Genomic DNA, 128,461 nt, shown 5'->3' on the forward strand with positions numbered 1-128,461 from the left:
GACCCTGCTTAGCATCCAAGTTCTGTTGACTAACAGATGGCCAAAAACTTGGCAGTCAAAGCAATGCCAAACTGCATTAATTCCACAATGTAGAGGCACCCGTAGCTATTCGTCAACAAGGACTTGAATGCTAAGCAGGGTCGGCCTTGGTTGGCCCTTGGATGGGCATTTTGGGGATATCTGCAAAAGACTTATTTGCATGCTAAAACTCAACAAATCTACTTATTTTGTTGAGCCTTTCAGCCAGTTGTATCTGGACACAAAAATTCAAATTATGGGCTCGTTCATGTCATTAATTTTTTGCAAGCCAGCATTCGGAAAATGCCGTCGGCCGGCATTTTTGGACGGATTAGGTGTTTAGAAACTATAGAGCCCAAGGGGAGATTCCTTCTCAAATTGTTTGCCAAACATTCAGAAGCAAGAAGGCAGTCATGGCAGTATCAGCACGTTCTGATTCTTAAATACTGGAAGGGGTCCCTAAAGGACATCTAGTCTGACCCCTTTCCTGAAATGATTGGGATATTTGGGCCTTCTTTTCCCACCGACTGAAATGTGGCACCTGGTTTCCTAAACAGCTAGAAAAAAAAAACACATTGTGAGATTAGAAAGTTTACCTGTTTGGGAAGCCGCAGGTAAGAACAAAGTTTGCAACCCACACCTGTTTGCTCTCCTCCTGTCCTTTCATCTCTAAGCTGCCAAACGCTTGGCGGCCTGTAATTACTTCACCCAGAATTGCAATATGCATATCTACATATATGCATTGCATGAGGTAGGGATAAAAATCACAGTCATGATGCCAGAGAAGCAAATGTAAAGTATCGTTTTGGTTTGATGTGATTAGATTCGAAATAATTGTATGGTTTTGAAAGGCGGTGAGTCGCTTTGGGTCTCGACGCAGGAGGAAAAGTAGGATAACAATGATGATAACAACAACAAAAACAAAATAATAATGATTGGGTTGTTGTGAGTTTTCTGGGCTATATGGCCATGTTCCAGAAGCATTCTCTCCTGATGTTTCACCTGCATCTATGGCAGGCATCCTCAAAGATTGTGAGATTGTGAAAACCTCACAACCTCTGAGGATGCCTGCCATAGATGCAGGCAAAATGTCAGGAGAGAATGCTTCTGGAACATGGCCATACAGGCCAGAAAACTCACAACAACCCCGTGATTCTGGTCATGAAAGCCTTTGCCAATACAATAATAATGACGGTGTTGAAGGCTTTCATGTCCTGAATCACTGGATTGGTGTGAGTTTTCTGGGCTGTATGGCCATGTTCCAGAAGCATTCTCTCCTGACGTTTCGCCCATATCTATGGCAGGCACCCTCAGAGGTTGTGAGGTCTGTTGGAAACTAAGCAAGTGTGAAATATTGCCCAGGGTGGGAGAAAGAACTCTTGTCTGTTGGAGGCAAGGCTGAATACTGCAATTGGCCAGCTTGATTAGCACTGAATAGCCTTGCAGCTGGGAAAAGTGGAAGGCAAAAGGAAGAGGGGCCGACCAAGGGCAAGATGGATGGATGGCATCCTTGAAGTGACTGGACTGACCTTGAAGGAGCTGGGGGTGGTGACGGCCGACAGGGAGCTCTGGCGTGGGCTGGTCCATGAGGTCACGAAGAGTCGGAGACGACTGAACGAATGAACAACAAGCCTTGCAGCTTCAAAGCCTGGCTGTATCCTGCCTGGAGGCATCCTTCATTGGGAGGTGATTAGCTGGCCTTGATTCTTTCTTCTCTGGAATTCCCCTGTTGTTGTTTTTTAGTGTTATTCTTTATTTGCTGTCCTAATTTTTGAAGTTTTTTAAAATACTTGTAGCCAGATTATGTTCATTTTCATGGTTTCCTCCTTACTATGGAATAGTCCACCTGCTTGTGGATTTCAATGACGTCTCTGTGTAGTCTGACATGGTAGTTGCTAGTGTGGTCCAGCATTTCTGTGTTCTCAAATAATATATTGTGTTGAGGCAGGAAGCAGCCAGGCTTTGAAGCTGCAAGGCCATTCGATGCTAATCAAGCTGACCAATTGCAACATTCACACTTGCCTCCAACAGGCAAGAGTTCTTTCTCCCACCCTGGACATTATTCCACAGATATATAAACCTCACTTGCCTAGTTTCCAAAAGATCTCACAACCTCTGAGGGTGTGGGTGAAATGTCAGGAGAGAATGCTTCTGGAACATGGCCATATAGCCTGGAAAACTCACAGCAACCCATGCGAGCCATGTTTATAGATCTGAAAGGATGTGACGTTGAGGAAAGAGACAAGCTTGTTTTCTTCTGCTCTGGACAGTAGGACACATGGATTCAAATGGGAGGCAATAATAATAATAATAATAATAATAATAATAATAATAATAATAATAATAATAGCAGCAGGGAAATAATAATAATAGGGAAATAATAATAATCATAACAATAATAATCATCATCTAATAATGATAATAATAATAATCACACTGGGTGCAGTGCCTAAAGACCTTGGCCTGCACTTAAAAACAATCAGCGCTGACAAAATTACCATCTGCGAGCTGCAAAAGGCCACCTTACTTGGATCTGTACGCATTACTTGCTGATACATCACACAGTCCTAGACACTTGGGAAGTGTCTGATGTGTGATCCAATACAACAACAACAACAACAACAACATAATAATAATAATTGTAACCTAGACCAACCATCCAATCCATCTTTGAAGTTGTTGTTTGGCAAGGACTTTTGCCTTTTCTACCAATGAGTGCCAAACTACAACTCCCAGGATCCCATAGAATTGAGCCATGGCAGTTCAAGTGGCATCAAACTGCATTAATTCTATAGTTTAGATGCAACCATTATGTAATGCATAATATTAGATATCCCTTGCTCGTTGGAGATGGGTTGTTTTTCTGTGCCGAAGGAGGCTGTCTCCGGAGACCTTTGTCCTTCGATGCATTCTGCTGTCACTTTATGGTTCTAAATTATGCGTTGAGCTCATCCCAAGGCTTGTTTTGCTTCCAAGGTTCAAGGACGGGAAGCTTGGAATAGGATTAAAAGCTTCTCTGGGTTTAAACCAGAAAGGGATGCATTCGTTTTGCTTCCAGTTTCAGTGGGGCGTGAAATCCATTCCTGGTTTTTGATCTCTATGTTGCTAAAGAGTTTCAGCACCACGGACAGTGTATTCCAGACCTCCCAAACTTTGCTCCTCCCAGGGCTTTGGCCTTCAAGTCCCAGCAGTCCCATCAAAACAACCAAGAATTCTGGGAGCTGTAGTCCCAAACATCTGGAGGATCAAAAAGTTTGAGAACCACCAAACTAGCCAAAACCTGGAGTGGATTCAGTGGACCACTGACACAGATCATAGAATCATAGAATCAAAGAGTTGGAAGAGACCTCATGGGCCATCCAGTCCAACCCCCTGCCAAGAAGCAGGAATGTTGCATTCAAATCACCCCTGACAGATGGCCATGCAGCCTCTGTTTAAAAACTTCCAAAGAAGGAGCCTCCACCACACTCCGGGGCAGAGAGTTCCACTGCTGAACGGCTCTCACAGTCAGGAAGTTCTTCCTCATGTTCAGATCTGCCATCTACTGTGGGTGTGTAGTTTTATATAGTCTTTAGCCTTCTTTTCACTAAACTATAACTCCCATGATCCCATAAGTATTGAGCCATGGCAGTTCAGTGGGTAGTAAACTGCATTTAATTCTGCAGTGCGGATGCATTTGTGGCCATCTTCAACTGATCAAGATCCACCTGCCATGTTGAATTTTGCAGCGGAAACCCTGCAATTGATGCTTGCTTTGGTTCAGAATATTATTATTATTATTATTATTATTATTATTATTAGGTTCTTGTAGGTTTTTTCGGGCTATAGGGCCATGTTCTAGAGGCATTTAGAACATGCCTCTAGAACATGGCCCTATAGCCCGAAAAAACCTACAAGAACCTAGTGATTCCAGCCATGAAAGCCTTCGACAATACATCATTATTATTATTGACACAACAGCATAGTATGTCACAGCAAACAAGATCTATATGCTGGATTTCGTATCACAAAATCACAAGTCGAACACTTCCCAAGCGTCTAGGACTGTGTGATATATTTTTGATGCGTATTATTATTATTATTATTATTATTATTATTATTATTGTATCTCATGTCACCAGTTGAAACCCAAACGGTCACCAGTTGAAACCCAAAGTCCATCTCTTTTTGGATATTGGCATCCGGAGGTAGACTTCCTCTGGATCAGGAGGCTCCACAAATCCCTGTTGACTCATGCTAGCAATCGCTCCTGCATCCGGCAAAGGCCCAAATGAATACCTGGGTTGCATTGCAAGATGCTGACGGTGCGATTGTCCCACATGCGTTCCTTGTAATGACCGTACCGACATGTACGCTCTCATCCACCCCCAGAGTCCTCTTTGCTCATTGGCCATCGGACTATGCAACTTTTCCAGCCTCTGCTTCGTTATCAGAAGCAGGACATTGGCTGGATGGCCATCTGTCAGGGGTGATTTGAATGCAATATTCCTGCTTCTTGGCAGGGGGTTGGACTGGATGGCCCATGAGGTCTCTTCCAACTCTTTGATTCTATGATTCTATGATTTGGAGTTTAACTACTCCTGGATGAGGAGGCTCCATTCTTAACTATGACTTATGTGTTGGACTACAACTCCCAGGCTCTGGTAGCAGGCTTTTAGGAGTTGTAGTCCAGCCCTTCTGTATGGCAAGCTGTGGAAATCTGGAAGGTATAAAACCAAATATGAATTTTGTATCTTGATAAAGAGATTAAAATGGAATAATAATAATAATAATAGTGTCAAAAGAGAGTGCACCATGACATTAAGCTGACTAATCAGTGCAATGTCTTTGGCAAGACTCCTGGAACAGGAAACTAGTCTATACGTGCATCTACACCAAACATGGGCATACTTGGGCCCTCCAGGTGTTTTGGACTTCAACTCCCATAATTCCTAACAGCCTCAGGCCCTTTCCTTTTCCCACTTTTCCAAAAAGCAAGATTTTCTTTTGGAATTTTGTAAAAAAGTGGGGGTTTCTTTCAGATTTTTTTTGCAAAACTTGGGGTTTTGTTTTGGAATTTTTGCAAATGCCCTTTCCTTCTTGCCCTCAGCCTCTTAAGCAGAAAAAAGGGAAAGGAAGGTGACTGAGGCTGTCGGGAATTGTGGGAACTGAAGTCCAAAACACCTGGAAGGCCCAAGTTTGCCCATGCCTGATCTGCTCTGTGGAATGAATGCAGTTTCTCCCCACTTGAACTGCAATGGTTCAATACTATGGAGTCTGGGAGTTGTACTTTCCCCAGATCTGCAAGTCGCTTCAGATGTGAGAGAATTGGCCATCTGCATGGACGTTGCTCAGGGGGACGCCCAGATGTTTTACCATCCTGTGGGAGGCTTCTCTCATGTCCCCACATGAGAAGCTAGAGCTGACAGACGGGAGCTCACCCCGCTCCCATGATCTGTGCCACTGACCTTTCAGTCAGCAGTTTAGCCAGCACCGGGGCACCCTTATTTTTTAATAATGTCATTGTTGAATTTTAATTTTTGTGTGTTTCTGGGTTTCGGGTTATATCCCGTGTGGGCTTTAAGAGAGATAAAGTGGTATAGAAATAATAATTATGACAATAATAACAATAATAATATTCTATAAATGGTCGGATGAACCTTGTGACCTTGCCCCTTGAACCCTGGCATTGTCGGACTGGGCACTGAAGGTCAAAGAGGAGGAACTGGAACAGGCCAAAAAGAATTATTGGTAATATAGTATAATTATATAATATTATATTATTATATATTATATTATTATATTTATTTAAATACCGTATATTTAATTTTACTATATATAAATTATATATTATGTTACTGTATATTAGCACTGAGCTGCTGAACTTGCTGGCCGAAAGGTCGCAGGTTCGAATCCGGGGAGCGGCATGAACTCCCGCTGTTAGCCCCAGCTTCTGCCAACCTAGCAGTTTGAAAACATGCAAATGTGAGTAGATCAATAGGTATCGCTCTGGCGGGAAGTTAACAGCGCTACATGAAGTCATGCTGGCCACATGACCTTGGAGGCGTCTATGGATCTGCCGCGGAGGCCCTTTTTTCGGTGCCACCACCGTCTCAAGCACGGTTGGTGGAGACGAGAGAGTGGGCCTTCTCCGTGGTGGCCCCCCAGCTTTGGAATACCCTCTCTAGAGAGATTTGGTTAGCTCCCACTCTTCAAGCCTTTCGGGCTAGTTTAAAAACATGGTTCTTCAGACACGCTTTTGACAGTGGCTCAGTGGGTTAAAGCACTGAGCTGCTGAACTTGCTGATCGAAAGGTTACAGGTTCGAATCGAGGGAGCGGAATGAGCTCCCGCTGTTAGCCCCAGCTTCTGCCAACCTAGCAGTTTGAAAACATGCAAATGTGAGTAGATCAATAGGTACTGCTCTGGTAGGAAGGTAACAGCGCTACATGAAGTCATGCTGGCCACATGACCTTGGAGGCGTCTATGGACAGTGCTGGCTCTTTGGCTTAGAAATGGAGATGAGCACCAACCCCCATCTGTTGGCTCACTAAGTATCTCCCGGATTCTTTTCCTTTGTTGCTCTTCATCATAGTCTTGCTCGCAAGTAGTTTTCCTGCCTCTCCTAATACAACTAGTATTACTATCTATCTATTACTAGTTACTATCACTGCCAGCAGTTACTAGTTACTATCACTGCCAGCAGACTCTATCACAACACTTAATGTCAAGGGGAAACCTTTACCTACTGTATATTAATTATATTAATTATTATTATAATATAACAAAATAGCATATACGTAGCATTGAAAAATAATATAATATAAAACACACACACACAAACATATATAGAATAATATAATAATAATAATAATAATAATAATAATAATATATTTAAGCCATTGAAAAATATTATAGTAAAATAATAAATAATCAAACTCCCATGATTCCATAGCCTTGGGCATTGCAGTTCAAGTGGGATCAAACTGCATTCATTCTGCTGTGTAGATGCACCTATAGACTCCATGAGTTTGATGCCTTTAAAAGAAATTGCACCGACTAGCCAGCCTAATCTCATGCACCACTCTCTTTTGACATTATTATTATTAGTTTGAATCCAGACCGAAACCAAAGGAGCAAAAGTTGGAACCAAAGTGTATTTTGGAGCAGAAAGGTGTGGGCCCCTCTCCTCCTTGCCTCAATTATCTTTTATGGTGTGACACCATCCAAGTTGCGGCCCAAGCTGTTCTTCTGGATGGAAATGGTTGTTTACGATTTATATTGGGGAGATATATATATATGTGTGTGTGTGTGTGTGTGTGTGTGTGTGTGTGACAGCCCTTGATCATGTTTGGTCTTGCAACAGCCTGAGAAGTAGGTCACCTTTCCACCCATTTTACAGATGGGAAACTGAGATCTTGCAAGGAGTTGCCTCAGGTCAAAGGAACAAGGCTGACGCTCTCCCAGTGGAGCGAACCGTGGAGTCAAAGAAACTGCCATTTCCATCTTCTTTCTGCTTAGGTATTATGTACCTTTGTCAAACTACAGCTCCCAGGCTATGCTTTCCCATGCTGTCATGGAGCATTCACATTTGGGTAGCTCCTGCTAGGATCACGATACCCATGGATGATGCTGGATGGGGGATTCTCGGAGCTGTGATCCGAAAACGACCCCATGTTTAATTGTGTGTATGTGTTTTTCCCACAATAGCTAAGTCAATGTTATTTATATCCAACATTTCCCTCTTAAACCAGACTCAAAAGTGAATAGTACTACAACTCCCATTACCCATGTTGGCGGGGGATTCTGTGGACTGTCAAGCTGCATTAACCTTACACCCAATTGATGGTTTGCTGAGTCAAGGCCCCAAAACGAATCCCCAAATACGGGACAAACACACACCCCTCTCACCTAAAAATCCCTTTCGGTGACGGAAAGGCAATATCTGCTCCCAGGTTGGGGTATTGGCTATCAACCAAGAGGCAGTGAGCTCATCCCAGAAGAGACCAGGCTTGCCCCATGCGTCATGTTCCCAAAACATCAAGGTGTGTGGGGAAAACCCCTCCAATACACCCACAAATATGTTAGGACCTTTCTTCAGGAGGAAGTTGAATGGGTGCTGGAGAGACAACATCTGCTCCAAAGGTTATTGTGGGGTTTTCAGGCTGTATGGCCATGTTTCAGTAGCATTCTCTCCTGATGTTTCACCTGCATCTTTGGCAAGCATCGTACAGGTGAAAAATCAGGAAAGAATGCTACTGGAACATGGCCATATGGCCCAAAAAACTCACAACAACCCAGTGATTCTGGCCATGAAAGACTTTGACAACACATCTACTCCTAAGTTGGGATATTGGCCGTAAACTGAAAGGACGAAAGTTCATCTGTGCGTCATGTTCCCAAAAGGCATAAGTCAAACCCCAAAACAATGCCACTGCCCATTGAGCAAGCCAAATGGGGGATTCTTGGAGTTGTGATCCAAAAAGGAAACCTTTCCCATGTTCGATGGGGGAGGTTCCCACATATTAGGAGGGATGATGGTGATGTCCTGCTCTTCTCTCTTAAGCCAGACTCAAAGCTCAGCATTCCTTTATTGGCTGGGCAGGATTCTGGCGACTGTAGTCCAACACTATTCCGAAACCAACTTGGGGAATTTGCAGTAGTGCTACAGTGTAGACCAAGGGGGTCCCCAAACTTCGCTGGACTGTAATTTGAAAAGTTCACGAATCTTCTGCACACGGCACAGATCATCTTATTTGTAGTGCAAAGAAAACACGAAAGAATGATACACAATATTTAGAGTTGGGAATAACTTGAACCAACATAAACTTACCAATGTTTCAATGGGAAGTTTGAGAATGATTTTGGCTGGGGAGAGAGTCAAGTTAATGAGGATTGTTGTTGTTGTGGGCCTTCAAGTTTTCAGACCCAGGGCAACCCTAAGTCTAATGTTTATGCATAAAGGCTGGGTCAAGGATCTTGGAAGGCCGCATCAGGCCTGCAAGCCTTAGCATGGAACCCCTACAGTGTGTAGAATAATAGAATAATAGTGTATGAGACACTGCATGGGCCATCTAGTCCAGGCAGGGGCAAATTTTGGCCCTCCAGGTGTTTTGGACTTTAACTCTCACAATTCCTAACAGCCTCAGGCCCCTTCCTTTCCCCCCTCAGCTAAACCCTAAGCCAAAAATTCCAAAAGAAAACCCCACATTTTGCAAAAATGCCAAAGGAAAATCCCAGTTTTTGCCAAATTCCAAAACAAACCCCCACTTTTTGCAAAAACTGCAAAACAAACCCCCGCTTTTTGCAAAATTCCAATAGAAAACCCTACTTTTTGTAAAAATCCAAAACAAAACCCCACTTTTTACAAAAAATTCAAAAGAAAACCCCACATTCTGCAGAATTCCAAAACAAAACACATTTTGCAAAAATTCCAAAAGAAAACCCTACTTTTTGTAAAATTCCAAAACAAAACACCACATTTTGCAAAATTCCAAAAGAAAACTTCACATCTTGCAAAAATTCCAAACAAAACCCCGCTTTTTGCAAAAATTCAAAAGAAAACCCCACATTCTGCAGAATTCCAAAAACAAAATCTCACTTTTTGCTAAATTCCAAAATAAAACACTACATTTTGCAAAAATTCCAACAGAAAACCCCACATTTTGCAAAATTCAAAAATAAAACTTCACATTTTGCAAAATTCCAAAACAAAACCCCACATTTTGGAGAAAGGGGGGAAAAGGAAAGGGCCTGAGGCTGTTAGGAATTGTGGGAGTTGGAAGTCCAAAGCACCTGGAGGGAGGGCCCAAATTGGCCCATGCCTGATCTAGTCTAACTCATTTCTGCCAGGCAGGAAAAGCACAATTAAGGCACCCCCGACAGATGGCCATCCATCCTCTGTTGAAAAGCCTCCAAGGAAGGAGCTTCTGCAACAGTTTGTAGTCAGTGGTTCCCAACCTTTGGGTCTCCAGGTGTTTGGACTTCAGCTCCCACACTTCCTAACAGCTGGTATTTCTGGGTGTTGAAGTCCAAAACACACAGGGCCCAAAGGTTGGGAACTACTGCTGTAGATGCACCCAAAGTGTGGGTTGCTATGGCATAAGACGAATCCCCCAAATGTGGAGAGGTCCCATCTCTCACCTTCTGGGCTTGAGCGATCATCTTTCGGACCACCTCCTTGATGTGAGGCTGGCAGTCAATGGGGGGCTGCATGTAGACGGTGGCCCTGGTCACCCCTCGGTAAGCGATGGTCTCCGGCCAGCCCAGGTCCAGCTGCGGGATGGACCGGTCCGACTTCTCCGGCCAATACTCCAAAGAGTGCTCTGGTCCCGCATCTCCATTCAGGTCCGAGCGTTCCTCTCCGTGCCGTACGTGCTCCGACCCGGGGTCATAGGTCTCCAAGTTGTCCAGGATCTTCTTGAGTTCCAGCTCGGAGAGGAAATCCCGGATGTTCTCTTTCTTGAGAACCTCGTAGAAGGCCTCCGGTCCTTTGGAAACCAGAGCTTCCAGGGCCAAGCGTTGCTCTTCGCTGTAGAAGAACTCCGGCTTGGATTCGGAGGACCTCCAATTGACGTGGCTGTCGTCCAGACACTGGACCTGGGAGTAAGCCATGCTTGATTTCTTTAACTTACAAAATAAAACCACAATAAATAGAAAGGAGAAATAATTTAGCGTATCCCTGAGTCGGATGAGTAGCAGCTAATAAGGTTTCTAACCGAGGCCCTTAACAACCCCTTGTAAACACTTTCCCCTTTGGGTCCAATCCTTGCAAATATGTGTATTATACTATATATTAAGAATTATTTAAATGTTACAGCCGTTTTCTCGGTTTGTTCATCATCTCAATGCACTAAAAAGCAGGTTTTGTGCCGGGTTACTTTTCGCCCAGGAAGAACAATGTGAAAAAATGTGGCGCAAAATCCCAATATTCTCGTGCCAACTTTCTGATAGTTCACGGCCTCCTTTCCCATGGGAAAATGAGCAAAAATAACATGTCAGGAGCTTCCAGCATTGCGGAAATGGGAGCAGGACAGAACGGAGAGAGCTTTGCTCGTCTTTATCTGTCAAAATCCAAAGTTTCTGGAGATTCTGGAGTCGATTCCTTCCTCAATTCCGGCTGGTGTTTCTGATTTCCGACTCCAACTCTTGCCTTCCCTTGCTTTCCTGTTGTTGTTTTTCCCAGTCTCTCTCTTGGATTCCTTTGGAGGACTGTTGGCCGGTTCTCTGCCAGGAATGAAATCCACAGGAGTGTCAGGGAAGAAAGGAGTGAGAAAAAGAAAGAGAGGAAAGAGTGGCTGGCTCCTCCCTGCCCTACCTGCCGTCACATGCTGTTGGCAAGCCCTTGCCTCGGCTTGCCCCGGTTAACTCCTTCGCACCCATGCCTTCTTTCCGAAGATAAAGGGCAGGAAACTGACTCATCCCTGGGCCTGGAGGAGGCTCACATCATCGGCCGGGGCGGGAGACGTAGTGCGTCCAGCTGGGATGGAGGCCTGCCAGGTGGAACACATACCCTTTGTGTTTGCACATTACCTGTTGGCTGCCTTCGAACCTTATCTCCGAGGATTTCGCCTTTCAAACTTGTGTTTGCTTTCTGGAAGATAGGCCTTTTATGGCCCTTGGGTGTTAAGTCCCTTTGGGGCCAAAAGGGCATTTAAATAATGTGGTTTATTACCGCTTTAAATGTCACGGCTCAATGGTATGGAATCCTGGGAGCTGTAGTTTTCTAAGGCCAATGCTGTGGGAATCCTGGAAGGTGTAGTTTTCTAAGGCTAGTGCTGTGGGAATGCTGGAAGCTGTAGTTTTCAGGGCCAATGCTGTGGGAATCCTGGAAAGTGTAGTTTTCCAAGGCCAGTGCTGTGGGAATCTTGGAAGCTGTAGTTTTCCAGGGCCAATACTGTGGGAATCCTGGAAGCTGTAGTTTTCTGGAGCCAATGCTGTGGGAATCCTGGAAGCTGTAGTTTTCCAAGGCCAATGCTCTGGGAATCCTGGAAGCTGTAGTTTTCCAGTGCCAATGCTGTGGGAATCCTGGAAGCTGTAGTTTTCTGGAGGCAATGCTGTGGGAATCCTGGAAGCTGTAGTTTTCCAGGACCAATGCTGTGGAATCCTGAGAGGTGTAGTTTCCAAAGGCCAATGCTGTGGAATCTTGGGAGGTGTAGTTTTCCAGGGCCAATGCTGTGGAATCCTGAGTGGTGTAGTTTCCAAAGGCCAATGTTGTGGAATATTGGAAGGTGTAGTTTCCCAGGGCCAATGCTGCAAGAATCCTGGAAGGCATAGTTTTCCAAGGCCAGTGCTGTGGAATCTTGAGAGGTATAGTTTTCCAAGGCCAGTACTGTGGGAATCCTGGAATCTCTAGTTTTCCAAGACGAATGCTGAGGGAATCCTGGGAGCTCTAGTTTTTTCAAGGTTTTCAGCCTTCTCTGTCCAAGACAGCTGGGGCCTCCTCACCAACTACAATTCCCAGGATTCCATAGCATGGACCAATGGCAGGTAAAGAGGGGGGCCAAACTGGATTAAGTCTCCAGTGTAGATACAGTCAGGTCTGTAGGTGTGTTGTGCTGCTGGGAGACAATGTCGATTTTCAACTTTCTCCTTCCCTTGTGTTGCTTTTCAGATGACGTTGGCTGTGTCGACCCCATTGAATGCACCCGGATCTGTGGGGCTGAAGTGGGGTGCTCCAACATTGCTTACCCCAAACTTGTGATGGAACTGATGCCAAGCGGTAAGACCTTCCAGGCATGGATCTGGCCTCATCTTCAACCCAGTTTACCAGTTTTGTCTCTCCTCCTCCTGCTCCTCCTCCTCCTCTTTGTCTTCTTCTTCCACCTCCTCCTCTCCTTTCTTTTCCTCCTCTTTATCCTCCCCTCCTTCCTTCCCCATCCTCTACATCCCATTCTTCCTCCTCGTCTTCTTCCTGCTTCAACTTATTTTCCTCTTTTCTACCTCTGTTACTTTATCACTTCTTCCTTCTCTTCTCTTTCCCCCCTCCTTCACCTTTCTTTCTTTGTCTTCCTCCTCCTTTTGTTCTTCTTTCTCTTCCTCTTCCTCCTCCTCTTCTTCCTCTTCCTTCTCCCCTTCTTCATCACTTCCTTCATCACATTGTTCTCCTCCTCCTCCTCTTCCTATTCTTCATTTCTTTTCCCCTCCTCCCTCTTCCTCCTTTTCTTTTTCCTTCGTCGTCTTCTTCTCCATCCCATTCTTCCTCACCTCTTCCTCCTCTCCTCCTCCTCCTCCTCTTCTTCTTCCTTCATCTTCTTCTCATTTTTCTATTTCCACTTCTTCATCAACTCCTCCTTCTCTTTTTTTCCCCTCCTTCACTATCTTCTTCTTCCTCTCCTCCTCCCCTCCTTCCTTCCTTCCTTCCTTCCTTCCTTCCTTCCTTCCTTCCTCCCTCCCTTCCTTCCCTTTGTCTCCTTTTATTCTCCAACCAGATACCCATCCCATCAGTACACCACTGAATGCCAACTCCCAGTGGACGAGGGGATTCTGGGTGTTGCAGTGTCCTCCAAAAGGAAGCTTCCTTAGGCTGAGAAGAAACATCTCCCTCTGGCTTTGACCGAGGCCAGCCCTGTGTTGTTGTCCTCTGAAAGGCCAATGAGTGCCTCATTGGTGGATGATGGTGGTCTTTGCCCCTCCAGGCCTGCGAGGCTTGATGATTGCGGTCATGATGGCCGCCCTGATGTCCTCGCTGACTTCCGTCTTCAACAGCAGCAGTGCCCTTTTCACCATGGACATCTGGAGGAAGGTGCGCCAGGGGGCCACCGAGAAGGAGCTCCTGGCAGTCGGAAGGTACGGCGGGCCCTCAAGGACCACTGGGCTTCTCCCTAGGAATCCCTAGTTTAGGGGTCCTCAAAGCTCTTCAGCAGAGAGCCAGTTCAGGGTTTCTCAGACTTGTTGTTGTTGTTGTTGTTGTTGTTGTTGTTGTTGTTGTTGTTGTGTGCCTTCAAATTATTTCAGACTCAGGATGGCCCCTGAGTCTGAAGGCAATCCTCTCAAAGAGTTTTCTTGTCAAGATTGATTCAAAGGAGTCTTGCTTTTGTCTTCCTCTGAGGCTGAGAGAGTGTGGCTTGTCTAAAGTCACCACTAGGTTAAGAGCCACAATCCGAGGTTCACACCACCATGCCACACTTTATGAATTCTTTCCCTCTCTGTTTCCTACCTACCTTCCTTTCTCCCTTCCCTCCTTCTCTTTCTATTTCCTACTTATCTTTCTTTTTCCGTCCCTCCTTCCCTCTCTTTTTCTTACCTACCCTTTTTCTACCTTTCTTCTCTTCTTTCTTTCTTTCTCTTTCTCTCTCTCTCTTCTCTTCCTCCTCTCTCTGTTTCCTTCCTTCCTTTCTTTCTCCTCTTCCTTCCCTCTCTGTTTTCTTCCTTCCTTCCTTTATTTCTTTCTCACTTCTTTTTCTTCCCTCTCTTCTTTCTTTCTTTCTTTCTTTCTCCTCTTCCCTCTTTTTTCCTACCTACCTACCTACCTACCTACCTGTCTTCTCTTCCTTCTCTCACTTTTTCTTTCTTTCTTTCCTTCCTTCCTTCCTTCTCTTCTTACCTGCCATTCTCTCCCCCTTTCTTCTCTTCCTTCCCTCTCTGTTCCCTACCTCCCTTTCTTTCTCTTCTTCCTTCGCTCTCTCTTTCCTACCTACCTTCCTTTCTTCTCTTCCTTACCTCCCTTTTTCTTACCTACCTTACTTTCTCCCTTTCTTCTCTTCCCCTTCTCTCTTTTTACTACCTATCTTTCTTTCTCCCTTTCTTCTCTTCCTTCCCTCTCTATTTTCTACCTACCTTTCTTTCTCTCTTTCTTCTCTCCCTTCTCTCTCTGTTTCCTTCCTACCTTTCTTTCTTCCTTTTCTCCTTCCCTCTCGTTTCCTTGCCTCCTTTTCTTTCATTCTTTCTCTCCCCTCCCTATTTTGGTGGGAAATGGAGAGAGGAAAGGAAGGGAAAGGAAAGGAAAGGAGAGTTAAAGAGCAAGAAGAGGATGGCAGAGAAGAAGAGAAGAAAGAGAGAAAGAAAGAAAGAGAGAGGCAAGGAAGAGAAGGAAGGAAGGAAGGAAGGAAGGAAAAAGAGAGAGAAGAAGAGAAAGAAAGGGAGGTAGGGAACAGAGAGGGAAGGAAGAGAAGAGCAGGGTGCACATGGTGGTGGCATAAACAGCGAGTCTAAAGTTTAGGACGTGGGCCGGGGAAGTGACTTTGGTGGGCTGGATTTGGCCCGCGGGCCATAGTTTGAAGGCCCCTGCTCTTGGTCCTTTGGTGCAATTCTGTAATCAACTTCCAGCAGTTATCACCATCAACATCACCATGTTATTCCTTCCCCACCTCTCCTTATTACAACGCTCGAGGCGAGTTACAACATAGCTCAAGAGACGTAATCATTATATAAAATACACACATTAAAGGTTTCTACGAAATGCATATATTAAAACACGCAGAACAAAGATTAGAATATAGTGAGTATAAAATTAATTACCAAAACTGGCTGCGTAGGCCTTCTGGAAGAGATGGGTCATCAGAAGTTGTCTTTGAGTCCTCCAGTGCATTCTGGGCTCAACTGGTGTCAGGTGGAATTGGTGATAAAGGGGGTAAGAAATGGGGGGTGGTCTAGATGGCCTCAGAGGGTCCCATTTTCCTGCTCCGGAGTAAGTGAAACCCCAAACATACTTTTTGGCCATTGTTTTGTGTTTGAGTCCTCCAGTGCATTCTGGGCTCAACTGGGGTCAGATGGAATTGGTGATAAAGGGGGTAAGAAATGGGGGGTGGTCTAGGTGGCCTCAGAGGGTCCCATTTTCCTGCTCCGGAGTAAGTGAAACCCCGAACATAAACAATACCTTTTGCCCATTGTGTTTTTGGCATCTCTTTCTCCACCGTGGCCTCAGTCTCACCGTCTGAGAAATGGGTTGAGTCCCATTTTTGGAAGAGACAGAGCGGTAACCTAATTGGCAGGCTGAAGCATTAATTATTCGAGTCGCCTGACGGGCGGGGGCTATTTCTTGATTTGGCTTCACTTCATCTCTTCGCTGCCTTTGGAACCCCAGGCGCCACAATAAAACCAACTACAAAGAGAAGGAAAACATTAATGACGAGCATTGCCAAACAAGAGTTAGAGAGCAGGGCTGTTGTTTCGAATTCCTTCAGGCAGCGGCATGCAAGGAGCATCTACATGGTGGAATGAATCCAGTTTAACACCGCTTTAACTGCCCTGGCTCTAGGCTACAGAGTCCTCAGAGTTGGCGTTTGCTTTAGAGGCCCCTCTTAAAAGGTACAATGCTATGTTATCATATAAGTTGCAGTTTTACAAGGGCCTTCTCTGCCAAAGGGTGCAAAGGACCTTATAAAACTGTAACTCCCAGGATTGAACCCTTAAAGTGGGACCAAACTGCAGTAAATCTTGCCAATCGAAAGGTTGACAGTTCGAAGCCTGGGTTGGGGTGAGCTTAACCGCCCTGGCTCAAGACTATGGAGTCTTTAAAGCCTCCACGTTAGAGGCTCAATGCTATGTCATCCTGGAAGTTGCAGTTTTACAAGGGCCTTCTCTGCCAAAGTGTGCAAATCCCATGTAAAACTGCAACTCCCAGGGTAACATAGCATTGAGACCTTAAAGTGGGGCCAAACTGCATTAATTTTGCAGTGCAGATGCAAGGCCAGGCTTTAGCACAGCAGGTTAACCGCCAGCTGCAGTAAATCTTGCCAATCGAAAGGTTGGCAGTTCAAAACCTGGGTCGGGGTGAGCTTAACTGCCCTGGCTCAAGGCTATGAAGTCCTGGGAGTTCGCATTTGCTTTAAAGGCTCAATGCTATGTTATCCTGGGAGTTGCAGTTTTACAAGGGCCTTCTCTGCCAAAGAGTCCAAAGGTCCTTGTAAAACTGCAACTCCCAGGATAGCATAGCATTGAGCCCTTAAAGTGGGGTCAAACTGCATTAGTTTTGCAGTGTAGATGCAGGGCCGGGCTTTAGCACAGCAGGTTATCCGCCAGCTGCAGTAAATCTTGCCAATCGAAAGGTTGACAGTTCGAAGCCTGGGCGGGGTGAGCTTAACTGCCCTGGCTCAAGACTATGGAGTCTTTAAAGCCTCCACGTTAGAGGCTCGATGCTATTTTATCCTAGAAGTTGCAGTTTTACAAGGGTCTTCTCTGCCAAAGAGTCCAAAGGTCCTTGTAAAACTGCAGCTCCCAGGATAGCATAGCATTGAGCCCTTAAAGTGGGCCCAAACTGTATTAGTTCAACAGTGTATATGCAGGGCCGGGCTTTAGAACAGTAGGTTATCCGCCAGCTGCAGTAAACCTTGCCAATCGAAAGGTTGACAATTCGAAGCCCAGGTCGTGGTGAGCTTAACTGCCCTGGCTCAAGACTATGGAGTCTTTAAAGCCCCCATGTTAGAGGCTCGATGCTATGTTATCGTAGAAGTTGCAGTTTTACAAGGGCCTTCTCTGCCAAAGGGTGCAAAGGCCCTTATAAAACTGTAACTCCCAGGATAGTATAGCATTGAGCCCTTAAATGTGGGGCCAAACTGCATTAGTTTTGCAGTATAGATGCAAGGCCGGGCTTTAGCACAGCAGGTTAACCGCCAACTACAGTAAATCTTGCCAATCAAAAGGTTGACAGTTTGAAGCCCGGGTTGAGGTGAGCTCCTAGCCTGTAACTCAGTTTCTGCCTACCTAGCAGTTCAGAAGCAAAATGCGAGTAGATAAATAGGTACTGCTTTAAGACGGGGAGGTATTTAAGGCATCCATAAAGAAGTGTCAGAAAAATGCCAGCAATTTGATGAAGGAGGATGTTTACAAACAAAGCTCTTTGGAAGGGAAGGTGGAGCAACAGCACCCCCTGTGGCTGGAACTGAGCACAGCCTCCAAGATGCCAAAGATGGGAAAGCCTATACCTCTACCTATATATACTTCTACCTATATATACCTCTACCTCTGCCTATATATTCCTCTATCTATATAGACAGACAACAAGACAGTTGTCTGTCTTGTCGGTGTATAACGGCATTCAATGTTTGCCGTCTATATGTTCTGTGATCCACCCTGAGTCCCCTCGGGGTGCGAAGGGCGGAATGTAAATATTGTAAATAAATAAATAACATAGATGCAACCACAGATTCTACCATATATAATATGTGGAAGGAAGGCATAGCAAAACACAAACCTGTATAAATACAATTGCAAAAGAAATTGTCACAATAAAATGTGAAAAAACAAACAACCACGAACCCACAACAACATGTAGAAAAGCAAATGGGCCAATGCAAAAATATTCCAAATATACAAAGCTACAAAACAGCTTTGAGTCAATATAACTTGGGCATCCCTTTGTTTTAACATAGTTGAAATGCCTTTTTGTTCCGTATGAATGTGCCCAATGGTGGTTCTTCTGTTTTCATCATTGTATGTGGAAGGATGATAAAAACATAAAATCATCCGGGCGTTCCCTGGGCAACGTCCTTGCAGACGGCCAATTCTCTCACATCAGAAGTGACTTGCAGTTTCTCAAGTCGCTCCTGACACGACCAAAAATTAAAATTGTATGTGGAAATCAGTTTTCATATTGATATTTTGCTGGCTTTTAAAATGGTTTTTAGGGTTGTGAGCTCCTTTGGGTCTCTAAAGGTAAACATTCCCCCTGACATTAAGTCTAGTTGTGTCTGACTCTGGGTGGTGGTGCTCATCTCCATTCCTAAGCCAAAGAGCCAGTGTTGTCCATAGACGCCTCCAAGGTCATGTAGCCAGCATGATTGCATGGAGTGCCGTTACCTTCCTGAGCAATACCTATTGATCTACTCACATTTGCATGTTTGTGAACTGCTAGGTTGGCAGAACAGCAAGAGCTAACCCCACTCCCCGGATTCGAACTAATGATCTTTCGGTTAGCAAGTTCAGCAATTCAGCGGTTTAACCCGCTGGACTACCAGGGGCTCCCTTTGGGTCTCTACCAAGAGAGGAAAAGAGTCCAAATAAATAATAATAATAATAATAATAATAATAATAATAATAATAATTGGTCTTTACCAAAAGACAAAAGCAGAATCCACATTTATTATTATTATTATTATTATTATTTACATTTCAGTCTTCTTGAAGTCTTGCTCAAGACTTGCAGGGTCCAACTCTTGCAGGATCCAAATCATCATCACCTCACTACCTCTGAGGATGCTTGCCATAGATGCAGGCGAAACGTCAGGAGAGAATGCCTCTAGATCATGGCCATACAGCCCGAAAAAACCTACAACAACCCATCATCACCATCATCATCAACACTAACAACAACAACAACAACAACAACAACAAGAACAACAACAAGAACAATTAAATAAATGTTAAACCCCTTCGGCTCTTGATCAAGAGAGGAAAGCAGGGCCAAAATAAATTAATATAATATAATATATTATACTGGGTTGCTGTGAGTTTTCTGGGCTGTCTGGCCATGTTCCAGAAGCATTCTCTCCTGACATTTTGCCAAGATCTATGGCAGGCATCCTCACATGTTGTGAGGTCTGTTGGAAACTAGGCAAGTGGGGTTTATATATCTGTGGAATGATGTCCAGAGTGTGAGAAAGAACTTTTGTCAGTTTGAGGAAAGTGTCAATGTTGCCATTGGCCGGCTTGATTAGCACTGAATGCTATTCAGGCATTACATTATAATATTAACAACAACAACAACAACAACAACAACAACAATGTAATCTTCTAACCTTTTGATGCTGATTGATTGCTGAGTCCTATTTTTGCAAACTTTTGTATGGTGTGAACTTTCTGCGGGGGAAATCCCAAAGAGGATGGAGACGTCACCCAGCCATTGCGCAACCCAAGAAGCCGTGTCTGGAGGTGTTTTTCCTCTGCCTTTTTTCCCCTTTCCTAATCTTCCTGAGTACTTTTTATTGCTATTATTATTATCATTATCATTAGTATCTCCCTTCGGGTGGGTGGTGGTGATGCCCAGAGATTACCTTCCTGGGGAGGAACAAGCCCACCTAACATAACACCCCAAAATCCAATTCAGACGTCACCAAGAAGATGGGTATCTCCATATAAGAATAATGTGATGATGATTATTATGTCTGGTTTTGCCTGTTTCACCTGATGTGATCGAATCACAGCTGCAGTTTTGGCACAATATTGGTGACGCAAGACTGGGGTTTTGCTGGAGACCGAGGGGAACATGACACATGGGGAAAGACCTAGGAAGTCGATAATGAGTGATTCACTATCGGAGATTCGCTGCAGACAGGCGTGGAGAATGGGTTTCGGGCAAGGGATCGGTTGTGGGCACAAGGCAATGTTGGCATGGATTCTTATGGCTTTTGGCATTGTTGCTGTGTTATATAATGATAATATCTTAAGCGTTCTAAGGCCTGTTGAAAGAAACAAGTTTTTAGTTCCTTTCTAAAGTGCTGTAGTGTGGGGCTTGCCTACGTTCCTTGGGGAGGGCATTCCAGAGCAGGGGGGCCACCACCGAGAAGGCCCTCTCCTTCGTCCCTAACAACCGCACTTGGTACATTCCCTATAGCTAGCCCCAGTTAGTAACTGGCTGCCTCTTTTTGTACCAATTACAGTTTCCGAGCCATCTTCAAAGGCAGCCCCACATAGAGTGAATTACAGTAGTCCATTTTGGATGTAACTAAGGTGTGGGCCACCTTGGCCAAGTCAGGCTTTTTGAGGCACGGTTGCAGCTGGTGCACAAGTTTTCACTGTGTGAAGGCCCTCCTAGCCACTGCCTGAGCTTCAGGCATCAGCGCTGAATCCAGAAGGACCCCCAAACTATGGATATGTGTCCTCAAGGGGAGTGTAACTTCATTGAGCACAGGTTGCCACCCTATACTCCGATTGGCCCCGTGAAAGACTGTCTTGTCAGGATTAAGCCTCAACTTGTTAGCCCTCATCCAGTCCATCACATCTGTCAGACATTGGTCCAGGATCTGGGGAGCTTCCTTGGAATTAGGTGGGAAAGACTAGTAGAGTTGTGTGTCATCTGCATAGAGATGGCACCCAACTCCAAAACTCTGGATGACCTCACCCAGCGGTTTCATATAGATGTTGAAAAACATGGGGGAAAGAATGTAGCTTTGCGGGACCTCAAAGGCCAATGGCCATGGGTCCAAACGTGTGCCCCATTATTACCATCTGGGAACAATCCTCCAGGAAGGAGCAGAGCCACTGTAAAGACCCATTCCAGAGAGATGACCTAGAGGGATACCATGATCAATGGTATCAAAAGCCGCTGAGATGTCCAAGAGAACCAGCAGGGATACATGCCCCCTGTTTAGTTCTCTGGGGGGGGGGGGGGGTCATCCACCAAGGCAACCAAAGCTGTCTCCATTCCATGACCAGGCCTAAAACCAGATTGCAAGGAGTCAAGATAATTGGCTTCATCCAAGAGTCCCTGGAGCTGAAAAGCTACCACTTGCTCCAGAACCTTGCCCAAAAAAGGGAGATTAGAAATGGGCCTGTAGAGTCAAGAGACCACTTCTTTAAGACTGGTCTAACAATAGCTTTTTAAAAGCTTGATAGCATATATTCCTGCTCCAACAATCCCCATATACCACTGTTTCGCTTTGGGTTTTGGTCAAACCTCTAAGGATCTATCAAAGTTGTTGAACCTTGGATAGATCTTCAAAGTCTGTCTGGATTTTAGTTGAAACTTTGAAGGAGAAAGGACAGATCTTCAGAGATGAGTATCAATCCTGAAGATGTCCTCTCTGGATTTTAGTTGGTGGAGCAAAGGCTAGATTTGCTTTGGGTTTTGGTACAAACTTCTAAAGATCTTTCAAAGTGGTTGAACCTTGGATAGATCTTCAAAGTTGGGGATGTCTCCCTGGATTTTAGTTGGAACTTTGAAGGAGAAAGGACAGATCTTCAGAGATGATTATCAATCTTGGAGATGTCCTCTCTGGATTTTAGTTGGTTGGGTAAAAGCAAGATTTGCTTTGGGTTTTGGTCTGAACTTCCATAGATTCATAAACAGGTCTGAACTCAGTTCAGTTTCTTGGATAAATCTTCAAAAATAGGCATCGGCTTTGGATTGGTCCGTTCTGGATTTTAGTTTGCTTTGGGTTTGGGTCCAAACTTCCAAGGATCTATCAAGGCTGCTGGACTTGATTCAGTTTTTTGGGGTAGATCTTCAAAGGTGAGCATCAACTTTAGAGACATTCACTCTGGATTTTAGTCAGGACTTTGAAGAAGGTAGATAGACCTTCAGAATTGTTTATTGATCTTGGAGGTGTCTGATCTGCATTTTAATCAAAACTTAAAATGAATTAGGATAGATCTTCAAGATTGCTTATTGACCTTGGAGATGTCCGCCTTGGATTTGAGAGCTTTGAAGGAGCTAGGACAGATCTTCAAAGTTGGGTATCAATCTTGAGATGTCTGCTTTGGGTTTTAGTTGAAACTTCGAAGGTGTTAGGAGATATCTTCAAAATTGTTTATTGCCTGCCTTGGATTTTAGTCAGGAGATGCCAAGGGCTCTTGAACCCACTCCAAGGGTCCTCCTTGGACCTCCCTTGCCTTCTCTTGGGTCCAATCTGCTGAAAGGCCCTATTTTTGCTTCTGTTCACCTTTCTGTGACTCCAGTTTGGTGAGAAATACCTTTAGCCGACCAGACCTTTGTTTTGAAACAGCGCTCATACTCAGACAGGGATGTGCTGAGGGTTTATCTCCCCTTTTTGTGTGATTCCTGACTCATGCCTTGTGCCCTGACTATGCCCTGTGTCCAATGCCGTCCCCAGACATTGTGCTGCCTGAGGCCAGGGTGAGAGGGTTCAGAGGTTGCTTCCAAGTCCCTCCTTCCTGCATTTGGAAGTTCCAGTAATGTTAACGTTGGATCTCATTGCACTTGGGTTTCTCAAAATCTTTTGGGTTAAACTCTGGGACTTTACAGTTCAGACTACAACCCAGAATGGATTCCCTATACTCAAAAGCAATAGCAAAGGATAATTGAGCAAGATCCTATATATGCCCAAGAGACATTGGCGATGACCAATTGTGCATCCCATGGAGGACACAGTACCTTTAAAGTTCAGACTACAACCCACAACAGATTCCCTATACTCAAAAGTAAATAGCTAAATATACTTGAGCAAGAGCCTATATATGTCCAAGATATGCTAAAGATGCCCATATGTGCATCCAATGGAGGACAAAGTAGATTTAAAGTTCGGACTACCACCCAGAACGGATTCCTTACTCTCAAAAGTAAATACCAACGTATACTTGAGCAAGATCCTATATATACCCAAGATATGCTGAAGACTCTCTGTTACCAGTACGTGTCCCATGGAGGACATGGTAGCTTTAATGTTCGGACTACAACCCGGAACAGATTCCCTATACTCAAAAGCAATAGCAAAGGATACTTTTGAGTGAAATCCTACATATGCCAAGATATGCTGAAGATGCCAAGTTATGTGTCCCATGGAGCTTTAATGTTTGGACTAAAACCAGGAACGGATTCCCTATACTCGAAAGTAAATAGCAAAGTATACTTGAACGAGAGCCTATATATGTCCAAGATATGCTAGAGATGCCCAGATGTGCATCCATTGGAGGACAAAGTAGATATAAAGTTTGGACTACAACCTGGAATGGATCCTCTATACCCAAAAAGCAATTGCAAAGCATTGTTGAGAGAGATCCGATATTTGCCCAAGATATGCTGGAGATGCCCAGTTATGTGTCCCATGGAGAATATGGTAGCTGTAATGTTCAGACTACAACCCAGAACGGATTCCCTATACTCAAAAGTAAATACCAACGTATACTTTAGCTAGATTTTATATTTGTTCAAGATATGCTGAGGATGCCCAGTTATGTGTCCCATGGACAAAGTGGTTCTAAGGTTCGGACTACAACCCGGAACGGATTCTCTATAAAGCATACTTTTGAGTGAGATCCTATATATGCCCAAGATATGCTGAAGATGCCCAGTTATGTGTCCCATGAAGGACAAAGTAATTTTAAGGTTCGGACTACAACCCGGAACGGACTCCCTATACCCAAATGCAATAGTAAAGCATACCTGCCTCCCTATATGCCTTTCCAGTCTCTGGGCTTGGCATCCCCGGGAGATCCTATCGATTCCATAAAAGCCCGATGCGATCTACCTGGGTGTCATTTCGGGTGCTGAGTGATCCCCGCCCTCTTTAATGAGTTTGGCGTCTTAATTGATTCATCATCCCACATGACCTGGAATCGCGTCCAATGCAATCGGAGTTGAGTGGCATTGCAAAAACATTCCTGAGTGTTATCTCGAACTCTTTGCTGCAGACATCTGCCTGGTTGGTGCAGTCTAACCAAGTGGCCAAAACCATAAATACTCTTGAGTTTTATTATTTATCCTCATTAGAGTCCTCATTAGAGGTTTCCTCACTTGACATAAAACAGACTACATGGGATTTTCCTTAGTATTAGGATTTTAACTTCACCATAGAACAAAATTGATTTCCTAAGTCTTCATTGCTGATGCCAGGATTGAAATCTATCTTTCTATCTAGTTTATATTGGAGTGATTAACAAATAAAAGGAAGTTCAACAGGGACAAATGCAAATGCACTTAGGCAGAAAAAATGAAAGGCAAAGAGACAGAATGGGGGACGATGCCTGGCTCGATAGCAGTATGTGTGGAAAAGGTTTTGGAGTCTTCATGGACAACAAGCTAAACATGAGCCAACGTGATGTGGCGGCAAAAAAAAAGCCAATGGGATTTTGGCCTGCATCAATAGGAGTCTAGTGCCTAGATCCAGGGACGTCATGCTCCCCATGCTCTATTCTGCCTTGGTCAGACCACACCTGGAATCACACTGTATCCAATTCTGGGCACCACAATTGGAGGGAGATGTTGACTCTAAGCTGGAATGTGTCCAGAGGAGGGTGACTCAAATAATCAAGGGTCTGGAGAACAAGCCCTATGAGGAGCGGCTGAAAGAGCTGGGCATGTTTAGCCTGCAGAAGAGAAGGCGGAGAGAAGGCATTATGAGGGTCATGGATCAAGATGTGAGGGGACGTCATAGGGAGGAGGGGGCAAGCTTGTTTTCTGCTGCCCTGGAGACTCAGACACAATGGAACAGTGACTTCAAACTAAAAGAAAGAAGATTCCGCCTGAACATTAGGAAGAACTTCCTGACTGTGAGAGCTGTTCAGCAGTGGAACTCTCTGCCCATAGTGAGGTGTAGGCTCCTTCTTTGTAGGCTTTTAAACAGAGGCTGGATGGCCATCTGTTGGGGGTGCTTTGAATGTGATTTTCCTGCTTCTTGGCAGAAGGGGATTGGACTGAATGGCCCACCAGATCTCTTCCAACTCTAGGATTCTATGATTCTATCTGTCTAATTTGTATTAGAACAAATAACAAATAGAACTTAAACCTATACATGTATCATCTATCTATCTTAGTATATATTCAAGTGATTAACAAATAGAAATTGGACCAATATATCTATCTATTGTCTATTTAATTTATATTAAAACTATTAGTAAATATAACTTAAATATATATATATGTATTATATTTTTATTTTTTATTTTTTTACTGTATTTGTATACTGCCTTTCTCAGCCCATCGGTGACTCAACATTTATCTATATTATCTATCAAATTCATATTAGCGTGATTAACAAATAGAGCATAAAACCATATTGCCTATCCAATTTATATTAGAGCACTGAACAAATAGAATTTTAACCTATGTATGTATGTATCAATCAATCAATTAATCATCTATCGATCATCGATCGATCATTAACCTATGAAGATGGTGAGATTGAGAGAAGGGTGTCTCCAGAGGACCTTAAGGCTGAGGGTCTGGAGAACAAGCCCTATGAGGAGTGGCTTAAAGAGCTGGGCATGTTTAGCCTGCAGAAGAGAAGGCTAAGGGGAAACATGATAGCCACGTATTAATACGTGATAGGAAGTCATACGGAGGTGGGAGCAAGCTTGTTTTCTGCTGCCCTGGAGACTAGGATGCGGAGCAATGGCTTCAAACTACAAGAAAGGAACATTAGGAAGAACTTCCTGACTGTGATAGCCGTTCAGCAGTGGAACTCTCTGCCCCGGAGTGTGGTGGAGGCTCCTTATTTGGAAGCTTTAAAACAGAGGCTGGTTGGCCATCTGTTGGGGGTGCTTTGAATGCAATATTCCTGCTTCTTGGCAGAATGGGGTTGGACTGGATGGCCCATGAGGTCTTGTCCAACTTTAGGATTCTATGATTCTATGACTTCTAGATTGCCAGATGGCTTAGATCTGGGGTCATATAGGATTTTATGGATTCAGAAGAGGGCATTAGTGCAAGGAGGAGAGATTGTTCACGGCAGTGTATCTGTCTTTCTAGGATCGTGACGGTTGTGCTGGTGGTGGTCAGTGTGGTCTGGATCCCGATCCTGCAGAGCTCCAGCAGCGGCCAGCTCTACATCTACATCCAGTCGGTCACCAGCTACCTCTCTCCGCCTGTCACCGCCGTCTTCCTGCTGGCTGTGTTTTGGAAGAGAGCCAACGAGACGGTAAAGCCTGGAAACTAGTGTTGTCCCTTGCAGGAACTAAAACTCCCAGGAACATCTAACCATCTATCATATTGTAGCCTCTCTCTCTCTCTCTCTTTATTGTTGTTGTTATAATTATTATGCTTACGTTTATTTATATCCTGCTTATTCTTTCCACATCCTGTCTGTCTGCCTAGTCTACCTATCTAGTATCCATCCATCCATCTGCCTGCCTGCCTATCTATCTAGCCTACATAATTAGTATCTATATTTATGTATCATCTATCTCTATCTATCTATCTATCTATCTATCTATCTATCATCAATCAATCTATCTATCTATCTATCTATCTATCTATCTATCTATCTATCTATCTATGTTATCTTTATCAATATATGTATCATCTATCCATCTATGTAATATGTCTATTTATTGATCAATTATCTATCTGTCATCTTTATCAATATGTGTATCATCTATCCATCTATCTATCTATCTATCTATCTATCTATCTATCTATCTTGTCTATTTATGTATCAATTATCTGTCTATCTATCACCTAGGTAGCCAGCTAGTTTTCATCTATTTATGTAGTATCTCTATCTATCAATGTATCATCTTTCTCATCTACTATTGCTGTCAAGGTATTATCTATCTATCTATCTATCTATCTATCTATCTATCTATGTATCTTCAATTATCTATCTATCTATCAATCTATCTATCTCCTAGATAGCCAGCAAGTTCCCTTCTATCTATGTAGTATTTCTCTCAATGTATAATTTCTCTCTCTCTCTCTATCTACTACTGTTGTCAAGGTGTTATCTATCTAATCTATCTATCTATCTCTCTGTTTATCTCTCTATCTTTACTATGTATCACCTATACCTATCTAAAGGGCCACCTGCTGGCACAGTGGGTTAAACCGCTGAGCTGCAGAACTTGCAGCTCAGTTTGTGAGTCGAATTTGGGAAGCTGGGTGAGCTCCTGCTGTTAGCTCCAACTCCTTCTCCTGCTGTTAGCCCCAGCTTCTGCCAACCTGCCAAGAAGTTCAAAAACATGCGGGAAGGTAATGGCGCTCCATGCAGTCATGCTGGCCACATGACTTGGAGGTGTCTGCGGACAACACTGGCTCTTCGGCTTAGAAATGGAGATGAGCACCAACCCCCAGATTTGGACTTGACTAGACTTAATGTCAAGGGGAAACCTTTACCTTAATGATATAAATTATTGTTGTTGTTGTTATTATTATTATTATTATTATTATTATTATTATATTTTTATGAATGGAACAAAACTATCAAAACTATTGGAAAGCAAAGGTGCAACTCTCTGAGCCACAGATGGGGATGACTTTGGGGTATTCTGGATTTCAGAATAAGGCATTTCCCCAAGCCATTGTTTTTGTTGTTGCTGTTGTTGTTGTTGTCGTTAGCACAATATTTTGAAGAATTTTGTGCACACTGAACCATTGGGAAGCAAAAGCATCACTGTCTCGGCCACCCATTATTTCGGATTTCAGGACAAGGCATACAGGAAACTGCATTATTATTATTATTATTATTAGTAGTAGTAGTAGTAGTAGTAGTATAATTGTGTACGTACAGAACCATTGGAAAGGAAAAGCATCACTGTCTCAGCCATCCATTATTTCGGATTTCAGGATGAGGCATATAGGAAGCTGCACTATTGTTGTTGTTGTTATTATTATTAATGGTAGTACTAGTAGCAATATAATTTTGTGCACATGGAACCATTAGGAAGCAAAAGCATCACTGTCTCAGCCACCTTTTTATGACTATCTGATTTATATTAAGGCACTTTACAAACAAAACTCAAATGTTCCATGAATAATTTGGTTGTTGCTACTCTTGAGATGAAAAATAACATTTCACCTTCATTCAGCTAAAACACCTAGCTTTATTGATTGAGCCATGCCATGTGTGTGGCACCCTAATAATATGTCCCTTCTTTTGGGCTCCATCTGGGTTTCCAGGGTGCCTTTTGGGGCCTGATGTTGGGATTGGCCCTGGGCCTGATCCGCATGGCGCTGGAGTTTGCCCATCCAACCCCTGGCTGCGGCGTCCTGGACACTCGCCCGTCCATCGTGAAGGACATCCACTACCTCCACTTTGCCTTCTTCCTCTGCCTGCTGACCGCGGCCATCGTTGTGGGCATCAGCTGGTGGACTACATCTCCCAGTGAATCCCAGGTAAACCTTATATCACCATTAACGGACAACCCAATAATTAGTTGCCTGGAGTAACTAGCATTAATTCCCCAACTCACCATTTTCTTTACTACCAGGAGTGGGTGTTTTGTAAAGCCAATGGCCCTTGACCACTCAAGGCCAAACCATACTTTGAATTGCAACATGGGTTTAGGATACAAAGGATGTAGCTACAAGCATGGGCAAAGTTTGACCCTTCAGGTGTTTTGGACTCCAACTCCCACCATTCCTAATAGCCTCAGGCCCCTTCCTTTTCCCCCTCAGCCGCTTATGCGGCTGAGGGGGAAAAGGAAGGGGCCTGAGGCTGTTAGGAATGGTGGGAGTTGGAGTCCAAAACACCCGAAGGGACCAAGTTTGCCCACGCACGAGCTACACTGTTAGAACGAATGCAGCTAGACACCACTTTGGTATGAACCCATGTCATGCAATCTGTCATTTTGCAAAGACTTCTCTGCCAAAGAGTGCCGGTGCTTCGTCAAACTACAACTCCCAGGGTTGCAAAGCATTGAACCGTAACAGTTAAAGTGAGCATTCCTTCTGCAGCGCAGTTATTAATCCTTTAGGGAAGCACCGCCTCGGCTTTTCCGTCAAGAGCTTTGCCATTCTGTCATCGAAATGATGTATGGCATGTTTCCTAACAAGTAATTACAAGTAAATGCTACTCAACCCAAGGCTTTTATTTTGGTCTTTTCCTTTTACATGTACAATGCAAGATAAAGGACGTGACTTGGTGGACCCTGAAGCACCCAGACCCACCTTCTCTCGCCGACCCGTCCAAATCGCTGCCTGAGAACGGCTTCTGCGGATCGGAGAAAAACGGTACAGAATTGAAAAGAAAACAGCTTTGGTGAAGTAATCAAAATATTGTTCAAGGCTATGGAGTCCTGGGAGTTGGAGTTTCACGAGGACTCAATACTGCTCTGCTAAAGAGTGGTAAACTATAACTCCCATGGGTTGCTGTGAATTTTCCGGAATGTATGGCCATGTTCCAGAAGCATTCTCTCCTGATGTTTCACCCACATCTATGGCAGGCATCCTCAGAGGTTGTGAGGTCTGTTGGAAACTAGGAAAATTAGGTTTATATATCTGTGGAATAATGTCCAAGGTGGGAGAAAGAACTCTAGTCTGCTTCAGGCATGTGTGAATGTTGCAATTAGCCACCTTGATTAGCATTTAATGGCCTTGCAGCTTCAATGTCTGGGAGAAAGAACTCTTGTCTAGGTTCTTGTGGGTTTTTTCGGGCTATATGGCCATGTTCTAGAGGCATTTCTCCTGACGTTTCGCCTGCATCTATGACAAGCATCCTCAGAGGTAGTGAGGCTTGTTGGAAATAGGAAAATGGGTTTATATATCTGTGGAATGGCTGGGGTGGGGCAAAGAGCTCTTCTCTGCTGGAGCTAGGTGTGAATGTATTGTCGAAGGCTTTCATGGCTGGAATCACTAGGTTCTTGTAGGTTTTTTCGGGCTATAGGGCCATGTTCTAGAGGCATTTCTCCTGACGTTTCGCCTGCATCTATGGCAAGCATCCTCAGAGGTAGTGAGGTCTGTTGGAAATAGGAAAATGGGTTTATATATCTGTGGAATGACTGGGGTGGGGCAAAGAGCTGTGAATGTTTCAACTGACCACCTTCATTAGCATTTGAAGGCCTGTCTGAGCCTGGGAAAATCTTTTGTTGAGAGGTGTTAAGATGTGCCTGGTTGTTTCCTCTCTGCTGTTTTCTGGTTGTTTCCTCTCTGCTGTTTTCTGGTTGTTTCCTCTCTGCAGAGAGGAAACAACCAGGCACATCTTAACACCTCTCAACAAAAGATTTTCCCAGGCTCAGCCAGGCCTTCAAATGCTAATGAAGGTGGTCAGTTGAAACATTCACATCTAGCTCCAGCAGAGAAGAGCTCTTTGCCCCACCCCAGCCATTCCACAGATATGTAAACCCATTGTTCTAATTCCAACAGACCTCACTACCTCTGAGGATGCTTGCCATAGGTGCAGGCGAGACGTCAGGAGAAATGCCTCTAGAACATGGCCCTATAGCCCGAAAAAACCCACAAGAACCTAGTGATTCCAGCCATGAAAGCCTTCAACAATACATTGAACTCTTGTCTGCTTGAGGCAAGTTGGCCACTGTAATTAGCATTTAATGACTTTGCAGCTTCAAAGCCTGGCTGGTTGCTGCCTAGGGCAATCCTTTGTTGGGAGCTGGCCCTGATAGTCTCCCATTTTTGACATTCCACATATATATAAACCCCACTTGCCTAGTTCCCAACAGACCTCACAACCTCTGAGGATGCCTGCCATAGATGTGGGTGAAACGTCAGGAGAGAATGCTTCTAGAACATGGCCATACAGCTTGGGAAACTCACAGCAACCCAATGATTCTGGCGATTAAAGCCTTCAACGATACATATAACTCCCATGATTCCATTGCAGGAGGCATGGCACTTAAAGGGGTGCCAAACCGCATTAATTCCACAGTGTAGATGTAACTATTGTAAGAATTGAAAAAGCATATAGATGAAGAGGGAAGGAAAGAATAATATAATGCAAAGCTGTATGATACAGTGGCAAAACAAATGGTAAAAACAAACAAAATCACAACAACGTATTGCAAAACAAATGGAGCAAGGCATGTAATCTAAATATACAAAGCTACAATATAGCTTCACGTAAACATAGCTTGGACATATCTTATCCCAAGCATGGGCAAACTTTGGCCGTCCAGGTGTTTTGGACTTCAACTCCCACAATTCCTAACAGCCGGTAGGCTGTTAGGAATTGTGGGAGTTGAATTCCAAAACACCTTGAAGGCCAAAGTTTGTCCCTGCCTGCCTTATCTGGAAATCCAATAAGAGTGCTTTGCAATGTACATTTGTGCACAAAATGACTCAAAATAGTATATACAATGACTTTCAGACTACGTATCTAATCTATGAAGCTGATTTCATGTTCAGGCATGTGTCCAATCTCCATGATGTTTCAGTATGTTCCAAAATCTGACATCCAAAACAAGTATTTCCATGTGTAATGCGTTGTCGGAGGCTTTCATGACCAGAATCACTGACTTGCTGTGAGTTTTCCAGACTGTCTGGCAAGGGTAAGAAGCATTCTCTCCTGACATTTCGCCCACACCTATGGCAGGCATCCTCAGAGGTTGTGAGGTCTGTTGGAACCTCAACAAGTGGGGTTTATATATATGTGGAATAATGTGGGAGAAAGGACTCTTGTCTGCTTGAGGCAAGTGTCAATGTTGCAGACAAGAGTTCTTTGAGGCAAGTATAACTGTTGCAATTTTTTAAATATTTTAAACTATTACATTTGGCCGGGCCATAGGTTTTTAAATGCTTGTGTGTTACTGTTTATTTTTTGTTTATGTGATTTATATTAATTGTATTGTATTGATTTTTTGATTATTGCTTTTGTTTATTGATGTACTGTGAGCTTGGCCTCATTGTAAGCCGCACCGAGTCCCTTGGGGAGATGGTAGCGGGGTATAAAGTATTATTATTATTATTATTATTATTATTATTATTATTGCAATTGGCCACCTTGATTAGCATTGAATGGCCTTGCAGCTTCAAAGCCTGGCTGCTTCCTGCTTGGGGGAATCCTTTGTTGGGAGGTGTTGCCTGGCCCTGATTGTCTCCCGTCCTGAACATTCCACAGATATTGTTTATGTGATTTATATTAATTGTATTGTATTGATTTTTTTGGTGATTGCTTTTGTTTATTGATGTACTGTGAGCTTGGCCTCATTGTAAGCCGCACCGAGTCCCTTGGGGAGATTGTAGCGGGGTATAAAGTTTTATTATTATTATTATTATTATTATTATTATTATTGCAACTGGCCACCTTGATTAGCATTTAATGGCCTTGCAGCTTCAAAGCCTGGCTGCTTCCTGCTTGGGGGAATCCTTTGTTGGGAGGTGTTGCCTGGCCCTGATTGTCTCCCGTCCTGAACATTCCACAGATATTGTTTATGTGATTTATATTAATTGTATTGTATTGATTTTTTTGGTGATTGCTTTTGTTTATTGATGTACTGTGAGCTTGGCCTCATTGTAAGCCGCACCGAGTCCCTTGGGGAGATTGTAGCAGGGTATAAAGTTTTATTATTATTATTAGTAGTAGTAGTAGTAGTAGTAGTAGTATTGCAATTGCCCACCTTGATTAGCATTTAATGGCCTTGCAGCTTCAAAGCCGGGCTGCTTCCTGCTTGGGGGAATCCTTTGTTAGGAGGTGTTACCTGGCCCTGATTGTCTCCCATCCTGAACATTCCACAGATATTGTTTATGTGATTTATATTAATTGTATTGTATTGATTTTTAGGTTATTGCTTTTGTTTATTGATGTACTGTGAGCTTGGCCTCATGTAAGCCGTACCGAGTCCCTTGGGGAGATGGTAGCGGGATATAAAGGTTTTATTATTATTATTATTATTATTATTATTATTATTATTGCAATTGGCCACCTTGATTAGCATTTAATGGCCTTGCAGCTTCAAAGCCTGGCTGGTTGCTGCCTAGGGGAATCCTTTGTTGGGAGGTGTTACCTGATTGTCTCCCATTCTGGACATTCCACAGATATATAAACCCCATTTTCCTAGTTTCCAACAGACTTCACAACCTCTGAGGATGCCTGCCATAGATGTGGGTGAAACGTCAGGAGAGAATGCTTCTGGGACATGTACAGACAGGCTGGAAAACTCACAGCAACCCAGTGATTCTGGCCATGTTTATAAACTGAATTTATCTCAAAAGGATTTGCTGACCAAGGGATAATGGGACTATTATATAGGAAATCTTCCTTCTTTTTCTTTTTTCTTTAACAGATCCTCCCAAAAAACAACTTTGCAATGTTTTCGTGAAAACGGAAAGCGCCCCAGTGTCTAGATCCGTCTTCTGGTCTCGGTTCTGCAACGTAAATGCAATAATCCTCATTTCCATCAATGTTTTTTTCTACGCCTATTTTGCTTAAGGGATATCCTGTATCCAAAAAAGCAAAAACTCCCTTTTAAATGCAAGGACGTATGAATACAGAACTCCATGATACCCTATGAGACTTCCATGACATTAAGGCTAATTGGTGCAATTTCTTTGAGAAGACATCAGGCTTGTGGAACAGGACAGAAGTTGGTGGGAGCATCTACGCTAACATCACTTGCCTAGTCTCTAACAGACCTCACAACCTCTGAGGATGCCTGCCATAGATGTGGGTGAAACGTCAGGAGAGAATGCTACTGGAAAACTCACCGCAACCCAGTGATTCCGGCCATGAAAGCCTTCGACAACACATCAAATTAATAGAGTTTGACACCACATTATCTGCCGTAGCTCAATGCAATGGAATCTTTGGAGTTGTAGTTTTATAAGCCCTGCCGAAGAGTATCAAACTACAACTCCCAGGAATCTACAGTACTGAGCCATGGCTGTTCAAGTGGCATCAAACTGAATTAATCCTACAGTGCCAATGCTTTGCAAACCATTCTGGTTTCCAAAAAGTCCGGCAAAGGTCAAAGAGGCAATTGCTGGAGCTTCCGTCCAGGAGTAGATGTTTACATTGGCCTTCTTGCAATGACCTGAGATAAAGAACCTGACATTTGGAGGAAAAACAAGACGCTTGAGCAACAGTAAAAAAAAAAACCTCCCAAAACCCAATATTATTCAGCAAGAGAAAAAAATGCAGAGTCTAGTCTCTGTTTGGCAAGGATTGTCCAGATTACTTCTCTGCCATCCAACTATTTTGGCTGCTTTTGAAACGTCCTGGTTTCTCTCCCCTCCTTCTACTCCTTCATCCTCAGCTTCCTTCCATTGCTGCAAAGTGGAGTGGATTTTTGTCCTTCCTAGTCAGCTCCAGCAAAAGCAAACTGCTGAAGCCTCTGCTAGAATGCATCCACACTGTCAAATTAGTGCAGTTTGACACCACTTTGGTTACCATACCTCAATGCTATGGAATCCCAGATGGTCCAGTTTCTCTGCCAAGGCGTTATGGTTCCTCACTAAACTGCTGCTTCCAGGATTCTGTTGCACAGAGCTATGGCAAAGAAGGCTCAAGACCTTGTAAAACTACAACTATCATATTTGTATGGCATTCAGATATTGCAAAGAAAGCTCAAAATCTTGCAAAACTATAACTTCCAGCATTGCACAGCTTTCTGCCATGGAAAAGAAGGCTCAAGACATTGTAAAAGTACAACTATCATGTTTGCATGGCATTCAGATATGACAAAGAAAGCTCAAAATCTTGCAAAACTATAACTTCCAGCCTTGCACAGCTTTCTGCCATGGCAAAGAAGGTTCAAGATCTTGCAAAATTACAACTCCCAGGATTTCATCACATTAAGCCATGGCAGAGAAAACTCAAGACCTTGCAAACTACTACTCCAGCATTGAGCCATGGCAGAGAAGGCTCATGACCTTGCAAAACTAAAACTCCCAGGATTGCATCACATTAAGCCATGGCAGAGAAGGCTCAACATCTTGCAAAACTAACATTCCTAGAATCGCATGGCATTGAGCCATGGCAGAATACGCTCAAGATCTTGTTAAACTACAACTCCCAGGATTCCATCACATTAAGCCATGACAGAGAAGGCTCAAGATCTTGCAAAACTACAACTCTTAGGATTCCACCATATTAAGCCATGGCAGAGAAAGCTCAAGACCTTGCAAAACTACAACTCCCAGCATTGCACGGCATAAAGCCATGGCAAATAAGGTTCAAGAACTTGCAAAACTACTACTCCCAGGATTGAGCCATGGCAGAGAAGGCTCAAGACCTTGCAAAACTACAACTACCAGGATTGTATGGCATTCAGACATGGCAAAAGAAGTTCAATATCTTGTAAAACTACTACTCCCAGGATTTCATGGCTCTGAGCCATGGCAAAGAAGGCTCAAGATCTTGCAAAACTACAACTCCCAAGATTCCATCACATTAAGCCATGGCAGAGAACGCTCAAGACCTTGCCAAATGACTATTCCCAGGAATGCATGGCATTGAGCCATGCCAGTTCAACTAAAGTCTGGACAATCTTTGGCAGGGAAGGGTCAAGACATTGCAGAACTACAACTCCTATTCATTTGACAGTGTAGATGCTCTCTAGCCAAGGGTTGGAAATGATTGATTTAGAAGCACTCATAGTTTTGCATCTTGCGGTCATGAGTCCAAAGAGCTTGAAAACCAAAGTTTGGTATGAAAAACATTTTCCCACGGATGTCCATCTTTTTCTGGAAGGAGATCCAAGAAGGAGAGCCATTGAGGTCGACCAAAGAAGTTCTGGAGATGTTTCGGACAGCTGAACAAACCAGCCTCCCAATTGGTTTTTGGTCAAAAGTAGATCACAGGCGCAAGGGGAAGACATAGTTCCGGGGCAAGAGGCCTGTTTTGACCCCGATCTTCCCTTTCCACCAATTGGGGTCAGAAGCATCCAGGATCTCAAGAACGTCTCCTCTGCGGAAACTCAGCTGGGAAGGGTTTTCGGCCAAGAAATTGAACTGGGCTTGGACGAACTTTGCCTTCTTGGGCTGCGGAAGGAAGAAGAGAAGAGAGACACTGAGTAAGAGGAAATGTAGTTCAACTCAGAATCAATATTAGAGAGTATCTTACTTTCCCTGCCATGGCTCAGTTCTATAGACTCCTGGGAGTTGTAGTTTGGATTCAATAGCACTGGGCCATGGCCGTTCACGTAGTGCCAAACTAGAATCATAGAGGTGGAAGAGACCTCGTGGGCCATCCAGTCCAACCCCATTCTGCCAAGAAGCAGAACAATTGTGTTCAAAGCATTCCCAACAGATGGCCATAGAAGGAACCTCCACCACACTACAGGGCAGAGAGTTCCACTGCTGAACAGCTCTCACAGTCAGAAAGTTCTTCCTAATGTTCATGTGGAATCTCCTTTCTTGTAGTTTGAAGCCATTGCTCCGCGTCCTAGTTTCCAAGGAAGCAGAAAACAGGTTCGCTCCCTCCTCCCTATGACTTCTTCTCACATATTTATACATGGCTATCATGCCATAGAATCATAGAATCATATAGTTGGAAGCTTTTAAACAGAGGCTGGATGGCCATCTGTCAGGGGTGATTTGAATGCAATATTCCTGCTTCTTGGTAGGGGGTTGGACTGGATGGCCCATGAGGTCTCTTTCAACTTTATGATTCTATGATTCTAAGAGACCTCATGGGCCATCAAGTCCAATACCCCGCCAAGAAGCAAGAAATTTTCATTCAAAGCACCCCCAACAGATGGCCATTCGTCCTTGTTTAAAAACCTCCAAAAAAGGAGTTTCCACCACACTATGGGGCAGAGAGTTCCATTGTTGAACAGCTCTCACAGTCAGGAAGTTCTTCCTGATGTTCAGATGGAATCTCTTTTCTTGTAGTTTGAAGCCATTGTTCCGTGTCTTAGTCTCTGTTTTAAAGCCTCCAAAGAAGCAGCCTCCACCTCACTCCGGGGCAGAGAGTTCCACTGCTGAACAGCTCTGACAGTCTTCACTCAGTCTTCTCTTCTGCAGGCTAAACATGCCCAGCTAGTTAAGCTGCTCCTCATAGGGCTTGTTCTCCAGATTCTTGATCATTTTAGTCGTTCTCCTCTGGATACATTCCAGCTTGTCAACATCTCCCTTCAATTGTGGTGCCCAGAATTACAGAATCATAAAGCTGGAAGAGACCACATGGGCTATCCTGTCGAACCCCCTGCCAAGAAGCAGGAAAATCACATTCAAAGCACCGCCGACAGATGGCCATCCAGCCTCTGTTTAAAAGCCTCCAAAGAAGGAGCCTCTACCACACTCTGGGGCAGAGAGTTCCACTGCTGAACAGCTCTCACAATCAGGAAGTTCTTCCTGATGTCCAGGTGGAATCCCCTCTCTTGTAGTTTGAAGTCATTGTTTCGCGTCCTAGTCTCCAGGGAAGCAGAAAACAAGCTTGCTCCCTCCTCCCTGTGACTTCCTCTCACATATTTATACAATATACATGGCTATCATGTCTCCTCTCAGCCTTCTGTTCTTCAGGCTAAACATGCCCAGATCTTTAAGCTGCTCCTCATAGGGCTTGTTTTCCAGACCTTTGATCATTTGAGTCGCCCTCCTCGGGACACATTACAGCTTGTCAACATCTCCCTTCAATTGTGGTGCCCAGAAGAAATGGACCCTTTGAGAATAGGATTGCTTTTTGTCTTTGTTCCATCCCACCCCCACCCCAAACTGGGTTTTGGTTTCATTCGAGCACTCTTAGCCTTCTCTTCTTCAGGCTAAACATGTCCAGCTCTTTAAGCCGCTCCTCATAGGACTTGTTCTCCAGACTTTTGATTTAGTTGCCCTCCTCTGGACACATTCCAATTTCTCAATATCTCTCTTCAATTGTGGTGCCCAGAATTGGACACAATATTCCAGGTGTGGTCTAACCAAGGCAGAATAGAGCATGGGGAGCATGACTTCCCTAGATTTAGACACTAAGCTCCTATTGATGGAGGCCAAAATCCCATTGGCTTTTTTTGCTGCTGCATCACATTGTTGGCTCATGTTTAACTTGTTGTCCATGAGGACTCCAAGATCTTTTTCATTCATACTGCTCTCGAGCCAGGCGTCTGCAATGGAGAGGGGCACCTGACCTCTTGCATTTCACCGTGGTCTCGGAGGAAGACCTCTCGCTTCTTGCCGATACTGTGGCTCCGGTAGAAATCCACCAGTTCATTGATGGAGTTGAACTTCTCGTCCCAGAGGTGGTACTTCCCTCTCTTCTCCCGGAGGACCTTGAAGTGGAGGACTTCATCGCTGCAGCTGGAAGGAAAGGAAGCGGAGCAAAGTTGGAAAAGTCATTGTTGCTCTCCAAAGGTGCATCCACACTGTCAAATGGATGCAATTGGTCATGAGTTGAACTGCTATGGGAGTTGTAGTTTGAGACCTCTGTGATATTAGGCAGGCTAATCTGTGTGCTTTCTTTGGAAAGGCATCAGACTTGGAGCAGGAGAGCAGTCAGTAGGTGCATTTACACCAGGCATGGGCAAACTTGGGCCCTCCAGGTGTTTTGGACTCCAACTCCCACAATTCCTAACAGCCTACTGTTAGGAATTGTGGGAGTTGGAGTCCAAAACACCTGGAGGGCCCAAGTTTGCCCATGCCTGATTTACACTACTGAATGAGTGCCATTTGGTATTTCTTGAGCTGCCATGCTTCAGTGCTATGGAATCACGGCAATTTTGCAAGGTCTTGAGACTCCTCTACCAAAAGAATGCTGATGCCTCGCCAAACTACAAATCCCAGGATTCTATTGCATTGGGCCATGGTGGTTAAAGTGGGGTGAACCTCAAAGATCGAACCTCTACACTTTCAAAGGAATGCAGCTTGACACCACAGATATGAAATCCTGGAAGTTGTAGTTTTACAAGGTCTTGAGGGTTCTGTGGTGCCTTACCAAACTACAACTTCCAGGATTTCCAGGATATTGAATCTTGGAAGTTGTAGTTTTCCACGATCTTAAGCCTTCTCTGGTGCCTTGCCAAAATGCAATTCCCAGTATCCCCAGGATATGGAATCCTGCAAGTTGTAGTTTTTCAAAGTCTTGAGGCTTCTGTGGTATCTTGCCAAACTACAACTTCCAGGATTCCCAGGATACAACTTCCTAGTTTTCCACGATCTTGAGCCTTCTCTGGTGCCTTGCCAAAATGCAATTCCCAGTATCCCCAAGATATGGAATCCTGGAAGTTGCAGTTTTCCTAATACTTGAGCCTTCTCTGGTGTCTTGCGAAACTACAACTCCCAGGATCTCCAGGATATGGAATCCTGCAAGTTGTAGTTTCGCAAGGTCTTGAGCCTTCTCTGGTGCCTTACCAAGCAACAACACCCAAGATTCCCAGGATACGGAATCCTGGAAGTTGTAGTTTTCCAAGGTCTTCAGCCTTCTCCAGTGCCTTGCCAAACTACAACTCCCAGGATTCCATAACATGGAGCCATGATATTTCCCTTAGTGTAGCCAAGAATAACATCTGCCAAGGTTTCGAAAAGAGATGTTTGGAAACATCCTTTAAAGTTCGTACTAAAACCCGGAGCGGATCAGTTGCCCTGCTGATGTGGAAGCCATTCTCTTCCACACCCAAATTTAAGATAAACTCTTAAAAAATAATTGCAGACGTAGCAGTCTTGCCTGTCCCATCCCGGAGGCATGGGATGGTGTTTGGTGGCCAGCCAAATATGACCGTAATGTTCACATTAAAATGTAATTTGCCTCCTTTGCCCTCGTTTGCCATCAGATGTCAGCTGAAGCAGGTCGTTTACAAGGCTGGCAGGAAAATGGTACTTTTTGAAATGGAGATTGACTTCTCGGCTTCAAGCGGTGACTTGAAAACAGGTCAGATGACGCAAGGAACATTTTCTTAATGATCCCAGTATGGTTCAAGAGCCAGAATACACATCCAGTATTTACCAAGAAATATATCTGAACAGCAGCAGAGAAAACAGTGGGAAGGCAGCCAGGGAATGTCCAGAAAAGTTAAATAGGGAACTTTCAATCACATCTGTTATTTTAATTTGCTGCTGCATTTGTTGACCGCCGTTCTCAGCCCTAGGGCGACTGTAAGTCAGTTATCTTCAGCTTAGAATGATCCTATGAATGCAGATATATAGGGCATACATAAAATTAAGCAGGCTAATCTTTGAAGTTTCTTTAGGAAATCATCAGAATTGAGTTCTCTAGCGCTGCATCTACTTCAGGTATAAGTAAACACAGGCCAGGTGGCTGGATGTGACCGCTTCGGCTCTTTTCTCAGGCTCTCCTCTCTCACCATCCTATACTTCCTTCCTTCTCTCATTCCTTCCTCCTTCCCTCCCTCTTTCTCTTTTCCTTCCACCCTTCCATCCTTCCTTTATTCCCCCTCTCCCTCTTTCTCCTTCCTTCCTTCTTTGTTTCCTTTATCCTTCCTTCCTTTTTGTCTTTCCTTTCCTCTTTCCTTCTTCTCCCCTGTCTTTCCCCCTTCCTTCCTTTCTTTCGTCCCTCCCTCCTTCCCTCACACCTTCCTTACTTCCCCTTTGTCTTTTCCTCCCTCTTTCTTTCTTCCCTCTCTCCCTCTTTTCCCTTCCATCTTCCCTTCCACCCTTTCATCCTTCCATCCTTCCCTTTTTCCTTCTTCCTGCTCTCCCTCTTTTTTCCTTCGTTCCTTCCTTCCCTCCCTCTATCCTTCCCTCATTCCTTCCCTCTTGTCTTTCGCTCTTTTTCCTTCCATCTTTCCCTTCCACCCTTTCATCTTTCCATCCTTCTCTCTTTCCTTCCTTCTTCCCTCCCTTTTTCTCTTTCACTTCTACTCTTTCGTCCTTCACTTCTTCCCTCTCTCTCTCTTTCTTTTATCCTTCCCTTCCTTCCTTCCTTCCTTCCTTCCTTCCTTCCTTCCTTTTGTCTTTCCTTCCTTCTTTCCTTCTTCCTGTTCTCCCTCTTTTTTCCTTCCTTCCTTCCTTCCTTCCTTCCTTCCTCCCTTCCTCCCTCCCTCCCTCCCTCCCTCCCCTCCCTCTCTCCCTCCCTCCCTCATCCCTTTTGTCTTTCCCTCCCTCTTTCCTTCTTCTCTCTCTCCCTCTTTTTCCTTCCATCTTTCCCTTCCATCCTTTTATCCTTCCATCCTTCTCTCTTTCCTTCCTCCCCCCCTTTCTCTTTCACTTCCACCCTTTCGTCCTTCGTTTCTTCCCTCTCTCCCTCTTTCTCCTTCCTTCCTTCTTTGTTTCCTTTATCCTTCCTTTCTTTCCTTTTCTTCCTCCCTCCCTTTCCTTTTGTCTTTCCTTCCTTCTTCTCTTCTTCCCTCTCTCCCTCTTTTTCCCTTCCTTCCCTCCCTTTTGTCTTTCCTTCCTTCCCTCTTTCCTCCCTCCTTCTGTCTCTCCCTCTTTCTTCTTCCATCCTTCTCTTTCTCCCTTCCTTCCTTCCTTTTCTTCCTTTTTGTCTTTCCTTCCTTCCCTCTTTCCTCCCTCCCTCCTTCCCTCCCTCTTTCCCCTTCCATCCTTCCCTTCCTCCCTTCCTCTTTTCTTCCTTCGCTTTTTCCTTCCTCTTTCACTTCCTTCCTTCAATCCATCCCTCCCTTCCACCCTTCCACCCTTCCTTCCTTCCTTCCTTCCTTCCTTCCTTCCTTCTCTCCTTCCTTTCCTTTTGTCTTTCCTTCCTTCTTTCCTTCTTCCTGCTCTCCCTCTTTTTTCCTTCCTTCCTTCCTTCCTTCCTTCCTTTCCTCCCTCATTCCTTCCCTTTTGTCTTTCCCTCCCTCTTTCCTTCTTCTCTCTCTCCCTCTTTTTCCTTCCATCTTTCACTTCCACCTTTCATCCTTCGTTTCTTCCCTCTCTCCCTCTTTCTTCTTCCTTCCTTCTTTGTTTCCTTTATCCTTTCTTTCCTTTTCTTCCTCCCTTTCCTTTTGTCTTTCCTTCCTTCTTCCCTCTCTCCCTCTTTTTCCCTTCCTTCCCTCCCTTTTGTCTTTCCTTCCTTCCCTCTTTCCTCCCTCCTTTTGTCTCTCCCTCTTTCTTCTTCCATCCTTCTTTCTCCCTTCCTTCCTTCCTTCCTTTTCTTCCTTTTTGTCTTTCCTTCCCTCTTTCCTCCCTCCTTCCCTCTCTCCCTCTTTCCCCTTCCATCCTTCCCTTCCTCCCTTCCTCTTTTCTTCCTTCGCTTTTTCCTTCCTCTTTCACTTCCTTCCTTCAATCCATCCCTCCCTTCCACCCATCCTTCCTTCCTTCCTTCCTTCTCTCCCTCTTTCTCCTTCCATCCTTCCTTTCCTCCCTTTCATCATTCCTTCCTCCCTCCCTTCCTTCCTCCTTTGTTCCTTCCATCATCGGGCAGCTACTCCTCCTAGCAGGGAGTGCTACCATGCCCATCCTTGATCTGCACTATACAAGTAATATGGTTTGATATCACTTTAGTTGCCTGACTCCATGCAATGGGAGTTCTACATGGTTTTTACCCTTTTCTGCCAAAGAGGGCTGATACCTCACCAAATAACAACACCTAAGACTCCATAGCATTGAGCTTCGGCAGTTCAAGTGGGGTCAAACTGCATTAACTCTACAGTGTAGATGCATGCTCCAAGGAAATAAAATATTTGCTGGTGCAGGCAGATCCCATGGATGCTCTCAGCTTTCTGCCCCGGGGCAAAAAATGACGTCCTATGATCTGTAGCTTGTAAAAAAATATATATGTCCCAATGTAACAGATTTATGAACTGCCTTGTTTACAAGATGAATGACGCCTGGTTTTTTAAATACCCCTTTCCCACTTGGAGTTTGGAGCCGGATGGGAGGAGAACGGCAATGAGGTAAAGGAAAGTATCCGGCCAAAATGTATGCCGATGACTTGTGGCATAAATTGTACCCATGTTTCAAGAAAGCCAGGGTTGCGTCCGCACTGCAGAATGAACACAGATCAACACTACTCGAACTGCCACAACGCAATGCTACAGAATCAGGATAATTGTAGTTTCCAAATGTAGATGCACCCATGGTTGCTTGGCCAATAACACTTGCAGAAATTCCCTTTTGTATACAACCATTAAAGGCATAGGAGCCCTACCCAGGTTTAAATTTGGCAACCTTAACTCTTTTGCATCTGATTACTTTTATTGCCTGCTGAAACCCACTTATATCAGGGAGATCTGGTGGCTCACCAAACTATAAATCCCAGGATCCCATAGCATTGAGCCATGCCACGACACTGTTGAATTAATACAGTTTATTACTACTTTAATTGCTCAAAGCTAGGAGTCATAGTTTGCACTTTTGGGCACAGAATGCTATGGACCAGGCACGAGCAAATTTTGGCCATCCAGGTGTTTTGGACTTCAACTCCCACAATTCCTAACAGCCTCAGACCTCTTCCTTTTCCCCCTCAGTCTAACCCTAACCCAAAAAGTCCAAAACAAAACCCTGCATTTTCAAAAAATCCAAAACAAAACCCCACGTTTTGCAGAAATTCCAAAAAGAATCCCTCGCTTTTTACAAAATTCCAAAAGAAAACCTTGCATTTGCAAAAATTTGAAAACTAAACCCCACATTTTGCAAAAATTCCAAAACAAAACCCCATGTTTTGCAAAAATTTCAAAAGAAACTCTCACTTTTTACAAAATTCCAAAAGAACAACCTGCATTTGCAAAAATTTCAAAATTAATCCCGACATTTTGCAAAAATTCCAAAACTAAACCCCACGTTTGGCAAAATGTCCAAAAGAAATCCTCACTTTTTACAAAATTCAAAAAAAAGCCCACATTTGCAAAAATTCCAAAACTAAACCCCACGTTTTGCAAACATTCCAAAATAAAACCCCACGTTTTGGAAAAATTCCAAAAGAAACCCTCACTTTTTACAAAATTCCAAAAGAAAACCTTGGATTTGCAAAAAATTGAAAACTAAACCCCACATTTTGCAAACATTCCAAAATAAAACCCCACTTTTTGGAAAAATTCCAAAACAAAATCCCACATTTTGCAAAATTCCTAAAGAAAACCTCACTTTTTGGAAAAGCGGGAAAAGGAAAGGGGCTGAGGCTGATAGGAATTGTGGGAGTTGAAGTCCAAAACACCTGGAGGGCCAAAGTTTGCCCATGCCTGGTGTTGATGCACCCATGAACTGCTCTCCTGTTCCACAAGCCTGATATCTTCCCAAAGAAATTGCACCAATGAGCCTGCTTAGTTTCATGGAGGTCTCATAGGGGATAATGGCTCAACGCTATGGAGTCCTTGGATGTGAACCTTTTACAGAGTCTATAGCAGGCATGGCAAACCTCAGCCCTGTGGGTGTTTTGGACTCCAACTCCCACAATTAGGCCCTTTCCTTTTCCCTTTCCTTTTCTGCTTAAGCGGCTGAGTGGGGAAAAGGAAGGAGCCTGAGGCTGTTAGGAATTGTGGGAGTTGAAGTCCAAATCACCTGAAGGTCTGAAGTTTGCCCATGCCTGACATGTTGTTGAAGGCTTTCCTGGATGGAATCACTGGGTTGCTGTGAATTTTCCAGGCTGTATGGCCATTTTCCAGAAGCATTTTCTCCTGACGTTTCACCCACATCTATGGCAGGCATCCTCAGAGGTCGTGAGGTCTGTTGGAAACTAGGGAGGTGGGGTTTATATATCTGTGGGATGTCCAGGGTGGAAGAAAGAACTCTTGTCTGTTTGAGGCAATAAATTTTGCAATTGGCCACCTTGATTAGCATTGAATGGCCTTGCAGCTCAAAGCCTGGCTGCTTCCTGCTTGGGGGAATTCTTTGTTGGGACGTGTTAGCTGGCCCTGACTATTTCCTGTCTGGAATTCCCCTGGGTAGTATTGTGAGTTTACTTGGGTGTGTGGCCATGTTCCAGAAGCATTCCCTCCTGACGTTTCACCCACATCTCTGGCAGGCATCCTCAGGGAGGTCTGTTGGAAACTAAGCAAGTGAGGTTTATATATCTATGGATTCATAGAATCATAAAATCATAGAGTTGGAAGAGACCTCATGAGCCATCCAGTCCAACCCCTTGTCAAGAAGCAGGATTGTCCTTTTGCCTAACCGAATGGGAGAGAAGCAAATGGCTGGCGCTCTTTTTCAGCTCTGAAACTATTTTGAGAGTTTGCATTTTCAGGGCTTGGCACGGAATCGGGATGAGCACACAGCCTCGCAGCTTGGGGTCTGCCCTTTGAAATTGGTTGTCCTTGGGAGGTGTAGCGTGCCAGGCAGTTGGCATGGGTGTTGCCACCTTCTTTGGGGAGATGGGTTCCAACTTGAATCTGGATTTGGCCCATCCCTCCCTTCCTCTGGGGCATCATTTTTGGCAAATGAGTGCCATTTTGGGGAGCACGTGAAAGGGGTATTCGTCAATGCCAGGGCTGTGGAGATGCTATTAAAGTTGGATGTTGGATGAGCCTCAGGGTGTGACTTGAGGTGCATCTACACCAGGTATGGGCAAACCCCGGCCCGGGGGCTAGATGTGGCCCCTTAGGCTCTTTTTTCAGGCTCTCCTTTCTTTCACCATCTTACCCTTCCTTCCTTCTCTCCTTCATTCTCCTTCCCTCCCTCTTTCTCCTTCCCTTCCTCCTTCCTTCCTTCCTTCCTTCCTTCCCTCCCTTCCTCCCTTCTTTTTTCCTTACCTCCCTTTTTCTCCCCGCCTCCATTCTCTTCCACCCTTTCATCCTTCGTTCTCTCTTTCCTTCCTCCTTCCCTCCCTCTTTCACCTTCCATTCTTCTCTTTCACCCTTTCGTCCTTCCTTCCCTCTTCCCTCCCTTTCTCCCTCTTTCTCCTTCCTTCCCTTTTGTCTTTCATTCCTTCCCTTTTTCCTTTATCCTCCCCTTCCTTCCTTCCTTCCTTCCTTCCTTCCTTCCTTCCTTCCTTCCTTCCTTCCTTCTCATCCACCCTTTCATCTTTCCTTCCTTCACTTTTGTCCTTCCTTCCTTCCTTCCTTCCTTCCTTCCTTCCTTCCTTCCTTCTCACCCACCCTTTCATCTTTCCTTCCTCCCCTTTTGTCTTTCCTTCCTTCTCTTTTTCCTTTATCTTCCCCTTCCTTCCTTCCTTCCTTCCTTCCTTCCTTCCTTCCTTCCTTCCTTCCTTCTCATCCACCCTTTCATCTTTCCTTCCTTCCCTTTTGTCTTTCCTTCTCTCTTTTCTTCCTCCTTCCCTACTTCTTTCTCCTTCCATCCTTCCCTTCCTCCTTTTAGTTGTTACTTCTTTCTCTTTTTTCTCTCCTTCCTTCCCTCCCTCTCTTTCTTTCATCCATCCAACCATCCGTCCATCCAACCAACCATCCTTCCCTTCCACCCTTTTGGCCTTCCCTTCCTCTCTCCTTTTTGTCTTTGCCTCCTTCTCCCTTTCCTTCCTCATTCCCTCCCTCTTTCTCCCTCCATCCTTCCCTTTCACCCTTTCGTCCTTCCTTCCCTCTTCCTTCCCTCTCTCCCTCTTTCTCCTTCCTTTCTTCCCTTTTGTCTTTCCTTCCTTCCCTCTTTCCTTTATGCTTCCTTTCCTTCCATCCTTCCCTTCAACCCTTTCATCTTCTCTTACCTTTTTTTTCTTTCCTTCTCTCTTTTCTTCCTCCTTCCCTCCCTTCCCTCTGTCTTTGTCCTTATTTATTTATTTATTTATTTTGTCCTTCCTTCCTCCCTCCCCTTCGTCCTTCCTTCTTTCTTTCCTTCCTCCTTTCACTGGGCAGCCAGTCCTCCTAGCAGAGAGTACTAGCATACGGCCCCCAAATTAGAAAGTTTGCCCATGCCTGATCTACATTGTCAAAGTAATGCAGTTTAATACCAATGGCTCAGTGCTATGGAAACCCGGAGTTTTAATTGTACATACAACATCTTGGGCCTTCTCTGCCAAAACTGCTGTGCCTCACCAAAACTACAATTCCCAAGTTTGCATAGCATTGAGCTGTGGCCATGAAAGTGACGTCAAGCTGCATTAATTCAACAGTGCAGATGCACCCTAATGGCATAGTTACTGCAAATATTCTAACTATATCATTTTCTCAGTTCTTGTGTGTTTTTTCGGGCTATATGGCCATGTTCTAGAGGCATTTCTCCTGACGTTTCGCCTGCATCTATGGCAAGCATCCTCAGAGGTGAGGTCATTTTCCATTCACTTTGTCAAATGGGAGGCACCTGCCCTCTTGTGTCCATAAGAACACCTACAGCTAATAGGACAAGCTGAACATCCCTTACCTGGAATTGCAAAATTTTCAATCGTCCACTTGGCTGGGTGAGACAGTGATGCCTTTGCTTTTCGACGTACTCGGACATTGCACAAAATCGTTACGAACAAATGGTTGGAAATTACGTTCAGGCTAATTTCGCATTAAGACTTGGGCCCCACTTCCAAGATACCCTGTTTCCCCGAAAATAAGACATCCCCTGAAAATAAGACCCGATAGAGCAGTGTTTCTCAACCTTCCTAATGCCGCATCCCCTTAAAATACAGTTTCTCATGTTGTGGTGACTCCCAACCATAAAACAATATTGGTTGCTACTTCATAACTGTAATTTTGCTACTGTTATGAATCATAATGTAAATATCTGATATGCAGGATGTATTTTCATTCACTGGACCAAATTTGGCACAAATACCTGATATGCCCATATTTTAATACTGGTGTTGTGGGAATGTGGGGGAGGGGTGTGATTTTGTCATTTGGGAGTTGTAGTTTCTGGGATTTACAGTTAACCTACAATCAAAGAGCATTCTGAACTCCACCAACAATGGAACTGAACCAAACTTGGCACACAGAACTGCCATGACCAACAGAAAGTACTGGAAGGGTTTGGTAGGCATTGACCTTGAGTTTTGGAGTGATAGTTCACCTACATCCAGAGAGCACTGTGGACTCAAACAATGATAGATCTCGACCAAACTTGGACATGGATACTCAATATTCCCACTGGTGGAGTTTGGAGGGAAATAGACCTTGACATTTGGGAGTTGTAGTTGCTGGGATTTACAGTTCACCTGCAATCAAAGAGCATTCTGAACTCCACCAACGATGGAACTGAACCAAACTTGGCACACAGAACTGCCATGACCAATGGAAAATACTGGAACAGTTTGATGGACATTGACCTTGAGTTTTGGAGCTGTAGTTCACCTATATTCAGAGAGCACTGTGCACCCAAACAATGATAGATCTGGACGAAACTTGGACATGGATACTCAGTATGTCGACATGAACACTGGTGGGGTTTGTGGGAAATAGACTTGACATTTGGAAGTTGTGGTTGCTGGGATTTACAGTTCACCTACAATCAAAGAGCATTCTGAACCCCATCAATGATAGAATTGGGCCAAACTTCCCACACAGAACCCCCAAGACCAACAAAAAATACTGTGTTTTCTGATGGTCTTTGGCGACCCCTCTGACACTCCTCCGCGACCCCCTCAGGGGTCCTGACCCCCAGGTTGAGAGACTCTGTAAAACACAGAGGTTTTGCTGAATTACTAAATATAAGGCCTCTCCCAAAAGTAAGACCTAGCTCTTCCTGGTGACTGGAAGCTGCAGTACCATCCCTGCTGTACATGTGGTCCTGGAACTGCTGTGGGAGATGGTTACGGTCTCCAGACAGTGTGTTGTACATGGAAATAATGGTAGTAACAAGAAATACTTGATAGGATTCAAAGTTTGTCCTTCCTTCCCTCTTTCCTTCCCTTCCTTCCTTCCATCCTTCCCTGGATTGTGATGACAACTACTGTACGGTATATAATAAATGTTCATTTTTTTGTTCAACAATAAATGAAAATTCTTTGTGGAAAAATAAGACATACCCTGAAAGTAAGACCTAGTGCATCTTTGGGATCAAAAATTAATATAAGACACTGTCTTATTTTCGGGGAAATGGTATCTTATAGATTTCTTTTGTGTCAGGAATGACTTGAGAAACTGCAAGTCGCTTCTGGTGTGAGAGAATTGGCCATCTGCAAATATGTTGCCCAGAGGACGCCCAGATGTTTTGATATTTTACCATCCTTGTGGGAGGCTTCTCTTATGTCCCCGCATGGGGAGCTGGTGCTGACAGAAGGAGCTCATCCACGCTCTTCCCTGATTCTAACCTCCAACCTGTTGGTCTTCAGTTCTGCCGGCACAAGGGTTTAACCCACTGCATCACTGGCAGCTCCATATCTCATAGATGGAAATACAGCTATCCCAAAATCCAAAACATTTAATGTAGTTTGACCCACTTTCACAGCTGTGGCTCAAGGCTTATGGGATCCTTGCACTCTTTGACAGAGAAGGCAGAAGGTCTTGTCAAACTACAACTCTCAAGACTTGTAGTTTCACACTGCCTATCCCTTCTGACCGTAAACAACTTACTTTCTCCTATTCGGTGAAACCTACGACAAACCGGACTTACTTTACGCTGATGGAGAAGTCTCCGGGGCTGCTCTCACTCTCTCGAATGAGAAAGGCTCCCCGAAACTGGCGTTTGAGGAGCGCTTTTTCGGCCCCTTGCCGCGAAATCTTGCCGGAGTACCACCTGCGTGAGAGAAAGCCATAAAGTGATATCAATAATTCCATAGCAATGCCAAAGGGATGACAAAGTTGCCAACCTTTTGGGCAGTGATTTTCAACCTTTCTAATGTCGCAACCCCTTAATACAGTTTCTCATGTTGTGATGACCCCCCAAAATTACATTATTTTTGTTGCTACTTCACAACTGTAATTTAGCTACTGTTATGAATCATAATATAAATATCTGATATGCAAGATTCACTGGACCAAATTTGGCACAAATACCCGATACACCCACATTTGAATACTGGTAGGGTTGTGCTGGGGATTGATTTTGTCATTTGGGAGTTGTAGTTGCTGGGATTTATACCTGCAGTCAAAGAGCATTCTGAACTCCACCAATGATGGAATTGAACAAAACTTGGCACACAGAACTCCTATGACCAACAGAAAATACTGGAAGGGTTTGGAAGGTATTGACCTTGCGTTTTGGAGTTGTAGTTCACCTACATCCAGAGAGCTCCGTGGACCCAAACAATGATGGATCTGGAGCAAAAATGGAACAAATAATGTGCCCAAATGTGAACACTGGGAGAGTTTGGGTAAAATAGACCTTGACATTTGGGAGTTGTTGCTGGGATTTGTAGTTCACCTACAGTCAAATAGTATTCTGAACTCTACCAATGATGGAATTGAACAAAACGTGACACACAGAACTCTCATGACCAACAGAAAATACTGGAAGGGTTTGGAAGGTATTGACCTTGAGTTTTGGAGTTGTAGTTCACCTACATCCAGAGATCACTGTGGACTCAAACAATGATAGATCTGGACCAAACTTGGCACAGATACCCAATATGCCCAAATGTGAACACTGGTGGAGTTTGGGAAAAATAGACCTTGACATTTGGGAGTTGTAGTTGCTGGGATTTATAGTTCACCAACAATCAAAGAGCATTCTGAACCCCACCAAACTTCCGACACAGAACCGTTGTGACCAACAGAAAATACTGTGCTTAATGATGGTCTTTGGTGACCCCTCTGACCCCCCCCCCCGCAACCCCCCAGATGGGTCCCAACCCCTTGGTTGAGAAATGCTGCTTTAGGGGCATCAGTGGCAATACACTCTACTACTCACGGATGAGGCCGCATTTTGATGTAATTTTTGGGGACGAATCCTTCGACGCCAAAGAGCTCAGCTTTGTACCAGTTGAGGTCATCTTCCATGTTCAGGATCTGTTGGGAGGGCCACCCCACAAAAAAGAAAAAAAAAGAAGTGCATTAAGGGCCTTATAGGGGTGCAGTTCTTTAGTGAGAGCAAAACCACAATGTGAGAATGGCCGGTATTTTCCATCAGGCAGGTTTTCACTTCTAATCTTTCCCCACTCAGCGTGAGAAACTGCACTTTGGGTTGTGAAACAAAAAGAGGATCTGAGCTATGTCTCTCGGGACTTGATGGAACCAAACAACTCACAGGTGTAAGTGGGTGGCAGCAGGGAGTAAAAGTAACCAGATGCAAAAAAGGGAGAGAAAAGTATCAGAATGAGAGTTGCCAACTTTAAACTTGCATAGGGCTCCTGTGCCTTTAATAGATAGATAAGAAGCAAGTTTTGCTTCTCATCCATTGAGGGGTGCATCTACACAAGGCATGGGCAAACTTTGGCCTTCCAGGTGTTTTGGACTTCCACAATTCCTATCAGCTGGTCCCTTTGTCCCTACAGCAGACATAAGCAAATTTTAACTTGGGGCTCGGATGCTTGCACTCCCTTCTAGGAGGACTGGCTGCCCTGTGATGGAAGGATGGAAGGAGGAAGGAAGGAAAGAGAAGGAAGGACGAAAGGGAGAAAGGGAAGGATGGAAGGCGGAAGCAGGAGTGAAGAAAGGAGGAAGGAAAAGGGGAAAGAAAGACAAAAGAGAAGGAAGGAAGGAAGGAAGGAAGGAAGGGAGGGAGGAAGGGAGGGAAGGAGGAAGGAAGGAAGGGATGAAGAGAAGGATCGATGGATGGAAGGAAGGAAGAAATAAAAAGGAAGGAGGAAGGAAAGAGGGAAGGAAGGATGAAAGGGAGAAAGCGGGAGTGAGGGAAGGGGGAAGGAAAGAGGGAAGGAAGGAAAGACAAAAGGGGAGTAAGGATGAAATAGGGCAAGGGAAGGAGAAAGGAAAAAGAGAAGGAAGGAAGGGATTAAGAGAAGGATGGATGGATGGATGGATGGAAAGAAGCAAGCAAGGAAGGAAAGGATGGAAGGTGAAAGCGGGAGGGAGGGAAAGAGGGAGGAAAGAGGGAAGGCAGGAAAGACAAAAGAGAAGGAAGGATGAAAGAGTGGAAGGGAAGGGAAGGACGGGAAGGGAAGAAGGAAGGAAAAAGAGAAGGAAGGATGGAAGTAAGGAAGGAAGGGAAGAAGGAAGGAAAAAGAAGGAAGGACAAAAGGGAATAAGAGAAGGATGGATGGATGGATGGAAGGAAAAAGAAAGAAAGGAAGGAAGGAAGGAAATAAGGAAAGACAAAAGGGAAGGAAGGAAGGAGAAAGAGGGAGGAAAAAGGCAAGGAAGGATGGAAAGGAGGAAGGGAAGAGAGAAGGAAGGATGAAAGGGTGGAAAGGAATGGAGGGAGGAAAGACAAACGGGAAGGAAGGAAGGAAGGAAGGAAGGAAGGAAGGAAGGAAGGAAGGAGAGAGAGGAAAGGAAGGGGGGAGGGAGGGAGTGAGAAAGAAGGAGGCAAGGAAGGAAGGGAGCGAGGGAAGGAAAGAGGAAGAAAGGAAGGACAAAAGGGCAGAAGGGAAGGAGAAAGAAGGAGGGAAGGAAAGAGACTAGGAAGGATAGGATGGTGAGAGAGAGGGGGGCCTGAGAAAAGAGCCCCAAGGGGCCGCATCCAGCTTCTGGGCCTGAGTTTGCCCCTACTTGCCCTGCAGACTTCTCTCCTGCTCAATGGGTCTGATGTCTTCCCAAAAAAATTGCACCGATTAGCTAGCCTAATCTCATGCAAGTCTCATAGGAGCGAAAGGAGACTTGCATTCATAGGGTCCCCATGTTTTGTCACACTGCAACTCCTATGGAAGGACTTGAGCATGCACTGCTAAAGAATTATGGAGCCTCCCCAAACTGCACATCCTACAATTTCATAGCATTGAGTCATGGTGGTTGGAGTGGTGCCAAACTGCATCAATTCAACTGCGTAAACAAATGGGTTCACCTAGAAAGCCATTCAAAAATATGCCACGTGTTCCTCCCAACGCCTTATTTGCCTGAGCCATATAATGGGCACACATCTTCCTCGTTTACCTTGAGCGTGTCTCCTTTCTTGAAGGCCAGTTCATCCTTCTCTTCTGCCTGGAAGTTGTAGAGCGCAATGGCTTCCATCCTAAGGTCCAACTGAGACCTGGAAAGACATGCAGCTTTCCTCTACGTCGTTGTTGAGCCTCGCTGGCCTTTTTTTGCAGACGGACCCCTTTTTCAAAGCTGGACTTTTGGGGAAGACCTGCTCGAAGCCTTCCTTCCACAAAGCAATGCGCCCGGCTTCCTGAAGGCAACAAGGTTTTGTTTTCTGGCTGCCTCGTTTGCAGGAACTCAGAAAAGAAGAAGCACACGGGGGAAATAACCCAAGTGTGAAGATGAGGCAGGAAACATCTTTGTGGGGGAAAGGAAGGTGTGAAAGACAGAAAAAGGGAAATGTCATCTGCGTAGATGGACCTCGGTCACTTGGTGCAGAAAGAAAGGACTCCTTGCAGTTTTCTGCCCGGAACAACTTCTGTTTTAACACCTATATCTGGTATGGGGGAGAGTGTGAGACGTAGCACCAAAGTGCATGACTGGAGAAACTCTGCCCAATCTTTAAATTAAGTCCGGTGTCTTGAATAGCTTCATTAAAGTTTGGACTTAGGGTGTATCTAAACCAGTGCTTTTTTTTAAACCAGGGACCACTGGATCAGGGACCACTTTGAGCAGGGACCACTTGACCAGGGATGACTTGACCAGGGACCACTTTGAGCAGGGACCACTCAACCAGGGACCACTTGACCTGGGATCACTTGACCAGGGACCACTCAACCAGGGACCTTTCGACCAAGGACCACTTTGAGCAGGGACTACTCGACCAGGGACCTCTCGACCAGGGACCACTTTGAGCAGGGATCACTCGACCAGGGACCATTTGACCAGGGACCACTTTGAGCAGGGACTATTTGACCAGGGACCACTTGACCAGGGGCCATTTTGAGCAGGGACCATTTGATCAGGGACCATTCGAACAGGGACCATTCGACCAGGGACCACTCGACCAGTGACCACTCAACCACAGACCACTCAACCAGGGACCATTTGACCAGGGACCACTCGACCAGGGACCATTGACCAGGGACCACTCGACCAGGGACCACTTTGAGCAGGGCCCACTCAACCAGGGACCTTTCATCCAGGGACAACTTTGAGCAGGGACTACTCGACCAGGGACCACTTTGAGCAGGGACCACTCGACCAGGGACCACTTTGAGCAGGGACTATTTGACCAGGGGCCACTTTGAGCAGGGACCATTTGATCAGGGACCATTCCACCAGGGACCATTCGACCAGGGACCACTCAACCAGGGACCACTTGACCATGGACCACTTTGAGCAGGGACCACTCAACCAGGGACCATTTGACCTGGAATCACTTGACCAGGGACCACTCAACCAGGGACCATTCGACCAGGGACCACTCGATGAGGGACCACTTTTAGCAGGGACCACTCAACCAGGGACCACTCAACCAGGGACCACTTGACCTGGAATCACTTGACCAGAGACCACTCAACCAGGGACCACTCGACCAGGGATCACTTGACCTGGAATCACTTGACCAGGGACCATTCGACCAGGGACCACTCAACCAGGGACCACTTGACCATGGACCACTTTGAGCAGGGACCACTCGACCAGGGACCATTTGACCTGGAATCACTTGACCAGGGACCACTCAACCAGGGACCATTCGACCAGGGACCACTCAACGAGGGACCACTTTTAGCAGGGACCACTCAACCAGGGACCACTCAACCAGGGACCACTTGACCTGGAATCACTTGACCGGGGACCACTCAACCAGGGACCACTCAACCAGGGACCACTTTGAGCAGGGACCACTTGACCAGGGACCACTTGACCTGGAATCACTTGACCAGGGACCACTCAACCAGGGACCACTTTGAGCAGGGACCACTCAACCAGGGAACACTTGACCTGGAATCACTCAACCAGGGACCACTTTGAGCAGGGACCACTTTGAGCAGGGACCACTCGACCAGGGACCACTTGACCTGGAATCATTCGACCAGGGACCATTTGACCAGGGACCACTTTGAGCAGGGACTACTTGACCAGGGGCCACTTGACCTGGAATCACTTGACCAGGGACCACTCAACTAGGGACCACTCGACCAGGGACCACTTTGAGCAGGGACCACTCAACCTGGAATCACTTGACCAGGGACCACTCAACCAGGGACCACTTTGAGCAGGGACCACTCTCCAACATTAGTACCAAAATGGTTACGAATTGGTTTTTTGTTAGATTCAGTTTGGTTATTTGGGGTGCTGATTCAGAAAACTGTATTGGATAGACCACATCAGCTCTAGTTTCTGATACAGAACATAGGCCATCCAGTTGTCGCCATCTGCTGGCCCACAGAAAACCATATTTAATCATCTAGAGCTGATATGGTCTATCCAATGCAATTTTCTAAACCAGCACCCAAAATAACCCCAGGAACAGGCCTAAAAACAAGACACCAGGGCTGTGTTATTATCCGTGGTAGTAACAGTGAGGCTGCAGACCATATTGTAGTTCTTGCAGACCACTGATGGTCTACAGACCACAGGTAGGGATCCACTGATCTGAACTGTAGAATTAATTCAGTTTGACCCCACTTGAACTGCCTCTGCTGAATATTATGGAATCCTGGGATTCGTGGTTTGGTGAGAAGGTGTCAGACCTTGTGAAATTACAACTCCTGGAACTTCTAAGGGTGCATCTACACTATGGAATTGGAGCACTTTGGCACACTACGGAGATAGAGTCTGGAGAGACTCGGGCGCTCATTGGCAATTAGTGTTGCCCTGCCACTCTTTTCCCCATCATCCAGGGAAAAGGGGAGGAAAGTCGGAAACAGTCACTGCTAGGGCTCAATGCTACAGAATCCTTTGTTGGGAGGTGATTAGCTGGCCCTGATTGTTTCTTGTCTGGAATTCCCCTTTTTTTTAGTGTTGCTATTTATTTACTATTATGATTTTAGAGGGTTTTTTTAATACTGGTAGCCAGCTTATGTTCATTTTCATGGTTTTCTCCTTTCTGTTGAAATTGTCCACATAACAGTAAATAAGGAAGAACATTCAAAAACAGGGGAATTCAAGACAAGGGCCAGCCGATCACCTCCCAGCAATCAGGTTCAGCCAATCACCTTCCAACAAAGGATCTCCCCCGGGGCAGTAAGAAGCCAGACCTTGAAAACTGCTAGGCCATTAAATGCTAATCAAGATGGCCAATGGAAACATTCACACTGACTGCCAACAGACAGGAGTTCTTTCTCCCACCCTGGACATTCCACAGATATACAAACCTCACTTGCCTAGTTTCCAAAAGACCCCTCAACCTCTGAAGATGCATGCCACAGATGTGGGTGAAACTTCAGGAGAGAATGCTTCTGGATCATGGCCATACAGCCCTAAAAACACATAACAACCCAGTGATTGCCTTCAACAATAAATAATAATTGCACATTTCAGCAGCTGCAAGCATTGCTTTGGGCACAAGAGGGCAGGTACCTCCCATTGGATCAAACTGCATGGAGAATATTTTCAATATAGAATCAATATATATATATATATATATATATATATATATATATAATTATTCTACAGTGAAGATATTCTCCATGCAGTTTGGTCTGATGGGAGGCATCTGCCCTCTTGTATTATATATAATAATATGTTATTATATATATAATATGTTTTTATATATATATATATATATATATATATATATATATATGTATATATATATAATACTAGCCGTCCCCTGCCACGCGTTGCTGTGGCCCAGTCTTTGTATATCTGTTTTTTGTGTGTATATATTTGTGTATATGTGTGTTTGCATATATATATATATGTAGTTTTGCGCATACGTTGTAATGTAATTTTTGTTTTTTGGCTTTGTAAGTCTCTTCTGCTGTGTTTTTCAGTGTGTTTGTGAGTGATGGTCACTTGTTTGCCTGATAGATGTATTGTGTCCAAATTTGGTGTCAATTCGTCCAGTGATTTTGCTGTGACCCACATGGGGGTTCTGTGTGGGAGGTTTGGCCCAATTCTATTGTTGATGGGGTTCAGAATGCGCTGTGATCATAGGTGAACTATAAATCCCAGCAACTATAACTCCCAAATATCAAGATTCTATTTTCCCCAAACTCCACCAGTGTTCACATTTGGCCATATTGAGTATTCATGTAGAGATTGGTCCAGATCCATCATTGTTTGAGTCCACAGTGATCTCTGGACGTAGGTGAATTACAACTCCAAAACCAAAGGACACTGCCCACCAAACTCTTCCAGTATTTTCTGTTGGTCAGGGGAGAATGGTGTGCTAAGTTTGGTTCAATTCCATTGTTGGTGGGGTTCAGAATACTCTTTGATTGTAGGTGAACTATAAATCCCAGCAACTATAACTTCCAAATTACAAAATCAATTTTTTGAGTGAAGGACATACATTGGCTTGTTAGATGTCTTGTGTTCAAATTTGGTGTCAATTCGTCCAGTAGTTTTTGAGTTCTGTTAATCCCACAAACGAACATTACACACACACACACACACACACACACATATATATATTACTGTGCTTATATACCACCGTTTCTCAGCCTAAATTGGCGACTCAACGCGGTTTACAACACAACGACAAGCAACAATAAATTAAATACAGTGCTCTCTCTCTCTCTCTCTCTCTCTATATATATATATATATATATATGACCTTCTGGCAAACAAACTAGTCCAATGTGGGCTAGGCAAGTTTGCAAACGACATCAAATTGGGAGGGATAGCCAATACTCCAGAGGACAGGAGCAGGATTCAAAACGATCTTGACAGATTAGAGAGATGGGCCAAAACTAACAAAATGAAGTTCAACAGTGACAAATGCAAGATACTCCACTTTGGCAGGAAAAACGAAATGCAAAGATACTAAATGGGGGACGCCTGGCTCGAGAGCAGTACGTGTGAAAAAGATCTTGGAGTCCTTGTGGACAACAAGTTAAACATGAGCCAACAATGTGATGTGGCAGCAAAAAAAGCCAATGGGATTTTGGCCTGCATCAATAGGAGCCTAGTGTCTAGATCCAGGGAAGTAATGCTACCCCTCTATTCTGCTCTGGTTAGACCACACCTGGAATATTGTGTCCAATTCTGGGCACCACAATTCAAGAGAGATATTGACAAGCTGGAATGTGTCCAGAGGAGGGCGACTCAAATGATCAAGGGTCTGGAGAACAAGCCCTATGAGGAGCGGCTTAAGGAGCTGGGCATGTTTAGCCTGAAGAAGAGAAGGCTGAGAGGAGATATGATAGCCATGTATAAATATGTGAGAGGAAGCCACAGGGAGGAGGGAGCAAGCTTGTTTTCTGCTTCCCTGGAGACTAGGACGCGGAACAATGGCTTCAAACTACAAGAGAGGAGATTCCATCTGAACATGAGGAAGAATTTCCTGACTGTGAGAGCTGTTCAGCAGTGGAACTCTCTGCCCCGGAGTGTGTTGGAGGCTCCTTCTTTGGAAGCTTTTAAACAGAGGCTGGATGGCCATCTGTCAGGGGTGATTTGAATGCAATATTCCTGCTCTTGGCAGGGGGTTGGACTGGATGGCCCACGAGGTCTCTTCCAACTCTTTGATTCTATGATTCTATATATAATGCAGTGTAGAATTTATCCTGAGATTTGCAGTTTGGTGAGGCACCAGCACTCTTTTGCAGAGAAGCTCCGAGACCTTGAGAAACTGCAGATCCCATGATCCTAATGGCATCAAGCCATGGCAATGAACACAATCCCGCTGAATTACAGTCGAGATGCAAGTGTGAATCTAGCCTGCCTCAAAAGGTTGTTGTGAGCAGTTTTCAAGAAGGACCAAAGCCAAGAATTCCACTGCGAAGGAATGGATGGCACACATGATAAGAGCCGTCATAAGCTAAGCTGGCAGAACAAGGATCGGGCGGCAAACGCCCCGGTGAGACATGAAATTAATCCTGGTTTCAACAACATCCGGGCGGAGTGTGAAACAGGAGACGCCACACCTGGATGGGAAGGTATGATTAAGACAGTTTGGCTGAGTGAGGATTCGAACCCAAGTCTCAAGGCTCAAACTACTTTGAAGGTGTGGGTTTGTGTGACCATTTGTGGAAGCCTTGGGGGTCCAAATTGGAGAGATCGAGGAGTGCGTTTCCCTCCAGGTCTTTTCTCATCTCCAGTTTGAAGGATGTAGACATTTCAAATTAGTCCCGACATTGCATTTGGTGTTGACAGATGTGCCAGGGAGCGATAATCTTTGATTCTTGGCCTGAGTTCAAGGACCGAATTAGATCCCTCTGTTTGTTTATTTATCGTGTCAGGAGTGAACCAAACAGTTGTATTGCATTCAAAACAAACAAAACGCAAAGTTTACAAACTTGGTATTCGATTAAATGTCCTTTGACTAGTAGCTGGCCACTTGGAGTATCTCTGGTGTTGCTATAAGAAGGTCCTCCATTGTGCATGTAGCAGGGCTCAGGTTGCATTGTAGTAGGTGGTCAGTGGTTTGCTCTTCTCCACACTCGCATGTTGTGGATGCCACTTTGTGGCCCCATTTCTTAAGGTTGGCTCTGCATCTCATGGTGCCAGAGCAGAGTCTGTTCAGCGCTTTCCAAGTCACCCAGTCTTCTGTGTGCCCAGGAGGGAGTCTCTCATTTGGTATTAGCCATTGATTGAGGTTCTGGATTTGAGCCTGCCACTTTTGGACTCGCGCTTGCTGAGGTGTTCCAGAAAGTGTCTCTGTAGATCTTAGAAAACTATTTCTTGATTTAAGTCGTTGCCGTGTTGCCTGATATCCGAACAGGGGATGGGCCGGAAATGTCACTGCCTTACTGCTTATTACAGGGAAAACCAGCTGATTCCTAATCCATCTAAAACTCCTCTGTTATGCCAGCTCCACTGGCTGCCGACCTGCTGCCAAGCACAATTCAAAGTGCTGGTTTTAACCTTTAAAGCTCTAAATGGTTCTGGCCCAGACTACATGTCCGAATGTACCTCCTGCTATGAATCATCACGAAGTTTAAGATCATCTGGAGAGGCCCTGCTCTTGATCCCACCTCCATCGCAAACACGATTGGTGGAGACAAGAGACAGGGCCTTCTCAACAGTGGCTCCCCGTCTGTGGAATACCCTCCCCACAGGCCCGTAGCCAGGATTTCGTTTTGGGGGGGGCTGAATTTTTTTTCACGGGGGGTTTCGGGGGGGGCTGAGTTTCGGGGGGGGGCTGAGTCTGAGTGAAAGAGGGTCTAGCCTAGCAAACCTTTTGTATCATTACCCCAATACCCCCATGCATATGGGATATATTGAGTATGGTGATCAGATCATGATATGAATAAACATAACAGTTTAAATAATGCACCAATAAGGCCTTTTCGCGAACCACCATGAAAATTTCGGGGGGGGCTGAAGCCCCCCGAGCCCCCCCCCCCCCTGGCTACATGCCTGCCTCCCCAAAGACATCAGACTGGCCACCTCCCTCCTGTCCTTTAGAAGGAAACTCATTGAACTCAATGCTCTGGCATCACAGGATTTGCAGTTTGGTGAGGCTGCTGCCAGGGCTAAGCTCAATGCTTTGGGACTCTGGGAGTTGTAGTTTCCCAAGCTCTCCAGCCTTCTCTGCCCAAGAGTGCAAACTACAAATCCTAGAGTGGCAAAGCATTGAGCTTGATGCTCTGGAACCATGGGATTTGCAGTTTGGTGAGGCCGCTGCCAGGGCTATGGAATCCCGGGGGTTGCAGTTTGATGCCACTTTAGCTGTCAGGGCTATGCAATCCTGGGAGTTGTAGTTTCCCACAGTCTTGAGCCATCTCTGCCCTAGTATGCTGCAGTCTCACCAGACTACAGATCCCATGATTCCACAGCATTGAGCTCAATGTTTTGGGACTCTGGGAGTTGTAGTTTCCCAAGGTCTCAAGCCTTCTCTGCCCAAGAGTGCAAACTACAAATCCCAGAGTGCCACAGCATTAAGCTATGTCATTTAAAGTGGTCTCAAACTTCATTAATCATACAATGGAGACGCACCCGGAGAGGGGTAAATAAATATCTCACCAAACTACAACTCCCAGGGTCCTGTCGCACTGAGGCATGGTTGTTAAAGTGGTGCAAAACTGCATTCCATCCACAAAGGAGATGCACCGAGGATCATGAATAAGAAATGGCAATCATAAAAGAAATAATGGTGGCTTTGTCCTTGTATTGATTTCTTTAATGGGCCTCTAATGGAGCCAACCCACTGCAATTTGAAGATTGCATTGCACTGCAAGGAGGGCCCGGCAATTATCCTAACAAGATTTGGGGACAGAAAGAAGAACATGCGCAGGGAAATAAAAAACGTGGATTTCTAATAGGAAAGGCCAATATCTCATTTGCTTTGAGTTTTCTTTAAAACACATGCAATTTTTAAAAGCTTTTCCAGGCCTTGGAAGCCATATGGCTCGAGGCTTAGCTCATTACCAAGGTTTTGTGGGTTGAGAAGCCTATTAGCTTGGGCTAAGCTGGTGGGTTCGAGAAGGTGGGCTTTCAGATTGATCCATTTCCACCCCAAGGAAATAAATATATTTATTTATCGCTCAAATAATCCCCAAATCCATAATTTTAGCCAAGATACGTGGCTGGTCTCTCAGAATACGTCTAGGATTAATGCGGTTCGATACTTCTTTAACTTCCCTGGTTCAAGACTATGGGATCCTGGGAGATGTAGCTTGGCATTCTTGGGCAGAGAATGCGCAAGACCTTGGAAAACTACAATTCTCAGAGTCTAATAGTATTGAGCCATTGGCACTCCAAGTGGGGTCAAATGACATTAATTTTTCTACAGCCATGGCTCAGTGCTGTGGAATCCTGAGATTTGTAGTTTGGCGAGGCAAAGATGGCCAAAGGCCTTGAAGAACTAGAACTCCCAGGACTCCATAGCATTCAGTAATTGGCAGTTCAATTTGGGGTGTGTGGGTGTATCAAACTCCATTAATTCAACAGATCTTTTGGAAAACTACAATTCCCAGGATCGATTAGCATTTAGCCATTCCAAAGGAGCTCAGACTACATTCATTCTACAGTAGGGACCTATCCTTTGGGAAACTACAACTCCCAGAACCCATTAGCATTGAATATTGGCAGTCCAAGTGGGATCGAACTGCCTTCATTATTGTACAGCCATGGCTCAATGCTCTAGAACCCTGGGATTTGTAGTTTGACGAGGCAGAGATGGCCAAAAACCTTGTAAAACAAGACCTCCCAGGACTTAATAACATCGAGCCATTGGCAGTTCAATTTGGGTGTGTGTGTGTGTGTGTGTGTGTGTATCAAACTCCATTCATTCTACAGTAGGGACTCACCCTTTGGGAAACTACAACTTCCAGGACCATTAGCATGGATCCATAGGCAGTCCAAGTGGGATCGAACTGTCTTCATTGTTCTACAGCCATGGCTCAATGCTCTAGACCCTGGGATTTGTAGTTTGGCGAGGCAGCTATGGCCCAAGTCCTTGTAAAACTAGAGCTCCCAAGACTCCCTAGCATTGAGCCATTGGCAGTCCAAGTGGGATCAAATTATCTTCACAGTTCTACAGCCATGGCTCAATGCTCTGGAATCCTGGGATTTGTCGTTTGGCGAGGCAGCTATGGCCCAAGACCTTGTAAAACTATACCTCCCAGGACACCATAGCATCGAACCATTGGCAGTTCAATTTGGGTGTGTGTGTGTGTATCAAACCCCATTCATCCTACAGTATGGACCCACCCTTTGGGAAACTACAACTCCCAGGACCCATTAGCAGTGAGCAATTCCAAGGCAGATCAAACTGCATCCTAAAGCAGGGAGCTATCCTTTGGGAAACTACGACTCCCAGAACCCATTAGCATTGAGCATTGGCAGTCCAAGTGGGACTGAACTGTCTTCATTACTTTACAGCCATGGCTCAATGCTCTAGAACCCTTGGATTTGTAGTCTGACGAGACAGAGATGGCCAAAGACCTTGTAAAACTAGACCTCCCAGGACTCAATAGCATTGAGCCATTGGCAGTTCAATTTGGGTGTTTGGGTGTGTCTCAAACTCCATTCATGGTACAGTATGGACCCACCCCTTGGGAAACTACAACTCCCAGGACCTATTAGCAGTGATCCATTCCAAGGGAGCTCAGACTACATTCATTTTACAGTAGGAACCTATCCTTTGGGAAACTACAGCTCTCAGGACCCATTAATAGTGATCCAAGGCAGCACAAACTGCATTCTACAGTAGGGACCCACCCTTTGGGAAACTACAACTACCAGGACCCATTAGCATTGAGCCATTGGCAGTCCAAGAGGGATCAAACTGCCTTCATTACTTTACAGCCATGGCTCAATGCTCTGGAATCCTGGGATTTGTCGTTTGGTGAGGCAGAAATGGCCAAAGACCTTGTAGAACTAGACCTCTCAGGACTCCACAGTATTGAGCCATTGGCAGTTCACTTTGAGTGTGTGCATCAAACTCCATTCATTCTACAGGATGGACCCACCCTTTGGGAAACTACAACTCCCAGGACCCATTAGCAGTGATCAATTCCAAGGCAGATCAAACTGCATCCTAAAGTAGGGAGCTATCCTTTGGGAAACTACAACTCCCAGCACCCATTAGTATTGATCCATTGGCAGTCCAAGTGGGATCAAACTGCCTTAATTATTGTACAGCCATGGCTCAGTGCTCTGGAATCCTGGGATTTGTAGTCTGGTAAGGCAGAGATGGCCAAAGACCTTGTAAAACTAGACCTCCCAGGACTCCATAGCATTGAGCCATTGGCAGTTCAATTTGGGTCAAACTCCATTCATTCTACAGTATGCATTCACCCCTAGGGAAACTACAACTCCCAGGACCAATAGCATGGATCCACGGGCAGTCTAAGTGGGATTAAACTGCCTTAATTATTCTACAGCCATGACTCAATGATCTGGAATCCTGAAATTTGTAGTCTGGTGAGGCAGAGATGGCCCAAGACCTTGTAAAACTAGACCTCCCAGGACTCCATAGCATTGAGCCACTGGCAGTGCAATTTGAGGGTGTGTGTATCAAACTCCATTCATTCTACAGTATGGACCTACCCCTTGGGAAACGACAACTCCCAGGACCATTAGCATGGATCCATTGGCAGTCCAAGTGCCAATGGGTCAATGCTCTGGAATCCTGAGATTTGTAGTTTGGCGAGGCAGAGATGGCCTTGTAGAACTAGACCTCTCAGGACTCCATAGCATGGATCCATTGGCAGTCCAAGTGGGATCGGGATCGAACCGCCTTCACTGTTCTACAGCCATGGCTCAATGCTCTGGAATCCTGAGATTTGTAGTTTGGCGAGACAGAGGTGGCCCAAGAATCATAGAATCAAAGAGTTGGAAGAGACCTCATGGGCCATCCAGTCCAACCCCCTGCCAAGAAGCAGGAATATTGCATTCAAATCACCCCTGACAGATGGCCATCCAGCCTCTGTTTAAAAGCTTCCAAAGAAGGAGCCTCCACCACACTCCGGGGCAGAGAGTTCCACTGCTGAACGGCTCTCACAGTCAGGAAGTTCTTCCTCATGTTCAGATAGAATCTCCTCTCTTGTAGTTTGAAGCCATTGTTCCGGATCCTAGTCTCCAAGGAAGCAGAAAACAAGCTTGCTGCCTCCTCCCTGTGGCTTCCTCTCACATATTTATAGAAGGCTATAATGCCATATTATTATTATTATTATTATTATTATTACTTTATTTGTACCCCGCTAGCATCTCCCAAGGGATTCGATGCGGCTTACAACAGGCCGGAGCCCAACACAATACAACAATACAATACATAGCAAATAAAACAGTTAAAGCAGAAAACAATAACAATAGCAATACAACAGGACATTATTAAAAACTGAGCCGGCCGGAGTAGGGTACAGGATTAAAAGTGCTGAAGTGTCGGAGGAATATGGGGTTAAAATATAGGTGCAGTGTGCAGTGAGGGTGATCTTGACTCTACTAAAGTGCTTCTGGGCTTTAGTAGTGGGGTTCCTAATCTGAGAAGGCACGTTGCAACAGCCAGGTTTTCAGGTTCTTTCTGAAAACCGCCAGGGTAGGGGCCTGTCTGAGATCTTTCGGGAGGGCATTCCAGAGGCGGGGGGCCACCACAGAGAAGGCCCTGTCTCGCGTCCCCACCAAACGCGCCTGCGACGTGGGCGGGATCACGAACAGGGCCTCTCCTGATGACCGGAGTGATCGTGTGGGTTCGTAGACTGTGATGCGGTCTCGCAGGTAGGGTGGTCCCAAACCGTTCAGGGCTTCATATAATCATAGTTTGAAGCTTTTAAACAGAGGCTGGATGGCCATCTGTTAGGGGTGTTCTGAATACAATATTCCTGCTTCTTGGCAGGGGGTTGGACTGGATGGCCCATGAGGTCTCTTCCAACTTTATGATTCTATGATTCTAAGAGACCTCATGGGCCACCAAGTCCAACCCCCCAGCCCTGCCAGAAGCAGGAAAATTGCATCCAAAGCATCCCCGACAGATGGCCAAGCAGAAAACAAGCTTGCTCCCTCCTCCCTAAGACTTCCTCTCACATATTTATACATGGCTATCATATCTCCTCTCAGCCTTCTCTTCTTCAGGCTAAACATGCATAGATCTTTAAGCCACTCCTCATAGGGCTTGTTCTCCAGAATTGAATTGTGGTGCCCAGAATTGGACACAATATTGTAAAACTAGACCTCCCAGGACTCCATAGCATTGAGCCACTGGCAGTTCAATTTGAGAGTGTGTGTATCATACTCCATTCATTCTACAGTATGGACCCACCCCTTGGGCAACTACAACTCCCAGGACCATTAGCATGGATCCATTGGCAGTCCAAGTGCCAATGGCTCAATGCTCTGGATTCCTGAGATTTGTAGTTTGACGAGGCAGAGATGGCCCAAGACCTTGTACAACTAGACTTCCCAGGACTCCATAGCATGGATCCATTGGCAGTCCAAGTGGGATTGGGATCGAACCGCCTTCACTGTTCTACAGCCATGGCTCAATTCTCTGGAATCCTGAGATTTGTAGTTTGGTGAGGCACCTATGCCCCAAAACCTCCCAGGACACCATTGCATTGAGCCATTGGCAGTCCAAGTGGGATCGAATTATCTTCACAGTTCTACAGCCATGGCTGAATGCTCTGGAATCCTGAGATTTGTAGTTTGGTGAGGCAGAGATGGCCCAAGACCTTGTAAAACTATACCTCTCAGGACTCCATAGAATGGATCCATTGGCAGTCCAAGTGGGATCGAACCGCCTTCACTGTTCTACAGCCATGGCTCAATGCTCTGGAATCCTGAGATTTGTAGTTTGGCGAAGCAATGACCTTGCAAAACTAGACTTTGGAAAACTAGACTTCCCAGGACACCATAGCATTGAGCCATTGGCAGTTCAATTTGGGTGTTTGTGTGTGTATCAAACTCCATTCATGCTACAGTATGGAATTACCCTTTGGGAAAGTACAACTCCCAGGACCCATTACCATTGAGCCATTCCAAGGGAGCTCAAACTCCATCCATTGATAGAGAGAGCAGGGAAAGAAGAAAGCCTCTTGATTAGTTTAGGATCCAGGAGCCGCGCAGGCGCAGAAGCGTCAGTTCGAGCTCGCCTTTCCCACGCCTCTCTCTGGAGGGGAGGGGGGAAGAGCGAGTGAGGCGTGCGCCTGCGCTGTGAGCACCCGGGGCGACTGCGCAGGCGCGGTGGCGCCCCCGCCCTCCTCCTCCTCTTGGCCCCGCTCCTTCCCTGGCGCCGCCATCTTGGATGGCGCCTGTGGGCGTCGGGTGTCAAACCCGGTTCTGGCGTCGCCGCGGAGGGGAATCCGGAGCCGCTCCGGAGCAGCAGGTGAGGTTGGGGTTGGAACTGAGGGAGGGGAGAGAGTTCCTCCCTGGTTCATTCGGATTATTCTTACTCTAAATGGAAATATATTTCAGGGGAGATGTTTTGGAGGGGGGGGGGTCTCTGTGAGGCCTTTGGGGGGTTTTCTTAAAGGGCCGCAGACTGGAATCTCTGCAGGGAGGAGGGCCTTCTGGGTGGTGGTTGCTGTTGTTATTATACTTGTAAAGTCAAGCTGAGCCTTATTATTATTAGATATTACTTTTATTATCTTATATATATTATATACATATAATATTTATAACATTATAATGTAATACAATATAATAATAATAATACAGTATTATAATTATATATTGTATATTGCATGTAATATTACTAATAATATTATAATATGTTGTTGTTATACTTGTAAAGTCAAGCCAAGCCATTATTAGGGTCTTGTGGGTTTTTTCGGGCTATAGGGCCATGTTCTAGCAAATACTTATTATTAGATATTACTTTTATTTTATATATATATATATAGAGAGAGAGAGAGAGAGAGAGATAACTTATTAATCGCCCTCCATCCGAGAACACTCTAGGCAATTTACAGCTAAATTACAAAAGATAAAATACATACATACAAAACACACACACACACACACACACATATATATATATATATAATATAATGTAATACAATATAATGTTAATAATAATACAAAATTATACTTATATATTTTATATTGCATGTAATATAAATTATACTTATATATTTTATATTGCATGTTATATTACTTATAATATTATAATATAATGTTGTTGTTATTATTATACTTGTAAAGTCAAGCCGAGCCTTATTATTATTAGATATTGCTTTTATTATCTTATATATATTATATACATATAATATTTATAACATTTATTATCTTATATATATTATATATATATAATATAATATAATGTAATACAATATAATGTTAATAATAATACAAAATTATACTTATATATTTTATATTGCATGTAATATTACTTATAATATTATAATATAATGTTGTTATTATTATACTTGTAAAGTCAAGCCGAGCCTTATTATTATTAGATATTACTTTTATTATCATATATATATATATATAATATTTATAACATTATAATGTAATACAATATAATAATGATACAATATTGTAATTATATATTTTTTATTGCATGTAATATTACTAATAGTATTATAATATAATGTTCTTATACTTGTAAAGTCAAGCCAAGCCTTATTATTAGATATTACTTTTATTATCTTATATATATTATATACATATAATATTTATAACATTATAATGTAATACAATATAATAATAATACAATATTATAATTATATAATATTACTAATAATATTATAATATAATGTTATTATTATACTAGTAAAGTCAAGCCGAGCCTTATTATTATTAGATATTACTTTTATTATCTTATATATATATATAATATATATAATATATACATAATACATAATATATACATATAATATTTATAACATATATTTTATATTGCATATAATATTACTTATAATATTATAATATGTTATTATACTTGTAAAGTCAAGCCAAGCCATTATTATTACATATTACTATATATATATATATATATATATAATATTTATAACATAATGTAATACAGTATGATAGTATATGTAAATATATATATTATACATATAATATTTATAACATAATGTAATGCAATATAATAATACAATATTATATATATATATACATACAATATTTATAACACTATAATGTAATACAATATAATAATAATACAATATAATAATTATATATTTTATATTGCATGTAATATTACTTATAATATTATAATATAATGTTGTTATTATTATACTTGTAAAGTCAAGCCGAGCCATTATTATTACATATTACTTTTATTATCATCTATATATATATATATATATATATATATAATATAATGTAATACAATATAATGTTAATAATAATACAATATTATAATTATATATTTGATATTGCATGTAATATTACTTATAATGTAATATTACTTATAATATTATAATATAATGTTGTTATTATATATATATATACATATAATATTTATTATTAGATATTACTTTTATTATCTCATATATATATATATGTATGTATGTGTGTGTGTGTGTATATATATATAATATATACATATAATATTTATAACATAATGTAATACAATATAATAATAATGCAATATTATAATTATATATATTTTTATTGCATGTAATATTACTAATATTATAGTATTATAATATAATGTTGTTATTATACTTGTAAAGTCAAGCTGAGCCTTATTATTGTTAGATATTACTTTTATTATCATATATATATAATATTTATAACATTATAATGTAATACAATATGATATTACGGTAATATTATATATATATGTTATATACATATAATATTTATAACATTATAATGTAATGCAATATAATAATGATACAATATTATAATTATATATTTTATATTGCATGTAATATCACTAATAATATTATAATATAATGTTGTTATTATTATACTTGTAAAGTCAAGCCGAGCCATTATTATTAGATATTACTTTTATTATCTCATATATATATATATATATATATGTATGTATGTGTGTGTGTGTGTATATATATATATATGTATATATATGTATATATATGTATATATATATATATATATATATATATATATATAAATAATATAATGCAATACAATATAATGTTAATAATAATGCAATATTATAATTATATATTTTATATTGCATGTAATATTACTAATAATATTATAATATAATGTTGTTATTATACTTGTAAAGTCAAGCCGAGCCTTATTATTAGATATTACTTTTATTATCATATATATATATATATATACATATAATATTTATAACATTATAATGTAATACAATATGATATTAATAATAATACAATATTATAATTATATATTTTATAATGCATGTAATATTACTAATATTATAATATAATGGTATAGTGCAACCTATATAAATAAAAATGTAATGTTAGTTTGTGGGATTAACAGAACTCAAAAAGCACTGGGCGAATTGACACCAAATTTGGACACAATACACTTATCAGGCTAACGAGCTACCATCAGTCATAATAAAACTGAAAAACACAGCAGAAGAGACTTAAAAAGCAAAAAACAAAACAAAAAATACATTACACTGCACGTGCAAAACCACACACACATATATATATATATATATATATATACGTAAACACACATATACACAAATATATACAGACACGTATACACACACAAAATACATATACATAGACTGGGCCATAGCGACATGTGATGGGGGACGGCTAGTATATTATATTATTATTGTTCAGGAAAGTATTTGCTAGGGCGTGGTTTGGGGGTCTCCCTCAAAGGCATAGAGGTATTATAAAATGAAGAGGGAGTGGCCTTTTAGATTGGAAAAACTGAGCATGATATTATTATTATTATATTAAAATTGTGCTGTGATAATAATGTATTATATACACATATAATATTGATAATATAATGCAATACTATATAATAATTTTATATTTCATATTACATGTGATATTATTAATAATATTACAGTATAGTGGTATAGTAGAATATAGTAATATATAATAACATGTTGTATGTACATATAATTTGTAAGCCACTCTGAGTCCCCTTCGGGGTGAGAAGGGCGGCATATAAATGTGATAAATAAATAAATAATAATAATTATTACTTTATTATTAAGTAAACTAGATAGAGCTTGGTTTGTTTATTATATCATTATTAGAGGGGAGTGGCTTTCAGGGTTAGAAAAGCTTAGACTGATTATTATAGATATTATTTTTATTATTTTATAATAATAATATATTATTATATATAATATATTATTACTCTTGTTAAGAAAACTATATTTTATGGCGCTTGGTTTGGGGGTCTCCCTCAAAAGCATATAAATTATAATAAAAGGAAGGAGTGGCTTTCTAGGTCAGAACAACTGAGCATTATATTATTATTTTTTATTATTAAGTAAACTATATTTGATGGAGCTTTGCTTGTTTGCTATTGTATTATTATTAGAAGGGAGTGGTTTTCCAGGATGGAAAGGCTGAGCCTTATTGTTAGATATTATTTTTATTATGTTATAATAGTAATATCAATATTCAGGAAAATACATTTGACGAGGCTTGGTTTGGGGTCACCTCCAAAAACATACATTATAATAAAATGAGGAGGGAGTGGCTTTCTAGGTCAGAACAACTGAGCATTATATTATTATTTTTTATTAATAAGTAAACTATTGGATGGAGCTTTGTTTGTTAATATTGTATTATTATTAGAGGGGAGTGCCTTTCTAGGTTGGAAAAGCTGAACCTTATTATTTGATATTATTTTTATTATGTTATGTATTATAATAATACATTATTATTTTTAAGGAAACCATTTGCTGGGGCTTGGTTTGGGGTTTTCCTCAAAAACATATAAATATAATTAAATGGAGGGGCTTTCTAGGTTGGAAAAGCTGAGCCTTTTAATTATTATTTTTATAATGTAATAAAATGTTATAATAATATATTATTATTTTTAAGAAAACTATATTTGATGGAACTTGGTTTAGGGTCTCGATCAAAAGCGTATAAATTATAATAAAAGCAGGAGGGAGTGGCTTTCTAGGTTGGAAAAGCTGAGCATTATATTATTATTTTATTAAGGAAGCTATTTGATGGAGCTTGGTTTGTTTGTTGTTATGATTGTATTATTATTATTATTTTTATGTCAGGAGCGACTTGAGAAGCTGCAAGTCGCTTCTGGTGTGAGAATTGGCCATCTGCAAGGATGTTGCTCGGGGATGCTCGGATGTTTTTTTGATGTTTTGCCATCCTTGTGGGAGGCTTCTCTCATAGGGAGCTGGAGCTCACAGAGGGAGCTCATCCATGCACTCCTGGGATTCAAACCTCGATTTTCAGTTGTGCCACCAGGAGCTCCTCTTGTATTATTATTAGAGGGGAGTGGCTTCTGGGTTGGAAATCTAAGTATTATTATTATTATTAGTAAGGAAACTATATTTGATGGGCTTAATTTGGGGTCTCCCTTAAAGCCATAGAGATATAATAAAATGAGGGAGGAGTGGCTTTCTGGGTTGGAAAAGCTGAGCCTTATTATTGTTATTGTTATTATTGTATTATAATAATTATATTCATTTATTATTATATATTTAAATGAATTTTGATGGAGCTGGGTTTGGGGGGTCTTTCTCAAAGGCATAGAAGAAATAATAAAAATGAGGAGATAGTGGCTTTCAGGGCTGGAAAAGCAGAGCCTTACACAATTTTGGTGGACCTTGGTTTGTGCACCTTTTTAGAGATCTCAGAAGATCTCTAAAAAGGCACAGAAGATATAATAAAATGGGGAAGGAGTGGCTTTCTGGATTGGAAAACATGTGATTTCGTTATTGATGTTGTTATTTAAAATATTGGGGAGGGATTTTATTTGGGGTGATGATAGTATTTGCAGGATTGCCCTCAAAAGGCTGGAGATTGATTGTAGTAAAAATGGAGGAGTGGGTGTGGTATTGGAATAGCTCAGTCTGGTTTATTATTAATATATTATTATTATTATTATTATTATTATTATTACTTTTAAACTTGCCAAGTGTGGAGTGTTAGCCGCCTTCATTCTCCAAGGGAGAAAGGTGGGATATAAATAAAGATAATAATAAGAATACTATATTTTGGGGAGCTTGGTTTTGGGGTTGCCTATGTAGGTAAAGGGGTCACTTCCCCTAAGAGTGGGGATTATATTAAAAAAGGGGAAGTGCCTTTGCAGGACTGAAATAGCTCAGTCTGATTTACTATTATTGCTATTAATATTTTAATATTATAATTAACAGGGTCTGATTGATGAGGGGGCTTTTTGCAAATTAATGTTTTTTATTTCCAATTTACATATTCATAAAAAAACCAGTGAAATAAATGTATATACATGTATACATGCAAGAACCAATACAAACATCTTTACAATATTCGTATTTGGTTATGCCTTCTCCTCCTCCCACCCCTCCCAATTTAGTGACTTCCTGTCCCTTGGGTTGGAGAGATTCATACATAATTCCACTTTTCCTTCTATTACATTTTTTCTATTCTTCCTTCTGGCCTGATATTTACTCTTTATAAATTCCCTACACATATTCTAACAGGTTAAATTATGAAGTTAAGGGGGGTTTTTTTGGAGGGAGTCGTCTTCAAAGAACTAACAAAAAGGGAGGAGAGTGGCTTGCTATGTTAGAAAAACTCAATCTGATTTATTATGGTTATATTGTTGTTGTTGTTGTTACTACTACTACTACTACTACTACATTATTTATAATTAAAATATTTAATGGGGGTTTCTTTGTGGGATTGTGATAAAATGGGAAGAATGACCTGCTGGGATTGAAAAAGCTCTCATAATGATGATGATGATTTTGGGGGACTTGGTTTAGGGTCTGTCTGTGGGAGAAATTGTGGCAATTTGAGAGTTTGAGGGAGACCCCCTAAAATCCTGCAAAACAAGCCCCACCAAAATAGCTTACCTAATAATAGCAATAATAATATATAAGGCTTAGCTTTTCCAACCCAGAAAGTGACTCCTCATTTTTATAATATCTTGTATTCCTTTGAGGGTGAGACCCAAACTAAGCCACATCAAATATAGTTTAATAATAATAATAATAATAATAATAACAATTGTTATTATTGGAGGTTGGGAAAACCTGTCTGGTTTATGTTATTATGGTTATTATCGTTATTATTATTATTATTATTATTATTATCTAAAATATCCCTCTCCCCTACTTGGATTTAAGGCTGTCTCTATAGGGAAAAGATGGCATTTGTGTTGTCTCCTACAAAGACCTGCCATAAAATGGATTATTATTAATTATTAAAAAAGGATTGCCATAATGGGAAGAGTATCTTGCTGGGTTGCAAACGATCACTGGATGTTTATTATTCCTATTATTTAAAATATTTTCTGCGGATGTGGTTTCGTTGTGCCTCTGTGAGGAAAATGTGTTTTTTTGGGGGGGGGGGATTCCCCCAAAAGGTTTGGGATTGCAAAGGAAAGGGCTTGCTGCATTAGAAAAGCTCCCTATGTAGTTATTATTTTTATTATTACTGATTTTATTAAAATATTTTGAGGGGCTTGGTTTTGGGGTATCTCATTTTGGATTGTTTTTGGATTTTGGAATATTTGTATCTGCATATATGTAAAATATCTTGAAGATGGGATGCAAACGTAAAGACAGCATTCATTTATGTTTATTATATGCATAGCCTGAAGGTAATACTATACAATATTTGTGATACTGTTATGCATGAACCATTAGAAACTATCTTTTGGAATTCCAGATAAGGGATGCTGTATTGATACAAGGTTTACAGTAATAGGGCATTGCAGGAGGTGGGTTGGATAGCTTAAAAAAACTTTTTTAAAAACAGGATTAGGAATGCTTTTGAGGGACCTGAAATACTGTATTTGATTAAAAAAGGAAATGTGAAGAGATAGCAGTAAGATTTGTGTCCTGAAGTATCTCCCTCTGCTATCCTTGGTTACATTGGACACTATTAAATTGAATGCCCTTCTCCTCAGTTATGTTGAATTTTCATTGAATAGCCAATAGACCCTGCTCTATAAGTTCTGCATCAAAGATAGCTCACAATTTTAACCTGGCTACTCGTGTCCAATTTGGGTTGTTTGCTTCAGAAGGGAGTAGATTTCATCGGGAATGCATGGCTATGATTAATTATTCATAAGACGCGTGTTACTTCTGGAGAACACAAAGATGACAATACGATATCAATGCTTGATTTACTGTAAAGATTTACTGTCTTGGCTGCTGCATGGTGTATTTTGTATGCTGGATTTGAAAATTTATTATCTTTTTCAATGGAAAAGGTAAATGTGGGATTTCTTTATTTTCTGTATTAATAACAACAATAACAATAATTTTATATATTACTCACCTTTTTTGATGGCTCAAGGCAGGGTACAGCAAAGTAAAACACACACACACACACACATATATAAACTTTTACTGAACACAGATATACAATCGAAGTCAATGTAAATAAGAACACATGATTGCAATGCTATAAATAAACACAATAAATGTAAATTTAATAATCTCACCCTGGTAAATCAGGATCCAAATACTCCTGATTTTTGGCAAGCCACATTCTCTCAGCCTCAGGAGAAGGCATATTATCTAGAATCACAGAGTTGTTAGAAACTCTGGGGGGCATCGAGTCCAATCTCCTTCTGCCCTGCAGGAAAAGCACAAAGTACTCCCGACAAATGACCATCCAGCCTCTGTTTAAGCTCTCCTTACGGTTGGAAGTTCTTCCTAAGATTCAGGTGGAACCTCCTGTCATTTCAACCCATGGCTCCATTGAGTCCTACTCCCCACGGCAGTATAAAGTAGGGCTTTCTGCTGCCCTTAATGACAGCCTTTCAGATATTTAAAGATGGTGATCATGTCTCCTCTCAGCCTTCTCTTCTGGGCTAAACAGACCTAGGTCTTTAAGCCGCTCTTCAGAGGGATTATTCATGGTCTCCAGATCTTTGATCCTTTTAGTCGCCATCTTCTGGACCCCTTCCAGCTTAGAGTCAATCTCTCTCTTAAATTGTGGGGCCCAGAATTGGACAAAGGGTCCAAAGCAGAAGAAAAGGGCCCCATGACTTTCCTTGATCTGGTCACTAGACTCCTTTTTATGCAACCCAAAATCCCATTGGCTTTTTTGCTACTGCAGCACTCTGTTGGCTCATGTTTAGTTTGTGTTCCATTAAGACTCCAAGGTTTCTTTTACATGTAACACTGTTGTGGAACCAGGCATCACCCATCCAGTATCAGTGCATTTCATTTTTTTTTCTGCCTGAGTGACATATCCTACATTGGATGAAATTCATTTTCTTAGCTTTGGCCAATCAGCTTTCTAATTTGTTGAGGGTAGAGTATTAGCTCAACCTCTCAATTTAGTGTCATTTACAAACATGGTAAACATGCTCCAAGTCATTAAGATCCTGAACCGCCCTGAAAGGACCAGGATAGAAACCTCTTTATGGCATCCAAGGTACCTCTTGTCTCTAGGATGACGAGGAACCATTGGTGAGCATGCTTTGGGTTTGGTCACTTAATCAATTATAAACCCACCTAATAGTAGTATTATGTAGCCCACATTTTACAAGGTTAAACCTCTTATGGATCAGTCTTCTCTAGTCAGTCTCATTCATGATAGGTGGATAAAACTTGGAAGGCATACAACAACGCCAATGTTCTGGAAATACAAGTCTGCTAGATTGCGATCTTAGAAGCTAATTGAGACAGACATTCTGTAATCTTTTTTCCTTAACATTGTGTTTACTCCGAAGTAATCTCTACTGAGTTACATGGGGCTTTGCAGGGATTCTTCATCAAAACGAAAAGTATTCTGCAGCAACGTTATTTACTGACATCTTCTCAGATTACCGTAATTCCTTCTGATCTTAACAGATGCCTTGCATGTAATTTTCTTGACGGGAGGAAACCAGCCAAACCAGGCAGAGAGGGATTTGCGAGTCCTGGCTTGTAGGCATGGATATTTCAGGGCGTTTCGGTAGCGGCATATACAGATACCATTGTGTTTATCTCTTGCTTTTGCTGGGAATGAATCACAAAAGCTTCCTGTATCCGATTGGCACATCTAGTTTTGCTTCCTTTGTATTGTCCTTGCTCCGTGAAGTTGGTTAGCCTGCTCACAGGAATGGAATATTTGCACTCCTCTATAAGACTCATTTGCTTAATGGCATAATCCACTTGTCGGGCTGGAATCTTGAGTAGTGTTGGTGGAAGGTAAAGGAATACAGACATTCCCTGAGTTACAAACATCTGACTTGCAAATGACTCCTAGTGAAGAATAGGTGTGAGACAACAGGAAGTGAGATAGATCTACCACTGGAAAAGGAAATCAACTCCTGAAAGGGTTATTATCATAGGGAAAGGGGTCTCCACTGAAGCTTTATTACCAGTCCTTGTTTCCACAAAAGAAACATTTTTTTTTCAAAATCCAATTCTCCCAGAGACAGCAAGTGAGGCAAAATCTTCTGAACAGGGAGGGGGTTTCACCTCACTTTCTGTCCCTGTGAGAATTGGATTTTGAAAAAATTGGCTTGTTGTGGAAACAAGGACTATATATAGGATATATATAGGCTAGAGTTGCACTAAGAAAATGTCCCTGTTCTGATTAACATACAAATTCAACTTAAGAACAAACCTCCAGAACCTATCTTGTTTGTAACTTGGAAACTGCCTATACAGTACTTTTTAAAGAGTTTCCCATGCACTCAAAAATTTTAAAAGTCAACAAACACAGAGGCAAAAATAAGCCAAAAGATGTGACACAGAAATGAAAATTCACACTGCATCACATCCCCAACTAGGTCTAACAACTAAACTATCCCCACCACTTAATTTTTTAATGATAAAATAATAAAAAGACAAAATAAATTAAAAACACATTGGACTTTTCCCCATTTCAAGGAAATGAGATGATCAGACGATTACACAGGCTTCTGGTTCTCTTTAATATCTGCTCTTAAGTAGAACACTGTCATAGCGCCTTAATGTCATTTTATGGGCTTGCTCCAATCGTCTGGAGACTTGCAGTTTGGGTGTGGGGGGGCTTTAGCATTCTCTGCCAACTTATTGGTGCCTCCTCAAACTACAGATCCTATGATCATGTAGTGAAATCAAAGAACTGTACTTGTGTAGTGTATTTCTCCTTTTGTTTTGTACATTAATTCAAAGACTTTCCTGCGGGCTGAAGTGTTTGCAGAAAGGGATCAAATGTGATTCAGTTCTCTCTCTGTTTAAATTCCAGCCTTAAGTTAGGCAAGTTCTCAAATAAATCCTACTTGGAGAAAGACAACAGGGAAGGAATGTGTGTTTAGGATATGTCCTTCATTACTCCGTTGTCTTCATGGTTTCTATTGCTTCTCGAAAACCTGTTGCAGGCTCCCAAGATATTTAAAAAAACAAACTTAATGGGCAGCAATTTGTTTTTAATGTTTCCGTTCATTGAGCGTAAGCAGAAATCGCAGACATTTCCATTCCCTTGTGATGGTTTTCTTCCCTGTTTATGTAACAGTGAAATCAGTTGAGTTTTAATTCCTTTAAAACTTTTTAAGCATTTGGAAAAAGGCCCTTGTATTACTGTCTGGGCTCCAATTACTTTAGCTGATGGAAATACCAATAGCCCAGAGATCATTTCTTATTAGAGGGGAAATTATTTTATTTTAGTGTTGTTTATCCCCATGTGTGGGGCTCACTGTTCCCTCAGCAAATTTTTAAGGCCGAAAGGTCGACAGTTGTGCAAATTGCTGCGATTCATAGGATAAATGATCAGATCTCCAAAGCAGTGGTGGTAGCATATTCAGTAGAAAACCCAAGATGACAAGCTTTGGTAGTTTTTGTGCTTTTCCCCTCAGCTATGCTTCTGTGTTGTGATTTGAGTAGGCAGGACATAAAAATATTGCACAGAAACCGGGTAGAAAGGGCTTTTATAATCCTGTGAAATGCACCAGGTACATGCTTGTTTCCCTCTGTTGTTCCCAGTAGATGCATTCCGTTCTTGTGAATTTCTTGTTCCGAAATGTTCTGTTTGCAATAACTGTCTGGGGAACATGGAGGTGACATCTGTTCTGAAATATTTTCAGTTGTAAAACACACTCTGATACTGTATGGGTTTTTTTTTTGTTTGTGATTCTAGCAGTGTGGTTGAATTGAAAGGATTCAAACAGTTAACACCTGCATAAGAAGCCTCTTTAAAACCATCTTTTTGTGTACCATATATTTCCATGCGTTTCGGTTTATCAATGCAAACCTGCAACACTTAAAACCCCAAGCCCCCAAATTGTAGGCTGTACTCAAAAACATGGCAGGTATGTTGGTACGGATCGAGCATCTTGTTTAACCTGCCTAGTAGCTGCTATCTCCTGAGGAAATGTTAGAAGTAGTGATTAAATCCAAGTCTCTGTCAAGTCTAAATGACTCATGCAGTGTCCTCAGTACGATCATTGCCAAGATCATGTCAAGAGCTTCAGGCTGGAAAAAATCCACAGCAGCTTCTTGAATATTGGAAATATTTGTAAAAGTATCATAATACTTTTACAAATATTTCCATATCCCACTTACATACAACTCATAGTTAAGAATGGGGATGAGACGTCTTGAGAGAAATCTGCTTGGAAAGGAAATCCACTCCTGAAAGAGTTATCATGGGGAAAAGGTGTCTCCAGTGAAGCTACCTTGCCAATCCTTGTTTCCACAGCAAGCCAAAATGTTCAAAAGCTTAGAAAGTGAGGGGAAATCTTCTGAACAGGGGCACAAACAGCAAAAAAAGTTATCCAAAGCTAATAAAGATATATTTTTGGCTAGTTATATTTTTAAAAATGTCATTCTTCTGACTTAGATACAAATTCAGCTTCAGAACGAACCTCCTGAACCTATCTTGTTCATAACTTGGGGACTAACTGTGTGTCCCTACACTTCTCATTTTAGGTTCAGCCCAATTCCTCCTCCTGCCAAGCTCACTCAGGACTTTAAAACTGCATTTGGAATGTGTTTTGTTTCAAAGTTAATCATTGCTTCCCCCCCCAATAGTAGCACCATGTAGATATTGCGGCTGTTGGGCAGCTAAAAAAATCCTGTGGGTTTTCCTGTGCTGGTATTTTCAAATTCAATTCCTGCTACCATTGCAGCTTCATTTGCTCGGCCGGAACACTGCTAATGCTGAGCTCACAAGTTCACTTAGCTTTTTGTTGGTGAAGGGATAATCTGCCATGGTCTGGTTAAAGTGGTAAATTTCCTCGTCCTATAATGGCACACTTTTCATGAAAGTAATGTGCCATGCATTGTTTTCTTAATTCATAATGTGATCTCTCTTTCTCCTCCAGATATTTTCTGTCAAGTGACGTCTTGGCAAAGGCTTTAGGATTGATGTAGCCAAGAAGGAGGGTTAGATGAGAATATAGTGGTACTATGAACACATCCTTCTTGGTGATGCCTCAAGCCTCCATAGTAGATGGTTTTATCTGTTGTGTAGATGGATTGTTGAACGTGATTTGTGTAGAAAAGTTTTCTAACAGTAATGGTTGGCTTTCGGGGAAGATATTTTCAGTAGAATTTACACCATAACAATAATAATAACAACAATAATAAAAACTTCATTTATATTCTGACCAAGCAAAACAATCTGAGTTCCTCGCCCTCTTCTTGTCTGATATTTAATTCAAGAACCAAACCTGTTCAAAAAAGCTGTAATTGTGTTCAGATGTCATTGATTCATATATATGTTCATATATAGTTTATTAATATATGATTCATATATTAATAAACAATACACCATTGGCCATTTGCTTATTAACAGATAAATACAATATGAAATGATATAAAAGTACTATATGAAGTAATTGGAATACAGATCTTGTCTGTTAAAATGTAATAATATTAAAATACAATATAACACATAAAATATAGAAGGCAATATTAACGTTAAAATTTAGACAAAATTCAGGCAGCTAAGATCATCCCCATAGCAATCAATTGCAATATCTGCAGATTTACCCTCAATTTTCATTACTGTCAGTGACCATAGAATACAGATCTTGTCTGTTAAAATGTAATAATATTAAAATACAATATAACACATAAAATATAGAAGGCAATATCATGGAAGAGATAGAAAATATTGTCTGACACATTATTGGAATTTAGACTAGATCCCAAGAATTTGGATCTTGGTTCTAAATATAATGTACAGAAAAACAAATAAAGGGGCAAATAATCTATGTTTGGTATGTCTTTCTGTGGTTTACATTTTCTTTCCATGGTTCTAAAAGAAAAGCTTCTTAAGTGATGGAGCAAGGAATGTATGGATGTTTTGTTTGGTCATCTTGCAAATTGCAGGTAACCAAGATGGAAGCTAATGGAATTGTGTTTTATCTCCCCCCCTTCAGTCCAGCTTTCCGGTTCCTTTGACCTTTTTTGGGACGTATGAAATGACTTTACCGGAACTTGCTCCAAGTTGGATGCACATACGGCATTTTCTGAGCACAGGAAGACACAAAATAGGAAAAACGAAGGCCGGTCTCTGAGGGAATTTATTTGGGGAGAGGACTGCTTTGGTTTTAGGAGCTGATAAAAATGACCACTTCGTCGATCCGGCGGCAGATGAAAAACATTGTGAACAATTATTCGGAGGCCGAAATAAAGGTCCGGGAAGCCACGTCCAATGACCCATGGGGCCCATCAAGTTCTTTGATGACTGAAATCGCTGACCTGACCTACAATGTGGTGGCCTTTTCTGAAATAATGAGCATGATCTGGAAACGCTTAAACGACCATGGCAAGAACTGGCGGCATGTCTACAAGGCATTGACGCTTTTGGATTACCTGATCAAAACCGGGTCAGAGAGGGTGGCCCAGCAGTGCAAAGAGAACATCTTTGCCATCCAGACTCTGAAGGATTTCCAGTACATTGACAGGGACGGGAAAGACCAGGGCATCAATGTGCGGGAGAAGTCCAAGCAGCTGGTCTCCCTCCTCAAGGATGACGAGCGGCTCAAGGCAGAGCGGGCCCAGGCCCTGAAGACCAAAGAGCGCATGGCGCAGGTGGCCACGGGGGTCGGGAGCAACCAGATCACCTTCGGCCGGGGATCCAGTCAGCCCAACCTCTCCACCAGCTACTCGGAGCAGGAGTATGGCAAATCGGGAGGGTCTCCGGCCTCCTACCACGGGTGTAAGTACAGACGTCCACACTAAACCAAGAGCTTCCTCAGAATTGCCTATTTCTTCTGCAAACCTTGAGCCAAACCTTTGTTATTTGCCGGTGTTGACGATAGCCGCAGTGGGAAAATGGAAGAGTTGTCCTCAGCAGGGCAGGCCCAGCCTGTTTTGGTTATGAATCTGGAAAGGGATGTTGCACCTGATTCACAAGACTAGTCAAAGGAAAACAAACCAAAGGAATCAGGAAGTAAATAAATAAACATATGTGTAATATACTAACATTAGTAAGTCACAATACATCTAAGAAACCATTCATAGATGAATGAGAGAGAATGATGTTGATGGATATTGATTGTAGAGGAGTAGGGCTCTTTTTGACTGAGAATTTTTTGTATGACCCCACATATATAGGTATTTGAAAGAGGTATAAAATCAAACATTGATAAATAAATCAGCATTTTCAAGGTTTGCTAAACAGGCTAAATTTATGTTTTGTGGAGGACAGTTTTAAGAGTGTTCTGCAGAATCCTCTGTAAACATTGCAAGTTTTTGCTATCAGATTGGTGTAAATGATGGCATTCAGAAACCTTTTCCAGTTGACAATTTTTTGTGACACTAACATTGAGTTAAGGGAACCCCATTTGCAGTTGGGACTCACTTTTTAAGAAGCCCTGCTCCAGAGATCCTAGAGATTCCTAGACATTAATCAAATCCACAAAGTGTTTACTGTCTCTTTCTTTAAGTTGGAAGGATAACAGTTTTTGGTCAACATTGCCTAAAACAAAAGGGGCTTGTAAGATACACTTATTTTCCCATGCGTTCTTGGGGTCTGCCACCAGAGAGTAGTAACTTAGGAGTTTGTACTCAGTTTAGGAATTTGTGATTGGTGTTCAAACAAATCACATATTTAACAGTCCCCAAAAATCATGTTAATTGGAAATAGAGCCTCATAACAGCAACCTGAACCAAGCTAATAAAGCATTCCCTCACAAACTGCTCATGGTTTTCCCTTCAACACTCCTTTTCAGCAATTGCTTCAGGAAGGGAAGAGTATTTTTGTTTAAGCAATTGGGATCTGGAAATGCTTTCCAATCTGCTGCAAATCACCTGATGATCTGCTAAGAGATCCTAATGTTCTTCCTGTCTCTTCTTTCTGTTCCCCATTAATCCTTTTTTAGTGTAGTCCCCCCTCAAAGTAGATCAGAATCCTGTGTTAACTCGTTCTGATCACAGTTTAGTACTTTAATGTTTTACCTGTTAATGTATATGTGTGTTTGTAAAATGTGGTCAGAGAGCTATCAATCATAGAATTGGAAGAAACCACAAAGACTTTCTAGTCCAGTTACAAAAAAGCATATGGAAAGTCATTACTAGTCATAGAAAAAAACAAAGGGGTCAAATCTAGCTTTAGTGGCCATCAAGTCTTGGGAATGTTTATTTGCCTCACAGTAGCTGAAAGCTTATTTCTAGAGGCCAGCCAATCACGTTTTTACATAACAGCGAACATCCCGAAAAGCCTTAATCTCAACATTTTCGACTAGCAGGGCTTAGGACATCTAAATTGGATCTATTCAGAGCCATCTTGCATAAACATCTGAGTTAACTGTCATGTGCTGTGTGCAACGGCATAAGAATCTCTTTGTGTGGTGGCCTTACTAAGGCAAAACCCTCTTGACAGCAAGAGAGTTCCTGAATATCTTTGTTGCCAAAACAGGGAGGCTTCGACAATCCAAAAGATCAGAGGTTGGTGCCAGATGAGATGCCGATGCGGCATCTTCATATTGTCTCTTTCCTGATTATTTTAAATTTCTCATGAAAACTGCGACAAGACATTTTAGTACACAGAAGCAGTTCTGTACAGCTCCAATAAGAACTGTATAACTAGTACAGTATAAACTGGGATTAGAGGCACAGGACCCCCTATGAAAATGAAATACTGGCTTAGCAGGAGGGCTGCCTGTAAGGTCTCCATCTGAAACACACCCGTCTATTTCAGTCAATCAGTCAGACCCCCAAATGGCTTTAAAGTCAGATGGGTTTTGAAAGCTGAAGTTTTTTGTTTATTTAAGCAACTGGTGCTGTGTCTGTCAACTTTGCCTCGGTTAATATAATAGGAAATAGCTAGTTCTGTGAATAGAATTGCAGCCGAGGCGAAGGTAAATGTGGCTGAACATCCAAATCCGCCCTGATATTTTGAGATGGAACCGAACTTGCACATTATAATGCCACCCCTATTCCCCCAACAGCTACATCACCACGAGTGTCTTCGGAGTTGGAACAGGCACGGCCTCAGACGAGTGGAGAGGAAGAGCTCCAGCTGCAGCTGGCTTTGGCCATGAGCCGGGAAGTGGCTGAACAGGTGAGATCCTCCTCCTGCTAAGCCACACTCCTTCCTGCTAAGCCACACTCCTGAACAGGAGTCAGTAGTGTGGTGGAGGCTCCTTCTTTGGAAGCTTTTAAACAGAGGCTGGATGGCCATCTGTCAGGGGTGATTTGAATGCAATATTCCTGCTTCTTGGCAGGGGGTTGGACTGGATGGCCCATGAGGTCTCTTCCAACTCTTTGATTCTATGATTCTATGTTGCAGCTCAAAAAGCCAATTCCATTCTATACTGTATCCATAGGAGTCTAGTGTTCAGACTGAGGGAAGTGGTAGTCTCACTTGATTTACCCCTGGTCAGACCTCACCTGGAATAATCTTGTGTCTAGTTCTGGGTAAAGCAATTCAAGAGGGATATTGACAAACTGGCTGGATGACCAAAGTCTGAAACTATGAATCCCTTTGAGGCGCAGCTAAGGGAGTTGGGTATGTTCAGCTTGGAGAAGAGAAGGTGGAAAGAAAGGAACATGAGAGTCTTCTTTAAATATTTGAAGCAGGCCCAACTGAGGAGGAGGCAAGCTTGTTTTCTACTGCTCTGGAAATCTGGACATTATGGAGCAATAGATTCAAATTGCAGTAAAAGGGATTCCACCTAAACATTAGGAAGAACTTCCTGAAAGAAAGAGATGTTCAGAATGTTAGCCTGAGAGTATGATGGAGTCTTTCTCTGGAGGCTTTAAAGCAGAGGTTAGATGGCCATCTGTTTGGAGGGCTTATGTGTCTCCCTGTTTGGCAGAAGGGGAGTGGACTCGATGACCTTTGGAAGTCCCTTCTAACACTATGATTGTACGATTCTAAGTCCTTTTGGGAGTCCCTTGGGCCACTAGTCAAAGACCATTGTGTTCAGCCCTTCTTTTGGCCACTGTTGGGCTCTTTTGGGAAAAAAAGGTGAAACTTAATTCTAATTAAGGCAAAGTGTGGAAGTCAATGGTCCTTTTCCTTATTAAGCAAGTGAAGTTGAGGTGAAAGAAAGGCAAGACGGAAAACGCGGCCTCAGGTCCTGTGACTGAACGCTTGCCTCACCTGATAAGAGGCAACTCTCTGTGATAATGCTTGGCCACACTTCTCAAAGTGAAGAGAAGTGTTGAAGTGACAGCTGGGGCCTCCACACTCCAGTGAAGGTGTGCCATCCATCTAGTGCGAAAGGGGCTGTACAATCGCCGATTCTTCCATTCTGGGCATTAAATGTCAGTGCTGTGCAGCTGGCAAAGGTGGTGTCTGCAGAATGGAAAAACAAAAAAAGAGAGGACTTTTGAACGAGAATCACATACATTTTGGGGTTTGTCTTCTAGCTTTCTAACATAAATTACAGAGCCTTCAGTGCTGAAATTGTAGATTCAGAGTTTGCCATATGATGAAGGCCTTGCATACCTTTCTCAAATGTGATATCCACACTGCCATAGTACAGAGCTTTCCAAACTGTGTGTTGGGACGCACTAGTGTGTAAGTCTACAGGTGTGTTGTATGAAAAATGTTTCCTCTCAAAGAGGCCTTCAAAGGGCATCTAGTCCAACTCCCTTCAGCTGGGCAGGAACGCACAATCAAAGCACTACTGGCAGATGGCCATCCAACCTCCGTTTAAAAACCTCCAGGGAGGTTTAATCTCTACAGAAGTGGAGTGCTGGTGTTGTTCAGGTGTAGATACTCCTATTATTTTTATACTCTTCACAATTTGTTGATTGAGTTACAGTAATTACCACTAAAATTGATAAGTTTGTAATTGAAATCTATTGACAAGGATGCTTGGGATGCACCCTATGGAGTGGCTATATAAGGAACTATGCATGAATCAAGTCTAGTACATCGAAGTATAAAGGGAAAAATTCCAAACTTTGTTTATATAGTAAAGGTTATATGACACACACACATATATGTTATATATATTGTATGAAACTCTTTTAAGGGGTTGGGTTAATCTCTGGCTTGCTAGTAAAATGGAATGGGTATGTTACGAAAGGAGGCCTGTCTATAAAGTGTGTCCCTGACATGGAAATTTTGGAAAGCTGTGCCATAGTATCTCCCCAAAAGGTTCGTTTTGGGGTCATGTGGCCAAGTAAAAGATAGCATGAAGTTATTTCAGATTTTGATTTTGTGTGTGTATGTCTGACCCAGCCATGGCTTTTCCATTCTTTGCTGGCAAAGTGGTTTAGACACTTAAAGCATTGTAGGTTTGAATAGCATGTGGTTTAAAAAAAATGTAATCCTATATAAGTTTTTTCCCTCCCAATGTGAGGCTTGTTAAATGAGATTGTGCTGGCCTTTTCAAACACGTGCCCATTCTGAATGCTGTCAATAGAGGGCTCAGTAAAAGAGCTGTAATTTCGCCAACAGTAAGTAACAATTGGGCATCTGTCTTTAAAAACCCCGTGCTCCCCTTTTGGCAGGAGGAACGCCTTCGCCGTGGCGACGATTTGCGGTTGCAGATGGCTTTGGAGGAGAGCCGCAGAGATACGGTGAAAATTCCCAAAAGGAAAGAAGTAGGTCCTGGGGAGATACTCTCTTTCTAGAGGGATGTTCTGGAGAAACAAAGTGAAGTTGTTAGATCTGTAGCGCACAGCCCATTTTTTTATCTGTGATGCCCAGCCTTTTTCTAAGTGTCACTTTCCCCACATCGTTTTGATAAAAAAAGGAATTCTATATTAGGATAAGACAAAGAGAGCACGACTTCCTGTTCTGAAAAAAGGCCGCGCCTGAGCCTAATATGGGCCATGAAGGCCTAAGAAACATGGCTGAAATGACTCCTTTACCCCAAGATGTGCCACCCATTTTGTCCACATCTCTTGTGGACAAAATGGGTGGCAACTGTCACAACAGTGTGTTGCATTACTTTCTGTCCTTAAAAAAGACCTCTTCTGCACTTATTATGGGTAAGGGTTAGGGTCAGGGTCTGAACAGCATGGTAGAAATATCTCCTCTACCATCAAAGTGGGATATAAATAAATATAATCACAACCTGTTGTTGTTGTTGTCATTTTCTGACCTCTGGGGAACAAAATGGGTGGGCAACTGTCATAACAGAGTGTTGCATCACTTTCTGTTCTTAAAAAAGGCCTCTTCTGGGCCTGATAAGGACAAGTCAGACCCTAAAAAACATGCCAGAAATGCTCCCTGTACTCCCTAAAGCTTAGTTGTGTCTCAATCAAAAGATCAAAGAAGGGTGTTAATAATGATAATATGATGATAATATATGATGATGTTAACGAGCATTGTGTCACCTCTGAGGACCACAGAAGTTGGTCTAAAGGGCTATCTGCAGGTCCCACACTGTCTACCCCTTTAATAAAGCCTTACTGAGAAAGAATATGAAAAATAGAGTGATGCGTTGTCTCCTTAGACATTTGCCTTTCTCTCTCTTATGGATTGTGGTTTACCCAGAGCAAAACATAAATCCTCTTTCCCCCCCACAGCGCACCACTCTGTTGGATCTCATGGACACCTTGCCCTCTTCGGCACCAACCACCCAGAAAGCAGAACCATGGGGCCCCCACCCGGCTGCAGCAAACCCAACGGACCCTTGGGGGGGCCCTGCAGCCGCCAGCACTGTCTCGGACCCTTGGCAGTCGTTTGGTGAGGATAATAATAATAATAATAATAATATATTTCTAACCCATGCCTCTCGCCCTGAAGGGACTCAGACTTACCATTGTGATTTATCCATTTTGAACCTTGTTGCAAATTTTCTTTGTGAAGACTGTCTTGGAGCGTGGGAGAGTCCCTCTGTTTTGGACTGAAGCTCCAAGAACTCCCCAGGCAGATTATATCCTATTTAGTTGACTCTGAGGTGTGCTTTGTTTGACATATAAGCACCTCTAAAAATGGATTGAATCTTCAGATTGCTTTATTAGATATCTAAATCTATATAAATATGTAATGTTTGTTTGTGGGATTAACAGAACTCAAAAACTACTGGACAAATTGACACCAAATTTGGACACAAGACACCTAACAACCCAATGTATGTCCTTAACTAAAAAAAATGATTTTGTCATTTGGGAGTTGTAGTTGCTGAGATTTATAGTTCACCTACAATCACAGAGCATTCTGAACCCCACCAATGATAGAATTGGGCCAAACCTCCCACACAGAACCCCCATGTGGGCCACAGCAACGCGTGGCAGGGGACGGTAGTATATAAATAAAACTTTCTGTTGGCAGTACTGAAATTATTTTGCATCTTGCAATCAACGATGTCTCAGAATCGAAGAAATATGGTTAATTGGATTGATTGCTACTAGGAAGCTAAGACTGTCCTGGATTTGAAAGACCTGAGAAGGGCAGTTGTTAATCCCGGTTCTTTGAGGTTTCTCATTCATTAGGGTTTCCATAAATTAAAGCTCAAATAGCCCTCTATATTCATTTGGGTTAGGAGTACAGGATCATGAGTGAAAAACCATGAGAGAGCAGCTCCGGGAATATCAGGATCCTCCAGCATGCCTCTATGATTAGTTTCCAGCAGAAGTGGACCATAGAGCTGCATTGGAGGACCTGCAGATTCCTCAAAAGAACCTTTTAAATCAAATCTGCAAAAATAAAACCTGCAAATGTGGAACTTTTTATAGCAGAAGAGATGGAGAAAGCGGATTGGTGGACATTTTCTTTTAACGTTAGATGGCTGACTTGATAAAAATTGGGGATCCATAAAAGGAAGAATAAGTAATGAAACAGTGGATTTTGTCTTTACAGATAAGGGATGTATAAAAAGGACTTTTGGAAGATTTGTGACTGTACCATATTTACTCAAATCTAATGCTCATTTTTGGCCAAATGACAAAAAGTTAACTTTTTTGCCACTGCACATGATATTCAGCAGCAAATCTTTTTTTTTTTTTTTGTCTCAGGGTTTTGAAAATGGATGTGCGCATTAGATTTGATGGCACACGAGACTTGAGTCAATATGACTATATAGGTTTTTGGGTCAGAGGCAGCATGCTTCTGAAAGTTGTGTTTAGTGGGATCATTCTGTGTATGTTGTCAATTTGTATGACACTTTATCATATCTAGAACAATATCTCCCTCTTTCCATGCAATTGATATGGCTGATCTCCTTTGGAGGAGGGTTTCCAATCTCTCTGCCATAAGCCGCCTGTTAGCGAATGCCGACGTGACAGGCGCCTATGTCATGCCGCTATAATTAGCAGTGTTGCGGCCACGAATTAGTTTGCTTTTAATGCGGACCCTCTCTAGAAAAGGGAGATACGCTAGCAATGTAGATGAGGACTGTGTATATGTATTTGGATGGCATTTGAAATCGGGCTTTGGTTTCTAACCTTTTGAGAGTGTGGTTTTGGGGATTCAGACATACTTTGAGACTGTTTTGTTAGCTCCGTGTTACATTCATGGCCTATACTGACCTGTTGTGGGATGTAAATATATAGTATTTGAAGTGGTCTTGGTTTTTCCCTCTTTGAAAGTTTGATAATGACTATTGAAGTTATGGCTTTTATTGAATAGTTGTGGAGTATCCAGATTTCCTTGGTGATTATTATTATTGTAGGGGAAAACCTGCAATAAGATTGCCATAAGTTACAATAGATTGAAGGTACACAATAAGAAGCACTTATCTTGTTCATCACATATGCCTTGTAGGTTTGTTAATTTTCTTTTTGAAACATTTAAATGCCATAGGCCTTAAACTTTTTGCACTTGAGACCCCTTTTCTGCAAAAGCAATTTTTAAAAATTATTCTCGATGATATATAGGTTAGATAAAATAAGTATAGAAATTAGACTTTTTTTTTGCAGAGCCCACTGTAAACTGCATATTCTTGCTAACAGATTTGTGTAAATGTTTTCAGTGGCTTTCAGAAACCCTTTACTGTTGGCCAAACTTTGTGCAACCTTAGCATTGACCTAACTTATGAGTCATAAGGGGCCAACATTAGATAGGCTAAACCTCTTGGGACCCCAAATAGGTTTTGTAGCACCCCACTTTCGAATTATGTTATATTTAATAATTAATTCAGGTTGCTGTTTTTGTTGTTGTGAGCTTTCAAGTCATTTCAGACTGAGGGCAAGTGTCTCTCTGAGTTTTCTTGTCAAGGTTGATTCCAAGGAGACTTGCATTTGTCTTCCTTTGAGGCTGAAAGAGTGGGACTGTCTGAAATCTCCCAGTGGGCTCAAACCACTATGGCATGCTTTCTGGTTTCTGAATTCCTTCTCTGTTTCCTACCTAACTTTCTTCCTTTTCCCCCTCCTTTCTACCCTTTCCTTTTCCTACTTCACTTCCTTTTCTTTTCTTTCCTTCTCCCTCCCTGCCTTCCCTCCTTCCCTTCCCTCCCTCATTCCCCCCCTCTCTCCTCTCTCTCTTTCCTTTCTCTCTTCCTCCTTCCTTTCTTTGTAGAGGTGTTCAGGATGGGGGTGGGAGGCATTTGGCGGGCCGCACCAGTGGCTTGTGAGGGCCACTTGTCTGGTCTGGCCTAAGGAAATCTCATTTGAGGTTGGGACCTACTGTAAAGAATCTGTGCAATAGACAGTCAATCTAAATTTGGCAAAGCTAAACACATTCCGGGAGAGAGTCTCTTGAGTAATAGTTTTTAGTGCTGAACTGATTTGTTTAATGGAAACCACATAGTATTTTAATTTGGATGATGAAGGGTCTGTGTTCCAAGCGTGGTCCAGATCCCTCAAGCCATGGAGGGGGATATTGTAGAGTAAATATACAGACATACATAGTTTCACTTTTGCATCTATAGATAGCAAAATCAATATTTAGTTTATGGATTTTTGGGGGATTATATTTCCAGTCGTGGCTGCAGAATTCGTGGATACGGAGAGCCAACCCCTAGCATGCAAAGCGAGCAGTTAGTTCACTGCGCGTTTGTTGCACTTGCCTTCGTGCTCCTTGGGTCAGCTTGCCCTTTGTTTCTTGCAGCCAAAATAGAGCTTTGGAGAAGTCACACTGAGGACTAATAGTTCTTGGGATTGAAAGGTCTGTTGTGTGTCTTTTTAAAAAGAGTATTCTCGGCTCAGGGATGCACAATCCACAAGCCAAAACTTGTCCAGCCGCAGCTGTGCTTTCCCCTCCTCCCTGTCTTTCAGCGTTTCATTAACATTAGTGATAAGAGCCCCTTGTTCTCCTTTGCTTGGCTCCGATCCTTGCAGAGAAATGGAGATCTATGCATCTGAATCCAATTCATAAGGGACTTCTCAGAAGGAAGGTGTCCTCCTCAAAGGCCCTTGTTTTTTTCTCCTGTGACTTTTGTTATCTCTCTTGTGAAAGAACAACTGTCCGGGGGAAACTTCCTTGTAGGGCTTCCCTGCCGGGCGATTTGCATTTCTTGCATGGGACCATTCATAGAGAGGAGGAAATAGGATGAGATTTGCTGCGTTCTCTCCAAGGCCTCTTGAGCATTTCCTGTCATCCTTTTTTTTTCTTTTCTTTTTTGCAAAACAACAGAAGTTGGAACCAAAAACTGACACCTGTCAATGAGCAAAGGGCTCTGCTGTTCTCAAGCCTGGCTTGGTTTTTTTAAAGCAACACACACATACATATATACATGCATGTTTTAAATACACATCTGTAATCTAAATTTATTTGGTGGATGGTTTATTTTTAATTTTTAATGCAATTAAAATTAAGGCTGGAGGAATCAGAATGTTAATTTTTTATCTTGAAAATTAAAGTTCAGGAGATGCAGCTTTAATGCTTTGATATTTGGTGCGGTATCAGAGAAGGCCCAAGACTTTATCAAACTGTGGTGATGATGTGTTGTCAAAGATTTACATGGCTGGAATCACTGGGTTGCTATGAGTTTTGCAGGCTATATGGCCATGTTCCAGAAACATCAGGAGATAATGCTCCTGGAACATGGCCATACAGCCCAGAAAACAGCAACCCTATGGTGTTGATGGTGATGTTTATTATTATACTTTTATTTATACCCTGCTTTTTCTTTCTACAAAATACTCAAAGCAGCTTACAGTAAATGGAGTGAAGTACAATTTAAAATCTAAATTATATACAAACCTTAAAATAGAATTAAATATTAATGGCATTAAAAAGTAAACAGTTAAAATCTTTAAAGACTCATTAAAAATGTATTTTAGGCTACAGTGTATTCAACTACAACTCCCATGGCTTTTTGATTTGCCAGTTAGGTAGCTAAGGATGAGAATTTTTCAGTATAATAACCTTAATTTAGACTTTGAAAACCATACTTTTCTAGAAGACCAACCACAACTAACCCCCCCCCCCCCCCAACTCAACCTGTCCATTTGGGGGATGCGGAAGGCTGCAGTTGCTGCCTCGGATGGTTTGCATTTAGTAATGTTGCTGCAATCCATTCATTAACGGGCTTGGGCTATTTATCCTTTCTGCAACCATATCAGGAAGGAAGGAGAAAGAAAGAACAAAAGAAAGAACGAAAGGAAAAAGGGAAACAGTTTTATTTTGGTTAATTAAAAGAGAAAGGAAAATACCAAACAAAAACAGACACAATTAAAAAACAGAGCAACAAAGTTTCTGGGTATAATCTGTAATGCAACAAATCAGAAAGAGGCTTGTCTGCAAAGTCTAGCTTGGCTTCCCATTCTGGGTCCTCCAATGTGACTCTGTGGGCAGCTTCCAGCAAAGGTTGACCCGAATAGAACCATACTGGAAGACTTTCTAGACAAGTATCTCCTCTGGTTATAAAAAATAGCATTCCCTCCTATTTTCAGAAAGGGAAAAATACTCTTGGACTTCTAGCCAGATCTGCATCCTTTATTAAGAATCATAATATCATAGAATCCTAGAGTTGGAAGGAACCCCAAAGGTCATCCTGTCTGACCCTGTTCTGTCATGTAGGAAAAGCACATTTGGGGTCCTCCCGACAGATGATTATCTAGCCTCTGCTTAACAATAGTAATAATAATAGTAATAATAATAGTAATAATAATAATAATAATAATAATAATAGAAGAAGAAGAATTTGAAGAGACCCCTTGGGGCCATCCAGTCCAACCCCTTTTGCCATTCAGGAAAAGCATGCAGCATACTGAATTTTTTTTAAAACAAACAAAATAAAAACGAAGGCAAACGTAATTCTTTGGATAACCATTGTCATTGTCTTTCCCTGCAGGGGCCAAACCAGCAGCCTCCGTTGATCCTTGGGGAGCCTCCTCTGTGTCTGCCTCCTCCTCTTCCTCCTCTGCACAGCCTCCCCCAAAGAATGCAGACCCCTGGGCTCCCTCCCAGCCATCTTCTGTAGCCTCGAAAGCAGACCCTTGGGGGCCTCCAAATAACTCCATTTCTGCTTCTGGTGAGTGACGTTTTGGCATGTTGTGCCTTTTCCCTGCTAACTCCAGGCCTCGGCTGGGCTGAATCATCATAGCTGGGAAGTACGGCTGGCCGTCTGCATCCCATGAGTGTTAAAGTTCCTGTGAAAAATGGAATGGGATGGCAGACATCCGCTGTCTCTGCAGGGTCACAATCTGTGGATTCAACCCGCTTGGCATTGGAAGTGAAAAAACACGAATTCTTGTTATTATTACCATATTATTACCGTAATGACTTGAGTCTAATGTTTTGTCGAATCTAATGCGCACCTCAAGTTTCATAACCCGGAAAGCCCCCCAAAAAGTATTCGCTTCTGAATGTAATGCACAGAAGCAAAAAGTGTCTTTTTGGCTATCATTTTGTCGTTTTGGCCATCACAATTGCTGCCTGCTTAGGATTCCTTATTTATAAACAGTCGTTGCTGTGGCCCAGTCTGGTGATCTGGAAAATAAAGTAACGAGAAAGTGTTGGTTTCTAATATATGTAATTTATTTATGCTTGTAGATAAACAATATTTTTTGTTGTTTCTTTGTCAGTGTTGATGTGGAGATTGTCTGATTTGCCTACTCTGGAAAATGCAACATATAATTGTCCTCCTTTAGGGTCCCTTTCAAATCTATGATACTATATGTCATATAAATACATATGTGTGTTTGTGTGAATCATATAGATCTATCTATATATCTATGGCTGGATGGCTCTTTGTTAGGAGCGCTTTCATTATGTTTTCTTGTTCTGGTGAAGAGAGTTGGACTGGATGGCCTTAAGGCAGCATTTCTCAATCTGCGGGTTGGGACCCCTGGTGGGTTGCAAGGGGGTGTCAGAAGGGTCACCAAAGACCACCAGAAAACACAGTATTTTCTGGTGGTCATGGGGGTTCTGTGTGGGAATTTTGGCCCAATTCTGTCATTGGTGAGGTTCAGAATGCTCTTCGATTGTAGGTGAACTATAAATCCCAGTAACTACAACTCCCAAGTGTCAAGGTCTATATCCCCCAAACTCCGTCTGTGTTCATATTTGGGCATATGGAGTATTTGTGCCAAGTTTGGTCTAAACCCTTTAACTCTGTATCCCATATTTTGATTGTGTTTTAACAATGTTGTACCCCGCAAAGAGGGGCAGGTGTTATTATTATCAGTTGCTGACATGGTCACTGGAGTTTTGAAGCTCTCTTTCTGTGCTCATCCAGTGGATACAGCATTTTGCCCCTTAAGAGCAAATAGCCTTTTAACGACATATTGCTGTCAGGTTGGATGAAAGAGATTAATGCACTCTCTTGGACAGAATAAACTATGTATTCCTGCTGATTCTAAACAATAAGGGACAAACAAGGAAGTGTTTTTGTAGATTTTAGGTTATAGAATGGAAAATACTTCTTCATATTCTGCTTTAACTTTCTAAAAAAGGGACTTAAAGTGGCTCACAATAAAACCAATACAATATATTGTTAATGCTTCGGTGTTCTTCCTCGCAGGTAGTCAGTCCTTTGACCTCTTCAGCAACTTGAATGGGACGATTAAAGATGACTTTTCTGAATTTGACAGTCTTCGGACCGCAAAAAAGCAAGGTTTGTGCCGTAATAGCATTGAACCGCAAGTGATCGTTTGTTTGCCCCCCATTTTTAAATATTTATCAAAAAAGACTTGCTCTTCTCTTTCGGCAGATTCCAGCTCCACGCTCTCAGCTCAGAACAGCGGTACAACTAGCCCAGACCTCTTTGAATCCCAGCCATCCAGCTCAGCCTCCGGCAAACAGAGTGTGGCCCGGAAGACGCCAGAATCCTTTCTGGGTCCCAATGCTGCCCTGGTGAACTTGGATTCGCTGGTATCAAAACCCCCACAAGCTGCGCCTTCGCTGAACCCTTTCTTGGCTCCAGGTACTTCTCAACATCCAAGTCTGACCCGATGCCTGTTTGACTGCCAAACTGTAGATTGTCACAATTCAGAGCATAAATTGTGAAGATAAGGATGAAAAGAGTGGAGTACACAAGGGCAGGCTTCTGTAGCCACCCAAATGGTCAAAGGTCTGGAAGCCATTAATCCTTTTGGGGTGTGGCTGAGGGAGCTGGGGATGTTTAGCTTGGAGAAGAGAAGGGTGAGAGGAGTGGACAGGAGAGCTAGGTTTGAATATTTGAAAGGGCGTTGCATTGAGAAGAAGGGGCCAACTTCGATTTCTACTGCTCTAGACCTAGGGCTTCTTAAACCTTTTCCACTTGTGACTCCTTTTTGGCCTGAGAAATGTGTTTGTGATCCGAGATATATAAAACAGGTATAAAAAACGCAGACATTTGCTGATAACAAATTAGTATTTGCATACCTTGCTAAATAGGCCATGTTTCCTTTTTATGAAGTACAGCTAAAGCACTTTCTGCCGAGTATTTATTTGTCGTGTCAGGACAACCAGTCAAATTATATTACATTTCTAACAGAACAAAGCAAACAAACAGATAAAATACAAAATTTGTGAGTTTGGTAGTTGATTAAATGTCCTTTGACCAGTATCTGGCCACTTGAAGTGCTTCTGGTGTTGCTCCAAGAAGGTCCTCCATTGTGCATGTGGCAGGGCTCAGGTTGCATTGCAGCAGGTGGTCAGTGGGTTTGCTCCTCTCCACACTCGCATGTCGTGGATTCCACTTTGTACCCCATTTCTGAAGGTTGGCTCTGCATCTCGTGGGGCCAGAGCGCAGTCTTTTCAGCGCCTTCCAAGTCGCCCAGTCCTCTGTGTGCCCAGGGGGGAGTCTCTCATTTGGTATCATCCATTGGTTGAGGTTCTGGGTTTGAGCCTGCCACTTTTGGACTCTCGCTTGCTGAGGTGTTCCAGCGAGTGTCTCTGTAGATCTTAGAAAACTATTTCTAGATTTAAGTCGTTGACGTGCTGGCTGATACCCAAACGGGATGAGCTGGAGATGTCTCTGCCTTGGTCCTTTCACTATTGGCTGCTACTTCCCGGTGGATGTCAGGTGGTGATAATGCGGCATGTCTCATTAAGAACCACATCCACTGTTTTAGTGTGGTGAGATGTCTGCCGAGTAAAGATTGTACAACAGATCAATGCAAATATCGTATATACTCGTGTATAACCTAACCCGAATATAGGTTGAGGCACCAAATTTTACTACAAAAAACTGGGAAAATGTATTGTCTTGACTATAAACCGAGGGTGGGAAATGCAGGAGCTACTGGTAAATTTCAAAATAAAAATAGATACCAATAAAATTACATTAATTGAGGCATCAGTAGGTTAAATGTGTTTGAATATTTACTTAAAAGTGTAATTTAAGATAAGGCTGTCCAACTTTCATTCAATCATTATTTTAACCTTCTTCAATGTGCTTACGTATCCTTCCAATAATAATAATAATAATAATAATAATAATAATATGTAAAATATTAAATGTAACAATAATAGAGTAAATAATAAATGTAATAAAATAAGAGTAAAACAATAAATGTAATAATAATAATAATAATAATAATAATGTTGTTGTTGTTGTTCATTCGTTCAGTCGCTTCCAACTGTTTGTGAGCTCATGGACCATCCTACGCCAGAGCTCCCTGTCAGCCCGTCACCTCCCCCAGTTCCTTCAGAGTCAAGCCAGTCACGTCAAGGATGCTATCCATCCATCTTGCCCTTGGTCGGCCCCCCTTCTTTTTTCCTTCCATTTTCCCCAGCATAATTGGCTTCTCTAAGTTTTCCTTTCTTCTCATGATGTGGCCAAAGTACTTCATCTTGGCCTCTACTATCTTTCCCTCCATTGAGCAGTCGGGCTTTATTTCCTGAAGTAATGATTGGTTGGATCTTCTGGTTGGACTGGTTGGATAATAAATAAGAGTAAAATAATAAATGTAATAATAACAATAATAGAGAAAAATACCAAATAATAATAGAGTAAAATAATAAATGTAATAAATATAATAGTAGAGTAAAATAATGTAAATGTAATAATAATAATAGAGTACAATAATAAATATTATAATAATGACAGAAAAATAATAAATAACCTTGACTCTAATATAAGCTTAGGGGGGCTTTTTCAGCCTTAAGAAAGGGCTGAAAAAATCAGCTTATATTTGAGAATATACAGTAATTAAAAACAGCCATTGAGTGACATTCAGAAAACTTTTACTGTTGCCAGACTTTGCAGGACTCCAACACTGAGCTGAGGGGGATCAGCACCCGCAGTTTCCAAAGAGACTAGGACAGAGCTTTCCAAATATTTAGACATGCATCTAAGTTTACACAACACAACTATACACTGTAGCTGACACACTAACGTGTTATGACACACAGTTTGGAAAGGTCTGGACCAGGACATAGAGGAATGGAAAGAGACTCCACCAAAATATTAGGAAGAAGTTCATGAGGTTTAGAGCTGTTTGGTGGTGGAAAATGTTACCTGGAAGTCAGGCAGAGCCTCCTTCTTTGAAAGTTTGGGTGGCCATTTTGTCAGGAGGGCTTGGATTGTACCTTTCTCTTTGGTGGAATATGGTTGGACTGGATGGTCCTTGGGGGTCTCCTTCAATGTTATGAGTATGATTTACAGATGGGACTTTTCTGTCTCTCTCTAGGGACAGCGGCCTCGGCGGCGGCACCTCCTCCTTCCTCATCCTCTGCACCAGCTCTGGTCAACCCCTTCCAAGTGAACCAGCCTCAGCCCCTGACCCTCAACCAGATGCGGTCCAGCCCTGTCATGGGCAGCAGCAGCCCATCTTTCACTGCCGTCCCAGCTGCGGAGCCGGTGGCACCGATGGCTACCTCCCTGGCCAGGATGGCCACGCCGGGGATGGTGGTGGGCTTTGTGGGGCCAATGGTGCCCCCTTTACACAGTACTGGCTTCGTCCCTTCCATCTCGCAGCCTGAAAACACGACTAACCCTTTCCTCCTATAAGGCTCCCTTTATAGTGGAGCAGAGCCTAGTTTGTGGGACTTTTATCTGCTGCCGGCTTGAGCCAAACTGTGTGCGGAAAGACCCTCGGAGGCGTGTGTGTTTGCCGTTTACAGAAGAGATTTTGTCACTCCTCACCTAGCATTTGCTGCAAAACATACTTTTATTATTTTTCTTCACCAAGGGCTTGTGGGAGCATTGCATTATTTTATTTTAGAGTTTTCACGCCAAAATTAGTTCCCCTCCCTTTTATTTCCTGTAACGTTTTTAGAATTTGTTTTGTCGCCAAAGTTTTTTCCTTCCCATATTCCCCTTGTGTGTGTTTTTTTGTTCCTTGCTTCAATATTATAGGAAGAACCGCCCCTTTTGAGTACAGACCTCCTTGCAATGTTTTATATTCTTGAAGCTTGGATGTCAAAACCCTTCGCTCTTAAATGATAGATCAGAGACTCTCTCAAGTGCTAGCAAATGCAAACAACCGTGTATTCTTCTAGAGACTGTTGGCTCACCCATAGTCCTTACCGATCTTATAGAAAGAAGAACAGAAGAGGAAAAGGAGGAGAACTCTGGTGTGCATAGGAGTGAAATATCAGAAACCGAAACTGCCCAGTTTTTTTTGTTTGTTTTTTGATGCAAAAGTTGATGCAGGTCAGAAAGGGAACAGAACAAAAAGATCCTAAAACAGTATTGGAATTTTGGAAAAGGACGGCCTTATTGTCCTGTTGATCCGTTAGTGGCAGAGTCAAGAAGGTCCATGAGATTGGTGGCCATATTGTCCATTAGTGACTTGGTTTGGGAAATTATTGTGTGTGTTTTTATTTTTATTTCTTCTTTCAACTTGGGATGCAGGCGTAAAAAGAAAAAACAGGAAGGGGAAAGGAGAGCAAACAGAGTGATAATGGGAATCCTCGCCCTCGCGCGGGGAACGCATTTGCCGTGATTTCCTCATTTATTATGCAGTTATCCTTGTCTACTTTTTTGCACTTTTAAAACAGTACCATTTTTGGGATTTGAGCTTGCAAGGCTCAGTTTCACTTCTTGCGTCTTGTTTTATAACGCCCTTCTTATTTAACAGTCTGTAGCGTAGGCCGAAAAGTAAGATACCGTCTTTTTTTTAATGATTCAGTGCCCTCTTATTTATATCTATATCTATCTATATATATATGAATATTTTAGCTCTTGGGTTCCACAAAGAGAGTTTTAAAAGGGAATATTGAGACGCACCGCTTGCTTTTGGTGCAAAATGGAGACGGTGGAATGCGATGCTTAAGAGGACATTTCAAAGGAAAAATAACACTACAGTTGCCTTTCCTCCTTCCCTGTTTTATGACGACATGTCCGGGAAAAACAAAACAAAACCTTTTATAAAAGACAGATGATCATGGAAGAAGACACTCGACTTCTCTCTCTTGTAATACTTTTGAGAAACTTTTAAAAGGAAAAACAAAAACAAAACAAAAACCAACCACGGTTGTATGAATGTTTAATTTTAATCAACTAAACTCCTCTAACTAAAGATGGCTCTGTTTACAGTCTTCATTGCAAAACGTGAACGTTGTTGGTTTGTTGGCCTTGTTGTTCTCATTTAAGCCATATACTCAGGTGTAAGTCTTGAAAAGCTTGCTTTCAGGGGTGGGAGGTGGGCTGGCAATTATAAAATGAACTTGGCTTCCGAAATGTGCAAAACATCTGAGTCGGATAACCATTATTTTTTTGTGTTGTTACTGGTCGTCTCTTCTTATTTAACATCATTTTGGGAGTTGTGTTGAGTGGCGTTTTGGATGTAAGACATTGTGTTAAGCTACTCAAATCATTGTGATTCTATCAAAGATAATACAGTATGATGGTTCAATTGTTGTTTCCATCATATCAAAAGAACCTAACAATAGTCAAGTGGCACAATGTTTCCATTGTTATTTTTAATATTTTTATCTCTCATGTTTAGCAATGTTCAGCCACTTTGTCTCCTTTTATCAGTCAGATGAAAAATGTGGCTCGGTCAACTTGTGTAAGTATATAAGTCCAGGGTACATTTGCATATGCATTTATATGTTTATTGTGGTGGTGAAACAACCAGAACTCCCAAAGCATCATAGTTTTACTGTAATAGCCTCCACCGGTGGTCATTTAGTGACTGAAAATGAGTGGGATGGGAGGAAATGCCTGGCTGTGGCCCTGTATTAGGGCACAAAATAAATACAATTTTTCATCAATTCTAAGGCTCGCGTTTCCCCCGTTTTAGGGGCTCCAAACATGGGGTGTGCCTTGCATTGATGGTGATTTAGATTTGGTGAAATACTTGTCAGACACAGAAAAGCTCTGGAAGGTACCGGTGGGTGATGCTTCAGGTTTGCGTCTAGTTATGGGGATTCTATTGAAATGTTTCTCCAGTTCTCTGCCATTGAATGTCCTTTGAAGGAGACTGACATGAGTAGATGTGATGGTGAAGAGAAGACAGATGGAGAGATGTTAAGAGAGACACAGCCTTGTTCTGTCTGTACAACTTTTGTACGCTGCAGTACAGGCTTGCATGAAATGCAGTGTGTCAGGCACAGCAATTGCTTTATTTAGGTGCATCTATACTATAGAGTGAGCCCCTTGGTGGTGCAGTGGATTAAACCACTGAGCTGCGGAACTTGCTGACCGAAAGGTATGTGGTGTGAATTCAGGGAGCGGGGTGAGCTCCCATTGTTAGCCCCAACTTCTTCCAACCTAGCAGTTCGAAAACATGCAAATATGAGTAGATCAATAGGTACCGCCTTGGTGGGAGGTAACAGCGCTCCATGCAGTCATGACAGCCACATGACCTTGGAGGTGTCTACGGACAACGCCGGCTCGTCGACTTAGAAATGGAGGTGAGCAGCATCCCCTAGAATCAGTCACAACTAGAGTTAACGTCAAGGGAAACCTTTATCTTTTACTTTTATACTATATCGTTGATGCAGTTTGTCACTCCTTGAACTGCTATGGCTCAATGCTGTGGAATCATCAGACCTGTAATTTGGTGGGGCATCAATAGGGAAGGCCTAAGACCTTGCACAGTTAAGACATTCATCCGACCTAGAAAGAGGCGAACAATAGAGGCAAACAATAAAATTATTATTAGGCTGAACTTTGGTGACTAATGCAGTTCGACTCCACTTGAACTGTCATGGCTCAAGGCTATGGAATCCTGGGAGTTGTGGTTTAACAAGGGCTTTAGTCTGCTCTATGACTCCCAGGTTTTCTTAGCATGGAGCCATGGAAATTCTAGTGGCGTCAAACTACATTAATTCTATAGTATCGAATATAAGCGGCTTTGAGTTTCTTTCGTAGAGAGAGGAAGCGGGGTGTTAATAATAATAACACCATCATCAACAACAACAAACACCTAATAATAGATGGTCTCGTCTTGAGAGAAACCGCTTGGAAGCCAATTGTTTCCCCTTTGTACTGACATTTAATCAAAAGCGGAGGGATAGCTTTTCGAGTTTTTCATGGCAGACTTTGAGTAAGGCAGATGCGTCATTCTTGTACACCCTGTTCTCCAAACGTATGTCTTTGAAAGATTGGGAGAGAGCTGGCTCCTTTCAGCTGAATCCATGCTCTTGAAGTCTTCATTACTGTATGGCTCTAATTTATCATTTGTACTGTTGTGTCATTAAAAGGTTCTTGTACCTGTGCCCTTTTCTTCCCTCGTCGCGGTGGTCCATGAAAACCATAGAAAAGACGGAATCGAGTGTTGTCAGAATTAAAACCTGTGTTGCTTGTGATATTCCAGGCTCGTGTGGCTTTTCAGATGCTGAAAGGGATCTATTTGGGGACTGACTCCTTGCTCCATTAATACAAAGGTCCAAAGTATTGATGCCTTCAAGGGACTTGTGGTGTAGAATTCAATATGGGAAAAGGACCAGAGTACAGGGAGAAAGATATTTATTTCATTTGCATAAAGGTGGGGAGAAAGTGTGGTCTAGGTTTTGTGGGCCCTGAAATCTCTAGGAATGGAAGGTATTAATTCCATGTTTGCATTATTAACGAACTCACAGAATGCATTGCCAACAATCCTGCCTTTTTGCGCCTTCGGAGTCTTAGTAGACTATAAGCAGGACATGAGTCAAGAGTGCGATGCAGCAGCCGAAAAGGCCAATGTGATTCTGAGCTGCATTGATAGGACAGTGTTGAGATGGAGGGAAGTCCTAGTCCCATTCTGTTCTGCTTTGGTCAGACCTCACGTAGAAGAATAACTGTCCAGTTCTGGACAAAGTAATTCAAGAAGATGGACAAGCTGGAAAGTGTCCAGAGAAAGGCCAACAAAATGGCCAAAAGTTTGGAAACTACCAATCCCTCTAAGAATGTTAATATATTGGAAAGGATGTCTCATTGAGGAGGGAGAAAGCTGCTTTTCTGCTGCTCCAGAAACCAGGGCACAAGGGAGCCATGGATTCAAATGGCTGGCAAAGAGATTGCAAGCATTGAGAAGGACTTCCCGACAATAAGAGCTGTTCAGCAGTGGAATATGTTACTTTGGAGTCCAGTGGAATCTCTTTCCCAGGGTTTCTAAAGCAGAGGCTGGATGGCTGCCTGTCGGGAGTGCTTTGATTGTGTTTTTCTGTATGGCAGAAATGGGCTGGACTGGATGACCTTTGGGGCTCTCTATCAAAGTGTTATAAACGTCTGCCTGGGAGTGTGGTGGAGGCTGTATGGCCATCTGTCAGGAGGGCTTGGATGGCGTCTTCCTGCCTGGCAGAAGGGACTTGGCTTGGATATGGCCACTGGTGTCCCTTCCAACTCTTTAAGATTCAATAATAATAATATATAATAATGATGATTATGGATCTCTTCTTGAGATCTGAACAGTGGCTGGATGGCTTTTTTGTCAGGAGGGCTCTGATTATGCCTTACTTTATGGAAGAAAAGGGCTGGGCTGGATGGCCCTTTGGGTCCCTTCCAACTCTAGAAATCGATGGGGTTGTGTATGTCAGTCATTGCGCTCTCTCCAATCCCAGGAGAACATGGCTGATGTCAGCCCCAGCCCCTCCGTGATTAATTTTGCATCGGGTTTCTGTGTGCCTTCCTGCAATTAAACGGATGATCCAGCCATCTGTTCTCAAAGCCTGACAGACCAGCAAGGCAGATTTCCAGCTCTCATGGAGAACATTTCCTTCTCATTTTCAACAGAACTGTTTTTAATTCATTTTGTGGTGCACCCGCTCTTGCAGTCTGGTTTTTCTTATTCCCCCTCTATTCTTTCTGCTCAATTTAATTCCTAGTGAACTGGCCCCTTCCTTAGTACACGATTCTAGCACTGGATTGATTTGCTCCTGTCATTTCTACCCACTTAAATATATTGCTGTGGTTGTGTTACCTTCAAGCTGTTTCCCAATTACGCTTTCCCTCTACTAACAGTCTCTTGGCCTCAAAGTAGGGCAAAAGAGACCCCCTCTGAACAAATCCTATAATAAGTTTGCTTTAAGATTGTCAGTATGCGAAGGACTTGAAGGCACACAAGAATATACTGCTGCATATTTTACATAAAGACAGTGTAGTTTTTCACAGGGATTTGGTTCCCCCTACTGGCATTGCATTGTGCATATGGGGGGAAACTAGTGTAATATTATGGAAGCTTTGTGATTAATGGAGCTACACAAATCAGTTTATCATAAATTATGATTTAATTTATCATATATTTTTTAAAAAAATGTGATAAATCCAGAGTGGAATTCTTTTCACTCCAAAACAAGAGTACTATGGCTACAGAAACTTTCTCTTCTTTGGGTTGCTGTGAGTTTTCTGAGCTGTCTGGCCATGTCCCAGAAGCATTCTCTCCTGATGTTTCACCCACATCTAAGGCAGGCATCCTCAGCCATAGATGTAGATGAAAGGTCAGGAGAGAATGCTTCTGGAACATGGCCAGACAGCATAGAAAATTCACAGCGACCCAGTGATTTTGGCCATGACAGTCTTCGACAACACATTCTTTTTTTGTTTGGATTTAGCATCTATGTGGATCTCTCACTACTTTTCATCTGAACTGCATTTTGTTTTCCAGACACCTCCTTTCTCATTGGAAAGGCATTAATTGTATATATTGGCCATGAAACTGGTCAGAGTGCTCTACTTCCTCTGCACATTGCAAGTTTAAAAAGAAACTCAGGCACCAGTATAATATCAGGAAGTCTTTTCTCTTGAGTCTTCTTTATTGCAGAAATTGGTACAAAAAGCAAAGATCTAAAAAAGTGACCAAACCTCAAAGGAGAATGGATAATTCAGCAGAGGCTTGGAAAGCACCAGTTTTTAAAGTGAAAATACTTTTCAGAGCAATTCAAAAAGCCAAAGGAGACATTTCTTAAAGTCACATGGCACTCTGTGAGGTCTACTGTTATGAAATGATAATTCTGACTGTAAAGCCTGTCTTGGAATTATGCTCCCAAACAGAGATTGGTGGACTGGCACTCTCAGCGTTGCAGTCCTGGGCTGCTGGGAGTGGTAGCCCACAAATATTTGCAGGCCCAGCTGATTTCCACTTTTGCAGTTGGCATTTTCCATTTTGTTGGATTCAAATTGCTTTAAAAAAATACAAAGGTGGCAAGAGGAAAGGTTACTCCTCACCATTACACCTGTATGTAGTCTCTGCTGGGATGTAGCTGCTCTAGAATCGAACATTTGGATCCATCCTAACCCTGCCTTTGTGTTGGTTCCATTACCAAAATAACCACCTTGAGTTTGCATCTGGAGCAGTCCCTTGGTTCGCTGATGGAGCCGCCCTTGGCTTAATATTTATGGACCCCTTCGGTGACAGACGTCAGAGACGGGTTGGACGTAATGCCAGGACTCACGTCGTAGCCCAGCTTCTTCATGTCCTTGGTCACTACGTTGAAGGAGAGGGTGACGAAGCCTTGCGAACGAACCCGGGTCACTGGAGAAAGAATGACAGCCCAGAATCAAATGGGAAGGCGCTACTTGAGTATTGATTTGAGTTGTTTTATATTTGCAGCTACTGTTACTTTTATATTAGCAGCTAATGTTACTGTTAGTGTCACTGTTGTAACGGCCCTCCATGCAGTCATGCTGGCCACATAACCTTGGAGGTGTCTATGGACAACGCCGGCTCTTCAGCTTAGAAATGGAGATGAGCACCACACCCCCGAGTCAGACATGATTGGACTTAATGTCAAGGGACAACCTTTACCTTTAGTAGTAATAGTAATAATAATAATAACAACAATAATAACAATAATAATAAATAATAGATGGAGATGAGCACTACACCTCAGAGTCAGACATGACTGGACTTAATGTCAGGGGACAACCTTTACCTTTAGTAGAAGTAGTAGTAATAATAATAAATAATAGATGGAGATGAGCACCACACCCGAGTCAGAAATGACTGGATTTAATGTCAGGGGACAACCTTTACCTTTACTGTTGCATTATTTTAACCAGTGGGGTTTTAGGATATGTTCTTACTGCTTTTGTGTTATTGTTTATGCACTTTTTTTGGTGCATTTGTACCTTTGACTGCTTTGTGAGCCACCCCAAGTTCTCTGGGAAATGGTGGCAGGGTATAAATAAAGTTCTATCATTTTATTATATGTTTATTATAAAGGGTAATTCAGTGTAGGATTATATATTTATTTATTATTATTTATTTAGGGCTTTAATATCCCGTCCTATCTCAACTTCCGCAGAGGGACTCAGGACGGCTAACAAATTGGCACCCATGGTGCCCACATCACAACATGAATATACAATTTAACAACAATATAATAAAACAGCAATATAAGCAATATAAACAGTATAAACCATATGAACAGTATAAAGACGGACATATATTCCAGTGATTCCCAAACTCTGTATATTCTCAAAATGAGGAATATCTTAAAGAGACAGGTATGCAGAAGAGATGGTTTGAGAGGAGGTCCATTAAGGAAAGGAAGCTTGTTTTTTGCTGCTCTGGAGACGAAGATGCAGAGCAATGGCTAATTTCAGGAAAGGCGGTTCCACCTGAACATTAGAAAGAACTTCCTGACACTAAGAGCTATTCAACAGTGGAACCCTCTGCCTTATAGTCCCATGAAGGCTTTTTCTTTAGAGGTTTTGAAGCAGAGGCTGGATGGTCACTTGTTGGGGGTGCTTTGGGCTTTTCCTGCCTGGCAGAAGAGGGTTGGACTGGATGGCCCCATGGGATCCCAACTCTGATTCTATTATTCTGGTGGTTTCTGCCCTTGCGCTATGCTACTCTGCTGCTGAATACGCATGGCCAGTGTGAAACACATCTCACCACACTAAAACAGTGGATGTGGCTCTTAATGAGACATGCCGCATTATCACGGGGTGTCTGCGCCCTACACCACTGGAGAAATTACACTGCTTAGCCGGTATTGCACCACCTGACATCCGCTGGGAAGTAGCAGCCAATAGTGAAAGGACCAAGGCAGAGACATCTCCAGCTCATCCCCTGTTTGGGTATCTGCCAGCACGTCAACGACTTAAATCTAGAAATAGTTTTCTAAAATCTACAGAGACACTCGCTGGAACACCTCAGCAAGCGAGAGTCCAAAAGTGGCAGGCTCAAACCCAGAACCTCAACCAATGGCTGCTATCAAATGGGCAACTTGGAAGGCGCTGAACAGACTGTGCTCTGGCACCATGAGATGCAGAGCCAACCTCAAGAAATGGGGCTACAAAGTAGAATCCTCGATGTGCGAGTGTGGAGAAGAGCAAACCACTGACCACCTGCTGCAATGCAACCTGAGCCCTGCCACATGCACCATGGAGGACCTCCTTGCAGTAACACCAGAAGCACCCCAAGTGGCCAGCTACTGGTCAAAGGACATTTAATCAACTACCAAACTCACAAATTTTGTATTTTGCCTGTTTGTTTGCTTTGTTCTGTTAGAAATGTAATATAATTGACTGGTTGCTCTGACACGACAAACAAACAATTCTGGTGGTTTGGGCTTCAGCTCTGGGAGAGGAGTCCAAAAACTCTCAAGTTTGGTATTTGCGGACTGCGAAGATCTGGTATATCTGGATGTCCCTTTACAAGTCAGACCAGCCCTCTCCAATTATTCCTGTTGCCTTGATTCCAATGTATCAGAAGCAAAATTACTAAGCAGAAAATGTGGGACACAAAGAAGCCCTCCCCCTTTTTTGCAGTGGTTTCATTTACTCATCCTTATGTTTGAGATAGGAGCCCTTGGTGGTGCAATGGGTTAAACCCTTGTGCCGGCAGGATTGCTAACCAAAAGGTCGGTGTTTCGAATCCGGGGAGCGGGGTGAGCTCCCATCTGTCAGCACCAGCTTCTTATGCAGGGACATGAGAGAAGCCTCCTGAAGGGTGGTAAAACATCCAAGCGTCTTCTGGGCAACGTCTTTGCAGACGGCCAATTCTCTCACATCAGAAGCAACTTGCAGTTTCTCAAGTCACTCCTGACACGAAATACAAATGTGTTCAAGATTAGGGGCAGCAGTAGTAGAGAAAACTGGTCAAAAATTAAAATTAAAATAAATGGTGTCCAGATGCATCACTTCTTAGTGAGAGGGGACACACTGGACTCAATTCAGATGAGGAACATGCGTCTCCCTCCCCACCTTGAGCCCAAAAGATCCTTCCTCCTTGAGCCTTTACCTTCACGGCCCTCTCCTTGCGCAACCACCTTGGGATCGGTGAACTCCGGACGCCTTCCTGTCAACCAGCTGGAAGGAAGGAAGGACAACAGAAGTTATAGACTTCACTGCATTGTTATTGGTTCAAGTTATATTGTCGAAGGCTTTCATGGCCGGAATCACTAGGTTGTTGTAGGCTTTTTCAGGCTATATGGCCATGTTCTAGAGGCATTTTCTCTTGATGTTTCGCCTGCATCTATGGCTTGCCATAGATGCAGGCAAAATGTCAGGAGAAAATGCCTCTAGAACATGGCCATATAGCCCGAAAAAAATCTACAACAACCCAGTTTAAGTTGCGTTCAGTTGGTTTTATTTTTCAGATATAGAGCAGGAAGGCAATATGTAAGCAAATCAATCAATAAATCATCCCATTGGCATTGGTATACACTATGCTGGGATCTCCTCCATTTTGTGTGTGATGGGTATTCTAGTCAAATAACTTAAGTTACAGGAGTTACAAATGTCCTGAGACAAAAAGAAGATGGTGAGGAGGGGGAAAAGCTATAGCCAAGAAGTTAAGTTCCATGGAGCTTCCAATTTATGGAGATCTCATGGGTCACAAACTGGGGTCTTCCACAGTTTGGGGTCTTCAGCTCTCAAGATGGAGTCTCCTGTGGCACAATGGGTTAAACCCGAGTGCCGGCTGAACTGCTGACCAGAAAGTCTGTGGTTTGAATCTGGGGAGCAGGGTGAGCTCCGGTCTGACAGCTCCAGCTTTTCATACAGGGACATGAAAGAAGCCTTCCAAAGGATAGTAAAATATCCAGGCATCCCCTGGGCAACATTCTTGCAGACGGCCAATTCTCTCACACCAGAAGCAACCTGCAGTTTCTCAAGTAGCGCCTGGCATGAAAAGAAAGGCTCTCAAGACTCCCTAGCCATTGGCTCGGTTGGCTGAAACTTTTGATATTCCAAAGAACCAAAATTGTGCAAGCCTACATGGGATTGAGGGGTGGTGCTACACTTTCAACAGGCAAAGGTTGTTGGGTTGGAGACACTGGACACTCCAATGGAATCCTTATAGAAACCAAATGGATCCTGGGGATTTATTTTTTACTTGGCTTTAGTTAAAGATTTGTTGATATTCCTTGCTCCTTCTGCACCTTGTGAACTTCTGCAGCTTGGACGTCGATTCCGGAACGAACATCGGGATAGTTCTCTTGTGCCTGGAATGGAAATAAGTCTGGGCAGATTAAGCTGTTGGGAAGGAATTATACAAAAAGTTCTGAGAGAAGTACAGAACACGAGGATCCACTTACTTTCCTGGAGTAAAAGGAATGTGGACAGCTCCATATCCCCGAACCACATCGTTCCCAAAAATATCGGGGCCGTATACACTTATAACTATCTGTGGCCCTGAAAGGAAGGAGAGGACAAAAGCAATGGATTGGAGGTCCATTTTACACTATGTAACACAATTTTTGTCCCCCCCCCCCCCCAAAATTTTGTTATATAGTGTTATTTTTCATGACATTTCGTACCTAAGTCTGACTAGGCCACAGTGGTCCATGCTGTCATTACATCCCGAATAGATTACTGCAACACGCTCTATGTGGGGCTGCCTTTGAAGACTGTTTGGAAACTTCAACTAGTCCAATGGGCGGCAGCCAGATTACTTACTGGAGCAACATACAGGGAGCATACTACCCCCCTGTTACGTCAGCTCCACTGGCTGCCAGTCCAGTTCCGAGCACAATTCAAAGTGCTGGTCTTGACCTATAAAGCCCTATACAGTTTTGGCCCAGCTTACTTGTCTGAACTTATCTCCCCCTACGTCCCACCTTAAAACTTACGATCTTCCAGGGAGGCCCTGCTCTCGATCCCACCTTCGTCACAAATGCACTTGGTGGGGACAAGAGACAGAGCCTTCTCTGCGGTGGCCCCCCGCCTGTGGAATTTGCTCTCCAGCAAAATCAGGTCAATGGCTTCCCTCCTTTCCTTCAGGAAAAAGTTTAAGACGTGGCTATTGAACCAGGCTGACAATAAGCATGACGACAATAATATGGAAAATGGACTATGGACAGGCTTCGGATTAAGTTGTTGATCGTAGAACTTAGACTTAGACATGGCCAACCAATTCAATTTGCACTATTTTAAATGGTTTTTAATCTAATGTAATGTTTTTCTTAGTATGTAACTGTTGTTTTATCTGTTTGTATATGGGGACATCGAATTGCTGCCGGCTGTAAGCTGCCCAGAGTTCCCCTTCGGGGGTAGAGAAGGGCGGGGTACAAATATTTGAAATAAATAAATAGATAAATATTGCCTTTTTGTTCTACTGGAAAGATGCTATTTGTCTCCAAGTTATCCTGAATCCTCCCTGTTGGGCTCCTCTCCTACAAATGCACTTTTATCCCCATCTCATTCAGGGTTTTAACTTTTTAACATTTTACCTCTTACATTTGGCCCGCACTCTGTGTCTGGTTTTACTATGCTGCTTTATACTGTTGATTTTGTTACTTCATATTTTGTAATAATGGATTTTTATTGTGTGTTTATTATGTTGTATTGTTTTGGGCTTGGCCTCATGTTAACCGCTCCGAGTCCCTTTTGGGGAGATGGTGGCGGGTTATAAATAAAGTGTATTATTATTATTATTATTGATCAGCTATTATGCCTGTCAGCAGTTTGAACATTGTGGGCAGATATGTTATTGGCCTGTAGTTTCCTGGTTTTATCCCTTTTGCTGAGTCTTTCTATATCAAATATGTCTTCCCAGTTGTTAACCATTTGCTGATGTTTCCAATTTGCAGCAACTCATTGGATTGCTTGGCCATTTTTTAGTGCAGGATAATCAGATATTTAAGCTATTATTATTATTATTATTATTATCAGTTTCTCAAGTTGGTCCTGACACGACAAAAATATTATTATTATTATTATTATTAAGTTTATTATCAGTTTCTCAAGTCGCTCCTGACACGACAAAAATATTATTATTATTATTATTATTATTAAGTTTATTATTATCAGTTTCTCAAGTCGCTCCTGACACGACAAAAATTATTATTATTATTATTATTATTATGTTTATTATTATCAGTTTCTCAAGTCGCTCCTGACACGACAAAAATTATTATTATTATTATTATTATTAGTAGTAGTAGTAGTAATAGTAGTATAGTTTTGTGGGAGGGCATGCTGAATGAAGGACTTCCCCAATCGATTTTATGATGCAAGAATGATCTGTTGTATCCATCCATCCCTTCCACCAAGGCCCAAAAGGACAGAGGTGGAAAAGCGCTGCAAGATTGTGGATAAGGCTTCAACTTGGTTGAGTTCTCAAGTGGTATATTGCATTTGCAGGTTTTTTAAAAAGGGGTTTTGGAAGTTACACATGCTGACAAGTCAACTATGTGTCTATACAAGTGATCAAAAATGTGCTAAAATTCATATCCTTAGCAGGGGGGTGTTTTGCAGGGCTTTGCTTACAGCCAAAGGGGTTGGTGCTTTTGAAGGTGATCTCGATGGGGAAATTCCACACAAGGTCTTGAGGTCCGTCTCGGTTCTTTGAGGTGATTTGCGAGATCCCTTCTTCCAAACCCTACAAAAGAAAGAAAGTGTGAAGCCAGACTGCTCTGCTCATTCAGATTTTCAGACCAACATTCCCTTCCTGTAACGGCGTTCCATGCAGTCATGCTGGCCACACGACCTTAGAGATGTCTATGGACAATGCCGGCTCTTCGGCTTAGAAATGGAGATGAGCACAACCTCCCAGAGTCGGACATGACTGGACTTGATGTGAGGGGAAAACCTTTACCTATTCCCTTCCTGTAAGCTGAAGTGCAATATAATAATATTAATAATCCTCAAAACTTACTTATTTGTGTCCAGTTTTTCCTCTCTGGATTGACTTTAAGAACCTACAAAATATAACCACCCTATGTCTTTAATTCTAAGACGACAGGGGGCGATCCTGTGTGATGGGACTGAGTAAATTATCCATCCTATACCTTAAAGTTGTTTCAGATCTAGGCCACCCAAAAGAGGGATTCATTGAAACTACAGCAAAAAACAACTGTGATCAAACCTGATCCAATTCATTCAAGGGGAAAAGCTCAGCTGTAGTTAAATTAAATCAAGAGGTACACAGCGAGGGACAAGGGAGGTAGGCGGGAGAAAGACATACCGAAGTCGGGGCCCAGTCGTATCCATACACAAAGCAGTACTTGCAATATAAGTCATCAAAGTCTGGGAACTGGAAAAAAAGGAAATCAATACTTTAATTTTTATGCATATTGGCTCTATGTTACTCCCAGCATGTATGTTTGCCAAAGCCAGGCTACAGTGGATTTTAATTGACTTGTATGTTTTAATTCAAATTCTATGAGCTAGCCTGGATGCCAAGATCTTCTGGGGAAGCCCTGCTCTCGGTTCCACCCCTTTCGCAGGTGCGGCTGGTGGAAAGAAGAGACAGGGCCTTCTCAGTGGTGGCCCCTCAGCTGTGGAACTTCTTCCCTCCTGGCCTTTAGAAGAAAATTAAAACTTGGCTATGAATAAATAATAATAATAATAGTAATAATAATAATAATAATAATAATAATAATAATCTTTATTTGTACCCCACCACCATCTCCCCGATGGGGACTCGGAGCGGCTTACATGGGGCCAAGCCCGGACGACATATTACAGCAATAAAATCAAAACATAAACAACAAACAACAGTAACATCATCAGAATACATTAATAACAAGAAGAAAAGGAAAAAAGTCATAAAATAACATTCTAATAAACACTATCACAATAATGATGAAATAATAATAATAATAATAATAATAATAATAATAATAAACCTTATTTGTCTTCCGCCCTATCTCTCTGAGGGGACTCAGGGCAGATTCCAACAACAAAAAGACGAACATTCAATGCCTAAAACAACAATAAATACAAATACCCAAAATAAACCACCCAAAACCCAAAATAAACCAACATATACCAAAATAAACCAACATATACCAAATTAAACCCATATGTAAAACCAAATTATAACATATATCTTAAATTTAAGTTATGTTTAACATGAAAACATGAACCTTAATTTATAACCTCCTCCAAGGTTCAATTGCAATTACATTAAAATTAATTATGTTGCAGTGGAACTAAGTGCTTGAAGCGTAGTAACAGTGCAATACTATGAAGTCAAGGTGATTGGAATGCCACTTGGACTATGATTTTGGAATTATGTGCTATGCTTTTAACAGTTTATCTAAATGCATTATGTGGTATTTCTTTTATGATTTTAATGCATAATATATTTGTATTTTATATGTTTTATGTTGTAATGCGGAATTGAATTATTGCCAATTTGGAAGCCACTGAGTCCACTTCTGGAGAGGTGAGTAGTAGTAGTAGTAGTAGTAGTAGTAATAATATGCAAAGACTCTGGCACAAGCCCGTCAAGATGGTCCCAGTGGTGATTGGCACACTGGGTGCAGTGCCTAAAGACCTTGGCCTGCACTTAAACACAATCGGCACTGATAAAATTACCATCTGCCAGCTGCAAAAGGCCACCTTACTGGGATCTGCACTTATTATTCGCCAATACATCACACAGCCCTAGACACTTGGGAAGTGTCTGACGTGTGATCCCATACAACAGTCAGCAGGTTGTCTGCTATGGACTCATCTTGTTGTGATTCAAATAATAATAATAATATACTAAAATAATATAACAAATATTTATTTATTTACTATATTTCTGTCCCACTTTCTCTCACCCCGAGGGGGACTCAGAGCAGCTTACAATTTGGCAAAATTAAATGCATAATAATAATAATAATAATAAGCACTGGATTTTTGAAATACCTGTATTGGCATGTAAATACATAATGCAATACTTTAGATTAGTCTGAGAATGGGGCTCAAGTCTAAACATGAAACTTAATTATATTTCACATACACTTAGCCTGATGGTCATTTTAGACACAATTATTTTGAATTATTTCATGTTTATGAAACCAAAGGTGGTCACGCAATTTTCAACCTTTGCATTTCCATGCTGGTTTTCCTATATCATCACTTCCTTATCTGTTTCTCCTGCCTAGGCCTCACAACAACAACCCTGCAAAGTAGGCCAGAGTGGAACAAAGAGAGAAAGACTGGTCCTAATCATCTTGCCCCATCTTGAGATAGATGGAAAAACTAAGCATCCCAAAGACCTATGCTTTTTGCCTGTTGAGTGAGAATGATGTAGTTCGACTCAGAAAGGCAGAAGTGCAGGAAAAAAAGGGAATCAAAGAGTTGGAAGAGACCTCATGGGCCATCCAGTCCATTCTGCCAAGAAGCAGGAATATTGCATTCAAAGCACTCCCGACAGATGGCCATCCAGCTTTTGCTTCAAAGCCTCCACCACACTCCGGGGCAGAGAGTTCCACTGTTGAACAGCTCTCACAGTCGGGAAGTTCTTCCTAATGTTCAGACGGAATCTCCTTTCTTGTATTTATTTATTTATTTATTTCGGGTACTTTTACCCCGCCCTTCTCAACCCCCGAGGGGGGACTCAGGGCGGCTTACAAAAAAGGCACAATTCGATGCCTATACAAATTACACATAATGTACAAATACCATAGTTGAAACAGTTATCACAGTTAAAAAAACCAGTATATAACACATCATATAAAAACTATTCACATGCTCAGCGTTCGTCTTTCCGAGATCCATAATTCCATTCCGTTAGCCATTTCCTGACCATTGTCAAAGTCCTTTCTTTATCTGCCCGATTAACCGAATGCCTAGTCCCAAATCCATGTCTTCAGGAAAGGAGTGATGTCGCCGTTCTAATCTCCCCGGGGAGCGAATTCCACAGGTGGGGGGCCATCACCGAGAAGGCCCTGCTCCTCGTCCCCACCAACATCACTTGTGATAGAGGCGGGGTCGAGAGCAGGGCCTCCCCAGAAGACCTTAGACTCCGGGGTGGGACGTAGAGGGAGATCCGTTCAGACAGATACACTGGGCCGGAGCCGTATAGGGTTTTGTAGGTCAAAACCAGCACTTTGAATTGTGCTCGGAATTGGATCGGCAGCCAGTGGAGCTGACATAACAGGGGTGGTGGTATGCTCCCTGTATGACGCTCTGGTGAGTAATCTAGCTGCCGCCCGTTGGACTAGTTGGAGTTTCCAAACAGTCTTCAAAGGCAACCCCACGTAGAGTGCGTTGCAGTAGTCTAATCGGGATGTAACAAGAGCGTGGACCACCGTGGCCAGTGTTCCATTGTGTCCTAGTCTTCAGGGCGGGAGCCCCCAGTGGCGCAGTGGGTTAAAGCCCTGTGCCGGCAGGACTGAAGACCGACAGGTCGCAGGTTCGAATCCGGGGAGAGGCGGATGAGCTCCCTCTACCAGCTCCAGCTCCTCATGCGGGGACATGAGAGAAGCCTCCCACAAGGATGATAAAACATCAAATCATCCGGGCGTCCCCTGGGCAACGTCCTTGCAGACGGCCAATTCTCTCACACCAGAAGCGACTTGCAGTTTCTCAAGTCTCTCCTGACACGACAAAAAAAAAGTCTTCAGGGCAGCAGAAAACAAGCTTGCTCCCTCCTCCCTGTGGCTTCCTCTCACATATTTATACATGGCAATCATATCTCCTCTCAGCCTTCTCGTCTTCAGGCTAAACATACACAGCTCCTTAAGCCGCTCCTCATAGGGCTTGTTTTCCAGACCCCTGATCTGCTCCCTCCTCCCTGTGGCTTCCTCTCCCATATTTATACATGGCTATCATGTCTCCTCTCAGCCTTCTCTTCTTCAGGCTAAACATGCTCAGCTCTTTAAGCCGCTCCTCATAGGGCTTGTTCTCCAGACCCTTGATCATTTGAGTCGCCCTCCTCTGGACACATTCCAGCTTTGAGTCAACATCTCCCTTCAGTTGTGTTGCCCAGAAGAAATGGATCCTTTGAGAATAGGATTGGTTTCGTCCTAGTTTCATCCCACCCCCCAAACTGGGTTTTGGTTTCACCCAAACACTATAGCCGCTAATAAGCGGGAGGTACCAACTTGGCGCCAGCGAGGGGGGTAAAAGAAGAGGAACAACTTAAGGAATCTTCCCCCCTCAATCGGGTGTTGGTTTCGCTCGCTAGCTACTGCGGCTACGAGGCGGGAGATACCAAGTTGGCACCTGAGAGGGGGGTATTAAAGGAGAAAGGCCTTTTTCGCCTCGCCATCTTTTCTCCCACCCGACTCCAGGCCTTACCTGCGCGCTCTCGATCTGCCCGTTGACCATGAGGAGGAAGACGGTGGGGCTGGGTGCAGCCGCCATGGCGCGGCGTCGCGACTTTGTCGCTAAGGGCCGCGTGCTTCCTTAGAAACGCCCGGAGACGGCGTGACGTTTGGGACAATCTTCTTCCTTTTCTGTTCGCAACGCGGAGGGGTGTCGAGATGGGCAATAGGGAGGCGGGGAAGCCGCGCGGTCCTAGCGCCGGAGCATACCATGGAAACTGGATTGCAGTGAGTTTTCCGGGCTATATGGCATTTTCTCCTGACGTTTTTTCACACATCTATGACAGGCATCCTCTGAGGTTGTGAGGTCTGTTGGAAACTAGGCAACTGTGGTTTATATATCTGTGGAATGTCAAAAATGGGAGACAATCAGGGCCAGCTAACACCTCCCAACAAAGGATTCCTGCAGGCAGGAAGCAGTCAGGATTTGAAGCTGCAAGGCTATTCAATGCTAATCAAGGTGACGAATTGCAACATTGACACTTGCCTGAAGCAGACAGGAGTACTTTCCCCCACCCTAGGCATTGAATGGCCTTGCAGCTTCATAGCCTGGCTGCTACACAGAGAACCCATTGAAATCCACACTTGCCTAGTTTCCAACTAGGCAAGTGGAGTTTATATATCTGTGGAATAATGTCCAAGGTGGGAGAAAGAACTCTTGTCTGCTTGAGGCAATTGTCTGTCAGTGTTGCAATTGGCCTCTTGGATTAGCATTTACTGGCCTTGCAGCTTCATAGCCTGGCTGCTACACAGAGAAGCCATTGAAATCCACACTTGCCTAGTTTCCAACTAGGCAAGTGAAGTTTATATATCTGTGGAATAATGTCCAAGGGAAGTGGGGTTTATGTGTCTGTGGAATGTCAAAAATGGGAGACAACCAGGGCCAGCTAACACCTCCAAACAAAGGATTCCTCCAGGCAGGAAGCAGTTAGGATTTGAAGCTGCAAGGCTTCAAATCCAAACAATCAGGGCCAGCTAACGCCTCCCAGAAAAGGATTCCCCCAGGCAGGAAGCAGCCAGGCTTTGAAGCTGCAAGGCTATTCGATGTTAATCAAGGAGCCCCCGGTGGCGCAGTGGGTTAAACCCCTGTGCTGGCAGGACTGAAGACTGACAGGTCGCAGGTTCGAATCCGGGGAGAGGCGGATGAGCTCCCTCTATCAGCTCCAGCTCCTCATGCAAGGACATGAGAGAAGCCTCCCACAAGGATGATAAAACATCAGATCATCCGGGCGTCCCCTGGGCAACGTCCGTGCAGACAGCCAATTCTCTCACACCAGAAGCGGCTTGCAGATTCTCAGGTCGCTCCTGACACGACAAAAAAAAAAAAAAAGGTGACCAATTGCAACATTGACACTTGCCTGAAGCAGACAAAGAGTTCTTTCTCCCACTTTGGACATTATTCCACAGATATATAAACCCCACTTGCCTAGTTTCCAACTAATTATATCTGTGGAATAATGTCCAAAGTGGGAGAAAGAACTCTTGTCTGCTTGAGGCAAGTGTCAATGTTGCAACTGGCCACTTGGATTAGCATTTACTGGCCTTGTAGCTTCAAAGCCTGGCTGCTTCCTGCCTGGGGAAATCCTTTGTTGGGAGGTGTTAGCTGGCCCTGATTGTTCCCTGCCTGGAATTCCCTGAACCAACCTGGACACAGCATATTATTTGAGAACACAGGAATGCTGGACCACTCTCACAACCACCATATCAGACTACACAGAGAAACCACTGAAATCCATAAGCATGTGGACAACTTCAGCAGAAACCATGAAAATGAACAAAATCTGTTGGAAACTAGGCAAGTGGGATTTATAGATCTGTGGAATGTCCAGGGTGGGATAACACCTCCCAACAATGGATTCCCCGGGAGGGAAGCAGCCAGGCTTTGAAGCTGCAAGGCCATTAAATGCTAATCAAGGTGGCCAATTTCAACATTCACACTTGCCTGAAGCAGACAAGAGTACTTTCCCCCACCTTAGGCATTGAATGGCCTTGCAGCTTCATAGCCTGGCTGCTACACAGAGAAGCCATTGAAATCCACAAGCGTGAGGACAATTTCAACAGAAAGGAGGAAACCATGAAAATGATCAAAATCTGGCTACCAGTATTAAAAAAACTCTAAAATCAGGACAGCAAATAAAGAGCAACACGCAGAAAATGGGAAGTCCTGACATGAAACAATCAGGGCCAGCTAACACCTCTCAACAAAAGATTCCCCCAGGCAGGAAGCAGCCAGGCTTTGAAGCAGCAAGACCATTCAGTGCTAATCGTAGATAGAATCATAGAATCAAAGAGTTGGAAGAGACCTTGTGGGTTTCCCTTAATCTTGACCTTTACTACTCCTTGTGGTTAGTAGGGACTTGAAGGCACATCCACAGACAAGATTAGGGTTCTTTTTGTCCTTTCTTAGTTTCAAATATTTCTAAAGAAAAGGTGGAATGGAATTGAACTTTTTCCCTCTAAGGGAAAAACACACACACACACACACACACACACACACACAACCTCCAGTTGTCTCCTGGGAGTTAAATCTAACTCCCTGAATTGAAAATGAGCTTGTTCCCTTGGCCAAGGTTGGACACGTTCCTTGTTTTTTTCTCCTCACCTCTCCCCGTTTTTACTTTCTTTCAGTGGTACCTTGTGTAACAGGAATAAATCAGAACCTTCCTCGGAGGGGAAGGGCACATCAATCCTCATTCATAGAGCGATAAAAAAGGAGGAGGAGGTGGAGGAGAAAGGGATGAGAAAGCTATTTGTCAGTAGATGAACTCTTGGCCCTGCTTTGGAACAATGGGATCCAGAGACCAAAGGCACAGCCGCCTGTCCTTGGGCTTCATGAATGACTCATCCTTGCATCAAAGGCAAGGAGCTCGACGAGGATCTGTAATTAACCCTCTGAAAGGGGATGGAGGTTCTCTCGGATTTATTACTGACTTGAAAATAGTGTTGAAGTTCTTCTCCAGAAGAAACCAAGGTGTTGAAGTTATGGACAGCTTTCAAGGTGGTCTCCAAGAGGATGAACGTAGTTGACCATGAGGATCCCTCCAAAATGTTGAACCCAGGGATTGTTATGAAGGAAACCAAGGTGTTGAAGCTATGGACGGCTTTCAAGGTGGTCTCCAAGAGGATGAACGTAGTTGACCATGAGGATCCCTACAAAATGTTGAACCCAGGGATTGTTATGAAGGAAACCAAGGTGTTGAAGCTATGGATGGCTTTCAAGGTGGTCTCCAAGAGGATGAACGTAGTTGACCATGAGGATCCCTACAAAATGTTGAACCCAGGGATTGTTATGAAGGAAACCAAGGTGTTGAAGCTATGGATGGCTTTCAAGGTGGTCTCCAAGAGGATGAACGTAGTTGACCGCAAGGATCCCTCCAAGATGATGAACCCAGGGATTGTTATGAAGGAAACCAAGGTGTTGAAGCTATGGATGGTTTTCAAAGTGATCTCCAAGAGGATGAACATAGTTGACCGTGAGGATCCCTCCAAGATGATGAACCCAGGGAGTGTTATGAAGGAAACCAAGGTGTTGAAGCTATGGATGGCTTTCAAGGTGGTCTCCAAGAGGATGAACGTAGTTGACCATGAGGATCTCTCCAAAATGATGACAGCTGGTTATGAAGGATCTATCAAAAGTGATGAACCTATAGTTAGGAAGGATGTCTCCTAGGTGCTCAGCCTTCTGATGGTTGTGAAGGATCTCTCCAATGATCTACCCATGGGTGGCTATGAAGAATCTCTGCAATGAGCTGAAACTCTGGATAGTTTGAAGGATCTTCCCAAAGTCCTGAACCCATGAAGACTTTGAAGGATCTTTCCAAGATGATGAACCCATGGATAGTTATGAAGGATCGCTCCAAGGTTCTGGATTCATGGAATGTTGGGAAGGATCTCTCCAGTGAGCCTAACCCATGGATAGTTTTAAATGGTCTCTCCAAAGGTTCCTTACCCATATCTAACTATCCAAGGGATAAATCCATAAGTGGTTCTCAACCTTTCTAAGGTGCAAAATCTAAGTATGGTTCTGAAAGATCTCTCCCAGGTGTTGTATTTATGGATGTTCATAAAGGATATCTTCAAAGTGTGGAATTCATGGATGGTTGGAAAGGATCTATCAAAGGTGATTGTGAAGGATCTTTCTAGAATGCTGAGCCCATGGATGAAGCCTCTCTGTAAAGAGCTGACACCACGGATGGTAATGAAGGATTGCTTCAGAGTGCTGAATCTATGTGTGGTCCCAAAGGATCTCCCCAAACTACTAAATCCATGATAGTTATAAAGGATCCAAATCATTGAACTCGCAACTGGTTATAAATGATATCTCAAAGGTGATGGATCTACAGATAATTATAAAGGATATCTCCAAGTTGTTGAACTCATGGATGGTTGTGAAGGATCTCTCCAAGATATTGAACCCATAATAGTTATGAAGGATCTCTCTAAGATTCTGAACCCATGGATACTTATGAGGGATCTTTCCAAGATATTGAACCCATGATAGTTATGAAGGATCTCTTCAAGATGCGGAACTCATGGATGATTATGAAAGATATCTCAAAATGCTGAACCCATTGATGGTTATGAAGGATCTCTCCAGTATGCCGATCCCATGGATGTTTATGATGGATCCCTCAAAGGCAATGAAACCATGGATGAATATCAAGGCTTTCTCCAAGTTACTGAACCCCTTGATGGTTATGAAGGATCTCTCCAAGATATTGAGCCCATGATAGTTGTGAAGGATCTCTCTAAGATGCTGAACCCATGGATGGCTATGAAGGAGCCCTCTAAAGCAGTGGTTCTCAACCTGTGGGTCCCCAGATGATTTGGCCTCCAATTCCCAGAAATCCTAACAGCTGGTAAACTGGCTGGGATTTCTGGGAGGTGTAGGCCAAAACACCTGGGGACCCACACGTTGAGAACCACTGCTCTAAAGCAATGACCTTATGGATGGGATCTCTTCAAGATGCAGACCCAGTAAATCAGTGTTTCTCAACCTTCCTAATGCTGTGATCCCTTAATACAGTTCCTCATGTTGTGGTGACCCCCAACCATAACATTATTTTCATAGCTATTTCATAACTAATTTGGCTACTGCTATGAATCATAATGTAAATATCTGATATGCAGGATGTATTTTCATTCACTGGACCCAATTGGCACAAATACCCAATACACCCACATTTGAATACTGGTGGCGTTGGGGGGGGGGGGGATTGATTTTGTCATTTTGGAATCATAGTTGCTGGGATGTACAATCAAAGAACATTCTGAACTCCACCAATGATGGAATCGAACCAATCTCAGTACACAGAACTCCCATGACCAACAGAAAATACTGGAAAGGTTTGGTGAGCATTGACCTTGAGTTTTGGAGTTGTAGTTCACCTACACCCAGAGAGCACTGTGGACTCGAACAATGATGGATCAGGACCATATTTGGTATGAATACTCAATATGTCCAAATGTGAACCTTGGTGGAGTTTGGGGAAAATAAACCTTGACATTTTGTAGTTGTAGTTGCAGGGATTTATAGTTGACCTACAATTGAACTGCATTCTAAACTCCACCAATGATGGAACTGAACCTATCCTGGCACACAGAACTCCCATGACCAACTGAAAATACTGGAAAGGTTTGGTGAGCATTGACCTTGAGTTTGGGAGTTGTAGTTCACCTACATCCAGAGAGCACTGTGGACTCAAACAATGATGGATCTGGACCAATATTGGCACGAATACTCAGTATGTCCAAATGTGAACACTGGTGGAGTTTGGGGAAGATAGACCTTGACATTTGGAAGTTGTAGTTGCTGGGATTTATAGTTCACCTACAATCAAAGAGCATTCTGAACCGCACCAACGATAGAATTGGGCCAAACTTCCTACAGAGAACCGCATGACCAACAGAGAGCACTGTGTTTTCTGATGGTCTTTGGCAACCTGACTCCCAGGTTGGGAAACGTTGCAGTAGATGAAAGCAAAAGCAAACTGCTGCTGCTTCTAACTTGTCTGTCCTTTTGCCACCTTGTTTGTTCAGTTTTTTAAATATTCGAAGCATTGAAGGGCATCGGAAGGCATCTTGCAGGATAATTTCTGCTCTCAGTTTGGAGTCATTCAAGGAAAGGGACTTGGAGGTTGTACTGATTGTCTTCTGGGAACTAGAAATCCTTCTCCTTTTCCATTAGTCAGCATAACACAGGGCCCTTTGCTTCCCATTCCTAAAAGCAACATGGTCCCAGCCTTAATTCAATTAGAGGCTGCCTTTAATCTCCCCTGTCTTAGTTACGAGGCCATAGAGCTGGCGCGAATACTAATTAAGCACGCCTCAATATTTGTCCAAGCTTTTCGGGACAAATAATTAAATTGACTCGATCCATAAAAGCTGCCCCGAAAAAGCTTTTAAGGCACACGGATGCATCTTAATGATACAGAGTCCTTTTTTCCCCTTCTTTATTGCGGCATTACTTAAAACTCTCTCCCTCTCTCTCTTTTAAAAGGAACACGTCTCTTTTGAAGCCAGTTCAGAAAAATCATTTCAGGTATAGATTGATCTTTGTTTCTGGATCCCAAGAAACAGATCCATAAGTGGATTTCAGCCTTCTTTTGCCCCAAAACAAATGCATTCTCGTCTTAAAAGCAAAGAGAGTCCTCAAAGTATTGTCGAAGGCTTTCATGGCCGGAATCATTGGGTTGTTGTGAGTTTTCCAAGCCGCCTGGCCATGTTCCAGAAGCATTCTCTCCTGACGTTTAACCCACATCTAAGGCAGGCATCCTCAGAGATTGTGAGGTCTTTTGGAAACTAGGAAAATGCGGTTTATATATCTGTGGAATAATGTCCAGGGTGGGAGAAAGAACTCTTGTCTGTTGGAGGTAGGTTTACCTGTTTACCTCTCCGAACGTATTCTCCCCTATGAACCATCAAGATTATTAAGATCGTCTGGAGAGGCCCTGCTCTCGGTCCCACCGGCCTCGCAAGCACGTCTGGTGGGGACGAGGGACAGGCCCTTCTCGGTGGTGGCCCCTCGACTCTGGAACTATCTCCCACTGGAGATCAGAACCGCCCCTTCTATCCTGACATTTAGGAAACAAGTGAAGACTTGGTTATGGAGACAGGCATTCGACGAGTGGGCCAACACCCTGAGATATGGATGGAGGATGATGAGCAACGATTTTAGTGTGACAACTGACCATTATAGTTATTGATTGTAATTGCTGTTTTAATGTTTTACTGTAATATGTATTATGATGTTTTATTGATTGTATGTGATATTATGGTTGGAAACCGGTCTGAGTCCCTCAAGGTAGGTGAGAAGGTCGGTATACAAAACTTTTAAATGAATAAATAAATAAAAGGTGTGAATGTAGCAATTGGCCACCTTGATTAGCATTTAATGGCCTAGCGGTTTCAAGGTCTGGCTTCTTACTGCATAGGGAATCCTTTGTTGGGAGGTGATTAGCTAGCCCTGATGGTTTCTTATCTGGAATTCCCTTATTTTTGAGTGTTGTTCTTTATTTACTGAGGAATGAACAACAATCCCACACCTTGACCAAATCCAGCATAAAATGCCCTTCGATGCACTTTATCTCTCCCTTTAGTGAAATTAAACCCCATTGTTTGTCCCACCTGAACCTCCCCCCAAACACACTACACTACTTATCTCACCTAGGATTTTAACCTTTGCAATTGGCCCTGCCCACCCTGTTCAATTGCTTGTTATTTCCTATGATATCCTGTGTTTATTTTGCATTTTTCTTCTGTTATTTTTCATTATGTTTTATTAGATTTATTATTGTATGCACATTTGTATTTTTGCTTTGTTGTAATTGTTGGGCTTTTCCTCATGTTAGCCTCCCCGAGTCCCCTTGGGGAGATGGTGGCGAGGTATAAATAAAGTATTATTATTATTATTGCTGGTCGCTAGGTGCTCTTACTGCCTACTATAGGGAAAACCAGCTGATCCCTAACCCATCTAAAACACAGACATGTGCCTTTCATCTCAAGAACAGAGAAGCATCCCGAGCTCTGAAGATCACCTGGGAAGGAATCCCACTGGAGCATTGCACCCAAATACCTGGGAGTCACTCTGAACCGTGCTCTTACCTACAAGAAGCACTGCCTGAACATCAAGCAAAAAGTGGGTGCTAGAAACAATATCTTACGAAAGCTGACTGGCACAACCTGGGGATCACAACCAGATACAGTGAAGACATCTGCCCTTGCGCTGTGCTACTCTGCTGCTGAGTATGCATGCCCAGTGTGGAACACATCTCACCACACTAAAACAGTGGATGTGGCTCTTAATGAGACATGCCGCATTATCACGGGGTGACTGCGCCCTACACCACTGGAGAAACTACACTACTTAGCCGGTATTGCACCACCTGACATCCGCCGGGAAGTAGCAGCCAATAGTGAAAGGACCAAGGCAGAGACACCTCCAGCTCATCCCCTGTTTGGGTATCAGCCAGCACGCCAACGACTTAAATCTAGACATAGTTTTCTAAGATCTACAGAGACACTCGCTGGAACACCTCAGCAAGCGAGAGTCCAAAAGTGGCAGGCTCAAACCCAGCACCTCAACCAATGGCTGATACTAAATGAGAGACTCCCTCCTGGGCACACAGAAGACTTGGTGACTTGGAAGGCGCTGAACAGACTGTGCTCTGGCACCACGAGATGCAGAGCCAATCTTCAGAAATGGGGCTACAAAGTGGAATCCTCGACATGCGAGTGTGGAGAAGAGCAAACCACTGACCACCTGCTGCAATGCAACCTGAGCCCTGCCACATGCACCATGGAGGACCTTCTTGCAGCAACACCAGAAGCACTCCAAGTGGCCAGATACTGGTCAAAGGACATTTAACCAACTACCAAACTCACAAGTTGTGTATTTTTCTGTTTGTTTGCTTTGTTCTGTTAGGAATGTAATATAATGGACTGGCTGCTCTGACACGACAAATAAATAAATAAATAAATAAAAATTATTATTATTATGTTTCATGGTTTCTTCCTTTTCAAGCATGTGGGCAATTTCAACAGAAAGGAAGAAATCACACAAATGAACAAAATCTGGCTACCACGATTCAAAAACTCTAAAATCATGACAGTAAATAAAGAACAACACTCAAAAACAGGGGAATTCCAGACAAGAAACAGTCAAGGCCAACTAATCACCTCCCAACAAGGATTGCCCCAGGCAGTAAGAAGCCAGACCTTGAAAACTGCTAGGCCATTGTATGTGTGTATGTATGTGTGTCTATATGTTCTGCAGTTGCAGAAAGGCAGAGCTGATTTATGACAAATAGTAAGTTGGCCTAGCTGGACTCATTAGCCCAGTGTCCTCTATTTAAAGTGAAACAGAGCCTTTCCTGGCTTTTTTTCTCCCTGCCCTTTAATGTACCTTGCATGGGAAAGTGGAAGAGTCTCATGTCTTCTCTACGCTCTAGGATAGATAGAATCTTGGAGTTGGAAGGGACCCTAAGGGTCACTCAGTCCAACTCCTTTCCACCAACGGGGGAATTCCAGACAAGAAACAATCAAGGCCAACTAATCACCTCCCAACAAAGGATTGCCCCAGGCAGTAAGAAGCCAGACCTTGAGAACTGCTAGGCCATTAAATGCTGATCAAGGTGGCCAGTTGCAACATTCCCACTTGCCTCAAACAGACCAGAGTTCTTTCTCCCACCCTGGACATTATTCCACAGATACATAAGCCCCACTTGCCTAGTTTCCAACAGACCTCTCAACCTCTGAGGATGCCTGCCATAGATGCAGGTGAAACGTCAGGAGAGAATGCTTCTGAAACATGGCCAGACAGCCCGTAAAACACACAGCATTGGACTACCAACGTTGGAATCTCTTTGCATACCCATTCCATTCCAAGGTCTCTTTCATCCTACATAATTATAGCATTTTGATATGGATTTAATTGGCAGGGTCCCATCTGATGGAAACCTGGGATTTGTAGTTTGGGGCAGAGACCACTAGTATTTTCCCCAAGCTACAAATCCTGTTTTATGTTGTAAATACCTTTTTTTAAAAAAAGCCAATGGGACTCTTAGAGTTGGAAGGCACCCCAAAGGTCATCCAGTTCAACCCCCCTTCTTTCAGGCAGGAGGACACAATCTCATCTCTCCCGACAGATGGCCATCTAGCTTCCGTTTCAAAACCTCCGAAGATGAAGACCCCCCGGATTCAGCATATTCCACCATTGAGTGACACTTACCATTGGGAAGCTGGAATGTCTTCTCTTGTATTTTGGATCAACCACAAGAGGGCAGTATATTAATAGAAAGGATTAGTTATTAGTCTCTATGTATATATGCAGTGCTCAGATGCAACCACAAGAGGGAAGTATATTGGTAGAAAGGAGTAGCTATTAGTCTCTATGTTGATATGCAATGCTCAGATGCAACCACAAGAGGCAGTATTTAGATAGAAAGGATTAGCTATTAGTCCCTATGTATGTATGCAGTGCTCGGATGCAACCACAAGATGGCAGTATTTAGAAAGGATTAGCTATTAGTCCCTATGAATGTATGCAGTGCTTGGATGCAACCACAAGAGGGCATTAGACGCAACCACAAGAGGGCAGTATTTAGATAGAAAGGATTAGCTATTAGTCCCTATGTATGTATGCAGTGCTCGGATGCAACCACAAGAGGGAAGTATATTGGCAGAAAAGAGTAGCTATTAGTCTCTATGTTGATATGCAGTGCTCAGATGCAACCACAAGAGAACAGTATACAGATAGAAAGGATGCAACCACAAGAGGGCAGTATTTAGATAGAAAGGATTAGCTATTAGTCCCTATGTATGTATGTAGTGCTCAGATGCAACCACAAGAGGGAAGTATATTGGTAGAAAGGAGTAGCTATTAGTCTCTATGTTGATATGCAGTGCTCAGATGCAACCACAAGAGGGTAGTATATAGACAGAAAGGATTAGCTATTCGTGTCTATATATATACGCAGTGCTCAAATGCAACCACAACAGGGAAGTATTTAGATAGAAAGGATTAGCTATTAGTCCCTATGTATATATGCAGTGCACAGATGCAACCATAAGAGGGCAATATTTAGATAGAAAGGATTAGCTATTAGTCCCTATGTGTGTATGCAGTGCTTGGATGCAACCACAAGAGGGCAGTATACAGATAGAAAGGATTAGCTATTAGTGTCTATGTATGTATGCAGCATTCATATGCAACCACAAGAGGGCAGTATATAGATAGAAAGGATTAGCTTTTAGTCTCTATGTATGTATGCAATGCTCAGATGCAACTACAAGAGGGCAGTATTTTGGTAGAAAGGAGTAGTTATTAGTCTCGATGTCAATATGCAGTGCTCAGATGCTACCACAAGAGGGCCATAGATAGGATTAGTTGTTAGGCTGTATGCATGCAGTGCTCAGATGCAACCACAAGAGGGAAGTATATAGGTAGAAAGGAGTAGCTAATAGTCTCTATGTATGTATGCAGTGCTCAGATGCAACCACAAAAGAGAAGTATATTGATAAAAGGATTAGCAGTTAGTTTCTATGTAAATATGCAGTGCTCAGATGCAACCATAAGAGGGCAGTATATAGATAAAAAGGATTAGCTATTAGTGTCTCTGTACATACACAGTGCTCAGATGCAACCACAACAGGGAAGTACTTAGATAGAAAGGATTAGCTATTAGTCTCTACGTATATATGCAGTGCACAGATGCAACCATAAGAGGGCAGTATTTAGATAGAAAGGATTAGCTATTAGTCCCTATGTGTGTATGCAGTGCTTGGATGCAACCACAAGAGGGCAGTATATAGATAGAAAGGATTAGCTATTAGTCTCTGTATATATGCAGCACTTGGATGCAACCACAAGAGGGCAGTATATAGATAGAAAGGATTAGCTATTAGTCTCTATGTATGTATATGCAGCATTCAGATGCAACCACAAGAGGGCAGTATATAGATAGAAAGGATTAGCTATTAGTCTCTATGTATGTATGTAGCACTCAGATGCAACTACAGGAGGGCAGTATAGAGATAGGATTAGTGATTAGTCTGTATGTATGTAGTGCTCAGATGTAACCACAAGAGGGCAGCATATTGATAGAAAGGATTAGCTAGTAGTCTCTATGTATATATGCAGCACTCAGTGCAACCACAAGAGGGCAGTATATAAATAGAAAGGATTAGCGATTAGTCTGTATGTATGTAGTGCTCAGATGTAACCACAAGAGGGCAGCATATTGATAGGATTAGCTATTAGTCTCTATGTATATATGCAGCACTTGGATGCAACCACAAGAGGGCAGTATATAGATAGAAAGGATTAGCTATTAGTCTCTATGTATGTATATGCAGCATTCAGATGCAACCACAAGAGGGCAGTATATAGATAGAAAGGATTAGCTATTAGTCTCTATGTATGTATGTAGCACTCAGATGCAACTACAGGAGGGCAGTATAGAGATAGGATTAGCGATTAGTCTGTATGTATGTAGTGCTCAGATGTAACCACAAGAGGGCAGCATATTGATAGAAAGGATTAGCTAGTAGTCTCTATGTATGTATGTA

The 128,461-nt window shown here is 42.7% G+C and overlaps 5 protein-coding genes across 6 annotated transcripts in view; 2 read left to right on the forward strand and 3 right to left on the reverse strand.

Annotated features, from left to right (window-relative positions):
• LOC132782104 (protein FAM83G) overlaps positions 1-11,312 on the reverse strand; it is a 50,871-nt gene extending 39,559 nt beyond the window's left edge. Inside the window, exon 1 of one of the 2 annotated variants that reach the window (XM_060786782.2) lies at positions 10,140-11,311. In XM_060786782.2, the coding sequence (XP_060642765.2) occupies positions 10,140-10,610 (471 nt within the window). In that variant the 5' untranslated portion in view covers positions 10,611-11,311. Of the gene's footprint in view, positions 1-10,139 lie in introns of both variants that reach the window. The other variant, XM_060786783.2, reaches the window with a different exon arrangement.
• LOC137097903 (sodium/mannose cotransporter SLC5A10-like) overlaps positions 1-33,723 on the forward strand; it is an 87,635-nt gene extending 53,912 nt beyond the window's left edge. Inside the window, exons 10-15 of the mRNA XM_067473315.1 lie at positions 12,610-12,717; positions 13,634-13,784; positions 26,299-26,467; positions 28,444-28,659; positions 29,391-29,496; positions 33,501-33,723. Of these exons, the coding sequence (XP_067329416.1) occupies positions 12,610-12,717; positions 13,634-13,784; positions 26,299-26,467; positions 28,444-28,659; positions 29,391-29,496; positions 33,501-33,646 (896 nt within the window). The 3' untranslated portion in view covers positions 33,647-33,723. The remainder of the gene's footprint in view (positions 1-12,609; positions 12,718-13,633; positions 13,785-26,298; positions 26,468-28,443; positions 28,660-29,390; positions 29,497-33,500) is intronic.
• Positions 33,724-35,971: 2,248 nt separating this feature from the next.
• LOC132782103 (GRB2-related adapter protein) lies at positions 35,972-53,067 on the reverse strand. Its single transcript, XM_060786781.2, has 5 exons — positions 52,839-53,067; positions 50,701-50,798; positions 49,465-49,587; positions 38,277-38,445; positions 35,972-36,195 (listed from the first exon to the last, which is right to left on the reverse strand). The coding sequence occupies exons 1-5, from the start codon at positions 52,914-52,916 to the stop codon at positions 36,010-36,012; spliced, it is 654 nt and encodes a 217-aa protein (XP_060642764.2). The 5' UTR covers positions 52,917-53,067; the 3' UTR covers positions 35,972-36,009.
• Positions 53,068-66,582: 13,515 nt separating this feature from the next.
• Positions 66,583-101,697, forward strand: LOC137095024 (epsin-2-like). The gene is made up of 9 exons (XM_067461217.1): positions 66,583-66,705; positions 80,748-81,529; positions 83,763-83,875; positions 86,281-86,373; positions 87,304-87,463; positions 92,955-93,134; positions 94,626-94,718; positions 94,815-95,027; positions 97,720-101,697. The coding sequence occupies exons 2-9, from the start codon at positions 80,935-80,937 to the stop codon at positions 98,037-98,039; spliced, it is 1,767 nt and encodes a 588-aa protein (XP_067317318.1). The 5' UTR covers positions 66,583-66,705; positions 80,748-80,934; the 3' UTR covers positions 98,040-101,697.
• Positions 101,698-104,178: 2,481 nt separating this feature from the next.
• LOC132782102 (B9 domain-containing protein 1) lies at positions 104,179-116,015 on the reverse strand. Its single transcript, XM_067461218.1, has 7 exons — positions 115,869-116,015; positions 111,814-111,882; positions 111,117-111,228; positions 108,944-109,040; positions 108,788-108,850; positions 107,647-107,714; positions 104,179-104,931 (listed from the first exon to the last, which is right to left on the reverse strand). The coding sequence occupies exons 1-7, from the start codon at positions 115,932-115,934 to the stop codon at positions 104,786-104,788; spliced, it is 621 nt and encodes a 206-aa protein (XP_067317319.1). The 5' UTR covers positions 115,935-116,015; the 3' UTR covers positions 104,179-104,785.
• Positions 116,016-128,461: the final 12,446 nt, after the last annotated feature.

Source organism: Anolis sagrei, chromosome X, assembly GCF_037176765.1.
Source record: "Anolis sagrei isolate rAnoSag1 chromosome X, rAnoSag1.mat, whole genome shotgun sequence".
NCBI lineage: Eukaryota > Metazoa > Chordata > Lepidosauria > Squamata > Dactyloidae > Anolis > Anolis sagrei.

Coding starts and splice junctions, on each gene's coding strand:
- LOC132782102 (XM_067461218.1), bottom strand. CDS start 115,934: ATGGCGGCTGCACCCAGCCCCACCGTCTTCCTCCTCATGGTCAACGGG. Junction 111,229..111,813: donor ACGACTGGGCCCCGACTTCG/GTATGTCTTTCT, acceptor TTTCTTTTGTAG/GGTTTGGAAGAAGGGATCTC. Junction 109,041..111,116: donor AAGCACCAACCCCTTTGGCT/GTAAGCAAAGCC, acceptor CCTTCCTTTCAG/GGCCACAGATAGTTATAAGT.
- LOC137095024 (XM_067461217.1), top strand. CDS start 80,935: ATGACCACTTCGTCGATCCGGCGGCAGATGAAAAACATTGTGAACAAT. Junction 83,876..86,280: donor GCCGGGAAGTGGCTGAACAG/GTGAGATCCTCC, acceptor CCCTTTTGGCAG/GAGGAACGCCTTCGCCGTGG. Junction 95,028..97,719: donor GAACCCTTTCTTGGCTCCAG/GTACTTCTCAAC, acceptor GTCTCTCTCTAG/GGACAGCGGCCTCGGCGGCG.
- LOC132782103 (XM_060786781.2), bottom strand. CDS start 52,916: ATGGAAGCCATTGCGCTCTACAACTTCCAGGCAGAAGAGAAGGATGAA. Junction 49,588..50,700: donor ATCAAAATGCGGCCTCATCC/GTGAGTAGTAGA, acceptor TCTCTCACGCAG/GTGGTACTCCGGCAAGATTT. Junction 36,196..38,276: donor ACCACGGTGAAATGCAAGAG/GTCAGGTGCCCC, acceptor TTCCTTCCGCAG/CCCAAGAAGGCAAAGTTCGT.